The 105,937-nt window shown below is 41.4% G+C and overlaps 3 protein-coding genes and 1 non-coding gene across 10 annotated transcripts; 1 reads left to right on the top strand and 3 right to left on the bottom strand.

Moving 5' to 3' along the window:
- Positions 1–285: 285 nt before the first annotated feature.
- On the bottom strand, positions 286–59,599 carry TUBGCP5 (tubulin gamma complex associated protein 5). The gene is made up of 23 exons (XM_040227899.1): positions 59,428–59,599; positions 57,209–57,262; positions 56,983–57,091; positions 36,400–36,496; positions 35,942–36,021; positions 35,412–35,547; positions 31,369–31,483; positions 24,417–24,506; positions 23,868–23,961; positions 23,138–23,384; positions 21,199–21,401; positions 19,950–20,065; positions 17,852–18,120; positions 16,648–16,846; positions 15,343–15,531; positions 14,356–14,538; positions 9,698–9,782; positions 9,463–9,583; positions 8,800–8,978; positions 7,448–7,573; positions 6,557–6,645; positions 3,940–4,040; positions 286–2,530 (listed from the first exon to the last, which is right to left on the bottom strand). Exons 1-23 carry the CDS (start codon positions 59,571–59,573, stop codon positions 2,484–2,486), a joined length of 3,075 nt encoding a protein of 1,024 aa, XP_040083833.1. The 5' UTR covers positions 59,574–59,599; the 3' UTR covers positions 286–2,483.
- Positions 59,600–85,700: 26,101 nt separating this feature from the next.
- Positions 85,701–85,772, bottom strand: TRNAE-UUC. Its single transcript has one exon. It is a non-coding gene; the product is annotated as a tRNA-Glu (tRNA).
- Positions 85,773–86,394: 622 nt separating this feature from the next.
- Positions 86,395–90,973, bottom strand: CCDC115 (coiled-coil domain containing 115). Of its 5 annotated transcripts, none has more exons than XM_040227896.1 (6): positions 90,866–90,970; positions 90,313–90,595; positions 90,130–90,233; positions 89,959–90,041; positions 89,230–89,361; positions 86,395–87,734 (listed from the first exon to the last, which is right to left on the bottom strand). In XM_040227896.1, the coding sequence occupies exons 2-6, from the start codon at positions 90,421–90,423 to the stop codon at positions 87,622–87,624; spliced, it is 543 nt and encodes a 180-aa protein (XP_040083830.1). In that variant the 5' UTR covers positions 90,424–90,595; positions 90,866–90,970; the 3' UTR covers positions 86,395–87,621. The 5 variants fall into 5 exon arrangements, with proteins under 5 accessions (XP_040083830.1, XP_040083829.1, XP_040083831.1 ...); XM_040227895.1 differs by having other exon boundaries at positions 89,230–89,376; positions 90,866–90,953; XM_040227897.1 differs by lacking the exon at positions 90,313–90,595 and having other exon boundaries at positions 89,230–89,376; positions 90,866–90,973.
- IMP4 (IMP U3 small nucleolar ribonucleoprotein 4) lies at positions 90,496–97,622 on the top strand. 3 transcript variants are annotated; one of them, XM_040227892.1, is made up of 10 exons: positions 90,526–91,221; positions 91,367–91,475; positions 93,283–93,366; positions 94,068–94,177; positions 94,253–94,385; positions 94,471–94,625; positions 94,709–94,803; positions 94,923–94,996; positions 95,078–95,227; positions 97,401–97,622. In XM_040227892.1, the coding sequence occupies exons 1-9, from the start codon at positions 91,219–91,221 to the stop codon at positions 95,188–95,190; spliced, it is 876 nt and encodes a 291-aa protein (XP_040083826.1). In that variant the 5' UTR covers positions 90,526–91,218; the 3' UTR covers positions 95,191–95,227; positions 97,401–97,622. The 3 variants fall into 3 exon arrangements, with proteins under 3 accessions (XP_040083824.1, XP_040083826.1, XP_040083825.1); XM_040227891.1 differs by having other exon boundaries at positions 95,078–95,237; XM_040227890.1 differs by having other exon boundaries at positions 90,496–91,221; positions 95,078–97,615.
- The last annotated feature ends 8,315 nt before the right edge of the window (positions 97,623–105,937 follow it).

The raw sequence follows: 105,937 nt of genomic DNA, 5'->3' as shown, positions 1-105,937 counted from the left end.
ATCTTCACTGTGAGAAACTAGCAGCGGTCTTAAAACTCACAAAAGTGTGCCTCATCCCTTATATCTAGGTCCCCTGGAGTCTTTAACTAAGAGTTTCATCCACATTGAGTCTCTAGTGATTTATCAATTATAATTTAAGTTCCCTCAGCCTGGTTCTGGTTCTGGTTCCTGCAGAAGATGAATAATGACTTCCAAGCTCCTAACATGCTCAACTGGAAAAGTGTAAGATTAAAGGTCCAAACAGAATCAGCAGAAAAATTAAAAGAGAGGCCATCAAATTCCACATATAGGAGAAGGTAGTTTAATGTACATCAAAGCATTAACTTTCCCACACAACTCAAGAATCACCAGATGAGTGTAGCTGATGCACTGATGCACTTCCAGCAGACAGCTTCGGTGTTGCTCCTTGGGTAGCCTCAGCTGCAGAGATCACGCTTGCCCTAGGGTCACACAACAAATGACTGATGGAGATGGGGAACAGAAGCCAATCATCTCAGCCCAACATGGGACAACCAGCTGGGGTAGCTTTTCTATCTGGCCAGTCCATCTCCCTTTCCCTTTTCACTGGGTACTCTGTACTTTGGAGGCTACTTCCCAAAGAAATTGGTGACAGTTTGTAAAGTCTATCCTTCCCTCAATTTAAACTTTGCTAATCTTTCCTTGGAAACTCTAAAATCATGAGAAAAGAACAAATATAGTATAAAACCAGTCTGTGGCAACAAAAAATTCTAAATACTCTTTTAAAGTGAAAACATTTCCTAAGTATCCTATAAATAAATGTATCTTCTATTCCAGGTTTAGTGACACAGACAATAAATAAGTCAGTTTATGAAAGAAGATATGTTTTGGTATGTTTGATATGATTTTTGCTATGCATAAAGAACTTTACCAAAACAGCCAGGCCATCATTGTTTGGACCTTGACTCCATCATAACTGCTTTACATGGGCATGTGGTTCTATCAGTTTCCACAGTTTTTACTTGTAGGATCAGATTCAGAAATACTTGTCACATTTTACAATTGTTAGGCTATACTGCAGTCTTTTCTTGAGACTTGAAAGTAATAACTTATTCATTGGTGGCATTTGAAGGCCTCCTCAGCAAACTGTTTCCAAGACTTCAGAGTAAAGTCTGAGCCTGGGCTGGTTTCCAGGAGGTCTGGTTAGCTGACTTTGCCACCTGCATGCTGTAAAATGATTGAAATTGTGTATAGGATAGGGGCCCCTGATGCTCAGCTCGGAGGCTATTTGGACTTCAGTTCAGTTCAGTAGCTCAGTCATGTCCGACTCTTTGTGACCCCATGAACTGCAGCACACCAGGCCCCCCGTCCATCACCAACTCCTGGAGTTTACTCAAACGCATGTCCATTGAGTTAGTGATGCCATCCAGCCATCTCATCCTCTGTCGTCCCCTTCTCTTCCTGCCCCCACCCCCACCATCAGAGTCTTTTCCAGTGAGTCAACTCTTTCCATGAGGTGGCCAAAGTATTGGAGTTTCAGCTTCAGCATCAGTCCTTCCAAAGAACACCCAGGACTGATCTCCTTTAGAATGGACTGTTTGGATCTCCTTGCAGTCCAAGGGACTCTCAAGAGTCTTCTCCAACACCACAGTTCAAAAGCATCAATTCTTTGGTGCTCAGCTTTCTTCACAGTCCAGCTCTCACATCCATACATGACTGGTGGAAAAACCACAGCCTTGACTAGATGGACCTTTGTTGGCAAAGTAATGACTCTGCTTTTGAATATGCTATCTAGGTTGGTCATAACTTTCCTTCCAAGGAGTAAGCCTCTTTTAATTTCATGGCTGCAATCACCATCTGCAGTGATTTTGGAGCCCAAAAAATAGCTGTTTTCAAAAAATAAGTAGTAAATATAGTGCTGAGTCATAACTGCTAGAGAAATACAACTGTGCAAAGAAAATGTGGGAACACTGAACAGTAAATATAGTTTTAATCAATTATGGTTAGCTCACGAAAGCTATATAACAGGATTTTGTATCACAGCTGACTTTTACATTTGTTGACATAGGCTGAAGCTGTTTTCTATCTTGAAACTTTCCAAGCATATAAAAATACATTTTTCAGACCGCCAAATCTGTGACAATCTTTAGGGAAGATAGTATGTAAAACTATGAAAAACTTCTGTGACTAAACAAAAGGGGAATAAAGTGCTGTATTTTTAATATTAACTACATTTTCAAAAATGATATATTTTACATTTAAAGGTACCAATACCATAAAGCTATTGCTTACAGTAGGAAATAAGTGTAAACAGACTGTATTCACTTTGCATTGATAAAGCTTTATACACATAACTCGATATACCAACCAATAATCCCAAGAGAATACACATAAAACCCACTTGTTTAGACAGTAGACAACAGTTTAAAAATAAACCAAAATAAGAGTCCCATTTCTTAGCTCCATATGGTGGAAATGTATATGTATAAAGATTAAATCTGAGGTATTTACTATACAGAAGATATTTAACTTTGTTCCATCCCAGCCATGAGTGATAGTGCTAGAGATTCCACTGTAGGAAGAATAAAAATAGGTTAACAAGATAAGATTTAAATGACAATGGCTGAATAAGCTTTAACCAATGTCCAAAAAAGTATTAGATATTTTCTATTTTTAATGAAAATACCAATTATCTTTAACATATACTAAAGACAATAATCTTCATTTATTAAACGCAAATTGAGAAACTATGATTTACTTCTATTTCATAACATTTTAGTTTTGAAAACAAACAAACAAAATCTGGGTTTTATACTAAACAAATCACATTTTTTGAAATATCATAAAACCTGGACTCACTTCATAACAAAACACCATGTTCTAAGCTATGAATGGAATCTGTTTCAACACATTTTTAACACAGTACTTTTTTGGGGTTAAGGGTGTAAATGGGGGAGGCTGAGAGGTGTCAGTAGGGGTTTACAACATTAGTTTCTATATACCTGCATAACAGATGAAAGCCTCTTCATTGTAGAAGAGTCAACTCAACACAGGAAATTAGGGATCTGTGAGATTAGAATTGTCTTCCAGCCCTGCTGGCCCTCAGCTTCCACATCACTACTTATAGGGTAAGCTGGGAGTGGGGAAGACTGGCCCTCTGTGGGGGCATCTAGGATTCCAGTCTGCTACACCAACAATGGGTTTCTCTATTCTGGCAAAGTCTATGTGCCTCTAGTCAGTCACTGCCCCACCTACCTGCTCTGTGGGTATAGCAGGTTAGCACTGAAAGGCTCATCTCACACCAAAACTTAATTTACTTAGATGTCCTTGCATTAATAACTTTTTGATGATATGTTTTTGTTTATTCCCAGTGTTCTGTCCTGTAACTCTAATAGTGTTTTTAAAAATGTTTACCTACTCTTAATGAGCATATCACAATCTGAATATACAGAAATAGGAAAAAATTAGCCCAGCATACTTTTTCCAAAAAAGCTTTGTGTCTATAAACACACAGCTCTTTTCTCCCTGTGACATGCCACACAGACCTCTGTTTGCTTCATGCTGTTTTGAACTGTCAGGCTTGCATTTCTTTGTGTAAGAGGCAGCCTTGGGAGTTTTAAAATTGCTTAAAAAAACAAACAAACAAAAACAAAGCAAACCAACCTCCAAGCCTATTTTTTGAAAGGAATAGTTACAAAAGCTATGCATGATAGTGAAATGTGACTGAAACCTATTTTGCCATCTGCTTTACTTATGGTTTTAGAAATCTATTGGTGTTACACATGATATATTAGAAAGCAGTATCTTCAGTCTCAATATTTTACATCTGATTCACTCACCCCACTTACTTGGGAACCAACTGCTGAGGGCTTTCCAGGTTTGAAGAAGTGAAAAATTCTAAATTTCATGAGATCAGTAACAAAACAGTAACAGACTGAGTTACCGGAAAATATAAAAGCAATATTTTAACGTAATACTCACAATGGGGAAAGGATCCTCTACAGACAGCTTTGTTTAAAATGGTTACAAGGAACATATGGCAGTTTTTAAAATCAGACTCCATTTTCTCTATAGATTCCATCCTAGGAAAGAGTAAATTTCAATTTAAGTAAGTGTATAAGGAGTTACTAAGCAGGCTATAAAATACCTTTGGAGTAATTACAAATGTGCTTCAGCTTAATTTATTTAGATTCCTAAGTCTAAAGATTCTAAAATAAAATATAAAATCTGCCAAACTTTCAAAGAGTCTGAAGGACAGTGTCATTAGGACACAAAACTGCTGCTTCAGCATGCTGCCGAGTTCCAGAGTGAGGGTCACTGGGGATAGTCCCCTTTTTTGGCCACATGGCTTAGGAGATCTTAGTTCCCTGACACAGGATTGAACCTGGGTCCCTGTAGTGGAGTTTTAACCACTGGACTCCCACGGAAGTCCCTCCCTTTTCTACTGTATAATTTTATATTTTTACTTTTCAAAAGCACACCTTCTTTTGAAATAAATAGTACACTAAAGATATAAAAATTTTATGTTTAAAAATTACTAAAAACTTGTTAATATAGGCAATAGCAAACACCCACATCCAGCTTTAGCAGTCACCCCTCAGTAGTGATACACCCAGCCCCACATCTTCAGAAGCAAAGTTGACGTCACAGCATTTCAGTCGTAAGTATTTCAGTATCACACTAAACACAAAGACTCCTTTAAATCCATAGCTACAATACCACATGTATAAAAATTCTTAATGATTTAAAAAATATCATGAAATAATACTGTTCAAATTATACCGATCTTTAAAATTTTTTCACTTTTTTGCTTTAAATGTGACTCAGGATCAATTAATTTCCACAAACTGTGATAGTTAATATGCTTAAGTCGTCCTCATGTCCTGTTTTTTTCTTACAATTTACTTGTTGAAGAAACAGTTCTATTTTAGCCATGTGTGCACAGCAGTATTATTACCTTCTCCTCCATCTGACAGTGACATGGAGGGAGAAGCCTGCTTCACACACTGGAAACAGCAACAATAAAGCAAGTAAGACTCCTATTTTCACCCCTGCAATTAGGGATTTCACCTACCATCAGAGTTTCTTCATTGAAAGCACTTTGATAAAGCCCTATAGGTTAGGATTTTCAGTTCAGTTCAGTCACTCAGTCATGTCCGACTCTTCGTGACCCCATGAACTGCAGCACACCAGGCCTCCCTGTCCATCACCAACCCCTGGAGTCCACCCAACCCCATGTCCACTGAGTAGGTGATGCCATCCAACCATCTCATCCTCTGTCGTCCCCTTCTCCTCCTGCCCTGTCTTTCCCAGCATCAGAGTCTTTTCAAATGAGTCAAGTCTTCACATCAGGTTGCCCAAAGTATTGGAATTTCAGCTTCAACTTCAGTCCTTCCAATGGATATTCAGGACTGATTTCCCTTAGAATTGGAGTAAGAGTCCCTTGGACTGGTTGGATCTCCTTGCAGTCCAAGGGACTCTCACGAGTCTTCTCCAACACCACAGTTCAAAAGCATCAATTCTTTGGTGCTCAGCTTTCTTTATAGTCCAACTCTCACATTCATACATGACTACTCGGAAAACCATAGCCTTGACTAGGCAGACTTTTGTTGGCAAAGGAATGTCTCTGCTTTTTAATATGCTGTCCAGGTTGGTCATAACTAGGATTTTAGATTAGTGCTATAATGAACTTTCAGTTCCTTACTAATACCAACTAACTATAAACTATTAACTCTTATCTCAACAGTCTAGTCAACCAGACTTAACACTTTTATTTCAGGCAAGTAATACCAGCAGCATCACATTAAGTTTATAAACAAGACAAGGACAAGGTGTTGAGCTACACTTTTCTGTAGAAGACGGTACTCTGGATAGGAAGAAAGCTCCTGGGTTTTCAAGTGTCCTCTGACTTTCTATGTGATAGGTGTGAACAATAAACACCCTAACAGTAAAATATACAATCATTCTTTTAGAGTTCTCTAAAGTATGATTTTGGACTACAATCTAGCATGATGTCCCAAATTTGGTTTAAAATAACTGAGTGTGTGGGAGTGAGCAGTAAACACAAAACAAAACTGGGTGTCACTGTGATCTGCTGAAGTGGAGTAATGGACTCCAGGGTCTGTTATGCTTCCCCCCAACCACCCCACCACCCACTTCTCGGTATATCTGGAGGCAACTGTAACAAAAACTTAACAAACCTATACAACAGGATGGAGAAGGAAATGACAACCCTCTCCAGTGTTCTTGCCTGGAGAATCCCATGGACAGAAGAGCCTGGCGGGCTCCAGCCTATGGGGTCGCAAAGAGTCAGACACAACTGAGCAACTAATACTGCTATACAACATGAATGTAATTTAAAGATATTTGCTTCTGCTAATCAAGACTTCAGATTTTTCTTACTGTTTCACCAGCCAGAAATTAACTGCATGATTTTTGATGCTGTCTATTCTGTAGACTAGACAATTTTTAATTCTTTCCATAATTATAAGTGTATGTGATATGTTGTCATGATGAAAAAACAAGACTGCCAGATGAAGCCAGCTAAAAGCAAAACTGAAATGGTCACAGCATAGAGCTCCATAAGCTGCATACTTACTGCCATGCCCCCAGGCCAGCCTGCCACCCCTCTGCAAACATGAGAGCCAAGTTCAACACCTTCATGATGGCTTCCTTCACAAAGCTGACCTGGAGAGAAAGCCATGGAAGAACACAAACCTTGTGACCATGTTTGAACACAGACACCAACACTTTTACCTAATTTAAATGTCACAGAAAAAGTTCATTAATGCAATAACTGCCTTCCAAGTCTAAGGAGAAGGGAATAGCAGAGGACGAGATGGTTAGATAGCATCACTGACTGAACAGACACAAATTTGAGCACACTCTGGGAGACACTGGAGGACAGAGGAGCCTGGCGTGCTACAGTCTGTGGGGTTGGAAAGAGTCAGACACAGCTTAACGACTGAACAACAACAACAACAACAAAGTATAAGGAAGGGTGCTAGGCTCTGAACACAACTCAGGTGGAATTGGGCCCGTGTCCACTGCACCCATGTAAAGGTGCATCAGCAGTGCAATCTGACCAGCAGAGCCAGTAAGCTACCATTTCCTGAGACAGGAGTTTAAATTCACCAGTGAACGGGGCAAGTCATTTCAGTGGCTGTATGATGACCTAATCCCAAATATTCACATCAAACTGGACACACTCCTAAACAAAGTACTACTATTCCATAATAGCAGATAAAATTTTCTAATTGAATTCAAACACAGTGCTGAGTGAGTATAGACTGTCACAATAAAAATGTCAACTGTTTCTTTTAGACCTAATTTCTGGTAATATGGCACACATTTATAATCTCACTGGATCTGGTGCTTCCTTAAAAGAATATTCTGCATATCAGAAGCTTACTAAGCATAAAACTCCAAAGGACACAGACAGTTTCCCTTGACTGGCTTCATTCCTGCCTCAATGGCCAAGTTCATGTACCTTTTCTCTCAGCAGACATCGATCATGGATGGTTGATAAGTATCTATAGTGAATTTTAATCAACTGATCTAAATCCTTGGCTTCTTCGACTTGATGTTGAAACTCCAGCCCTGTACTGTGAAGAATCTTCAAAGAGAAAGATGACAAATTTAATCAGCATATCTTTTCTGTGAGAATTTGTATATAATACACAAAACTTTTTTTACCAACTTCTACATTCAGTTGCACAGGGAGGGACTGCCTCACTCTGGACTAACAGACTGCTCCTGCACAGAGGAACAAGTATAGGCAACTGTATAGAGGATGCACTGAGTCTTTAAAAGTTATCAGGTAAACTGAACTTATATGTTTCAATAAAGTCCACTACTTACATAATGGTCCTTCTTTAAAAGAAGCATAACTGTACTTTAAGTAGAAAACAAAACAAAACAAAAACAATCTCTTACCATCTACCCTCAACGATTAAGGACTTAAAAAAAAGAAGGCATATATATATGTAGAACTGAGTCACTTTGGGGTACAGCAGAGATTGGCACAACACTTTGAATCATTTAAACTTCAAAAAAAATATTGAGAAAAAAGACAACAATTAAGAGAGTAAGGTTGCCCTCTGAAGGTCACTAGTGCACAGGAAACAGAGGGCACCTCTGCCATGTGGACCATGCCTGAAACAAAGGCTTCAAAGGCGTACTTCATCCACACACAAGTGGGTGCTAGAACCTATCTACCAGAGTGACTACAAATTTTTTTAGCAACCATTTTAAACCCCAAGTGAATATTATCCTCTAATAACACTGCCACTGTTCAAACATCTGATTTTTCTCTTCAGAACTTCCTCTAGAACTGGTCTTAATATGTGTGAGAAAAGCAATTTTATTTACTCTATGAGTTACTTCTTATATTTAAGAAAAAATTACATAATCTGGCTGCATTTTCCCTCTTATACTCCATACTAGCCTGACAAACTTTTTTTTAGGCTTCAATTACTAAAAATTGAAGCCATTTTCCACAGATAGCCCTGTTACCACTGGTGAAATTTAAAGGAATATGTGGCAAGTTCTAATGGCAATTCCAAAAGAGGAGCTCTGGGTGTGTCATTCCAAGGGGTCACTAGACAAGAGAAAGAGCAGTCTCTGGATACACGTGCTCTGGCATGTTTAAAAAAAAGAAAGAAAAGCAAACACTTAACCTGCTGCCATGTTATTTTATGATCAAGTTTTTAGTATCTGATATCTTCACATTTACAGCCTATAAGTATTCTGCATGCTTCTTTGTATTTATAAATATATTACAATTCTCCATGAACATATGTACATACGGTGATAGAACTGAATGGATTGACAGACACAAACCCTGGTCATGATGTAGTTGTGTAAGCTGTTCACAAAGTGCATGAGCTTCACTCTTAAGAGGAACATACGATGAACCTGCAGTTTTACTGGCTCCTTCTGTGGGCCAAAATGAGCAGCTGTGTCTGGGTTACCTAAAAGTCCTTCTTTACGTTGTGATTTGTCAGCAGGATTAGCTAGTTCTGTAAAGGAACAAAGAGGAGAATGGGTGGGAAGAGCATCTGCTCAGACCTCACCTACTCTACTGCCCTAGGGCTCGTGATGGTGTGATCACTGGCCCTGCAAAGAGCACTTGTCTGGATGCACAGCAGGGACACTACCTTCCCTATCTGGAAGGTGAAGCAATAAAAGCTGCAGTATCACTCTGATTATCAATGTCATGAAAAAATGTAAAAACAAAGTCCCATTATAACTTGTCATTAAAATTTTTTCATATGACCCCAAAATTTTATTTCTGGTTAAATTCCTAATTTAGTTATTGTATTTCAGATTAACTGTACTGATTCAAGGAAGTTAATTCTGATTATCTATAAAACTATTATGCAATGCCATAAATTTATGTCATTCTGGTACCTGTGTATACATAAAAAATGACCTAAGACCACCAACCTCTCTGAAAGAGAGCTAAAATTAAAGTACAATTTATCTGCTGAAAACAAATCTTACCACCAAATAATAAAACATCCAGGCTATATTTTGCCCATTTTATTTGCAGTAAGAGAAGGAACACCTGATTATAAATTTTTTGACATTCCAAACTTATAACAATGTCCACAGGCCATGGGACCTATGAAAACAAAAACAGAATATTCACCGTTTAGACTCAGAACAGAAAGTAACCTGTTACTTGTATGACTTAATTTTTACAGAAAATGTTATTACAAAGGATATCAGCACATACCTTATAGCTCAGGGTCAGACCATCTAAGATATGAACAGGGAGTTTCTTCTTAGCTGTGTCAACATTCTCAAAAGATATAGATAGACTAGATAAAGAGATATCAGTTTTAGCTACTTAGAATTTTAATTTAATTTATATATTACAAAAAGATATTTCATAAAAGGAACACAAATATTCCAATAAAAGTATATTTTCTAAGCATATGTTGCAGAATAGAAATCAGGTTTTAGAATTAGGGAAAGGGGGCAAAATTTTAAAATAATGGGTTTAACTATAAAAAAACGAGATAGAGTAAACCTATTTAGGAAAAAAGATGAAGTCAGGGAAGGTTAACCCGCCATGTGCTTAAACCTGGCAGAGTTCAGCAATAGTCTCAGGAGACAGAACCTCTGCTGAGGGTGGTATGAGTGTGTGTGTGTCTTGGGGAGGGGCACTGTTCTCCTTACCCTGGAGAGCACACAGGCAATGTGTGAGCAAGCATGGAGTCTGCTTCTAAAGCAAAGGTGTCACAGACTGCTTTATCCACTCTTTCCTAATAAGTCTCAGTGTAACTCTCAATAAAATGCAGCTACCATAGGGCATGGAAACGTCCCTGAGCCAGGCACTTGTCCTCAGAACAGTTCTGTCAGTGGACTGAGCAATGACATGACTCTCTCATGATTACAAAGCACCTCTGACAATGCCTGTATGCAGCCCACAAAAGATTAACTGTAAGGCCTTACAACCAGAAATATAAAGGGCAGTGTATGATTTATGAGTTCAGCCAATTCATTCCATGTCACAAGCTAGTTAGAATTTTTTAGTACACATGTGCATCCACTGAGTACTTAGTAGTCACCTACTGAATACTTATTTGTCAAGTACTGTAAAGGTGATAAAGAAATCAATCCCTCCCCCTCTTCCAGAGGCTCAAAGCCCAGAGCAAATGCTCAGTCACCCTCTTGTCACCAAGCAGACACAGGGTGCTGCACCAAGCCAGATGGGCAGATCACTGCTGGCCATGCCCATGGGAGAGCAGGTACTTAAGTAACTGGGGAGTACAGAAAAACGTGAAGGCTCCTGGGGGAGAGGGTATAGTTCTCAAGGAAACCAGAAATATTCCTGAAATGGAAATCTCTGAATTTCCAAATCTCTGAAATGGAGAGTATGGTGGAGAAAGTACATAATACATGTGTACCTTTGTGTGTATAAGAAACAAGGTGGGGAGCCAAACAGTGAAAAGTTTTCTCCCTCATGAAAAGCTCAGCCTATCTGCTCTGAGGCACAAAGGAGCCTGAGCATGAGTGGTAGTGGGGTGACTCACGTTCTCAGTGGCCCTATAGGGCCAAATGGAAGGGAGAGACTCTGAGACAGCTGGTTAGGAGGTGGCAGGGAGTACTGGAGTGAGCACTGAGATGGGGAATATTAACCAGGAGGCAGAACTGAGGGACGGGGGGTGTGTGAAGGCTGGCAGAGAGGAAGGAATCTAAGGTGAGCTTCACTGGGCACTGGGATGAACAGCAGTGTCCATCAAGGAGAAACAAAGGGCTCAGAAAACGATGAGCTCAAGGTGCAAACACAACATTCGAGTGAAGTCACCTGGGCCAAAAACACCAGTTTGCAGGTCATTAGGGGCTGCTGAAGCCATAAACATGGAATGAAGATGCCCAAGGCAGGAGAGCAAAAAGCTACACCAAGGGTGAGTGGAGGCCAAAGGACCCACAGGGAAGCTGCAGGTGGAGCACCAATGACATGGGAGAGCTGTGAGCAGGGCAGGGGAGCCTGGAACCAAGGGAACTCATGGGTTCAGACTCAGGAAGCTTGAGGGCACAGGCAGGCACCTAGAACACATGGCAGCCACAGGAGAAGGGTCCCAAAGTGACGGCTCATCTGTCTTGAGTCAAATCTATGAGAGAGAAACTCAACAAAAATACCACCAAGGGTTGTGCTTTCATTTTTTCTGGGTAGAACTAGACAAAATGATAAAATACATTTGGAAAAATAAATAAGCAAGAATAGCCAAGAAAACCTCACTGCTAAAACAGAATGCTACTAGCAATGTGAATAAAAGAACAGTGAAACAGGACGAAAAATCTGGAGACACAATGCATATAATGAGTGCATATGAAAATTTAATGACAAAGGGGTAATCAAATAAATAGGGAAAAGAAATGTTTTAAAACAGAAATAAGCAATGGCAACCAGTTACTCATCTGGAAAGATAAAACTGGATCTATTTCTCATGTTTTTTAGCTGAGTAAACGCTAAATGGATCAACATCTGAATGTTAAAAAAAAATCCATTAAAGCATTAAAAGAAAGCCTGGGTGGAATTTCTTTGTAACTAGGAAAGAGTAAAACTTTCTTAATTATGATTCAAAGTCCAAAAGTAGTAAGAGAAAAGACTGACACACGGTAAATACACTACGATACATGATACATACACTAAAAAATGACTGCATGACAAAATAAGAAACTGTCACACCATAAGCAGAACAGAAGGACAAATGTCAAACTGGGAAACCTATAGAAAGAGCTACTAAGAACTCCCTGGTGGTCTCGTAGTTGGGACTCTGTGCATTCCATTGCAGGAGGCATGAGCTCAATCCCTGGTCAGGGAACTAAGATCCCACAAGCCTGACAGCAGAGCCAAACAAAAAGAGAGAGCTTCTAAAAACAAAGAGGATAAAGACCAATAAATAACTTGATACTGACAGAAATAGTGGCTAAAAAACATGGATAGTTCACTTTAAAACAGAGGCAAAAATAAACATATGGAAAGATGACTAAGAAAAATGTAAATTAAAACTATATTGAGACATCATTTTTCATCATCAGACAAGCAAAAATCTGAAAGTCTGACAACATATTCTGTTAGTGAGGTTGTGGCGAAAGCTATGTTGGTGGGAGTCAGAAAAAAATAGAGCCTTTCTAGGGACTTCCCTGGTGGTTCGGTGGCTGACACTGAGTGCACTAGCAGCCAGACTAGAAGTGCCTTTGCATTAATGATCTTAACTTTAAAAATAGAGCTGTTTTATACAATTAAATCAAGAAAAACAAAAACAAGGCAATTCCTAAAAGTAAAAAATAGAACAAATGAACCCAACCTTGTATCAGTGCTATAATCACATGAAGAATTAGTCCAAGTGACCTTGAAAGACAGGATTCTGATGACTTGAAAGTACAAAGAAGAGAATAAAGTCACAAGCATGTTCTAACTTCTCAGCGGTTTTGTTGCTGCTACTGTTACTTTGGAACTATTATGATTTATTATAGAATAAATCCAGTAAATATTTATATTAATGTGTTGGTAATCACTCAAGGGGAAAGATACAAAAGAAAATCAAAGAGGTGAAATCTGGTAATCTTTAATAAATATAGGAAATATCAATATGAGCATATGATTCATTTTCCTTTTTCTACATATTTCCTAGCTCCAACCACTGAGTAAGTCCAGAGTATTGATAATCCAGAACAGATGAACACTCTGGGACACTGAGCAAGGGCCTTTAAAGTCACAGAAGAGACGGGACCGGTGCTCCTCGGGGAGGTGTACTGCCTGGGCGGGAAGTGCACAGGACAAGCCCAGATATCCAGTCCTAAAAGCAAGGATGCTCTCCAAGATTACTAGGGTCAAGTGAAGGAGTTCCCTTTGAGTGAAAATGGGACAGTCAAAGCAAGAAAAAGGAATAACTGTAATAGATTGAAGCATTCTAAAAATAACAAAATTCACGAGTTTCTATTGGTAGTGGAAAATATAACCTTAACTTTCCCTGGCCCCCTCTGGGGACTACTAGGCATTAATTTTTTACTATGAAAAGAATCTAGCAATTACCCTGCTTATACTAACCAAAGTTTTTGATGAAAATTCTGCTTTTGTGCAAAAATCAAAGGTAATACATCACATAAAAATAAAAGGAATTATTTTATGTACTACTAAGAAGTAGAATCTGGCATGGCTGTGGGGAAAACAATGTTCTAAGTGGCATGAAACAAATGTTAATTATTATAACTTTTCAAGGGCCAATGAGGGTGCCAAGAAATGCAGCCAAGTAAGGACACAGAATGGGAAAAAGGACTACCAAATAGGATGGAAGATGAGCCTCTGCCATCTAAGTATTTACTGGCACCACCCTGGCCAAGTTGTTTAGCAGGCAGGAGGAGGGACAAGGAGGAGGGAAGGTGAGCTCTCCGACTAAGGAAAAGCCAGTACAACACTCTGAAAACAGGCAACCCTGCCCATGAAGAGTGGTGAAATCTCTCTTCCTCTCCTAACTGGGCTGGACTCTGACTTGGTCTGTGGTGGAAGTGAGGGTCTGTGAGGCCTGGAGTTCAGGCCCTGCTCTCACTTTCTCAGAAAACTCCCTGTGACACCACCATGAATGCTCGAACAGCTGGCTGGAGAGGAAGAACCATGGGGCAGGAAGGCGGCCAGCGTGGACCCCAGCCACGTGAGCAAGGCCATCAGATCCTGAGAGGCCACACACTCCCATCTCACATCTCTCACTCAGCTGGCAAGTGGCTGCTGCCTTGGTTTTCTAATGTGCAAAATAACATTAATAAAACTCACAGGGATCGGTATGAGGATAAAATAAGATAGCATAAAGAAGTCATAGAAGAGTTTGGGGCATATGGGTTATTTTATAACATTTAAAAGAAAAGGTGTCTCCCATATTTTACCGTGAACTGTCCTCAGGATAACGTTGTCCTACTGCTTCTTGGAGCTGGACGTTAAGAAAAGACGCATTCTGCCAGGTTTCCTTTTCCCTTATTTTATCAAAAATTGATGTGTAGAAGTCATACATGGTATCTCCCCCTTCCATTAAGAAGAAATTCCTCATGGCCTGCAAGTATTCAACAAGCCTGAAAGAAGAGAAAAGTCACAGAAAGATCTCAGGCTCATAAAATAGGATTCTAGACCAGTATCAGGTTTTGTACATCATTTTTAGTGAAACAGGTTTACATACTACATTTACTAAAATCAGAAATACTAAAACATTTTAAATACTTTCAAAAATAATAAAACAGCATATAGCTTACTTTTAATAATCAGAGAGATATGTTATTTTCCTATAACTGAAAAAATCTGGCGAACTTACTAAAGTGTTACAAAAAAGGTTAATCCAAAATCATGATGAATTTCCACTGTTAATATTCAGGGCATTTTTTCCCCCAGTCTTTTAAATCTATGCATTAAAAAAAAAAAAGGGTTCTTACCATTTTATACATCCTGGATTTTTTTACAACTTAAGAAACTTTACATTGTTTAAAATTCTATATAAATGTAATTTACATGAACTTTACAAAGTTCATACATGGAGATGAATATGCCATATTTTAATATAGATATGCCATAATTTAAAATACAAGTTATCCATTATTAAGCAATTTCATGTTTTTCCCTCTGATAGCAAACATTGTGACAAGCCATTTTGTGTAACAAGCTTTTTCTGTGTTCATTTGGGATAAATTCTCAGAAACAAATTTCACATAAAGTTAAGAAAACACTGATGATTAATTGATCCTCTCAAAAGAAAAGTGTTCATCGAATATCCATTCCCTACTCTAACAAAAATTAGTTTGAAATCTAGGTTTAAAAATAATTTCAACTATTTTTCAAGTATAAAAAACTACCAACTACTTCCCAAACTTAACCATTCCTCATACCTATAATCTTTTTTTAGAGTTCGCATGAGGTTTCCACAGCAATCTAGATATTGTTTGTCAATATGGGGATAGAGGCAAGATCTCAGCGTTAATTCAAAAGTCTGGCAAGTCACAGATTCTGATGATCTATCCACACATACGTCTCCACCAGCAAACTTCTCATGAAAGTCACTCTGTTCCAAATACAACCTTTAATATAAAAACATGAGTCTTCTTTTTAAGAGCTGCTGTCAACAGAATTCTCTCTTAAAAAAAAACAAAAAACAGTTCCTTTTTTCCTTTCAATGGAGGTACAGTTGATTTAGAATATTTTATTAATATAAGTTTCAGGTGTACAACACAGTGATTCACAATTTTTAAAGGTGATATTCCATTTATAGCTATTATAAAATATCAACATATTGCCTGTGCTGTACACTATATCTTTGTAGCTTATTTGTTATACATAGTAGTTTGTGCCTCTTAATTCCCTGCTCCTATGTAGCACCTCCCCCACCCCGCTCTCCATTGTAACCAATATTTTGTTCTTTATGAGTCTGTTTCTTGTTATTTCATCAGTTTGTTGTATTTTTTAGATTTCCCATATAAATGATATCATATATTATTTGTCTTTCCCTGACATTTCACTAAAGTATAATACCCTCTAACTCTATCTATTCTGCTGCAAACTGAAAAATTTCATTCTTTTTAATAAACCACACCTCGTCTATACATTCAACAGAATTCTCTTTAATCAAAACTCCAGAGTCCCGTTTTTATCTTTAGTCTTAAAAATGCCAATTATTATAGAAATAGAAATCTTTCTCCTCAAAATATTCTTTGTGTGAAATAGTCCTTCACACGTTGCTTTTGCCCTAGAAGATCAAGTACAGAGGAGGCCTTTCTAGCCATTAGGCTGAAGACAGTGAATGATGGCCACTAGACAATAAACAGGGTATTTATTGTGTGGGTATTAACAACTTATTGCCTCAGACTAAGTACCTAAAAACACTTTCTAAAATGCCAAGATACACAGGGAGGGTCTGACTCAGCATGTCCCAGGACCACAACTTCTACGAGCCTCTTCTGTATGAGTGGCAGTGCTGCCCATGGGCTCAAGGCACAGGACAGGCTATGGACTTTCACAAATAACAAGGATGCCAAATTATGTATTTGAAACAAGTAAACACAATATATTCTCATATTTCATTCGTCAGAAAGGAGAGAATAAAGGTTTCTATTTTAAAGGCTGGAAAGCCCTACCTGGCAGAAATAAACAGATTCTGCCATTTTAAACATCAAAAATCCAGCAGGTAAGTATCACACCTTGCAAAATTAATTGCCAGCAGTGGATCGTGAACATCATCCAATTCAAGATGCCTCTCGGCGATGGACTGCATCTTTATCAGGGTCTCTCTGGTGGCCTGCTGCTCAGTAAGGGCCTGTGCAGTGGAGTCTTCTCCGTGTCGAAGACGAGACTGTACAGACTCCAAAAAGAGGGTATACAGACTTTTTCTTTCTGCATCTGAAAAAAAAATGTGTAAGGTGAACTATGTTTTAGTAAATTAGGAACTGTAAGAATTATTAAGTAAACTTTATATAAATATAGCCTGGTATTTTTCCTTCAGCCTGTGAAGGTCTATCCCTGTTTTGTTATGTTACCCTTACAGTACAGTACCTTTAGTACAACTAAACATTTTTATACCCTCTGTTAGACAACTGCAAAGTTCATGGTCAAACATTCAAAATACAAACTTGTTTTTTTCTGAACAGAGTAACAGACCAAACAGGATGCCGGAAAGTTAACTTGCCACCGTACCAGACAGCACTATGATAACACTAACCGGAGTCATAATTCACTGGGAAAAACACTTCCAACAATGGCCCTGTAAAGTTCTTTACGTTTTATTACTCAGTAAGAAAGGAAATAAATAGTCCACAAACTGAAAAAATATTAAAGCAGACATAAAATAATTCAAAATAATTAACATAGCATTAAGGTGATTTACAAACAAAACAAGCAAGGTCACACCTATAGCTCTCAGAGCCTTTTTAGTCAGATGATAAAACCTTCAGTATATTGCTTAAATTACATTGCTGAAAAAAGACCATATATAATATAAATTTTATATAATATAGAAAAGTATATCAAGATTTCCTCAAAATCTATGGTCAAGTCTGAACTGCTCACCAGCAAATTCCTATCTGCCAGAGTTCATGTCCTCAGATGCCAAATGCTGCACTACATTAAGAAATGCCAGAGAATTACTATAAAGGATCAGTCCGAAAGCAACAAGAATAAGGAAGATGCATGGGGAACATATCATCACTGCCTTTCAAACACCATGCTCAAAGGCTCCAATGAGGACAATCTGTTTTTAGCCAAGAGCAGCATGATCTATTAATTTGATCATGGTGATAATTTGCATGAAAATAAAAGGCTTTGATCACTTCCAAAGTGCAAAATAATGACGTATCTCAGGATGGCAAGTATGAAGAGGGAACTGCTGCCCCACCACTAAGGGGGTACCTCTGGCTGTGGCCTGGCACGTGGTGCTCTCTGTGCACTGCAGGTTCTTCAGCAGCTGCATTGACTTGCCAGCCATTATGATCTGCTTGAGGACGGGTTTCAGGAAGGACACCATGGTGTGCTGCCTGCTGGAGAGCCCTTGATCACTGCCAGAACTGGCACTAGCATTATCACTCATCTTTTCTTCATTTTCTGTCTTTTCAGATACACTGTATAGTGTATAGGTTGCATACCAGAAGTCTCTGTGATTTACTGGAACATTTTTGTTTCTACAGGGATTCAAAAGAATTTTAAACTTTAACCTTTCTTTCTTAAAAACAATATATCTGCTCTAACTTATGCATGTTTTCCAGACATTCTAAAATACAGTAATATCAACTATTAGTAAAATGATGCAATCTTTAGGTAAAATGGGACTTACCTGACTTCAGTTTAACATAGAATAATGGATTAATATTCTGAATGGCATTGGTAAAATCTAATAAGCAGAAAGTTTCCTAAACTGAAATTAAACAAAATTTGATTAATTTGGTTTTCTTTAAAGGTAGAATAAATTACCTATTTTGCTATCTCCTATGAAAGTAAACTCCAGACTTCGACATCTTTTTTTCCACATAGTTTCCCAGCTGGACTGTTTTAACAATGAAACAAGGGTTACTCATTCCCCTCTAAAGAGATTAAGATTCCTGATTTTACAGTAATCGTCATGTGCAATAGAAGAAGCAGGACATTACGAGAGACTAAAGATTCAGATAAAAGAAAGGCCAGTTCATTTGATATAATCACTGTGTAAACAGGGCTACCTTTCTGTAACTCTAAGAAAGCTATTCTCCCTGATGAGTTAAGTGGATAGCCATCAATTAAAACACGTACTTCTACACAGTGCAGAATTTAAGACTGAGATAAGAGAGTGCAAACAGTTCTACATCGCAGCTTCTATGATTCTGTTCAGAAAAATCAATTAAGTGAAGGGGAATCATCACAAGTGGATTTCGTGATGATTAAGATTCTCCGTAACTGTTTTATTAAATAATATACTAAAAAGGTTAAAAAAAGAAGAGTAGCTAACTAGGAGAAATAAGTATATTAGAGGTATATTTGGTAATATTTTCACATTTTTTATCTCATAATTTATTCTCCTTGATTCCCATTAATGAAGCCATTTGACATCACCTAATTCATCATTTCATGGCAAATAGAAAGGGAAAAACTGAAAGCTGTAACAGGTTTTCTTCTTGTGGGCTCCAATATCACTGTGGATGGTGATTGTAGTCATGAAATTAAAAGACGCTTGCTCCTTGGAAGAAAAGCTAGGGCAAAACTAGACAGCGTATTTAAAAGCAAAGATATCACTTTGCCTACAAAGGTCCATCTAGTCAAAGCTATGATTTTTCCAGTAGTCATGTACAGATGTGAGGGTTGGACCATAAAGCAGGCTGAGTGCCGAAAAATCGATGCTTTCGAACTGTGGTGCTGGAAAAGATTCTTGAGATTCCCTTGGACTGCAAGGAGATCAAACCAATAATTCTAAAGGAAATCAACCCTAAATTTTCCCCAGATGGACTGATGCTGAAGCTGAAGCTCCAATACTCTGTTCACCTGATGCGAATAGCCAACTCATTGGAAAAGACTGATGCTGGGAAACATTGAAGGCAAAAGAAGAGGACGGCAGAGGATGAAATGGTTAGCTAGCATTACCGACTCAGTGGACATGAATTTGACCCAAGTCTCGGAGATAGTGAAGGACAAGGAGGCCTGGCGTTCTGCAGTCTATGGGGTGCAAAGTCACGACTTAGTGACTGAACAACAATTCATTTCAAAGGACTCGGTTTGCCTTTCACCATACCAACCATCCATAAACATACTATAATTCAAAAAATGCAATTTGCTAATACGGAAAGCTGTGAATTGACAAAACCTTGGAAAAAAATTTTTTGGCGGGTGGTACTTGATGTCTTCTATTTAAATAAAAATGCAAGAGAACTTGCCTATGGTGACAACACAGCTCTATTACTGGAACTGTCTCCAACCCCCAGTATCATCTGAAGCTAATGGAAATATTGGGGAGAAGAGCCAATGTCTGGTGCACCTCCCTCACCTCTGGATGATGAACTCCCTGGCAGAGTCGCACAGGTGTCCATGCACGATCCACTCATCCACAGTCTGCAGGTAGGGCCGCACAGTCTCTACCCAGAGGGAGAACAGCAAAGAGACCTGAAGAGAGGCACATCCGTTCTTAGAACTCCCTCATCCTTGGATAAGATGAGGCTCAAGCATTTCTGAAGCACCTTTTAAAAAGTGATTCCTGTTTTGGTTTTTTTTTTTGCAACACTGGCCACGTGGGATCTTAGTTCCTCAACCTCGGATCAAACCACGTCCCCTGCAGTGGAAGCACAGAGTCTTAACCACTGGATCACCAGGGAAATCCATCTATGTTTTTTGAAACAAAGTAAGAAATTAAAAACCCAAGATACGTGCTATAAAATCCTTATGAAAAACCTCACCTAAATATAAGAAACCATATTGTCCATAACAGCACTTTCTTAGTAGTGAAAGTTACACAGGCACAACAGTTCTAAACTGGACAATCCAAACTCCATCCAAATAGTGTGCAAAATGTCCATTAACAACAAGGAAGTGATTTCATTCTACTATGTATATATAGTTATTAATAAAAAAGAAAGTACAGGGATGAAAGAAATCAACTTCCTTTTAACTGAAATGCAGTACCAAAATGCTGAGGAAAAAAGGATCACACCAACAAACTAGGCGAAACACCTAAGTTATGTGCTGCAACAAACCTGGAGCTAACTACATCAAAGTCTCCAGTTAGATTTGCATTTTTAAACTATAGTAAAAAAATATACTATCTTAACCAAAGTGCACAGATTGGCAGTTTTAAGTATATTCACACTGCTGTGAAATAGGACTTTCTAATCTCTTGCATGCCGCCAAACTGAAACTATGTACCCATTAACTAACCTCTTTTCTCCTCTTCCCCAGCTCCTAGTAACCAACACTCTCATCCTCCTCTCTGTTTCTATGACTTTGGCTGCTCTAGATACATCACATGATAAATTTGTATTTGTATTTAACAAAGGGTTTGGTAAGTATCTATATCGAAGTCAGCTAGGTATTTTTCCCATCTTGCTTTTATTTTATGTTTTGCTCTATTTTTGCCACATTCACCTGGTGAGCTTGGCAATTATAGCTGAAAAGCTTGCTTTATGCAGCCTCAAATTTAGAAGCTAATTTAAAAACCCACAACTGTCCGACACACCATTTTTACAAAGATCTACAACAGGCTATCCACCACTCCTATGCTGAGCAGAATGGGTCCCACTTACAGTTTGCTCAGAGGCTTCTCCAACATTGTCGTATTCAAGGATGGCTTTGTACAGGGTGTTGAGCAGATGAGATGCTCGGACAACATTTCGAGTGTCAGGGGGAACTTCTGCTACTCCAGTACTAAACACTTTGTGCAGAACTTTGAGTTGAGCCAATCGAGGTGACAACTTGTCCACCACTATTGCAAGAGTTACTGTAGTATCTGCAAATAGCAAGAAATCAAACTCCTTAGCAAGGAAAAATATCTGCATTTGAAATGTGATATAAATGTTAAGCCACTTATGGAAAAGCATGGCACACTGGAGGATTTTTTGGATTTTTTTTTTTTTTTTTACTTTTGGCTGCACTGGGTCGTTATTGCTGAATGCAATCTTTGTCTAGTTGCGCTAAACTAGGGGCTACTCTAGTTGTGGCTTCTCATTGGGTGTCTTCTCGTTGCAGAGCAATGGCTCTAGTGAGCACGAGCTTAGCTGCCCCACAGCATGTGGGATCTTCCCAGACCAGGGAATGAACCTGTGTACACTGCACTGGCAAGCAGACTCTTAACCACTGGACCACGAGGTAAGTCCACGATGGTGGGTTTTAATCCCATGTTAGAAGGAACTAATTTCCCCAAGAAAGAACTCCCTAAAAGAAGGAAAAGACAACTCAGCAGAAAAATAATTAAAGGAACCGACAATTCACAGAAGAAGAAATTCAAGCGATTCTTAAAAACATACAGAAAGATGTTCAATCTCACAAAAAAAAAGACTGCAAAATAAAACTATACTGGGCAAATAAAACAGAGTATAGTGGGCTCCTGTTTCATTGAGGGGAGACAGAAAAGGGTGATTAATAAGGGCAGCAAGAGCGAGTTCCCTGGTCAGGAACAGCTCTGAATCCTAAATATGGAGGTGGCAATACAAATCTACACATGTGGTAAAATGCCAAAGAACTGGGGAAAGATTTACTTACCTCCTTGAAAAGCAAGCACCTGCAAAACTGGTGAAACCCACATCAGGCCTGCAGACTAGTGATGGTACTGTGTCATGTCGACTTCCTAGCTTTGATTACTCTATTTTAAGTGTCAACACGAAGGATGCTGGGTGAAGTGAACATGGAACCTCAATGTACTATTTTTTACAATAGTTGCATATAAAAATTAAGGGAGAAAAACCTGCACTGGGCTACCATTTTCACCTAACATACTGGTGAAGATCCAAAAGTTTGATAACACACTGCTGACAAGACTGAACAAATGCATACTCATATATATTGCCAGCAAGGGTGTAAAGTTATTTATCTACACCGCCACGGAGGACAATGTGACAGTAACTACTAAAGTCACATAAGCCATCACGTACCTTCTGACTCAGCAATTTCATTTTAAGAATTTGTGCTACAGGTAACTTGCTGTACATGTGCACAATCACTGATATGTAAGTGGTTATCACTGAAGCTGGCAAGAGAAAAGGATCAGACACAGCCCAGATGTCCGTGAAAAGGGTACTGGTCTACGATACATCCATACAACAAAATGCTCAGTTGGTTAAAAAAAAAAGAACGAGGGGGCTCTTTAATGAAATACTTGTATGATTTAATTCTCAAAATTTAAATTGGAAAAAAAAAAAAAATTTTAAATTGAAAACAATCTGAAGACAGTAGTGAAAAGACTATTAGGCCTGTGGATATGAATATGTATTGCTTTCATATGTCTAAATTATACCTGGAAGGATGCTCAAGAAATGGATCACTTGGTTGCCTCTGGACTGGTGAACCAGTGCAGGAGGAAAAATTTTTCCTGTAAATCTTTCTATACTGTTTGGATTTTCAGACATATGAATGGCTTAAAAATACGAATTTAAAATAATTTTAAAAAATGAATGTATTCAGGACAATTGCTTATTTGCCATGTAAATTTCAAATCTATCAATTATTAAAGGAAGAATATTTAAATACCATTATTGATGATGCACTTCTCAATTTCTGCAAGTTCCTCTTTGAAATTAATGAAGTATTTGTATAGGGCCCACATGAAAGCCTGGTATGTTCTAAAAGGTGCTTCTGTTGATTTCTTAGGAACAGAACCATTTCCAGGTAACATGCTTTCAGAACTATGCCCCATGACTTCATCAATGAATTCCTGGAGTCGAAACACAACCTGGCCATATGCTGCAATTTGTTCTAGCACTGATCGTAAACAGCTCTACAAGAGAAGCAAACCACAATGATTTATAGTCAGACTTCTACAGGAATTCTAATGAGTATTTTCCTCACTATAAAATATTTCTTTTGTGACTGCTTGAAACAGTATGCTTATCAAAAGACAAAGTAATAGAGTAAATATTTAGTTTTATATTCAGAGGAAACAGCATAAGTATTAAATTTTATATGATATAGAACTGTGGCTTATACTGTTTCAAAACACAAAAACAAAAGGTATGTGTACTACAGGCAAAAAGTTACAGTAGACAGCTTTCCCGATACGAAATGACAGAAAATACAAAGCTACATATGAACACCACAAACAATATTAAAGAATTCTCCAAGCATTCTAAAGATACAAACTTAATTTTGCCTTCTGAAACTGAAATATATTTAGTAGTTAATTTCAATATTGGAAAATGTTATAAAATTACATTACCATGGTTTATATAAATCTTAATTACAACAAGCACAAATAACTTACATGTGTCAAATGAGTTACTATAATATTGTTCCTCACGGTTACTTTTCCATCAATCAACTGAAATATAAAGAGCTTTTTTACCCCTGAAAGTAACCTGAAATGAAATAAAAAGATGAATATAAGTCTAAAAAAATATTCACTACAGTAATGTCTAGGAAATTTAAATAAAGATTCTGAAGAGAAAGGTGAGGGAGGGCAAAGAGGTAAGATAATTAGAAAATAAAAGACATCAGTCTTTTTATCTGATTATTTTAAGACACAACATATTCCGATTTCATCTTTTAAAAAGTCCAAAACAGTGTTGTTAAAGCATTTCCTCACATAGGTGATGGTCAAAACACATCTTTCCACTTTTGAAAACCAGAATCTAGAAATCTCAGCAGGCAACAGCACTAGACTAGGTGCCTAAGGACCTGTTTTGGGCTCAAATCTAATGGCCTATTTTTAATATGCATGTGAAATACCCTCAAACACCTTTCTTTAAAAAACCAAAATTCTGCTTCTCATTAATAAAGTCTTTAGACTATGAATTAGGTTAATGGATCTTACCATAGGGTTTCCCGAATAACCTGTGTTTCAGTAACAAAAACTCTGTCATCTGGAACATATAACGGGTCACTGCTGTACAAATGTTGGTCCCTATTAGACAACAAACATCAAATGCCAATGAAAAGATGTCTCATTAAGTAAAGTTAGAAGTCTCAAAGAATATAATTTACTAGCAACTTAACAAGTATTCAATAAGCTAATAAACATAACACACGCTTTAATTTTCCTCCCATATTCATTTTCACAAGTCAACTGAAATACTCTCAGAGAAGCACTTTCAGAGTATTTCTGTCATGTTTATTGCTGATTTAAGCAAATATTTAAAATTATGTATTGTTTTGGGAAAAATTGTTAACTATTTTTACAGGAAGTGCATGAAAACAGAAATCAAATAATATATACCAATCCATCCACTTTGAAAATAAGCAAATCAAAGACTATAGTTAAATAATAACTTCATTATGAAATTAAATTAAATAATAAAGTTTGAGATCTGTTTTCCCTTCTCACTTGGCTGCCTTGGGAATAAACCCTTTTCTGCTGCAACCTTGGTGTTTCAGAATTTGGCTTGCTGCTCATTAAGTGAATAGACCTAGTCAGTCGAGGAAATGACCACAGGATAAGTGGCAAGTATAAAGTGTTATGAATAATAAGTGACTCAGGAGAGTGGCCAAGATGGCAGAGCAGGACCTTAAGCTAATAATATCCTCTCATAAGCACATCAAAATGACACCTACTGCAGAAAGAAAATCTGATGAAAAGCACTGGAACATACCAGTATTAAGTAAGTATTAAGTAAATATTACTTAATATTAAGTGAATATTAAAGAAAGAACAACAAGACAGGTAGGAAAGGTAGATCTGCAGTATGATCAAATCCATTTAACCCCTAGGTAGGTGACCCACAAACTGGAGAATTATTATAGAGGTTCTCCCATACATGAGCCTTTGCTGGATGCTGGGCACCAGAAAGAGAATATTTAGCTTCAAAGGCTAGTGGGGCATGATTGCACGATCTCTGTAGCCTTGAGGGAAACAGAGACTTCATTCTTAAAGACACACACAAAATCTCAAGCAGACCAAGATTGGGGACAAAAGTAGCTATATGATAGGAACCTGGGCCAGACCTACTTGCTGGTCTTGGAGGTGGGAGATGGTTGGTGGCTCACACTGGGGACAGACACTGGTGGTGGATATATCAGGGAGCATTCACCTACATAAGCTCTCGTGGAGGCTGACATTTTGGCACCAGGACCTGGCCCTAGCCAATAGCCTATAGACTCCAGGGAGGGCAGGGACACCTCAAGCAAAATAACAAACTGGGCAGGGATACAGTCTCACGCACCAGGAGACAGGCTACCCAAAGACTTCTACTTCCTGAGCCCATAGCCACTTCTATACATGCTCTAAGATATGACCCTGCCAACAAGAGGGACAAGACCCAGTTCTACTCACCAGGGGGCAGGCACCAGCCCCTCCTGCAGGAAGCTTGCACAAGCCTCTAGACCAGCCTCACCCACCAGGGGACAGACATCACAAGCAAGAAAACCACAGTCCTGCAGCCTGTAGACTGAGTCCACAAATGCAAGCCAGACAACATCCTGGGACCAGCTGGCCCCTGGCCCTTGTATGCTAACAGGGTAGTGCACTATTGGTGCACACAGGACATTTCCTACAGAGGGCCACTTCTACAAGGTTGAGAAATGTAACTAACCTACCACATTCATAAAAATATAAACAGCAATTTAAACAAAATGAGGTGACAAAGGGAATATGTTTCAGATGAAGGAATAAGATAAAACCCCATTAAGAGTAAGTGACATAAAGATAGAAAATTCATCCAAGAAAGAGTTAAAAGTAATGATTGTAAAGATGATCAACGGATGTGAAAGGAGAATGGTTGTACAGAGAAAGAAATTAGGAGTTTTTAGGAAAAAAGTGAGAAAATATAAGGAACAACCAAACAGAATTGAGAAATACAGTAACTAAAAACTATGCTAGAAGAAATCAACAGTAGACTAAATGAGGCAGAAAAACAGATCAGTGAGCTGGAAGACAGAGTAGTAGAAATCACTGCTGCTGAACAGAAAAAAGAATAAAATGATAGGAGATCCGTTTTTAAGAGACCTTTGGGACAACATCAAGTGTGCTAATATTTACAGGACAGAGGCCTCAAAAAGAGATGAGAGTAAAGGGCTTGAAAAAAAGATTTGAAGAGGTAATAGCTGGACACTTTCCTACTTGGGAAAGGAAACAGTCACCCAAGTCCAAGAAGCACAGTTTCCTATGGGATTAACTCACAGAGGAACACACCAAGATATATCATAATCAAAATGACAAAAACTTAAAGATAGAGTATGAAAAGGAACAATGGAAAAGCAACAATAACATACAGAGAACTCCTATATGCTATCAGCTGATTTTTCAGCAGAAAATCTGCAAGGCAGAAGGGAAGAGAATACAAAGGCACAGTATCTAAAATGCATTTGAAATTAACAGATCAGCAATTTAAAACAAGCATGTATGTATACAGACTGCTATACAAAAACCTCATGGTAACTGCAAAACAAATATCTATAATAGGCATACACAAAAAAAGGAAAAAAGATATCCACATGTAACATTAAAGATAGTCATCAAATCATAAGAGAACAAAAGAAAGGGGGAAAAAAAGACCTACAGAAACAAATCCAAAACAGTTAATAAACTGGCAACAGAAAGATACATATTGATAATTACCTTAAACGTAAGCAGACTAAATGCTCCAACCAAAAAACACAGTCTGGATGAACAGGTACAAAAACAGGACCTGTATACATTCTGCCTACAAGAGACTTACTTCAGATCTAGAGACACATGCTAAAAGTGATGGGATGCAAAAAAGTATTCCATGAAAACGGAAATCAACACAAAGTTGATGCAGCAATACTTATATGAAACAAAACAGACTTTAAAATAAAGACTTACAAGAGTCAAAAAAGGACACTACACAATGACCAAAAGATCTATCCAATAAGATATAATGGCTGCGTAAACATATACGCAGCCAACATAAAAGTATCTGAATGTACAACTAAAATGTTAACAAACCTAAAAGGTGAACTGATAGCAACCCAATAATAATGGGAGCTATTAATACCCACTTATATTAATGGACAGAGCATCCTTACAGAAAATAGGGAAACATAGGCCTTAAGTTACACATTACAGTAGATCACCTTACTGATATTTATAGAACATTCCATTTGAAAGCAGGAGAACACACATTCTTTTCAACTGCAAATGGAACATTCTCCAGGACAGATCACATGCTCGGCCACAAAGCAAGATTCAGTAAATTAAATGGAAATCATACCAAGCGTCTTTTTCAACCACAATGCTATGAGGAAAAAAAGCTGCAAAAAAAAAAAAAAAAAAAAGTGGGTCATGGGTCACTGATGAAATCAATGAGGAGATAAAAAAAATACCTGGAGACAAATGAAAACACAAACACATTAATCCAAAGTCTATTTACTGGACATAGCAGTTCTAAGACAAACATTTACAGTGATACAAACCTAACTCAGGAAGAAAGAAAAATCTTGAACAACCTAACCTTGCACCTAAAGGAACTAGATTAAAAAGACAAGCAAATAAAACACAAAGTTAGTAGAAGGAAAGAAACCATAAAATAAATATTAACAGATCTAAAAGAAGATATTGACAGTAACACAATAATGATGGGAGACTTCAAATAAATGAAATAGAGACAAGGAAATAAAAAAGACCAATGAAACTAAGAGCTGGTTCCTTGAAAAGATAAACAAATTTGACACGCCTCTATTTAATCACTCAGTGGGGGAAAAACACACACACACACAAAACCAGAACAAAACAGAGAGAAGGCCCAAATCAATAAAGTCAGAAATGAAAAAGGAGAAGTTAAAACGGACACCACAGAAATATGAATGGTAATGAGAAAATACTATGAGCAACTATATGCCAACAAGACGAACAACCTAGCAGGAATGGACAAGTTCCTGGGAATGTAGATCTCCCGAGAGTGAATCACAAAGAAACAGAAAGCATGAATGAACAAACATCCAGCAATTAAGTTGACTCAGTACTCAGAAAAAGTCCCAACAAACAAAAGACTAGGACCAGGTGGCTTCACAGGTGCATTCTACCAAACATTTAGAGAAGAGTTAACATCTATCCTTCTGAAACTTTGCCAACAAAATTGCAGAGGAAGCAACGTTTTTGACCTCACTCTATGAAGCCACCATCACCCTGATATGACAAAGATATCACACAAAAAAAGAGAATTACAGGCCATCATCTGATGAACACAGCTTATTAATACAAAAGTCCTCAACAAAATACTAGCAAACTGACTTGAACAATGCATTTAAAGGATCATATATCATGGTTAAGTAGTATTTATTCCAGGGATACAAGAGATTTCTCAGTATCTGCAGATCAGTCAATGTGATACACCACATTAAAAAACTGAAAAATAAAAACCATATGATCATCTCAATAGATGAAGAAAAAATCTTTGATAAAGTTCAACATCAAAATATGATAAAAACTCTTCAGAAAGTGGGCATAAAAGGAACACACCTTAACATAATGAAAGTCATATTGTAACATCATACTCAAAGACGAAAGATTGAAAGCATTCCTCTAGGATCAGGAAAAAGACAAGGATGTTCACTCTTGCCACTTTTATTCAATGTAGTTTTGGAAGTCCTAGCTATGGCATTCAGAGAAGAAAAAAATAAAAGGAATCAAAATTGGAAAAGAAGTAAAACTGTCACTGTTTGCAGATGACATGATGCTATACATAGAAACTCCAAAAGATGCCCCCAGAAAACTACTAGAGCTTATCAATAAATTCAGTAAAGTTGCTGGATACAAAATTAATATACAGAAATATGTTGCATTTCTATACACTAGCAACAAAATGTCAGAAAGAGAAAGTAAGGCAACAATCCCATTTACCATTGCATCAGAAAGACTAAAATATTTAGGAATAAACCCAGTTAAGGAGGCAAAAGATCCGTACTCTGAAAACTATAAAGATGTTGATGAAAGAAATGTAAAACAACTCAAACAGCTGGAAAGATATATAGTGTTCTTGGATTGGAAGAATCAATATTGTTAAAATGACCATACTTCCCAAGGCAATCTACAGGTTCTATGTAATCCCTATCAAATCACCCATGGCATTTTTCACAGAACAAAAGTCTTAAAATTTGTATGGGAACACAAAAGACCCAAAATAGCCAAAACAATCTTGAGAAAGAAAAATGGAGCTGGAGGACTTCAGACTATACTGCAAAGCTACAGTAATCAAAACAGTATGATACTGACATAAAAACGTACATACAGATCAATGGAAAGGATAGAAAGCCAAGAAATATAACCACACATTCATGGTCAATTAATCTACAACAAAGGAGATAAGAATAAACAATGCAGAAAACAGTCTCTTCAATAAGTGGTGCTTGGAAAACTGGATAGCTAATGTAAAAAAAATGAAATTAGAACATTCTGTAACACCATATACACAAATAAACTTAAAATGGATTAAAGACCTGAGTATAAGATATGACATCATAAACTCATAGAAGACGATATATTGAAATATTCTCAGACATAAATTCCAGCAATATTTTGTTGTATCTATCTCCTAGAGTAAAATAAAAACAGAAACCAACAAATGATACATAATTAAATTTAAAATCTTTTGCACAGCAAAGGAATCCATAAACAAAACTAAAAGACAACTGAGCAAATGGGAGGAAACATTTGCAAATAAAGCAATTGACAAGGGATTGATTTCCAAAATCTATAATCAGCTCCTACAGCTTAGTATAAAAAAGCAAACAAAACATCAAAAAATGGGAAGAAAACCTAAACAGATATTTCTCCAAAGAAGATACATGGTTGGGCAACAGACATATGAAAAGATGCCCAATACTACTAATTATTAGAGAAATGCAAAACAAAACTACAATGAGGCATCAGATCATACCATTTAGAATGGCCATCATTAAAAAGTCTACAAATAATAAATGTTGGAGAGGGTGCAGAGAAAAGGAACCCTCTTCCACTGGTGGTGGGAATGCAAATTGCTGCAGCCACTAAAGAGAGCTGTGTAGAGGTTCCTTATAAATTAACAACAGAGTTACCATACGATCCTGTATTCCACTCCTGGGCATATATCCACAGAAAACTCTAATTTGAAAAGATACATGTACTCCAATGTTCATAGCAGTAGTACTATTTACAATAGTACAAGACATGGAATCATCTAAGACATGGAATCAACCTACATGTCCAGTGACAAATGAATGGATAGAGACGTGGTACACACATACACACTAACTGGAATATTATTTGACCCTAAAATAAGAATCATCATCTGCAGCAGCATGGATAGACCTAGAGATTAACATACTAAGTGAAGTAAGTAAGAAAGCCAAATGCAAATATCATATGATATCACTTATATGTGGAATATAAACAAAAAGATGCAAATGAACTTATTTACAAAACAGAAATGTACTCATAAGCATAGAAAACAAACTTACAGTAATCAAAGGGGATAGCAGGGGTGAGGGCAGAGATACACCAGGAATTTGGGATTAACATATATACTACTATATATAGTAGTGTATATATAGTATAGTAGTATACAGGTAAACAAGGACCTACTATATAGGACAGGGAAGTATATTCAACATCTTGTAACAACTCAGTGCAAAAGACTGAAAAAAATATATACATACACACATGTAATGTATGTATGCATAACTGTATACCTGAAACTAATAACACTGTAAATTAAGTATACTTCAATTTTTAAAAAGTTTAAGGAACTACTTGATTTAAATCACAACTCAAAACCAAATTTAAAACATAAAGTTTCTTCTATCAACACATGAAATGAAAACTAACTTCTTACCAGACAGTAGCTAGATTGGAATGCAAATGTAAACTATGAGGAAATCTTGAGGACCTGACTGTCCAGTACTGATGGACTACATGCTGTTCCAACCAGCTTCGGGCATCTGGCTCATCTAGTGGAAAGAAATTTAGTTACATTTAAGTTGTAAGAGTTAAGAAAAGAATACTCGATCAACTTTGCTATGATAGCTAGACTTAGGATTCCATTCAAATATTCAATTGAAAAAAGCTCTTTAAAATAACAGGTAAAACTATAAAGAGACATATATATAAAATTTAATTAATGTCGTTGCTACAAATTAAAAAAGTTACTCAATCTTAAAATGACCCCATGAATAAAAAAACACAAATAGTATATTTGAATAGTTTAATAATCATGAAAGACATTGAAACGGTAACTAAAGATATTTCCAAGCAGCCCCAAAGCCTCAGGACTAGTACTAAGCTTTGAAGGATTAGCCATCTTACACAGATTGGTGCAGAAAACAGAAAAAGGTAAAGCTACCTAACATTATGAGGCTAATATAACCTTGTTTCTAAAACCAAATGAAGACATAATATGAGAAAGTAATTCATCAAAGAATAAAGATTAAAAATTTCCATTTCAAAAAAGCTAATAACCCAATCCCACGATGTAGTCAAAAGAAGTTTAGCTTAGGAATACAATAACAATTCACTATCAAAAAAATCTATCAGTAAAGTAGTAGAGCAAATTAGGTGAATTAATCTTTATCTGTGAGTTACCTCACAGATAAAGAACAGCATTTGGTAAAGTTTAATATTTATTTATGATTAAAGACTCCCAGAAAAACAGGAATAATAGTCTTAATTTTGCAAAGGCCACATATCCAGAACCTATGCCAAAACCATCACACTTAACTACGGAATTTCATGGGCAACCTTCTTGGGATAAAAACCACTCCAGGAAATCCACGCCCATTGCTACTGCCTCCTCTGCAGACTAGAGGGCTGGCCAGAAAAGAGAAATGGTTAACATTTCATTAATAGGATATTAAGAACTGGTAGTGGATAAAACTGTCAATATTTGCAAAGAATACTGATCATCTATTAAAAAAAAAAACGAATATTTTGGTAATTAACAATATATAATTAATACAAGAGTTCAGCAAGAATGCTGGGGAAAAAAACAATTTACAAAAACCAAGTGTCCCGCTACATCAGCAATAAATTAAACAAAAAAAGACACTATTAACCATAACAACTATTAACACACACAGAAATCAACAAATACTTAAGATCTTGACAAAGAAAATTTCTAAAATCTAGTAAGACATAAAAGAATTAGAATAAATATAGATATTTCCACAGAAAAGATGTCAAATCTCCCCAAGCTAAATATATAAATTCAATGCAATCCCAGTAAAAATCCCAGGTGGATTTTTTTTCCAGCTGGATTTTTAAAAAGGTTACCAAACTGCTCCCAAAATGTCTACAGAAAAATAAAAGTCTACAAATAGCTAAGCCAATTTTGAAAAAGAGTAAAGGAGGTGAAGGGAAAACCTGCCTTCTGTCTGCTGAAACACATTACAAAGACATAAACAGTCTGTGCTTCTACAACTCACACTCAGGACAAAGAACTGAATGTTCAGAAATAAGTGTATCAATATACAATAATTTTAGAACCACAAAGCAATGTGGAAAGAATGGACTGTTCACTAGACACTGATGAGAAATTTGCTCCTGACATTGGAGAAAAATAAGCTGTTCTTCATTTCATATATAAGAGAAGATCTGGTGGTCACTGAAGAGCTACACAAAAGCTATAAAAAAGCAAAGAGAAGGAAAATACAGGGGAATGTTTTCATAAAGAAAAATACCAAGGTCCAAATTCTAACCATATCATGAAAAATTCACAGATTTAAGTACAATAAAATATTTTTAAAAATCAGATTCTGTTTGAAGGATACCATGAAAATGTTAACAGGTGACTAAGGGAAGAAAATAGCAGTGTATAAAACCTTGGAATTACTATCTACACATATAAAGAACTCTGATTGGTGGGGATGGGCAGGAAGGACATGAAACTCCAAAGAAAAGCAAGGAAAGGACATCAATGGACACATCATATAAGGGGCAAGCCTGAGGGACCAAGGGATCCGAAGTACTTATCCTGAGTAGTTAGACAAACACAAATGAAAACAGCAAACTAAATCAAAGTGGGTGATCTAATCAAGTAGGGATGAAACTGTGGGCCATGTCCATAAAATGGGCCTGGCACCAGGTAGAAGGGGAGAAGGTAGCTCAGGCCTATCAACAAGAGAAACAGTAACACAAGTGTGGTGTTGCAAACTGCAGTATCCTATGCAGCCATTAGAGCAACAGAAAAAACCTTCACAGAGCAACGGTGACAGATTAAAGCAGGTAAATGGAAACAGTGAAAGAACAAAGGTTACACACAGCATATTATCAGCATGTAATTTAAAAATAAAATACAACCAATCGACACAATGTACTTTAGAAGACCTCAACATGTTTGAGAACAGATATCAAATACATTAGAAGACCTTGTCACTGGGCTGGCAGAGAAAGCAGAGTGAGAATCAGAAAGAGCAGATGAGCAGAAATAAGCTAAACCAAAAGGCCCTGCACAGGCTGCTTGTTCATGACACTGAGCTGATTAATCCACATTCTGCCCTAAAGGTCCAATTCAATAATGGAAAAGAAAGGTAAGAGAAAAGAAACCAGAAAATTGTTGGCATGCTAAATCAGTTTTAACTACTTTATGTGTATTTGGCAAGTTTCAGGTACAATGAACAGGGCCAGGTCAGAGATCCCAGCTTCTGGAGTTAGCTTCACAGCTGTGCGCATGAGAAAACCATTATAACTACATCTTTGTTTTTTAATCTATAAAATGAGAAGTAGGAGTAGATGTTCTAATCTCTAAGGTTGTTTCTAGCTCTTTCTAGATTCTACCAAATCATACTTTTTCACTAAAAACTGAAGAAGTATTAAAATTTAAATTGTGTAAGATATTTTTCTTTTACTTAGTCACTAACTTTAGAACCTTTTGATGAAGGTAAAAGACAGTGAAAAAGCTGGCTTAAAACTCAATGTTCAAAAAACCAGGATCATGGCATCTGGCCCCATCACTTCATGGCAAATAGGTGGGGAAACAATGGAAACAGTGACAGACTTTATTTTCTTGGGTTCCAAAATCACTGCTGGAGGGTGACTGCAGCCATGAAATTAAAAGACACTTGCTCCTTGGAAGAAAAGCAATGACCAACCTAGATAGCGTATTAAAAAGTAGAGACATCATCCGTCTAGTTAAAGCTATGGTTTTTCCAATAGTCATGTATGGATGCGAGAGCTGGATCATAAAGAAGGCTGAGAGCTGAAGAACTGATGCTTTCCAACTGTAGTCCTGGAGAAGACTCTTGAGAGTTCCTTGGACTGCAAGGTGATCAGACCAGTCAATCATAAAGGAAATCAATCCTGAAAATTCACTGGAAGGACTGATGCTGAAGCTGAAGCTCCAATACTCTGGCCACCTGATGCGAAGAGCAAACTCCCTGGAAAAGACCCTGATGTTGGGAAACAGTGTAGGCAGGAGGAGAAGGATAGAGGATGACAGAGGATGAGATGGTTAGATGGCATCACTGACTCAATGGACATGAGTTTGAGCAAACTCCAGGAGACAGTGAAGGACAGGGAAGCCTGGTGTGCTGCAGTCCATGGAGTGGCAGAGAGTTGGACAGGACTTAGCAAGTGAATAACAACTTTGTCAAAGCCAATCTTTCTTCAGTATAAGTATAAACAAACCATTTAAGACTAACAAAGTTCTCAGACCTATTAAAAAAAGACCAAAACTGCACTGTAAATGCCTTTTCAACATTAATTCTACAGAGCTATCATACTTATAATGCATTACAGAAGATCTGCCAATGGTTTAAAAGGGTCTGTTTTATTAGGAAGGCAGAGCTTACCAATGTTATAAGGCACATGGGGCTGATTCTCAAAGCTTGCCTTTCCTTTTAGAGAATTCTATTAGAGATGCCAGCATTCGAGAACACACAGTACCTTTCCAGATAACTCGAGGTCCCAGTTTTCTGTTTTGATCTTGTTCTTCTAAGGGTGTCCTGTCCACCTGAATCCCAGAGTCCTCTCTGCTTAAGGACTGTTGATCATTTTCATCTTCACTTTCTTCAGACCAATTCTGATTAAAAGCAGGAAATAAACCTTAACCTTAGAGCACCTAACAAATGGACCTATTCAGATTAAAAGATTATGAAAATTTCAGAAAGAAAAGCAAAAACTGTATCAAATGAAACTTTTAATACATGTTGAAAGTTACTATTACAGGATGGAATTATTTCTGGTGGCAAAAATCTCTAGATTTACAGCTGCTTAAGGGATACATATATTCATTCCGATCAACTTTCTAGTCCCAGTTTTTTGGTGAAAAATCTTAATAAAAATTCCATAATATACTACTCTAATTTAGTGAAGAGTGTTCCTAGTTTAGATACGTTAGTGTAAGGCAGAAGGACCCATAAAAATAATCTAAAAAACCTGGGATGTATTTATACAGCAAAACTACTGCCACTCACTGGTGTGTTTACATTTGGGCCAAGGTCAATTTCTTCACCTTCCATCAAGTATTTTCCCCAGTCAAAATCATCCTTCTTTTCTAAAATATAACAGAAGAATCTCAGCAGTTTTATCAGAAATATATGGGAAATAAACCCCAAATTATAGTAAAAAGTTTAGCAAAACTCAAAATAAAACACACTTGAGAAATTAAAGTTCAAAAATACTGACAATAAATTGACATTCTAATATATTTAAAATTTTAATTTTTTATCTTCAGTTCTGATATTTCTCTTTACATAATTGAAAGTAGTTTAACTTACAAAGTCATAGTTTATATTTTATATGAAAATTTACAATTACAATTGTACTTAAAGACAATAGAAATGTTTATTTCATACATTTATTTACAGTTTATAAACTCTCAATGTCTAGTAATTATATCATAAAACAATTTCTCTCTTATTTGGTAACATACCCATTTCTTTCTCTCTTGGCGTTTCCACATAATTGCTGTTCGAAGGAGAATCAGACAGACACAGAAGAAGTGACAGTATGGAATAATGTACATCTGTCTTTAAAACAAGAAATGAAAAATATGAATCCCTGAGGTTGGTAAGAGCTTTCTAAACCAGTTTGAGTAAATAAAACTTCACCCTGGGACTTCCCTGGACATCCAGTAGTTAAGACTTGGAACTTCCACTGCTGGGGGAATGAGTTTGATCCCTGGGTGAGGAACTAAGATCCTGTATGCCAATCTGGTGCAGGCCCCTCCCTCACAAAAGGAACAGATTACCTCATGACAGTTATGTCCTCAATTTTTTTGTGTGCATCAAGAAAACAATCATACCTAAATAAATCTCAATCTCTAACCTTGCTTTTACAGTTCAAACATGTACAGATAGAGGAACCTGTGAAATAATGCACTACGTGAATCATAAGGAGGAACTGTCAGACAAACCTAAACTGAAGGACAAGCTACCGAATAATTCGCCTGCTCTCTTCAATAATGTCAAGGTCAGAAGAAAAATGGTGAGGAATGTTCTGGATCAAAGGATACCAACTGGTGAACCTGAACAAAAAGTACACAGATGTTCCTTTTACTATTCAACTTCTATACTTTTTCAAAATTTAAATTGTATTTACAAAAATCACATTTACAAAGGTGTCAAAGTTAAAAACACTCCAAATAAGCAAACTATGCAAGGAAAGGAGAGAGGAAATGAATTAAATTCAAGGAATGGAAGGGAAGTTTCAGGTGACCTCTCCAGGGTTTACCATAATTATAACTAAATAGCTATTCAATAACTACTTGGGTAGTGATGATCAGGCATCGCTTATTCTGTATTCCTACAACCCAGTGACACCAGGGACACAGAAGGGACACTTGGTAAACTTCCCTAGGTATAAGGCAATGTATGGCTAGTAAGACTACAAGAACTGCCTCTTTTTAGATAATTTCTCTGCTTGGAAATGCCTTAACTTCCTTTAACCAAAAAAAAAAAAAAAACAACCAAAAAATGAAACTTTAATTCCGTAGAGAAAAGTGGTCTAAAATGTAAATACTTGAAGAAAATAACTCCCAATATATAAATCTATTATTTTGTGGTAATCACTTACATCAGATTGCTTATTCTGAAAGAACTCTGTACAACTGAAACTACAGTTTCATGTATCAGTAATAACATACTGATGATATTAAGGAAAAAAGACTGCTGCTAAGTTAGGACTCTGGAAGTTAACATTTAGATGACACAGGAGACTGTCTAAGATGGTGGATTGGGAAGCTCATCCCCTATAGGCACACCAAAATTGCAACTACTTACAGAGCAACTAAGTGTGAGAACATGGCTCAGTGGTAAGGAATCTGCCTACCAGCACAGGAGACGCAGGTTCAGTCCCTCGGTCAGGACTATCGCCTGGAGAAGCAAATGGCAGCCCACTCCAGTATTCCTGCCTGGGAGACTCCAGGGACAGAAGAGCCTGGTGGGCTACAGTCCATGGGGTTGCAGAAGAGTCAGACATGACTCAGCAACTAAACAACAACAACTGGTGAGAATGCCCCTGCAGGCTAGCAGAAAAGATCTTCTACAACTAAAGAAAGAAGGGATCACAATGAGATGGTTGAGAGAGGTGGGGACATGGCATAGTCAAGATCCACGCACCCAGTTAAAATTATCCTCCCACAAATGGGAGTTCTCCCCAAGGAGTGAGGGGTCTGAGCCACACATCTGGCTCTACAGCCTTGGAGCTCTGCACCAGGAAAATGAGCCTCTAGAACTTTTGGCGTTGAAGGCCACTAAAGCTTATATTCACGGGCAGCTGCAATGGCGCACAAGTGCAGCTGAGAGGAGCAACCCCATGTCCGAGGTCAGGGGCAGAAGCCGGGAGGACCCCATGCCCAAGGGGTGGCGGCCAAGAGGAGCTACCCCACATCCGAGGTCGGGCAGCGGCCCAGAGTACCCGGCTACGACGGCGCAGGAATGGCCAAGGGGAGCTACCCCATGTCTGAGGTCAGGGGCGGCGGTTGAGAGGAGCTACCCCCCGCCCCTGGGCGGCGGCCAGGAGGAGCTACCTCACACCCAAGGAGCAGTGGCTGCATGGGCACAGGAGGGCCTAAAGGAGCTACTCCACGTTCAAGGTCAGGAGGGGTGGCTGTGAGGAGATACCCCTCGACCAAGGTAAGGAGCAGTGGCTGCGCTTTGCTGGAGCAGCCGTGAACAGACACCCCATGCCCAAGGTAAGAAAAACCCAAGTAAGAAGGTAGGTGTTGCAAGGGGGCATCAGAGAGCAGACACACTGAAACCATACTCACAGAAAACTAGTCAAGTCAATCTAATCACGCTAGAACCACAGCCTCCTCTAACTCAATGAAACTAAGCCATGCCCTGGGGCATCACCCAAGACAGGTGGGTCATGGTGGAGAGGTCTGACAGAATGTGGTCCACTGGAGAAGGGAATGGCAAACCACTTCAGGATTCTTGCCTTGAGAACCCCATGAACAGTATGAAAAGGCAAAATGATAGGATACTGAAAGAGGAACTCCTCAGGTCAGTAGGTGCCCAATATTCTACTGGAGATCAGTGGAGAAATAACTCCAGAAAGAATGAAGGGATGGAGCCAAAGCAAAAACAATACCCAGCTGTGGATGTCACTGGTGATAGAAGCAAGGTCCGATGCTGTAAAGACCAATATTGCATAGGAACCTGGAATGTCAGGTCCATGAATCAAGGCAAATTGGAAGTGGTCAAACAAGAGATGGGAAGAGTGAACATCGACATTCTAGGAATCAGCAAACTAAAATGGACTGGAATGGGTGAATTTAACTCAGATGACCATTATATCTACTACTATGGGCAGGAATCCCTTAGAAGAAATGGAGTAGCCATCATGGTCAACAAGAGTCCAAAATGCAGTACTTGGATGCAATCTCAAAAACGACAGAATGATCTCTGTTTGTTTCCAAGGCAAACCATTATATCACAGTTATCCAAGTCTATGCCCCAACCAGTAACGCTGAAGTAGCTGAAGTTGAACGGTTCTATGAAGACCTACAAGACCTTTTAGAACTAACACCCAAAAAAGATGTCCTTTTCATTATAGGGGACTGGACTGCAAAAGTAGGAAGTCAAGAAACACCTGGAGTAACGGGCAAATTTGGCCTTGGAATGTGGAATGAAGCAGGGCAAAGACTAATAGAGTTTTGCCAAGAGAACATACTGGTCATAGCAAACACCCTCTTCCAACAACACAAGAGAAGACTCTACACATGGACATCACCAGATGGTCAACACCAAAATCAGACTGATTATATTCTTTGCAGCCAAAGATGGAGAAGCTCTATACAGTCAGCAAAAACAAGACCGGGAGCTGACTGTGGCTCAGATCATGAGCTCTTTATTGCCAAATTCAGACTGAAATTGAAGTAGGGAAAACCACTAGACCGTTCAGTTATAACCTACATCAAATCCCTTATGATTATACAGTGGAAGTGAGAAATAGATTTAAGGGCCCAGATCTGATAGATAGAATGCCTGATGAACTATGGACTGATGTTAGTGACACTGTACAGGAGACAGGGATCAAGACCACCCCCATGGAAAAGAAATGCAAAAAAGCAAAACGGCTGTCTGGGGAAGTCTTACAAATAGTTATGAAAAGAAGAGAAGCAAAAAGCAAAGGAGAAAAGGAAAGATATAAGCATCTGAATGCAGAATTCCAAAGAATAGCAAGAAGAGATAAGAAAGCCTTCCTCACCAATCAATGCAAAGAAATAAAGGAAAACAACAGAATGGGAAAGACTAGAGATCTCTTCAAGATCATTAGAGATACCAAGCGAACATTTCACGCAAAGATGGGCTCGATAAAGGACAGAAATGGTATGGACCTAACAGAAGCAGAAGATATTAAGAAGAGGTGGCAAGAACACATGGAAGAACTGTACAAAAAAGATCTTCATGACCCGGATAATCATGATGGTGTGATCACTCACCTAGAGCCAGACATCCTGGAATGTGAAGTCAAGTGGGCCTTAGAAAGCAACACTATGAACAAAGCTAGTGAAGGGGATGGAATTCCAGTTGAGCTATTTCAAATCCTGAAAGATGATGCTGTGAAAGTGCTGCACTCAATACGCCAGCAAATTTGGAAAACTCAGCAGTGGAAAAGGTCAGTTTTCATTCCAATCCCAAAGAATGCTCAAACTACCGCACAACTGCACTCATCTCACATGCTAGGAAAGTAATGCTCAAAATTCTCCAAGCAGGGCTTCAGTAATATGTGAACCGTGAACTTCCAGATGTTCAAGCTGGTTTTAGAAAAGGCAGAGGAACCAGAGATCAAATTACCAACATCCACTGGATCATGGAAAAAGCAAGAGAGTTCCAAAAAAACATCTATTTCTGCTTTATTGACTACGCCAAAGCCTTTGACTGTGTAGATCACAATAAACTGTGGAAAATTCTGAGAGAGATGGGAATACCAGACCACCTGACCTGCCTCTTGAGAAATCTGTATGCAGGTCAGGAAGCAACAGTTAGAACTGGACATGGAACAACAGACTGGTTCCAAATGGGAAAAGGAGTACGTCAAGGCTGTATATTGTCACCCTGCATATTTAACTTCTATGCAGAGTACATCATGAGAAACGCTGGGCTGGAAGAAGCACAAGATTTATGGGAGAAATATCAATAACCTCAGATATGCAGATGGTACCACCCTTATGGCAGAAAGTGAAAAGGAACTAAAAAGCCTCTTGATAAAAGTGAGAGGAGAGCGAAAAGGTTGGCTTAAAGCTCAACATTCAGAAAACAAAGATCATGGCTCTGGTCCCATCACTTCATGGGAAATAGATGGGGAAACAGTGGCAACAGTGTCAGACTTTATTTTTTTGGGCTCCAAAATCACTGCAGATGGTGATTGCAGCCATGAAATTAAAAGATGCTTACTCCTTGGAAGGAAAGTTATGACCAACCTAGACAGCATATTGAAAAGCAGAGACATTACTTTGCCAACAAAGGTCCGTCTAGTCAAGACTATGGTTTTCCAGTGGTCGTGTATGGATATGAGAGTTGGACTGTGAAGAAGGCTGAGCGCCGAAGAACTGATGCGTTTGAACTGTCTTGGTGGAGAAGACTCTTTTGAGAATCCCCTGGACTGCAAGGAGATCCAACCAGTCCATTCTGAAGGAGATCAGCCCTGGGATTTCTTTGGAAGGAATGATGCTAAAGCTGAAACTCCAGTACTTTGGCTACCTCATGTGAAGAGTTGACTCACTGGAAAAGACTCTGAGGCTGGGAGGGATTGGGGGCAGGAGGAGAAGAGGACGACAGAGGATAAGATGGGTGCATGCCATCACCAACTCGATGGACGTAAGTTTGAGTGAACTCTGGGAGTTGGTGATGGACAGGGAGGCCTGGCGTGCTGCAATTCATGGGGTTGCAAAGAGTTGGACACGACTGAGTGACTGAACTGAAAGCTTATATTCAAGTTACTCAGAAGGCTATGGGAAATAGACTTCACTCTTAAAGGGTGAACACACAAATCTCACATGTTCTAGGACCCAGGGCATAAGCAGCAATTTGAAAAGAGCCTTGGTCAAACCCACCTGATGATCTTGGAGAGCACCCTGAGGACACAGATGCTGGTGGTAGCCATCTTGGAGAGCTTGTTCTATGAGGACATGAGTGCAAGCAAGCACTATCTTGGAGTATTTCTCCAGCCTATTAGCACATGGGGCTTACCTGCCCAACAGCCAATCAGCAACAATCCTAGGACCCCTAGGCAAGCTGCCAGCCATGTGGAGACCAAGGCCCAGCTACCAGTGTGTTCAGGACCCAGCCTCACCCACTAGTGGACCAGGACAGGGACTTCCTGGGTCCTGAAGCCAGCTCTGCCAGGTGCCTGCACTGCCCACCAGCAGCTGGCAGACCTAGGTGAGGCCAGCTCGTGCAGCCAACCATGCTGAGGATCAGCCCTATGTACTACTGTGCCTACAACAGTTAGCCCACAACACACGGGTCCATGTAGCCCAGAGAGGGGATACTCATAGAGCAAACAGCTCTGGTGCCCGGACAGCAGTGCTTTGCCAGGGGCCCAAAGACATCTCTTACACAAGGCCACTTCTCCAAGACTGGGAAGTATAAGCATTCTACCTAATGAACAGAAATAAAAACAGAGGATTAGGGAAAATGAGGTGACAGAAAAATATGTTCCAAATGATGGAACAAGATAAGATGCGGAAAAAAAAAAAAAAAGAAGCAAAGTGGAGATAAGCAATCTACCTGGTAGATTTTCCCACACTCGAGAAGAAAGAATGAACACAATGAGAAGCATGACAAAAAGTTAGAAAACACAAAGAAAAACTAAACGCAGGTGACGAATACAATAATTGAAATTAAAAATACACTAGAAGTAATTCACAGTAGATGACATGATACAGAGGAATGAATGGATTGATGAAGTATAAGATGGAGTACTGGAAATCATGCAAGCTGAACAACAACAACAAAAAATTAAAACAAGGATGGTTTAAGAGAGTTCTGGGACAATGTCAAGAATATTAACATTCATATTATAAAGGGAGGTCCCTGAAGAAGAAAGAGAAATGGGCAGAAAACTTATTTGAAGGGATAACAGCTGAAAAATTCTTTAACATGATAAAGGAAACAGACATCGAGCTCAGAAACAGAGTTCTAAACAAGATCAACCCAAAGAGATCCATCCCAAGACACTATGTAATTAAAATACAAAAAATTAAAGCTAAAGAGACAATCTTAAAGTCAATAAAGGAAAAGCAATGTTATTTATGAAGAAATTCTCTTAAGGCTATCAATTGGCTTTTTTGTGGAAATTTTCCAGCCCAGAATGGAGTAGCATGACACATTTAAAGTGATGGAATTAAAAAAACCAAAAACCTACAACCAAGAATACTCTACCCAGCAAGGCTACATTCAGATTTAAAGGAGAGATCAAAAGTTTTACAAATAAGCAAAAGCTTAAAGTGTTCAGCAACACCAAACCAGCTTTTCAAGAACTGTTAAAGGGACTTCTTTAAATGGAAAAGATCACTACTAGAGATAGAAAATTACAAAAGGAAAAGTCTCACTGGTAAAGATGAATATACATTAAAGGTAGTAGATCAACCACTTATATAGCTAGTAGGAAGGTTAAAAGACAAAAATAATAAAATGGTCTATATGTACAATCAGTAATTAGTATTAGTCGTTCAGTTGTGTCCAAATCTTTGTGACCCCATGGAATGTAGCTCTTCAGGCTCCTCTGATAAATGATCCATATCCACAATAAGTAATTAAGGGACACACAAAACAAAAAGATACATAAAATATTAAAATGTCAAAAACATTAAATGTTGGGGGGTAACACAGGGTTGTGAAATGTGTTCCAACTTAAAATAATCATGAATATATAAAGCCTGCTATATAAAAATCTCATGGTTATCACACATCAAAACCCTGTAATACACACACACACAGGAAGAAATTCAAATATTAACACTAAAGGTAGTCATCAAATCACAAGAAAAGAGAAGAAAAGAAGAAATGAATGACAACCAAAAAAAAAAAAAATCCCAGAACAATTACCAAAATGGCAATGAGAACACAACTATATCATTTATTTGTGGCTGTGCTGTGCAGCTTGCCAGATCTTAGTTCTCTGGCCAGGGACTGAACCCATGCTCTTGGCAGTGAAAGCAAAACCACTGGACCAACAGGGAATTCCCTCAATAATTACTTTAAATATAAATAGACTAGAAAGGCTCCAATCTAATGACAAAGTGTGGCTGAATGGATACAAAAACAAAACCCATATAGATGTTGCTCATAAGAGTCTCACTTCAGATCTAAAGATGAAACATGTAGATGGAAAGTGAGGAAACAGAGAGAGGATTTCCATACAAATGGAAATTAAAGCTGTGGTAGTACAACTTAAACAAGAGAAAAGAGACCTTAAAACAAAGACTGCAAAAGAAGACAAAGGACATTACATAATGATCAAAAGATTAATCCAAGAAGATACAACATCTGTAAATACATAAGAAACCAACTTAGGAAGACCTAAATACAGAAATCAAATAGCAAACATAGAAAAAAATGACAGTAACACAATAATAGTAGGGGACATCTTTCCATACATAATGGACAGATCATCTAGACAGAAATAAACTAGGAAACACTGGCCTTAAGTGATACATTAGGTCAGATGGACTTAACAGATATAGGTAGGGCATTTCATTCAAAAAAAGCAGAATATACATTCTCCAGGAAAGATCACATACTAGGCCACAAAATAAGACGCAGTAAATTTAAGAACACTAAAAATCAGTTCAGGCATCTTTTCTGACCACAATGCTATGAAACTAGAAATCAACTACAAAAAAAAAATTGCAAAAAAAAAAAAACCATGGGAGACTAAATAATATGCTACTAAAGAACCAATGGGTCACTGAGGAAATCAAAGAGGAAATCAAACATATCTAGAGACAAATGAAAAAAGGATATGATTCAAAAATCTATGCAACACAGCAAATGCAGTTCTAAGAGGGATGTTTACAGCAGTACAATCTTACTTCCGAAAAAAGAAAAATATCTAGTAAACAACATAACCTCACACCTTATGGGAACTAGAAAAAGAAGAACAAACAAAACCCAAAGTTAGTAAAAGGAAAGAAATTATAAAGATTTACAGCAAAAATAAGTGAAATAGAGACAAAAAAATATAGAAAAGATCAGTGAAACTAAGAGTTGGTTCCTTGAAAAAATAAACAAACTTAATAATTTATCAGACTCATCAAAAAAAGAAAGACCCATGTCAATACAATCAGAAATGGAGAAGCTATAACCCATACCACAGAAATACAAAGGGTAATAAGACACTACACAAAGAAGTATATGCCAATAAAATGAACAATCTAGAAGAAATGGACAAATTCCTGGGAATGCAGTCTCCCAAGACTGAATCAGGAAAAAACAGAAAATACGAACAGACCAATTTCCAGTAATTAAATTCAACTGGTAACCAAAAAGTTTCCAACAAACAAAAGTCTAGGACTAGATGGGTTTACCGGTGAACTCTACCAAATATTTAAGAAGAGTCAAAATCTATCCTTCTGAAACTATTTCAAAATACTACAAAGGAAGGAACACTTTTGACATCATTCTAGGAGGCCACCATCACCCTGATACCAAAATCAGAGAAAAATATCACACAAAAAAAGAAAATTACAGGCCAATATCACTCATGAACACAGATGTAAAAATGCTCAACAAAATATTCAAATGATACATTAAAACGGTCATATATCATGATCAACTGGAGTTTATCCCAGGGATTAAGGATGATTCAAATTTGCAAATTGATATGATATATCACATTAATAAACTGGAAAATAAAAATATGATCATTTCAACAGAAGAAGAAAAAAGCTTCTGACAGAATTTGACATCCATTTATGATAAAAACTTGTGAAAAAAATAGGTACAGACAGAATATACTTCAACATAATAAAGGCCATATATGATATGCCCACATCTAATATCATATTCAAAAGTGACAGCATATTCTCTTAACAGCAGACAAAAGACAAGGATGACCAATTTTGTCACTTCTATGCAACATAGTCTTAGAAAAGGCAATCAGACAAGGCAAAGAAATAAAAAGGAATCCAAACTGGAAAGGAAGAAGTAAAACTGTTACTGCAGATTATATGATAATGTATATAAATCCTAAAGATACCATAATAACACTATTAGAACTATTTCATGAATTCACTAAAGATGCAGTACACAAAATTAATATACAGAAATCTGTTGCATTTCTATACACTAACAACAAACTATGAGAAGGAAAAATTAGGAAAACAATCCCATTTACAATTGCATCAAGAATAAAATACTTAGGAATGAATCTAACAAGAATGTATAACACCTATACTTGGAAAAAAACACACTGATGAATGAAACTGAAGATGACGCAAAGAAATGAAAAGATCTACCGTTGTTATGTATTGGAAGAATTCATACTGTTAAAATGACACTAGTCAGCAATCTACAGATTCAATGCATCCCTATCAAAATACCAATGGTACTTTTCACAGAACTACCACAAATAATTCTGAAATTTGTATGGAATCACAACAGATCCTAAATAGCCAAAACAATTTTGTAAAGGAAAAACAAAGCTTGAGGTATCACACTCCCTTATTTCAAACTACACTATAAAGTTACAGTAACCAAAACAGCATGATAATGACACAGAAATACACACACAGATCAATGGAACAGTGAGCCCAGAGTTGAGCCCAAATGTACATGGTCTATTATTCTATGAGAAAGAAGACAAGAATATACAACGGGAAAAAGACAGCCTCTTCAATAAATGGTGTTGGGAAAACTGGACAGCTGCATGCAAAAGAATCAAGGCAGACAACGTTCTTACATTATGCACAAAAAGTAAATTAAAACTGGATTAAAAATCAAATATAAGACCTGAAACCATAAAACCCTGAAAAAGAAATAGGGAGTACATTGCTTGACATCAGCCTTAGCAATATTTTGGGGGATGCTTCTTAGGCAAGGGAAACAAAGGGAAAAATAAACAACTGGGACTACATCAAACTTAAACACTTTTATACAACAAAGGAAAATAACAAACTGAAAAGGCCATCTACTGAATGCGAGAAGATATTTACAAACAATATACCTGAAACAGGTTTATATCCAAAATACACAAAGAACTCATATAGCTCAACACACACACAAAAAATCAGATTAAAAAAATGGGCCAAGGATCTGAATATACATTTTCCCAAAGAAGACATACAAAGGGCCAGACACAGGAAAACATGTTCAGCATCAGTCAACATATGGGAAATACAAATTAAAATCACAATGAGATATTGCCTCACACTTGTCAGAATGGTCATATGAAAAAGAAAATTAGAAGTGCTGGAAAAGATGTGGAAAAAAAAGAAGTCTTGTACACTGGTGGTGGGAGTGAAAATTGGTACAGTCACTATGGAAAACAGTATGGAGCATCCTAAAAAAATAAAAATAGGGAGTTCCATGGTGGATTCAGTAGTTGGGATTCTGGGCGTCTACGGCCATGGCCCAAGTTCAATCCTTAGTTGGAGAGCTAACATCTTGCAAGCCACATGGTGTAGCCAAAACAAACAAACAAAAAACCCCATAAGATCCAACAACTCCACTTCTTTTGGTATTTATGTGGAGAAAACAAAAATGCTAAATTGAAAGAATAGATGCATCATCCCTATGCTTATTGTAGTATATTCCAACGGCTAAGACATGGAAGAAATTTAAATGTTCACAGATACATGAGTGAGTAAAAAAGAAATGGCATATAAATACAATGGATATTATTCAGCCATTTAAAAGAATGAAATCTTGACCTTTTTGACAGTAAGGATGAACCTAGAGGATAACATGCTTCAGTGAAATAAGTCAGAGAGACAAAGACAAAGACTGCATCATTTCACTTATACGTGGAATCTAAAAAGCAAAACAAATGAACAAAACCAAATCAAATATAAAAAAACGGCAACAAAGTCAAAGATACAGAGAATAGCAGCTAACCAAAGAGGAGAGGGATGGGGAATGAGTGAAATAGGTGAGGGAGAGTAAGAGGAACAAACTGTCACTCACACAATAAATGAGTCGTCATGGGGAAGAAATGAATAATAGCGGGAAGAGTCAATAATATGACAGTAACTTTGTATGGTGACACATGGTAACTAGAAATACCAAATCACTGTGTTGTGCCCCTGGAACTAACACAGTGTTGTAGGTTACCTGCACTTCAGTTCACTGTAACATGGGCTAATTGTTCTTTTATGCCCCTTCTCACTGAAGCTGTTAGTAACTGCCTTCTGCTCTTCCCTAGTAGCATACTGGATACCTTCCAACCTGGGGGGCTCATCTTCTGGTGTCATATCTCTTAAGCTTTTCATACTAACCATGAAGTTCGCCAGCCAAGAATGCTGGAGTAGGTTGCCATTTCCTTCTCCAGGGGATGCCATTTTGTCAGAACTCTTCAGTATGACCCTTCCATCTTAGGTAGCCTTGCATAGCATGGCTCGTAGCTTCACTGAGTTAAACAAGTCACTTCAACACAACAAGGCTGTGATCCATGAAGGGGAAGAGCGGAGGGTAAATACTAGTAGCTCTAGTAAGAGTGAAGCAAGCAGCCGGGTCAAAGTGGGAATGACACTCAGCTGTGGATGTGTCTGGTGGTGAAATTAAAGTCTGATGCTGTAAGGAACAATACTGCACAGGAACCTGGAATGTTAGATCCATGCATCAAGGTAAATTGGATGTGGACAAGCCGGAAATGGCAAAATTGAACACTGACATCTTAGGAATCACTGAACTAAAATGGATGGGAACTATAATTCAGATGACCGTTATATCTACTTTTGTTGTTTAGTTGCTAAGTCATGTCAGATTCTTTGCAACCTCATGGGATGTAGCCCACCAGGCTTCTTGTCCTTGGGATTTCCCAGGCAGCAATAATGGAGCTGTTTGCCATTTTCTTCTCTGTGGGATCTTCCTGACCCAGGGATCAAACCCACATCGCCTGCTTGGCAGGCAGATTATTTACCACTGAGCCACTTGAGAATCTCATCTTTATCTACTACTGTGGGCAAGAATCCCTTTACAGAAATGTAGTAGCTCTCACAGTCAACAAAAGAGTCAGAAATGTAGTACTTGGGTTCAATCTCAAAAACAACAGAATAACCTAAGTTCATTTCCAAGGCAAACCATTCAACATCACAGTAATCCAAGTCTATGTCCCAACCACTGATGACAAGGAAGCTGAAGTTGATCAGTTCTATGAAGACCTATGGGGCTTCCCTGGTGGCCCAGTTAGTAAAGAATCTGTCTGCAATGCAGGAGAGCCCAGTTCGATCCCTGGGTTGGGAAGATCCCCTGAAAAGGGGACTATCTATCCACTCCAGTATTCTTGCCTGGAGAATTCCACAGACAGAGGAGACTGGCAGGCCACAGTCTATGGAGCTGTGAGGAGGTGGACACGACTGAGCCAACAGGACTACTACTACACTATGAAGGCCTACACCACCTTCTAGAACTGACAACAAAAAAGATCTCCTTTTCATCATAGGAGGTTTGAATGCAAAAGAAGGCAGGCAAGGGAGTACAAAATGACCTTGGAGCACAAAATGAAGCAAGGCAAAGGCTAACAGTAGAATAAAGGAAATACCCTCTTCCAACAACCCAAGGGATGACTCTACACATGGACATCACCAGACAGTCAATACCAAAATCAGAATGATTAGGTTCTTTGCAGCCAAAAATGGAGAAGCTCTATACAGTCAGCCAAAACAAGACCTGGAGCTAACAGTGGCTCACGTCATGAACTCCTTATTGCAAAATTCAGGCTAAAATTGAGAAAAGTAGGGAAAACCATTCAGGTATGACCTAAATCAAATCCTTCATGATTATACAGTGGAAGTGACAAATAGATTCAAGATGAGATCTGGTAGACAGAGTGCCTGAAGAACTATACAGAAGGAGGTACGTAACACTGTACAGGAGGCAGTGACAAAAAAACCATCCCAAAGAAAAAGAAATGCAAGGGAGTAAAGTGACTGTCTGAGGAGGCTTTACAAATAGCTGAAGAAAGAAGAGAAATGAAAGGCAAAGGAGAAGGGGAAAGATATACCCAATGGAATACACAGTTTCACAGAACAGCAAGGAGAGATAAGAAGGCCTTCTTCAATGAACAATGCAAAGAGATAGTGGAAAACAAAAGGAGAAAGACTAGTGATCTCTTAAGAAAACAGGAGATATCAATGGAACACTTCGCATAAGCATGGGCATGAAAAAGGACAGAGACTGTTAAGAACCTAGCAGAAACAAAAGAGATTAAAAAGAGGTGGCAAGATTACACAGAATCATACAAAAAGGTCTTCAGTTCAGTTCAGTTCAGTCGCTCAGCCGTGTCCGACTCTTTGCGACCCCATCAATCGCAGCACGCCAGGCCTCCCTGTCCATCACCAACTCCCGGAGTTCACTCAAGCTCACGTCCATAGAGTTGGTGATGCCATCCAGCCATCTCATCCTCTGTCGTCCCCTCCTTCTCCTGCCCCCAATCCGTCAGCATCACAGTCTTTTCCAATGAGTCAACTCTTCACATGAGGTGGCCAAAGTACTGGAGTTTCAGCTTTAGCATCATTCCTTCCAAAGAACACCCAGGGCTGATCTCCTTTAGAATGGACTGGTTATGACTTGGATTACCACACCGATGTGTGGTAATAATAATAATAATAATAACAATAATAATAATCTCACTCACTGAGAGCCAGAAATCCTGGAGTATGAAGTCAGGTGGCCCTTAAGAACATCACTACGAACAAAGCTGGTGGAGGTGATGGAATTCCAGCTGAGCTATTTATAATCATAAAAGATGATGCTGTGAAAGTGCTGCACTCAGTATGTCAGCAAATTTAGAAAACCAGTAGTGGACAAAGGACTGGAAAAGGTCAGTTTTCATTCCAATCCCAAAGAAGGGCAATGCCAAAGACTGGTCCATCTACCATACAATTGTGCTCATTTCATATGCTAGCAAGGTTATGCTCAAAATCCTTCACATAAGGCTTCAGCAGTTCATGAACCAAGAACTTCCACATGTACAAGCTGGGTTTAGAAAAGGCAGAGAACCAGAGATCAAATTGCCAACATCTGTTGGATCACAGAAAAAGCAAGAGAATTTCAGAAAAACATCTACTTCTGCTTCATTGACTACACTAAAGCCTTCAACTATGTGGATCACAACAAACTGTGGAAAATTCTTAAGGAGATGGAAGTCCCAGACCACCTTACCTGTCTTTTGAGAAACCTGTATGAAGGTCAGGAAGCAACAGTTAGAACTGGATATGGAACAACTGGCTGGTTCCAAATTGGGAAAGGAGTACAACAAGGCTGTATACTGTCACCCTGCTTATTTAACTTATATGCAGAGTGCATCATGTGAAATGCTGGGCTAGATGAATCACAAGCTGGAATCAAGATTGCTGGCAGAATTATCAACAACCTCAGATATGCAGATGACACCACTCTAATGGCAGAAAGTGAAGAGGAACTAAAGAGCTTTTTGATGAGAGTAAAAGAGGATAGTGAAAAAGCTGTCTTGAAACTCAAAAGATTCAAAAGACTAAGATTACGGCATCTGGTATCATCACTTCATGGCAAACATGAAGATCCCCTGGAGAAGAAAATAGCAACCTACTCCAGTATTCTTGCCTGGAAAATCCCACGGACAGAAGAGCCTGACAGGCTACAGTTCATGGGGTCTCAAAGAGTCGGACATGACTGAGCAACTTCACTTCAAACTTCTTCAATATCCCCTTCAATTTATGTGCTGAAACTAACTCCTAATGCAATGGTACTTGGAGAAGGGGCCTTTGGGAGGTAATCAGCTCCTGAGGGTGGAGCACTGGTCCAACAGGCTAAAAGCAGAGAGCTCCTTCTCTTCACATGAGGACACAGAGAGAAGGCAGCCACTGACAAGCTGGCAACAGTCCTCACCAGCAATCCCAAAGTGGCCAGCACCTTGCTCTTAACTTCAAGTCTCCAAAAGTATAAGGAAATAAATTTCCGGTTTTAAGTCACTGAAAGATCAGTGTGTGGTGATTCTGTTCTGGTAGTCTGAGCTTACTAAGGCATATGAATAGAATTCAAGGCAAAAAACATAGGAATAGCTCAAAGACACAGGAAAAGATTTGACAATTCACAATAAAAAAAGAAACCTTGTGGTCGATTAAGAATAAAAAGGAATATCCTCTTTCTGATAAAGCACATCTGTGAAAAACCTGAAACTAAAGCTTTTCCTTTAAAATTGGGAACAAGGCAAATATGCGGACTTTGTCTTCTGTGCAGCATTGTATTGGACCACCTGCAATAAGACAAAAAACAAACAAAAAAAATCTCCCACTGGAATGGAATAAGTCAAACTGTCTTTATTCAGAGTTGACACAATCCTATATGTAGAGAATACTAGGGAATTTAGAAGAAAATTACTAGAATAAATGAGTTTAGCAAGGCTAGGTATATAATAAGCAAACTGCAAATGAATTTAAGAAGAAAAGTTCCACTCATAATAGCACCAAATAGAATAAAATATTTAGAAATACATATAAAAGAAATGCAAGATTTGTACATGAAAAAATGAAACTGATGAAAAACATTTTAAATGATCTAACTAAATGAAGAGTCCATATTCACAGATTAACAGATATAATATTGGTAAGATTGTGTATTAGTTTCCTAAGCCTTCCTTACCAAATTTTACAAATCATGTGGCTTAAAACAAAAGAGATTTACTCTCTCTCAGTTCTGGCGGCTAGAAGTCTTAGTCAAGGTGCTGGCAGTCCATGCTCCCTATGAAGGCTCAAGGGAAGACTTCTTCCTTGACTCTTCCTAGCTTCTCATGGTTGCTAGCAATCTTTGGCTTTCCTTGACTTGTAGCCACATTGTTCCAATCTCTGCCTCTTTCACTGCATAGTGTAACACTATGTGCATCTCTGTGTTAAAATTGCTATTTTCTTATGAGGATATCAGTCACTGAATTAATCCAGTTTGACTTCAACTTGCTGACACTGTCAAAGACCCTATAGTAAGATTATCAGGGGCTAAGACTTGAATACATCTTTCTGGGGGGACACAATTCAACCCAACAAATGACAATACTTTCCAAATTGATCTATGGATTCAATGCAATCCCTGCCAAAATCCACCTGGCTTTTGTAGAAATTTAGTTGACCCTACAATGTGTATGGAAATTCAAAGGCTCTAAAAGAGACAAAACAGTTTTGAAAAAAAAAAAATGGAGGACTTTAATCACCCAATTCCAAAGCTTAAAAGCTACAGTAACAAAGACAGTATGGTATTTATGTAAGGATAGGCATACAGATTAATCAAACAATTGAGAACTTGTAAATCCTTATACATATAGTCAATTTGTTTTTGACAAAGCTGCCAAGACAATTCAAGAGGAAAAGAATAGTTTTTTCAACAAATGGTAATAGGATGGATAAATATATTCAGGCAAAAACCAAAAAATTGTAAATCTCATCCTCACAACATATACAACAATTTACTCAAAATGAATCATGAATCTAAATGCAAGTGCTGAAACTACTAGAAGAAAACATCAAAGAAAAGTCTTTGGGTTAGGCAAAGATATGACACCAAAAGCATGATAAGTAAAATGGACTTCATTAAAATGAAAAACTTTTGAGTTTCAAAAACAACCACCCATAAAATGAAAAAAAAAAAAAAAAAAAAAAACCACTCATAAAATGAAAAGATAAGGTAGGGCCTAGAAGAAAATACCTGTAAGTCACTTTCCTGATGAAGAACTTGCATGAGAACCACACAAACAACTCTGACAATTAATAAGACAAGCAATCCGACTTTAGAATGCTTAGAAGAACTGAGTGAGTGAACATCACAGAGGCAGATAAATGACACATGAAAAAATCATTAGGTCAGTAGTTGTCTGCAGGCACTGATTGCAAAAATAAATAAATTAACTGATTTAAGAAGAACTTCTGGGTTGATGGAAATGTTTTAAAACTGGACTGTGGTTGCATAACTTTATTTATTAAAAATAAATTTCTCCATGGTAAGCTGTATCAGTAAAGGTGAAAAAAAATATGAAGTTATTGCTGCACTCCAACATACCTGTCAGAGATGCCACCGCAAAGGAGAAAAGGGCAACCAACTCTGCCTGTGAAAATGGGGCAGGAACCAAGGACAGAGATGAATAGCAAGGCCAAAAAGAACAGATTATTCCCGCAGTATCTACTGTCTACTCTCGTCTAGGTGCTGAGAACAAATCAGAAGCAAAGCCCCACACCTGTAAAACTCTATTGAGGAGACAGGAAATAAACAATAACAAACACAATAAAAAGTTAAATATATAGAATCTATAGATAGTGTTTGAATTTTGATAATCAATGATGAGATTCCTCAGGCAGAAAAGGTCAGGTACAGGACATAGGATGTGCCACAGAAGAATTAGGGAATCCGGTCCCACTGTATTCAGTGAGCCCTAAGGTGGGGGTGTACAGAAAAATAACCAGAGATGGCCAATGAAAAAGTCAAGATAGGAATCAGAAGTAACACTCATCTTTTCATTTAATTATTCTGCACCACTTTGGTATTTTCACTGGTACAGATGAAACTGAGATTTGCCTGACAAAAAAATGACAGAAACCAGTATGGGCTGATCATGGTCTTATGGGACTAACCTAACAGTAAGTACTTGGCACGTAATGAATGCACTAAAAATGCTTGCCATTATGTTTATTATTAATATTATGGTGTCACAGTGCCTAAGCTATATACTTCACTTAGTTTATTTAACTTAAATGCAGAGTACATCATGGGAAATGCTGGGCTAGATGAATCACAAGCTGGAATCAAGACTGTCAGAAGAAATATCAACAACCTCAGATGATGGTACAGATGATACCATTCTAATGACAGAAAGTGAAGAGGAACTAAAGAGTCTTTTAATGAGGGTGAAAGAGCAGAGTGACAAAAAGCTAGCTTGAAACGCAACATTCAAAAAACACTAAGATCATGGCATCTGGTCCCAATACTATGGCAAACAGAAGGGAAAAAAGTAGAAATGACAGATTTTCTTTTCTTGGGCTCCAAAATCACTGTGGATGGTAACTGCAGCCATGAAATTAAAAGACGCTTGCTCCTTGGAAGAAAAGCTATGACCAAACTAGACAGCATATTAAAAATCAGAGACATTACTTTGCCAACAAAGATCCATACAGTCAAAGATATGGTTTTTTCCAGTAGTCATATATTGATGTAAGAACTGGACCATAAAGGCAGCTGAGCACCAAAGAATTGATGCTTTTGAACTGTGGTGTTGGAGAAGACTCTTGAGAGTCCCTTGGACTGTAAGGAGATCAAACCAGTCAATCTTAAAGGAAATCAATTCTGAATATTCATTGGAAGGACTTACGCTGAAGTTGAAGCTCCAATACTTTGGCCACCTGATGTGAACAGAAAACTCATTGGGAAAGACCCTGATGCTGGGAAAGATTGAAGGCACGAGGAGAAGGGGATGACAGAGGACAAGATGGTTGGATGGCATCACTGACTCAATGGACATGAATTTGAGCAAGCTCCAGGAGATGAAGGACAGGGAAGCCTGGTGCGCTGCAGTCCATAGGGCTGCAGAGTGAGACACGACTTACTGACTGAAGAACAAGAAGTGCCTAAATTATTAAGCTCTACAGTCCACTCAGAAAACTACACAAAGTGAATCAAGAAGAGACATAAAAAAAGATTTGTCTCCTTTTTTAAAATGGTCCTTGCAGGAACAATACACGGAAGTGTTTTACCAATCTGTAGGGCATGGATTCATAGCACTGCAGTTCTCTCTCTTCCAGAAATCCCTTTATAGCCCTTCCTAAAATTGATGGACAGTTTTAAAAATTATCTAAAGCTCTTTCTTAGGTCACCAACTCAGTGTAAAGAGAGGGAAAGCCTATCAGTAACAGACTATTCCACAAGGACTGTGAAGACTGACTTAATATATGTAGGCACAAAGAGTTAATTTGGGAGGACTGAGTTGTCCAAACCCTGCACATCTCAAAGATCTTCAGGACTGACCCTTGACCGGCTCCTGAGATATTCTCCTAGCCCTTGGAATACCCTGTTAGTACAGTGTATTTGTATGGCAGTCTTTGGGCCACACTATACCAGTCTGACCAGACAGTTTATGCTAACAATGTGACTTATGGTGAATAATTTTGCAGGCCTGAAGTCCTTGGTTTGACCTCTGGGGGTGTTGGAGATTGAGTAGCTAAGCATATTCATGTGACTGACCCCCAAGAAAACCCTGAACACCAAGACTCAGGGGAGTTTCCCTGGTTTGCAACATTTTGTCATTGAGAAAATTAAGTGCATCCCTCTGCAACTTCACTGGGAAGGGACATCTGGAAGCTCGTACCTGGTTTTTCCTGGACTTTGCCCCATACCTTTCCCCTGTGCTCATTTCAAATCTGTATTCTTTCACTACAATAAGCTATACAGTAAGGATAGCAGTTGTCTTTCTGGAGTTCTGTGAATATTCTAGTGAATCATTGAGCCTAAGGGGTGGTTTTAGGGACACATGACTGAATATGGAAGAGCTTAGAACAGCACCTAGCATCTAGTGAGCAATATACCAATAATTATACTGCAAAGTGCTGAGAAGTCATTGAAAAGTTTTAAGAAAGCTAGAAGTGCTATTATTTCTTCCAATCTCTGATCTCAATTTCCACAGTAGGTTGGGACCAACATGATTAAACATGAATATACTTCTTTAATCACAAGCCTGAGACACAGTGGATTTTATGTCAATTTCCAGTAGATGGTGATTCTAGTCAGTGGAAAATAGTAAAATAGAATGAATGTCTAAATGTTAATAGAATCAGGCTGACAATAATCAGATTAGAAACAGTAAAATACAGCAGAGATTTCACAATATAGCATACCTTGAATTCCTTTATGCTTGGAAGCGATGCATTTAGAAATTCTTCAGTTAATCTCTTCCAACTAGCAGCTTTGCTTAGATCGGAATGAATGATAAATTTTTCATAAATCCTAGAATGTTAAAAAAAATCAACTAACAACTATAAAGCTGTATTAATAAAAAGGTCTGTAAGAAAGTACATAGATATCTGAACATGCACACATATATATACATATAAACTGACTTACCCTTCTATTGTCTTTTCTACTTTGTGGCTATTGACATCTAAGAAACGATGAAATCTAAAAGAGAAAATGTGATTCTTATATCAATCGTGTCATAAAGCTAAGTTGACTAGTCTCACAGTCCAACACATTGCCCCCCAAACACCCTATACTCAGTTATGTGTCTCCAGTGAGTGCACCTCTGTCATTCATGCAAACAACCAGTCAACCTAAGACTGCTCAAGCATCCTATCCTTATGACACAGATTGTCTTGAGTTTCCCAACTCTGTCCTCTGGCTCCTCTCTTTCCATAATGCCTTGTGTGTAAGTCCAGCACAGCATATCCCTGTTAGCAGGGTTTCCTAATCTTTTTATGCCACTGTGAAGCCCCATGAATCCTAGGGATCCCGTCTCAGGATAAAATGAAATAGAAAGGAAGCCAAGCATACTGAAATACACTTTTGAAATATTTTTTGAAGTCTGTGATATAGTGAGACATATTTCTTTGTTAAAACATTAAATAACAAGATCTAGAAGAGGGTTCATAACTACATAACAGTAAATAAGATTTATTAGAAATACCTGCAGTAATTACAATATGATAGTGAAATATGTGATTTCTACTGGTGACACAGTCATACATAAGCTATTACTTCTTGTTGCTTTCACTCATAATTGAAGGAAATGCTATTTTTTAGCTAGAGGTTAGTATAATTTTCTTCTTGTCCAAATCTGTTATATGTGAATTCTACTATTAATATATTCAGACCCTCAGGTTAAGAAGTTCTGTTCTACATCATATGTAATAATTTTTGTCTTATTTAAGAATAGAAGCTGTATTGCACCTGTCTGTGAATTTCTAAGGCCTAGAATGTGGCCTCAATTTTTTAAAATATAAATATGAATTGTTCATTTTTCTGATGGATTAAAGCATCACAAAATTACAATATAGCTCACTCAACTCTTGTTTTCCATCTTTTAGTGGAAGCCACACAGCCTGTACTTAAAAGAAGTAAATTACACTAATTAAAACATCTAATTCTAACCTAGAAGATGGCTGAATGGAATACTATTTTACCTATAAATTTAGTTTCTCAATGTGTAAAAGGAGTTAGTAACTGCTAAGCTCTCCTAACTCTAAAATGATGTCCGCTTACCTACTGTCATTTAGATATACTAACAGAAAAATTATTTGGGATAGGACATTTAAGTTTCTCTTAATATGACCTATTCTCTTAACATGAATACGACCTATTCTCTGAATATCACCTATTAAGGAATTGTTATATTTATGTTACACTTAAGAATTATTTTATTTCAAAAACGGGGCCGTTTAGACTCATCTATTCTTATCATAAACCAAGTGGGCACTTTATGTGTGATCATTAAGGCTGATAAAAAGATTACCGATTTCGAAAAACTGTTTACCATTCAAGAAGACTTCTTTCGACATTAAACAGGCAGAAGATTAACAATGTCTAGCATTCTTCTAATAATAACTTCATTACAGGTAATGATCATAACTGATTTACATGTCCCATAAGGAAAAATGATAGCTCTGATTTCACCTAAGAACCTAATCTGAATAAATCTTTTAAAATTAATTAAATAAAAAACCGTATTAAAAGTTGCATTAGACCTCGAATACTCTATGCCAAGAACTGTTTTAGGCGCTGGGATAAGAAATGAACAAAACAAACGAAGATCCCTACTTTGGCGGAGCTTGTATTCCGCATGACAGTGGGGGTGGAGACAAACAGTAACAACAAATAAGTTATCCAATGTGTTATGCTTCGCGTTTTGGAAAAAAAGAGCCGGGGCAAGAAATACGGAGTGGTCCAAGCAGAGAGCGAGTCAGTGAGACTAGGGTGTGACCATTGTTTTGCTCTAAAATTTTACTCAACCAACCACTCAAAAATTGTTTGATGGGCAGGGGCCCGCGCTAAGCGCAGTGGGCGGAGCAGGGAACCGGACTGTCAGAACTCTTCGCTAGAAGAAAGATCGGAGGCCGACCCCCAGCAGCCCACAACCCATTGTTTGAGCTAATCCTGGCGTGTCGCAGTCCACGGAGTAGCAAAGAGTCGAACACGACCGAGCGACTGAACTGATCACCGCCTCGGGCACCCAGAATGCACGAAGGCACTAAGCTGCTGGAGCGGCAAAGCGCGCCGGGACTCTGCCGGTCGTGCAACACAACTCGCCAGACCCCTTCCCTTCCCCGGCTGCGACGCCGCGTCCACACCTGAAGTTGGACCAGGCGAAGTGCAACGCGAGCTGGAAGTTGGGGTCCGCTTCGTCCTGGACGCCCGCCACAAGGCGAACGAGCTCGCGCACGTCGCGCTCTTGTCGTCTATCCAGCCGACTCCAGGACGGCGGCAGGGACGCCATACCTCCCGCGCTCCCGCCGTCCTTCGCGAGGTTGCGTCAGCTCTCGCGCGAGTTCGAGCTGCGGCCGCGTTGCGCGTCTCCCTCGCGAGAGTTCGCGCTGCAGTCACGTTAAGCCTTGGGTCTGGTTCTTGGTGGTGGCAGGGTTGTGAGTGTTGTCAAAGGAGAAGCGGTTATTATTAATTTATTGATAATAGTCTTTGACTGACTTTGGTTGATGGTCTAACGTCTGGTGTTTCAAGAGCAGCCACTTCTCATTCAGTGTATCGGTTTGCACAATTTTGAGGTACTACCGTTCGTCAGCTGTCAATCATTCCGTTTCTCCTAGAGGTGATATCCAGTGGTCTTTGGGTTCCGCTCTGCCTACATGGGCCACATTATGTGGCACACACTACAGTAGGTGTAAAGAAAGCGCGTTGTCCCGCACACAGACTGAGCGCCTTGCCTCCCGCGACTCCCAGTGGGCCAAGGAGGACTTACTAAACAACACTGGCCGAAAGTGGAGTAGTGCTTTTGTTGTTCGTAATTAAAACTGTACTTTTAAACTGTTTATATAAAGGATTGCTTATAACCATTACAAGACTTGTTGCATAAAACGTTTAACTTTTTTTTCTTTTAGGGATCTACTAGATTTTCATGTGGTTTGTTACATTGCATTGCTCTAGCTGTTTGGGCTGTCATAACAAAATACCATAGACTGGATGGCTTGAAAACAACAGAAATTTATTTCTCATAGTTCTGCAGGCAGCAATTTGAGATCCACTTGCCAGCATGATTGGGTGACGGCCCTCTTCCTGGAATCAGACTTCTGGTTGTGTTTTCACATGATGAAAGGGGCAAGGGAACTCGCTGGGGTCTCATTTATTAGGGCACTCATTCCATTCTCAAGACCTCCACCATCCTTTTCTAATCACCTCTCAAATACCATCATGTTGGGCATTAAGATTTTAAATTATTAATTTTGAGGGTGCACAAACACCCAGACTATAGCAACCACCTAAAACATAGACTGCACACAACTGAATAAATCCCATAAGAAGGGGGAAATCATAGGAGTAGAAATGATTCTGTGAAGAAATTTATACCTTCTCCCTGGGGCAATCTTTTCTACTCCAGTCTCAACTATCATCTGTGTTTATAACTCTCAGATTCGTGTATGCAACCCACATTTTTCTTAGCACTCCAGATCTAAAATTGCTTATTGTACATTTCCAGAAATGAACATACACACTTAGCATGTGTCTCTCCTGACTCCCTATCCAGCCAGTTGGTCTTGACCTCTGGAGGGAGACCTAGAAAACTTTCCATAGGGTGCTCCCAATGACTTGGACCCAGTAGAGACTGAGCTACTCTCACACACCTCCCTGGCTGGCGTAGGCCAATGTTCCCTTTCAAGAAAAGGAGTTGGAGCCTCATTTAGAATACCACTGGGCCCCAGGTGTCCTCTGTGGGCCTCTGAGGCTGGGGACATGGAAATACTTTTGGAAAGAATATGCAAAGCAAGAACAGCAAATAGGCTGGGTGCACTACCACATGTCCTTTGCTGGTCTAGGCCAATGCAGTCCTCCAGAGTGGCCTCAAGATAAATTTTCTGAACATGTACGCAAAGACCCTGCTTATTTAACTTATATGCAGAGTACATCATGCAAACTGCCAGGCTGGAAGAAGCACAAGCTGGAATAAAAATTGCTGGAAGAAATATCAGTAACCTCATATATGCAGATGACACCATCGTTATGGCAGAAAGCAAAGAAGAACTAAAGAGCCTCTTGATGAAAGTGAAAGAGGAGAGTGAAAAAGCTGGCTTAAAACTCAACATTCAAAAAAACAAAGATCATGGCATCTGTTCCATCACTTCATGGCAAATAGATGGGGAAACAATGGAAACAGTGAGAGACTTTATTTTCTTGGGCTCTAAAATCACTGCAGATAGTGACTGAAGTCAGGTTAAAGCGTCTGCCTGCAATGCGGGAGACCTGGGTTCGATCCCTGGGTCGGGAAGATCCCTTGGAGAAGGAAATGGCAACCCACTCCAGTATTCTTGCCTGGAGAATCCCATGCGCGGAGGTGCCTGGTGGGCTGCAGTCCACAGGGTCGCAAAGGGTCGGACATGACTGAGCGACTTCACTTTCACTTTCATTTTGCTCCTTGGAAGAAAAACTATGACAAACCTAGATAGCATATTAAAAAGCAGAGACATTACTTTGCCAATAAAGATCCATCTAGTCAAAGCTATGGTTTTTTCAGTAGTCATGTATGAATGTGAGAGTCGGACTATAAAGAAAGCAAAGCACCAAAGAATTGATGCTTTTGAACTGTGATGTGGGAGAACACTCTTGAGAGTCCCTTGGACTGCAAGGAGATCAAACCAGTCAATCCTGAAGGAAATTAGTCCTGAATATTCACTGGAAGGAGTGATGCTAAAGCTGAAACTCCAATATTTTGGCTGCCTGATGTGAAGAAATTTCTCGTTTGAAAAGACCCCGATGCTGGGAAAGATTGAAGGCAGGAGGAGAAAGGGATGAAAGAATGAGATGATTGGATGGCATCACAGACTCAATGGACATAAGTTTGAGCAAGCTCTGGAGATGGTGATGGACAGGGAAGCCTGGCGTGCCAGTCCGTGGTGTTGCAAAGAGATGGACAAAACTGAGCAACTGAACTGAACTGACTGATGCAAAGACCAGGCCCCAGGCACTACTGTAGAGTGGCTAAGGGCACCATCCCCATCTTCCTTGTCTAGCTTGTCCCAATAACCTCTTTGGAGGGACTTAGAGATATTTAAGGGGTATCTCTGGGAATGTGCCACATATGAGACTGTGCCAGTCTAGAGAGGCCTACTGCAGATCTACATGCCCAGCCAAGTTTGTCCCGGCCTTTAGAGGGAACTTTCAAAAATTGAGGGTAGGGGTGTGTGTGTGTGAAATTCTCATCCCTTTATTCCTGTCTAGCACGAAGTGATGCCCACCTCTGGGACGGGGGAATTGGAAATGTTTGGGGGAAATATAGCCAATTAACAGGATTGACGCAGGATTGTGGCCAGTGAGAGTACCTTCCTTAGGCCTGTTGTACCCGCCCTGGGCCTGTTGGAGGAGGCATTAGAAACTTTAGGGCTGGGGCTCCCAATACCAGGACCTATCCAGACTCCTCTTCTAGGTCTTTCTGGCCTTCCCATGTCTTTCCACATCAGAGAGAGGCTTAGGAATGTTTTGGGGTGTCTCCAAAGACCAGTCCTCAGGCAGGTGGACAGCCAAGTTCAAGGTGCCTCCACAGTCTCCAGCCCTGTGTTGGTGATGACCCCCTCGAGAGGGAGACATCAATATCTTCAGAATGTACATCCACCTTTTAGTATCTAAGTGGGACCATGGCCAGAACTGAGGTGCCCTCAGCACCTGGTACAGGGCTAGTATCTGACTCTAAAGGAAAAGATGCCTTCCCAAAATGTTTCTCAGTCCCCCTCCAGTGACTGAGAAGTAAACAGCCTGCCAGGGAGGCCTGGGAAGGGCCCTGGGCTCTACCACAGGCCCACGAAAGCATGGCAGTCAGTAGCACCCACTTGAATGTTCATAGTCCAAAGCCAAATTGGAAGCAGGGGTAGGTGGAGTGGACACAGCTATCGTCCTGCATGGGCCCAAGTCATTAGTGTGCCTCCAAAACCATTTCCAAGCTCCCCTCAAGGGGAGGGGCATGCCACCATGAACCTGCCAGGGAAGCCTGAGAGGGCACTGAGGGCCAGGCCCTGATCCTGTGTGGGTCTGTACATTGGAGGGCTTCTAGAAGTTCATCCTATGTGGGCCCTCAACTGTGTGAGGTCATTTTTGATGTGCCCCCAGAAACTGTTTATGTCCCATTTTGGTGGTGGACACCAGCCTGTGACTGATATGGAGGCTCTAGGAGGGTGCCTTAGTCTCAGCCGTGGTTGCTGGATCCCCCTTACAAATGGGGATTGGACTGAGCTGGCCAGAGAGGTCCCTGGAAAGGCGCTTTGTGGGACCCAGTCATAGAAGTCCCTTCTAAAATATTCTTAAGTCCCATCCCAATGAATGGGAACCACTGAGAATCAAGAAGGGCATGCGCAGGCCTGGTGGTATCCCATGTGGGCCTGGTCATTGTGTGCAGCCCCTCCAAATGTTTTCCTGTCCCCAACCAGGCGGGTTGGATGCAGCCTGAAATCACACCCAGGGCAGGTCATCGAGGGCCTGGTCATTGGAGGCAGCACCCAACAACTTTCCTAAACTCTCATACATGGTGGAGACTGGCCTGAAATGGCCAGGGAGCCTCATGAGGTGTCCCATCCATGGTCAGGCATAGGCCCTGGTCATCTGTGGAAGCTGTTTCCAAGTCGTCTCTGTGCATAGCGCTGGGTAGGGATGCCACGAAGTGGTTCTGGGGCCCAGACACAGTCTGGCCTGTTTATCATACGTGTCTGTTGAAATTTTTTCTAAGCTCCTTTTGGAGACAGAGACTGACCTAGGATGGACAGGGAGGCCCAGTGATGGCACTGTCCCAGCCACAGTCCTAGGTATGGCTCAGTGGCCAGACGTGTGTCTGAAATGTTTTTCCATATCTGTAGAATGGCTGGCCAGAGATGCCTGTGGAGGGGCAGATGGTTCAGTCACAGTCCCACATGGGCCCCTGTCATCACATGCCGCTTTAGAAAACGTTTCCCCATCCACTTCTGGACCCAGGGAGGCATGGAGAGGGTGTCTGGGACTGGCTTCCTACTCCCAGAGTTGAAGCACTTCACACAAGGTTTCCTACAGTCCTGAAGTGATGCAGTCAGAGAGGGATGACTGTGGAAGTTGTCCATGTCCACCCACACCGCTGCATGGGGCCTGCCTCCTCTGTTGGTGGGAACTGGTCGTCCTGGGAGGCCCAGAGGGTAAGAATGGTAAGAACTCCTGGCACAGAACACTTTCACTATAAGACCTGATGGAGCTGTAACTTGTCTTTTGGCAGCATGTGTCTCTAGGATGACCGCCGATCCTCCCCAACCCCAACCCCACATAAAATACCTGCTTGATAAAGCTCAGTGCTGACAGGAGATGTACTATTTGTTCCAGCCAACACCCGATGATTGGCCCCTACCCTCCCTTGCCAGAGTACTTACTAAAACAGGCTTGTAACTGTTTGTACAGTATCACTTGCAACTCAGAAGCATCTCTGTCAATGACCTGAGAGCCATTCCTAAGAAATGTCATTGCTGAGGATAAGGTCTTTGTCTTCCAGTCTTTGTCGTAATGTCTCTAACTGCCAGTGAACTACATTGCGTGTAGAACAGATTGCATCTGTACTGAAGAACCCTGTGTACTTCTTCAGCTCTCTGCCCAGCTATCACACTCCCCTCCCTTGTACTCTCCTAAAACACACTCACTGCAACAGAGCTTAGCTGTATTCCTATATTCCTATACAGCTTAGCTGTATACTGTCAAAAGTTACTAGTAAAACCTGTTTTCATGGCTTTAACTAATGTCTGGCTTTTTTACAGGGGGTACCTGGGCCTGGCTGACTCTGCTTGGTCAGTGTGTTTCCCAGTGTTTTCTAGCCATCTGTGGTGGTGGGGACATCCCAGGATAGACAGGCAGGCCCTGCGAGCAGCAAGTCTGGTCACAGTCATGTTAGGCAGCAGCAGGGCATGGCAATTGTATGAATCTCCCTTACCATTTCCAATCCACCCCCTGGAGTGGGTACAGTGGTCTAGGTTGAGCAGGGGGCCATAGGTTGCACACCTGGTCATGCCTCAATCATGTGGGGTCTCAGTAATGGGTTCAGTTCAGTTCAGTTGCTCACTCGTGTCCAACTCTTTGTGACCCCATGAATCACAGCACGCCAGGCCTCCCTGTCCATCACCAACTCCTGGAGTTTACCCAAGCTTATGTCCATCAAGTTGGTGATGCCATCCAGCCATCTCATCCTCTGTCATCCCCTTCTCCTCCTGCCCCCAATCCCTCCCAGCATCAGAGTCTTTTCCAATGAGTCTCAACTCTTCGCATGAGGTGGCCAAAGTAATGGGTAGCCCCCACCAAAAAATGTCTAAATGTGGGGAATGGGGCCAGGACTGTTTGGTTTGCACCATTAGGCCAGTGGAGGTGCTGCAGTCCCACCACAACCCTTCATGGGGTGCAAGAGGCTGCGCCCCATAAATATGTTTCTGTCTCCCTCTGGAACAGGGTCCAGGAAGTTCTGTGGAGGGCACTAGGACTTCACCAAAGTAAGCCTGGGTTGGTTATAGGAGGCACAGGGCTCTGTTGCAGGATGCACCTTCAAAAGGGTTTCTGTGTCACTCTGGAAGGGAAATGAAGCTAGCCAAGGTGGGGGTGGGGGGGGTGGGGGGCGCATCAAGGAAGGACCACATGGCCCTTGGTTTTGAACCACCTTTACAAGATATTTCTAACTCATTTACAGAAATGGACATTGGCAGGACCATCTCTCCCTGGGGAAAGAAACTACATGCTTCCTAGTCCTCTGGGGGAAATGCTGGTTCAGTCCTCTGGAGATGAATTTTAAAAGATTTTTCAAGACGTTTATATCGGATGAGGCTCAGGCAGGTTCTCTACTTCGGAGAACACTTAGAAAGTATTTTCAGGAGGTGCTTCCATGATTGAGTATCACAAGCGATCTCATCTGGCTGGAGCAGATTAACCTAGGCCAAACCCACTTGGCCAGAGGTGGTGGAAAGGTTTTGGGAAATGCATGCAATGACCAGGGCAGCCCAAGACATCCTCCTTAAGACTCTCCAGCCTGGTGGACATTACCTCCATGGGGAGGCTTAAGCAATTTCTCAGGAGGCACATCCTGTGACTGCCCTGCCTCTCCGCACCCCACAGCCTCCCCCCACCTTCTTCTGGCCGCCACTGGAGAGGAGACGTAAGAATGTTCTGGCCGGTGGTCACTAAGACCTGCAGCAACGACACTCCTTGCACATCCCCTGTACTCCAGCCAGCTTTTGTTTGACAAGCCCCCTCTGTGCTATTCACCTGACAGCTGCTGCACGATCAGGCTGTTCTCTCCATTTCCACACTTTTCACAGACTGTGCCATTCAATTACAGCTCCTTGCAGAGAAATAATAGTTCTTTGCTCACCCATTCCACGTTATCCTAACATGACTCCTTGCACATCTAGGTGTTTCATGCACCTACTAGTCTATACATCAACCAAGTCATCTGGCTTATATGACTCTTACACCCACTGTGAGCCTCCTCACTTCCAGCTGTTATACACTGTTATTTGGCTCTTTGATCATACACTTCCACTCCTTGGACACCCAGTCTCACTTTCAGCATCTGTGCTGTGTTGATTCAAAACCACTGTCTGAACACTATAGTGCATCAATCTAAGACCGCATCTCGCCTGCCTGCTTTGTCATCCAGATGTCACTTTTGCACACTTACTCTGTGTGGTTCAATGGCCACCTCTTACTCATCCACTTGTACCCTTCAACATATACTTCATGAATACCCACATGGGTGCCATTCAACTTTCTCTCCTTGTAAACTGTTGACTTGAAGAAAATCAGATATACTGTGGGAAACTGTGCCAAAGAGGTAGGGAAGGAGGCTGCATATAAATGAGGGTATTTTTTTTTTTTCTGGCTAGGGAAATACATGTATTCAAGCATATATCTTGGTTAAAAGATTACTGCTAGTCACAAAAGATGCATGCGTGCTCAGTTGCTTCAGTTGTGTCTGACTTTTTGCGACCCTGTGGACCGTAGCCCACCAGGCTTCTCTGTCCAAGGGATTCTCCAGGCAAGAATACTGGAGTCGGCTGCTGTGCCTTCCTCCAGGGGATCTCCTGACCCAGAGATTGAACCTGCATCTCTTATGCCTCCTGCATTGGCAGGCAGGTTGTTTATCACTAGCATTACCTGGGAAGCTCAAATGCTTAGTAGATACCTTCTAAGTAACTAAAATGTTTAGACTTGGAAATCTTTCTGGTTCACAGAGATTAAAGCTTTAATAAGATCTCTTGCAAACTGGGGATCCTCCTTTCTCTCTCTCAAGTACACGTTACCCTATTAAGAGAGAGATTTTGTCCTTGATGGAAATCAAACAGTTCACTATCAACCTTGTCTAATAAGCTCTTCAGAAAAGATCTGCTATTTTATGGGACTGTTTTTCCAATTTTGATTCAAAACATGAACCAGACCATCATCCCCAGGGCCTGATAATTTGTATCCCATTTGGGCATCTGCTAGCAAATATCCATTAAACCCAGCACTCCCCCAGGTACAGAGCAGACAGGGGAACTTCCTTTTGGCTGTAACAGCTCCTGTATCAGAAGTAGGAAGAGGAATGTCGGGATGGCTACCCTCTGGATGGGAGCAGCAGGCTCTGATCCAAGAGGGGCCAATTAACAGGCTGATCAGGAACTCCTGAGGCCAGGCTCTGCCCAGAAAGGACAAGAGCAGCTACTCGAGTCAGTCAGACAGGTTTCCTCTGGAATTTGGACTAGAGATACACAGAGGATGGGCCAGAGGAAGGAGGAACAGGGAGAAGTTCCGCGGACAGGCAGAGCTGCTTTGAGAAAGCAGCAGAGAGCAGAGAGCGGCCTGGCCCCAGCACTGGGCTTATTCCAGCCCAAGGGTCCCTGACCACACACTACCTGTCTCAGGGTGGCCAGCGGCATCTCTGGGTTCCTAACCAAAGGAGAACAGGACACAAGACCAGTCAATCAGCAGAAAACATGGATCAAATACATGATAATGATACTTGGTACTCCAAGGACAGGAGAGGAAGTTTCATTAATACTTAGTCTGCCGTACCTAGCACAAAGGAAGCTCTCAGTATAAGCTCAGTGACTGAACAGATATTGGAAGCAGAAATAACGAAACTTTGAGGTAGAAACTTGACATTTGAGTTCATTTGCTCAGTGTGTGGGTGACACTAAGCTAATTATAATGCACCAAAAGCCTGCCTAGAGTTTGAAGCAATACTGAGAATAATATCTAAATAGAATAATAAAAATAAAGGACCCCTCAAAATTAAAAGTAGAATCATCATATGATTCAGCAATTTCACTTAGGGGGATATACCCAAAAGAATTAAAAGCAAAGACTTGAGGACTTACTGTATAGCACAGGGAACTATACTCAAAATAACCTATAAGAGAAAAGAGTCTAAAAAGAACACAGGCACACATATATGTGTTATATATATTTATATAATATACATACAACTGAATCACTGTGCTATACACTTGAAACATGACAAGGTAAAATCAACTATACTTTAATTTTTAAATTAAAAAAGCAGACTTCTATAGGTATTTGTACATCAATGTTCCTAGCAGCATTATTCATAACTGTCAGAGGGTGGAAGTAACACATGTATCCATCAGCATATAAATGGGTAAACAAAATATGCATACAACTGTGGAGGAGCTGGAAGGCTTTAAGCGAATACTGAGAATGTATTTGCTCCACTCATGATGAAGGTTGGAAGGTGGGACAAGCATAACAAAGGGTTATGAGCGTTCACCGAGTGCCCAAGGCTGGGAATGGATAACGAAGGATTATACGCCCGGCCTTGAGGCGTTCGAAGGCTTCCTTCTGACCACCTGTTTCTGGGAGCAAGGACTGTTGTTTCATGATTAGACTCCCTTTAGAATTTTGCCAAAGCTATGTTATGGCTTGGGTGGTGGGAACTATATTTTATTCTTGAATGCTTTGATGTTTTATTGAGAAAGGCTACGTGCAAGTCTGCTTTATGCTCTCTCCCTGAGACCATATATCTGCAAAAAGCTGGATAATAAAATTTGTCAGTCCACTAGAGGTTGTCCCTGAATGTCCTTTTCAAAGTGCGGTTCTCCGAGCCTTACATACAACAGAATATTATTTATTTTTACAAAGGAAATTTTGACACATGCCACAACAAGATGGACCTTGAGGATATGATGCTAAATAAAATAACCTGGTTATAAAAGGACAAATACTGTTTGTATCCACTTATATGAGGTATTTAAGAATAGTCAAACTCACAGAGACACAAAGTAGAACGATGGTTGTCAGGGGCCAAAAGGAGGATGGAATTGGGGAGTTACTATTCAATGGCTTGAGAGTTTCAGTTTTGCAAGATGAAAAAGGTTCTGCAGATGATGGAAATGACTGTAGTACAATAATGAGAATGCACTTAATGCCACTGAACTGTACACTTAAAAAATGGTTAAAATGATAGATTTTATGTCATGTGTATTTTATCACAACTAAAAAGAGTTTTTAAAAGAAAGCACTTTATTAATTTCAACAAATTGTTCAGAAGCTAGAAAGTTCAACCCCTTAAGATACTCATGTCATCTTACAACTTCAAAACATTTCTCCTGGTCATCCATTAACTAACATTACCAAATGTATCAAAGGCAAGCTGCAATAAAATTTAGAGATCAGAAACTGAGGCATTCTGCAGTTAAAAATATAAGTTAAAAGGAAGACAAGAGACAAATATATAAGAATCAATAGCCAGAGTGCAAGAACCTAAGGGATCCTCCTTTTGTTGTTGAAGAATTAAAAGAAAGAAAAAGGGCAGAAATAGAAGACCAAAGAAGACATAATTATGACTACCACAAGAAAATGTTGGAAAATAAAGAACAATTCTCTTTGATTGTAAAAATTCAGTGCTATACAATTTAAAATTATTAATTATGAAACTATTTAGACCTAAATAAAAATCCAACTCAAGTTCAACCTAGCTCAAATGCCAACTGGCCAAATTACATTAAAGGAAAGAGCTTAAATATTCCTTCTGACAACCAAGTCACTAGCTTTGGTTTGCTAAAAGAAAACAAATGAAATTCCCAAAACAAGTAGCAAAGAATTCAACATTCCCCAAAAGTGGACCTTGCTACCCAAAGTGTGGTTAAAAGATTACTGCTAGTCACAAGAGAGTTCAAGGTAATAATTTTGGTGCTTTCCCATGTATGGGAACATGCAAGAATCTGGCTCATTGAAATTCTTTCTTAAAGATTTTTTTAAAATATTTATTTATTTATTTTTGACTCTGCTGGATCACTGTTGCAGCACGTGGGCGTCTCATTGTAATGGCTTCTCTTATCGGGGAGCATGGGCTCTGGAGGCTGTGGGCCTCAGTAATTGTGGCACTCAATTTTAGTTGCCCTAAGGCGTGTGTTGGAAGGAAAGTGATGACCAACCTAGACAGCATATTAAAAAGCAGAGACATTACTTAGTCAACAAAGGTCCGTCTAGTCAAGGCTATGGTTTTCCCAGTGGTCATGTATGGATGTGAGAGTTGGACTATAAAGAAAGCTGAGCGCCGAAGAATTGATGCTTTTGAACTGTGGTGTTGGAGAAGACTCGAGAGTCCCTTGGACTTCAAGGAGCTGCAACCAGTCCATTCTGAAGGAGATCAGTTTTGGGTGTTCATTGGAAGGACTGATGTTGAAACTGAAACTCCAATACTTTGGCTACCTGATGCGAAGAGCTGACTCATTTGAAAAGACCCTGATGCTGGGAAAGATTGAGGGCAAGAGGAGAAGGGGACAACAGAGGATGAGGTGGTTGGATGGCATCACTGACTCAATGGACATGAGTTAGGGTAATTTCCAGGAGTTGGTGATGGCCAGGGAGGCCTGGCGTGCTGTGGTTCATGGGGATGCAAAGAGTTGGACACGACTGAGTGACTGAACTGAACTGAACTGAAGGCATGTGGGATCTTCATGGATAGGGATGGAACCTGTGTCCCCTGCATTAGAAGGAGTACTCTTAACCACTGGAAAAACCAGGGAAGTCCTGAAATTCTTTCAGAGATATGCATCTAAGTATCTAACTATCAGGATGAGTGCCTCATCCTTTTTTTTTTTTTTTTCATCCTGAACTCTCTTGCAGGCTCAACAGGTGATGTTCCAGCTAATTCTTCACATAGCCAGTGGCCCCCATTTATCCTCTGTGCTAATCAACTTGCATCTATTGCGCAACAGAGCTATCCTATAGTGTTAGTCTCTCAGTCATGTCCGACTCTTTGTGACCCCATGGACTGTAACCCACCAGGCTCTTCTGTCTGTGGAATTCGCCAGGTAAGAATACTGGAGATTTCCCTTCTTCAGGGGATCTTCCCAACCCAAGAATCGAACCTGGGTCTCCTGCACCACAGGCAAATTCTTTAACAACTGAGCCACCAGGGAAACTGTACTATAAAATCATACCAATAATATACATGTTGTACAATTGTGCATCCAAACAATGGGTCTGTAATTGTAGCCATTGGACAACAGTGAGATGCGAGTATAGTGGGGGGGGTGTGTGAGACTGTTTCATGTGAGTATGTGCGTGTGGAGTATGTCTGCCATGTGTGTGAGACAGTGTTTTGAATGGTGGTGTGTTACTGTATTGAGCCCTGTGTGTCTGTAAGAGAGCTAATGTGTTTAGTAGTGCTTTGCTTATTTGTGAGACACTGTTTCTTAGGTTTGTGTGAGACAGTCTGGTGTGAGTCTGTGAAACACTGTTTAGAGATACATGTATATGAGACTGTGTTTAGTGTTGTGCATTTGTGGCGGACACTGTTGGGAGGGCTTTGTGTGTAAAACACTGTGAATGAATGAGGGCACTAAGTTTATGGGGTGGGAGGTGTGTGTGAAAAAGAGAGAGAGACACACTGTATTGAGTGGTTTGTGTATTTGTACTCATTATGTTTTGACTCCAGGGGTTCTCTTTCAGCTGTCTCCACTCTGCTTTGGGTGGTGAGTGGGCAGGGCAATAGTTTACTCCTTGCCCTTATTTAAGAGAGTGATTGTTTTTAAGGGTCCTTGGCCACTTCTCTGGGTGCTGGGTAAAGAAAAGGATCCGCTACGCTCAGCTGCACAAATCAGGAAGTTAGCTTCTTCTATTGGAGTTGCAGGGAATGAGAAATGCTCATCCTCCTGGCAGAACACTGGTCAGTGGGGAGCGGACAGGGAAGAGCGCTGCCTTCTTGGCCACCACTTGGAGGAGAGCTTTCAGCACACTAAGAAGGTGGGGGAGGAAGAGAGCTGGTTGTGCCTCAGATGCTGTAGACTGTGGCTCTTTTTATTGAGTTTTAGTTAATTAAAAAGAATAAGTGTTGGGAATTCCCTGGTGGTCCAGTGCGTAGGACTCTGTTTTCACTGTCAAGAACACAGGTTCAGTCCCCTGTCAGGGAACTAAGATCCTCCAAGTTGCATGGCATGGCCAGCAATTTTTTTAAAACAAAATTTGTCATTTGTTGTATGTCCTTAGGACTGTTTTCAGATGTTTGAAATGTGTTCACAGCTCCCTTTGTTTTGGTCCGTAGAGATCCTTGTGCTGGCACCACACAGGTGGAACCCCTGTCTTGTCTATCTTTCTTCCTGATTTATATATTTGTCTGTGTGTCTGGATACTTATTTATTTTCTATTTATCCATGTCTATGGTCTTTATCCATTCATTTATACATCTGTTTGTCTATAGTACCTTCAATACATCTGTTTTCTGTCTGCCTAGATGTCTTAATTTCCGTTTGCCTGTCTGATTGTCTGTTTATCTGTTGGTTTTCTGTCTGATTCTCTGCTTATTTTTGTTTCTCTATTTCTCTCAAAGTCTCTCTCTACTCCCTATCATTGCTGTCAGTATGTCTGTCTGTCTACCTGTCAATATCTCTATGTATCCATTTCATCTATTTGTCAGTCCTAGTAAATGGCAACCCACTCCAGTGCTCTTGCCTGGAAAATCCCAAGGCTGGAGGAGCCTGGTAGGCTGCAGTCCAAGGGGTCGCTAAGAGTCGGACACGACTGAGCAACTTCATTTTCGCTTTTCACTTTCATGCATTGGAGCAGGAAACGGCAACCCACTCTAGTGTTCTTGCCTGGAGAATCCCAGGGACAGGGGAGCCTGGTGGGCTTCTGTCTATGGGGTTGCACAGAGTCGGACATGACTGAAACAATTTAGCAGCAGCAGCAGCAGCAGTAACTGTCTATTTATAGGTCCCTGTATGTCTGTCTTTTTGACTTTCTATCTTTTTGTCTATATTTATGTCTATTTTTCTATCATCTCTGTTTTTATGTCTTTCTTCCTGTTTACCTACCTTTCTGTCTGTATGAATCCTTGCATATCTATCTATCTAGCTCTTTCTCTGTCTCTCTATCTATTACTATCTAACTACCTATGCAAGTATACAGTATCTATCCACTACCCACCATCCCTCTATCTATCATCTATTTCTCTTTCTGTCTGGCTTCTAGTTGTCCGCTTGTCCATCTGTATCATTGTCTGCCTTTACACTATTTGTATATCTAACTGCCTGTATGTTCTTCAGTGATCTTTCTGTTCATTTGTCTATTTTAAACCTATTTTTTTATTCATAGGTTCATCTACCATTCTTTTTTTTTAAAACAGCTGTTAGTAAACTATAAGTCATCTACATATACTTCACCCACTTAAACGATAAGATTCATGGCTATTTTAATATACTCACAGTGTTGGGTATCCTCACCATAAACAATTTTAGAAAAGTTAATTTTTTAGAAGAAATTCTAGACCTCTCATCTATTATCTCCCAATCTCCCATTCCCTCCGATCTATTTTTTTGACTTTTCTACAGCTTGTTGTGATCCACAGAGTCAAAGGCTTTAGTGTAGTCAGTGAAGCATAAGTAGATGTTTTTCTGGAATTCTCTTGCTTTTCTATGATCCAACAGATGTTAGCAATTTGATCTCTGGTTCCTCTGCCTTTTCTCAATCCAGCTTGTGCATCTAGAAGTTCTAGATTCACAAACTGTTGAAGCCTAGCTTGAAGGATTTTGAGCATTACTTTGCCAGCATGTGAAATGAATGCTATTGTGTGGTAGTTTGAACGTTCTTTGGCATTGCCCTTCTTTGGGAATGTAATGCAAACTCACCTTTTCTAGCCCTGTGGCTATTGCTGAGTTTTCCAAATTTGTGGGCATATTGAGTGCAGCACTTTCACAGCATCATCTTTTATTATTTGAAATAGCTCAGCTGGAGTTCCATCACCTCCACTAGTTTTGCTTGTTGTAGTGCTTCCTAAGGCCCACTTGACTTCACACTCCAGGATGTCTGGCTCTAGGTGAGTGAACACACCATCGTGGTTATCTGGGTCATTAAGACCTTTTTTGTGTAATTCTTCTGTGTATTCTTCCTACCTCTTCTTGATCTCTTCTACTTTGCCATACAGCAAGGCCTACATATCTGCATTTAAAACATGTATGGTTTTGCAGGTAGCACTAGTGGTAAAGAACCTGCCTGCTCATGCAGGAGATGTAAGAGATGAGGGTTTGATCCCTGGCTTGGGAAGATCCCCTGGAGGAAGGCAAGGAAACCCACTCCAGTATTCTTGCCTGGAGAATCCCATGGACAGAGGAGCCTAGCAGGCTACAGTCCCCAGCATCACACAGAGTTGGGCACGACTGAAGTGACTGAGCACTTAAAGGCAGAAAGTGAAAGGATAGAAAAAGATATTCCTTGCAAATAGTAATCAAAAGAGAGCAGAAGTGGCTATCTAATAACAGACAAAATATACTTTAAATTAAAATATATAGAGAGAACTCTCTACCTAAGAAAAGCAGAATGCACATTCTTCTCAGGTACACATAAAACACTCTCCAGCATAGACCATATATTAGGCCATGCAAAGTATACTTTCTGACTGCAATGGAATGAAACTAGAAACCAATAGCAAAAGGAAACCTAAAAATTTCACAATATGTGGAAGTTGAACAACATACTCTTAAACAACCAAGTCAAAGAAAAAATCACAAGGGAAATTAGGAAATATCTTGAGACAAAATAAAATAATAACACAGCATACAGTACCTTATGGAGAGCCTTTCTTGGTGGTCCAGTGGCTACGACTCTGCACTCCCAGTGCAGGGGACCCAGGTTCAATCCCTTTTCAGGGAACCTGATCCTACATGCCACAACTAAGAGAGCACATGGCTCAGCTAAAAGATACTAGCATGCTGCAACAAAGACTGAAGATTCTGAGTGTAGCAACTAAGACCTAGTGTGGCCAAATAAATTAAAAAAAAAAACTTATTGAATGCAGCAGAAGCAGTGATAACTGGTAAATTCATAGCTATAAATGCTCACATTAAAAAAGAGGGATGATCTCAAATCAATAACTTAACTTCACACCTCAAGAAACTAGAAAAAGGAAGAACAAAAAACTAAAGTCAAAGATAGTAGAGGGAAGGAAACAGTATAAAAACAACAACAACAAAAAAACTTAGTTCAGAGATAAATAAAATAGAAAATAGGAAAATGATGGAGAAATCAATAAAACCATAAGTCAGGTCTTTGAACAGAACAACAAAGGTGATAAAACTAGATTAAGAAGAAAAGAGAAGAATCAGATAAGAAAAACAAAAAATTCAAATAAGTAAGAGTGAGACAATTAATAGAATTTTACAGAAATAGAAAGGATTATTAGAGAGTACCATGGACAATTGTATGCCAAAAATTGAATAACTTAGATGAAATGGACAAACTCCTAGAAAAACAATCTACCAAGACTGAATTATGAAGAATAGAAAATCTGAAAGGACCTATTATTAGCAAGGAGATTGAAATGGTCATCAAAAACTTCTCAACAAAGAATGTATTTTACCACAATTTAAAAAGAAAGTCACCAAAAACTCTCAGCAAAGAAAAGCCCTGGACCAGATAACCTCACTGGCAGAATTCTACCAAATATTTAAAGAAGAATAAACACCAATCCTTCTCAAACTCTTTTAAAAATTGAAGAGGAAGGGACACTTCTAAACTCATTCTGAAGCCAGTGTAACAGAAAAGAGCAAAATCTGACTCCAAGATAGATCTGTTTCTTTTACTCTAACCTTTACTTTTTTTTTTTTCTTCTGTTATTATAATCATCAAAAGGATGCTGTCTATAGCCCTAAGTGTACACAATGGCCTTCCTGGGGAACCTGCCCTTTGCTTGAATGTTAAACTAATATGCCTTTGTTCAGCTGCAAGAGAGAGATTCTGTCCCCGCCTACCTGTGAATGGCTACAGAAAAGAAGTTAACACATCCCCTCCCTGATGTTGGCCAAGCCAAGAGATATTTTGTAAGACTAATGGCCTTTCTCTTGGGCTCCAAAACCACTGCATATGGTGACTGCTGCCTTGAAATTAAAAGACACTTGCTCCTTGGAAGAAAAGCTATGACCAAACTGGACAGTGTATTAAAAAGCAGAGACATTACTTTGCCAACAAAGATCCATATAGTCAAAGATGGTTTCTCCAGTAGTCATGCATGGATGTGAGAGCTGGACCATAAGGAAGGCTGAGCACAAAAGAATTGATGCTTTTGAACTGTGGCATTGGAGAAGACTCTTGAGAGTCCCTTGGACTGCAAGGAGATCCAACCAGTCAATCCTAAAGGAAATCAATTCTGCATATTCATTGGAAGGACTTACGCTGAAGTTGAAGCTCCAATACTTTGGCCACCTGATGCAAACAGCCAATTCATTGGAAAACCCCCTGATGCCGGGAAAGACTGAAGGCAGGAAGAGAAGGGGATGACAGAGAACGGGATGGCTGGATGGCATTACTGACTCAATGGACATGAATTTGAGCGAGGTCTGGGAGGTGGTAAAGGACAGGGAAGCCTGGCATACTGCAGCCCATGGGGTTGCAAAGAGTTGGACACGACTGAGTGACTGAACAGCAACAAATGGCCTTCTTACTTTATTTCTTCACCTCTCCCTTTCTGTTCTGTAAAAGAAACTAGCATCCAGACTCTCAGAAGATGGTACTCTAGGACACTGAGAGTCACAGTCATGTCCAACTCTTTATGACCCCATAATTGGAGTGGGTAGAATTTCCCTTCTTCAGGGGATCTTCCAACCCAGGGATCGAACCCAGATCTTCTGAATTGCAGGCAGATTCCTTACCAGCTGAGCCACAAGAGAAGCCCAAGAATGTTGGAGTGGGTGGCCTATCCCTTCTCCAGGGGATTTTCCTGACCCAGAAATTGAACTGGGATCTCCAGCATTGCTGGCAGATTCTTTACCAGTTGAGCTATCAGGGAAGCCCTAGCCCACCGAATTCTCAGACGCCTGGCTTTCCAAATAAAGTCACCATTCCTTGCCTCAGCACCTCATCTCCCAATTACTGGCCTGTTGTATGAGCAGACGGAGCCTGGATTCAGTAATACTAGCAATTTCTTTTATACTATCACTGGACAAAGAAACTGTAAGAAAAGAGAACTACTGACCAATATTCTTTATGACTATTGATGCAAAAACCCTCTACAAAATGTGTTGGAGGAATTCATTGAGACGCTATCACTCACTGCTGGGTGACCTATGAGCTAGACCCAAGTAATGAGGCTCCTCACCTGCTCCTATTCACTTGCCTCCCCCATCGTGGAAACTGTCCCAAGGACACAAATTTCTAATAATAAAGTGTTGTTGAGACCATCTGAATGGCACATGTCTGATGGAACTCAGTTAAGACTTCTATGTAAGTTTTTAAGATTCTGGTGGGTGAATATGGAGGTCTACTTGTGGCTATCCAAGACAAGACTTGTATGCAAGTTCCATTGCTTATTAAACCTTCCACCTACCAATTTAGAGCGTCTGCTCTTTGTTTAGTCTATCCCTAGCTTCTGTATATGGAGGCCCATTTTAGATTTTACCCAAGAAATTCCTGAGGGTGTGAACCAACTACTGGTGAGCCAGTCAGCTGATCGAAGACATGGGCTGTCATCTGAAAAATGCATGTGACTTAAAAGTTGAGATTTAGGCTTATTTGGTGGGAATCATGTGGACTTCAAGCCCAGGAGACAGCCTCTCAGGTGACCCTGAGAGAACTGTTTCTGAGGAGGCGGGGAGAATGTAGTGTAGAAGTTTGCAGCAAGGGGCAGGTAATCTGAATTTTAAGAGATTACTGTTAATTAAGGAAAATCAGATATCACAAATTAAGGGATTTTGTGCTCTTCTATGTATGGGCAGGGCAGAAATAGAGATGCAGAGGTCGAGAACAAACATGTGGACATGGCAGGAAGGGTGGGATGAATTGTAAGATGAGGTTCCTAGTAGGAACCTGTTGCATAGCATAGGGAGCCCGGTCTGGTAGTCGATGGTGACCTAGAGGGGTAGGAAGAGGATGGGGATGATGGGAGGGAGGGCCAAGAGGGAGGGGATAGACTGGTATGTATACATATAGTGATTCACTTTGTTTGCAGCAGAAACTAACACAGCATTGTAAAGCAACTATACTATACCTTCCCAAAAAGGTAAGTCCATTTTTATTTCCTCTCAAAAAAATTTTTTTTCTGTTTTTGCTCCACATCACAAGGCATGAGGGGTGAACCCTTGCTCCCTGCAGTGGAAGGACTGAGTCTTAACCACTGGACTGCCAGGGAATCCCTAGACTCAGTCTTTTACTGAGCCTCTGTCCCTGGGCTGTGACCCTCACAAGTGCTTCTGAGCTTTTTTCCTCATTTCATGTGACACAGGATGGCTAGTGTGGGCTGGAGTTGGTTATTTCCCTTCCTCCAGGTTGGGCAGGCTCTGGTAAAAGTTTTCCTGAGGATACGATTTTGTTAAGGAGAACTGGGTGCTCTGGTACATTTCAAAGTAGTTTCCATCTTTCTCCCCTTGCCAGAAGCACCTCGGGATTTTTCTCCAGTCTTGACCCTGGGCAGCTGGTAGGGCTGTTGGAGGTAAAACCCACAAGAGGGTGAAGATGAACAAGATTTTAAGTTTTCCTACCAGTTGCTGACTGTAGCAGCAGCTTCTGGGCCTGGGTAGGTATGATTCTGTATTCACTCTTCTCTACAGTTTTCAAGGCAGCAGTTTGCCCTGTGACCTCAATTTTCTCATGATCTGAGAAGAGCTGCTAAACCATAGTTTATTCAGCTTTTTCCTTATTGTGAGGTCAGAAATGACATCCAAGCTCTTTTCATGCCACATCAGAGACCACTGTATCCTACTTTAAATTCTACACTGAAAAAATTAATATGATTATAGATAAAATTTCTCCCCCACCTACCCCAAAGTATGACTGAATAAACAAGTGGGGTAGTACACTCCTGTCTCAGGACCTCAGGCTGCACAAAGCTTTTCCAGATTAACTGATCAAATCAAAGTAAAGGGGTGGAATGAAGAAGGGACTTACTGACTTGTGTCTGTGGGTTTGACTCTCCTCTTGATGGAAAGTATGCACAGGTTGGGGGTGGATAGTGGGGTGGTGGAGTGGGGCATGGCTGACAAGCCTGGATTGCTACCCTGGAAAACCAGTGAAAGGCTGTTGCTGAGCCATGAAAGACACTGAGATTCTTGCCTCTGGAGGAGAGAAATTCAATCCAGGGCTAGGGATGAGGCTTGATCGCTCAGAGCTTTTGTGTAATAAAGTTTTATTAAAGTATAAAAGAGATAGGGAAAGTTTCTGACATAGACATCAGAAGGAGGCAGAAAGAGCACCCCACTGCTAGTCTTTAGCTGATGTTATATAGCTAACAGCAGGCTGCTAATTAGAGAAAGGGAATGTCTCAAAAGCTAGAAACTGGCGCCAGGCCCCTCACCCACAACACGCATTCTGAGATAATAGTGGCAAAAGGTGAGTCATCCTGGGCGGTAAAACAATTGACATGAATCTTGAAGAAAGGCAGGTTTCCAAGTAAATATAGAGTTTCCTTAACATAGATTTAGTTCACTGATTTCTAAAATGTCGATGTTCACTCTTGCCATCTCCTGTTTGACCACTTCCAATTCATGGACCTAACATTCCAGGTTCCTACGCAATGTTGTTCTTTACAGCATCGGACTTCTACCACCAGTCACATCCACAACTGGGTGTTGTTTTTGCTTTGGCTCCATCCCCTCATTTTTTCTGGAGTTATTTCTCCACTGATCTCCAGTAGTATATTGGGCACCTACAGACCTGGGGAGTTCATCTTTCAGTGTCCTATCTTTTCACCTTTTCATATTGTTCATGGGGTTCTCAAGGCAAGAATACTGAGTGGTTTGCCATTTCCTTCTCCAATGGACCACATTTTGTCAGAACTCTCCACCATGACCTGTCCGTCTTGGGTGGCCCTACATGGTATGGCTCATAGTTTCATTGTGTGGATCACAATAAACTGTGGAAAATTCTGAGAGAGATGGGAATACCAGACCACCTGACCTGCCTCTTGAGAAATCTGTATACAGGTCAGGAAGCAACAGTTAGAACTGGACATGGAACAACAGACTGGTTCCAAATAGGAAAAGGAGTACGTCAAGGCTGTATATTGTCACCCTGCTTATTTAACTTCTATGCAGAGTACATCATGAGAAACGCTGGGTTGGAAGAAACACAAGCTGGAATCAAGATTGCCGGGAGAAATATCAATAGCCTCAGATATGCAGATGGCACCACCCTTATGGCAGAAAGTGAAGAGGAGCTAAAAAGCCTCTTGATGAAAGTGAAAGAGGAGAGTGAAAAAGCTCAACATTCAGAAAACGAAGATCATGGCATCCAGTCCCATCACTTCATAGGAAATAGATGGGGAAACAATAGAAACAGTGTCAGACTTTATTTTTGGGGGCTCCAAAATCATTGTAGATGGTGATTGCAGCCATGAAATTAAAAGACGCTTACTCCTTGGAAGAAAAGTTATGACCAACCTAGATAGCATATTGAAAAGCAGAGACATTACTTTGCCAACTAAGGTCCGCCTAGTCAAGGCTATGGTTTTTCCTATGGTGATGTATGGATGTGAGAGTTGGACTGTGAAGAAGGCTGAGCGCCGAAGAATTGATGTGTTTGAACTGTGGCGTTGGAGAAGACCCTTGAGGGTCCCTTGGACTGCAAGGAGATCCAACCAGTCCATTCTGAAGGAGATCAACCCTGGGATTTCTTTGGAAGGAATGATGCTAAAGCTGAAGCTCTAGTACTTTGGACACCTCATGCGAAGAGTTGACTCATTGGAAAAGACTCTGATGCTGGGAGAGATTGGGGGCAGGAGGAGAAGGGGACGACCCAGGATGAGATGGCTGGATGGCATCACAGACTCGCTGGATGTGAGTCTGAGTAAACTCCGGGAGATGGTGATGGACAGGGAGGCCTGGTGTGCTGCGATTCATGGGGTTGCAAAGAGTCGGACACAACTGAGCGACTGAACTGAACTGAACTGACTGACAGTTTAATTGAGTTAGACTAGACTGTGGCCCATGTGATCAGTTTGATTAGTTTTCTGTGATTGTGGTTTTCATTCTGTTGGCCCTCTGATGGATAAGGATCTTATGGAAGCTTTCTGATGGGAGAGACTGACTGAGGGGGAACTGGGTCTTGTTCTGATGGGCAGGGCAATTCTCAGTAAATTCTTAATACAATTTTCTGTTGATGGGTGGGGCGGTGTTTCCTCCCTGTTGTTTGATCTGAGGCCAAACTATGGTGGAGGTAATGAATATAATGGCGACTTCCTTCAAAACTTCCCTTGCATACACTGCTGAAATGAGTGCCCCTGCCCCTGCGGCAGGCCACTGCTGACCCAAATCTCCGCAGGAGATGCTCAAGCACTGTTCTGGTTCAGTCTCTGTGCAGTCTCTGGGTCCTGGTGCACACAAAGGTTTGTTTGGGCCCTCTGAGTGTCAAACAAACTAATGGACTCGAATGGGTAAATTTAACTCAGATGACCATTATATCTACTATTGTGGGCAAGAATCCCTTAGAAGAAATGGAATAGCCACCACAGTCAACAAAAGAGTCCGAAATGCAGTCCTTGGATGCAGTCTCAAAAACAACAGAATGATCTCTGTTCATTTCCAAGGCAAACCATTCAATATCACAGTAATCCAAGTCTATGCCCCAACCAGTAATGCTGAAGAAGCTGAAGTTGAATGGTTCTATGAAGACCTACAAGACCTTCTAGAACTAACACCCAAAAGAGATATCCTTTTCATTATAGGGGACTGGAATGCAAAAGTAGGAAGTCAAGAGATACCTGGAGTAACAGGCAAATTTGGCCTTGGAGTACAAAATGAAGCAAGGCAAAGGCTAACAGAGTTTTTCCAAATGAACACACTGGTCATAGCAAACACCCTCTTCCAATAACACAAGAGAAGACTCTATACATGGACATCAGCAGATGGTCAATACTGAAATCAGATTGATTATATTCTTTGCAGCCAAAGTTGGAGAAGCTCTATATAGTCAGCAAAAACAAGACCAGGAGCTGGCTGTGGCTCAGATCATAAACTCCTTATTGCCAAATTCAGACTTAAATTGAAGAAAGTAGGGAAAACCACTAGACCATTCAGGTAAGACCTAAAGCAAATCCCTTATGATTATGCAGTGAAAGTGAAGTCGCTCAGTCATGTCCGACTCTGCGACCTCATGGACTGTAGCCTACCAGGCTCCTCTGTCCATGGAATATTCCAGGCAAGAGTACTGGAGTGGGTTGCCATTTCCTTCTCCAGGGGATCTTCCTGACCCAGGGATCAAAACTGGGTCCCCCGCAATTCAGGCAGACACTTTACCATCTGAGCCATCCATAACTAGGAGGATTATACAATGGAAGGGACAAATAAATTCAAGGGATTAGATCTGATGAGTGCCTGAAGAACTATGGATGGAGGTTTGGGACAGTATACAGGAGGCAGTGATCAAGACCATCCTCAAGAAAAAGAAATGCAAAAAAGCAAAAGTTGTCTGAGGAGGCCTCACAAATAGCTGAGAAAAAAAGAGAAGCAAAAGGCAAAGGAGAAAAGGAAAGATATAAGCATCTGAATGTAGAGTTCCAAAGAATAGCACGGAGAGATACGAAAGCATTCCTCAGTAATCAATGCAAACAAATAGAGGAAAACAATAGAATGAGAAAGACTAGAGATCACTTCAAGAAAATTAGAGATATACCAAGGTAACATTTCATGCAAAGATGGACACAATTAAGGACAGAAATGGTATGGACCTAACAAAAGCAGAAGATATTAAGAAGAGGTGGCAAGAATACACAGAAGAATTGTACAAAAAAGATCTTCACGACCAAGATAATCATGATGGTGTGATCACTCACCTAGAGCCAGACATCCTGGAATGTGAAGTCAAGTGGGCCTTAGAAAGCATCACTACGAACTAAGCTAGTGGAGGGGATGTAATTCCAGTTGAGCTATTTCAAATCCTGAAAGATGATGCTGTGAAAGTGCTGCACTCAATATGCCAGCAAATTTGGAAAAACTCAGCAGTGGCCACAGGACTGGAAAAGGTCAGTTTGCATTCCAATCCCAAACAAAGGTGATGCCAAAGAATGTGCAAACTACTACACAAGTGCACTCATCTCACACGCTAGCAAAGTAATGCCAAAAATTCTCCAAGTGAGGCTTCAACCGTATGTGAACTGAGAACTTCCAGAAGTTCAAGCTGTATTTAGAAAAGGAAGAGGAACCAGAGATCATATTGCCAACATCCACTGGATCATTGAAAAAGCATGAGAATTCCAGAAAAACATCTACTTCTGCTTTATTGACTACGCCAAAGCCCTTGACTGTGTGGATCACAAACAAACTATGGAAAATTCTTAAAGAGATGGGAATATCAGACCACCTGACCTGCCTCCTGAGAAAACTGTATGCAGGTCAAGAAGCAACAATTAGAACTGGACATGGAACAACAGACTGGTTCCAAATTGGGAAAGGAGTACATCAAGGTTGTATATTGTCACCCTGCTTGTTTAACTTATATGCAGAGTATATCATGTGAAATGCTGGGCTGGATGAAACACAAGCTGGAATCAAGATTGCTGGGAGAAATATCAATAACTTCAGATATGCAGATGACACCACCCTTATGGCAGAAACTGAAGAGGAACAAAAGAGCCTCTTGATGAACGTAAAAATGGAGAATGAAAAAGTTGGCTCAAAACTCAACATTCAGAAAACTAAGATTATGGCATCTGGTCCCATTACTTCATGGCAAATAGGGAAATAATGGAAACAGTGAGAGACTTTATTTTGGCGGGCTCCAAAATCATTGTAGATGGTGCCTGCAGCCATGAAATTAAAAGACACTTGCCCCTTGGAAGAAAAGTTATGACCAACCTAGATAGCATATTAAAAATAGTTTTGCGACCTGGTTCGAAGAACTGACTCATTGGAAAAGACCCTGATGCTGGGAAAGATTGAAGGCTGGAGGAGAAGAGGACAACAGATGAGATGGCAGGATGGCATCACCGACTCCATGGACGTGAGTCTGAGTCAACTCTGGGAGTTGGTGATCGACAGGGAAGCCTAGCGTGCTGCCAATTCACTGGGTCGCAAAGAGTCGGACACTACTGAGCGACTGAACTGAATTGCACTGAGCCTTCCTGCCTGTTACCCTCTCACCAGGAACCCCAGCCACTGGATCACAGGAGGAACACAGCAGCCACAGGGCTAAGAAAGTTAAAAATTTCAGGGAACTCTCCAGTTCCTCCCGGCACCCTGCCCATCGCCCCTCCGCGGACTCAGGTCAGCACCAGCTCACCCTGGCTTGCCAGAAGTCTCTTGGGCTAATCTGCAGCGGTGGGGCTCCACCTCTACTTGCCGCACAGCCCTTCAGGGAGGAGCTGGAGAGCAGGGACGTCCAGCGCAGCGGAGGTTTAATATTTAAAAATTAAATATTTAATATGTAAATAATATTATTAATTCTGTAGTATTAAGGTACTGTATTATATAGGCAGTATATAAGGTATCTTATGTAGTATACAAGGTATCTTATGTAACTGTTAGAGAACAACTAGTCAATAATGTCGGAGAAGGCAATGGCACCCCACTCCAGTACTCTTGCCTGGAAAATCCCATGGACGGAGGAGCCTGGTAGGCTGCAGTCCATGAGGTCGCGAAGAGTCGGACACGACTGAGCAACTTCACTTTCACTTTTCACTTTCCTGCATTGGAGAAGGAAATGTTAACCCACTCCAGTGTTCTTGCCTGGAGAATCCCAGGGGCGGGGGAGCCTGGTGGGCTGCCGTCTATGGGGTAGCACAGAGTCGGACACGACTGAAGCGACTTAACAGCAGCAGCGGCTAATAATGTGATGAAAACTGACAATGATTAAACCATTTAAGAATGGGCCTCGGAGCTTCCTGGGCATCGATTTCGCTAGGATTAAATGGAAAGAAACAGTTAATCTGACTTGAGATGTACTAAAGGCAAAAAACTAAAACTTTGGCAAATAACTCCAAGTAAAAAGGTACTCTCAGTTCCCATACCGGGAGTCGAACCCGGGCCGCCTGGGTGAAAACCAGGAATCCTAACCGCTAGACCATATGGGAACCACTGAGGGTGCTACTCCCTTATTCGTATCTATATCATCTGCGTCACCCTGTCGTCAGCACATCCACACGTCTGCGCACTTCCGGCTTTGGGAGCGCTTGTAGCATTTCGGCCTGACTGCGGCTGCGCGAGCTCGGGTCTGCCTACGCAGTTTGTCAGCATATCCGGGCGGCGCCTGAACGTAGGGACTTACTCAGGAAAGCGCCCTCTAGAACCCGAGCGAGGGTGGGTGACGAGGCGCTGGTATCCCTCTTGGACCTTGGGCGCCCCCGAAGCCTAGTTTCAAACAGTAAACGAAGGAGGGCTATTGCTTGACCTTCGTTGTCAACTGACGTCTAAAATAAGACTTCTCTCCCCGTGGCCACCCCCCTCCCCCCGGCACCCGCCTCAGGACTAGGTTCCTAGAGAAAATCTTTTCCTAGAATGGCGAAAACAGGGTGTTCACCTTCGCTCATTTTGGCTTGAGAATCTCTGAAATGCAACCTTTGTGTTGGGGGAGTGATGCCCTTTTCCCCTTCAGTCACATTGTTTCGAGTGCTTCAATTAAGTTTTTCACAGACAAAGGTAGGGTGCCCCCTCTCCAAAATTCCTCCAATCCAACCAGAAAATTGGCCCTACTATGATTCAAGTATATTTTTATTAAAGGCTCAAGAATTAAAACAGTGTCTGTGTTAAGACACTGGTACCTGTGTCTTAACTTACATTAAGATAAATGAAAAAAATGGAAATGCCAAAATATGGTAGGGGTATACAACACTGGGATTAATCGAAAGAAAAGGGTGGCATTTCAAATCAGCGCTAAGGATGGTCCACTGTATGAACTATGGTAGAAGAGAGGAAGTTGAGTGCAGGACTCCCCCCATACTTCACTTGAATACAAAAGTTCTTAAACACTGGAGAATTCCCTTATTAACCCATCAACTGCAATCCCAAAGCCAGAAATCATAAAATTGCTACCTGATAATTTCAACTGTTCTAGGAAACTTGATTTAAACACACAAGAGCTGAGAGCTTTCACCTTACTCATTACGCTATTCAACTGTTCAGTGCAGTTTAATGCAATGTGTTTTATAATAAAAAGTTAACCCACCACAAGTAAAGTTAAAACACAAAAACTGGGAAAAAAGATACATCTCATAAACAAAAAACTAACATCCCCATAAGCTCCTAGAAACTCCTAAAAATATCAACAAGCCCATAGAAAAATGAAGCCAGGACAGAGTTTCTGGCCCCTCAACAAATTAAAAGACTCACTCTTGAAAGGCAAAAGCAGTCTTTAAAAAACCTGAATGGTCTCTTGAAAGAGTTGCCTTGAAAATTTAGGTCAGATCCTTTTTACTTTCTGGCTTAAAACCTGCTAAGCATTCCCCATCTACTTAGGTATGTTTTTCTATCAGTGCAGAATCATTCTGTCCTGATCTGTGTAGCTATGTATGTTTTTTTTCCTCCATCAAAGTCAGTTTTAAGGATCTAGAGAAACTGAAGCACCTACTTCTTTCTTGTCCTTCCCTGCCACTAGCTGTGTAGTATTTCATCCAGTAATGAAAAACCACAGCTAATTGATGCATGAAGTTGTTATTGTTCAATAATATGAACTAACCTAACAGCTTTGTGACTGCTCTACATGGATGTGAGTTTACAAGTGGTTTCACAGTAGTAGCTTTGAACATTATGCAGTTCGCCTCTTCAGCCTTCCCCACCTAACAAAGTTGGAAACATGTAGACCAGAGAAGTATTAAGGAGCAGGAGTTAGTTGGGGTGGCGGGCAATCTGTGAAGGAGGAAGGGCTGATAAGGGAGCCACATCGAAGAAGAGCTGTTCCCACTGCCTTGCTCCTGTGGTGACAGGTCAGGGAGCCCTGGGTTCCAGCTGCTTGAGTTCCTCCTGGAGTTCCTGGAGCTGGCTTCGCCCCCAGCTGATGCGGCTCTGAAGGCTGGCCATGTCTGCAGCCAGCTGCAGACCTAGAGGAGGAGAAGAGATTGTCACTATGGTATCTATGGTGCCACATGTCTCAAGGGGCTCTGGCCACCCTCAGGCCACTCTGGCCTTCAAACTATTCCTAAAACATTCCAGGTACAGCTGGCATTGACTCCTTGAGAACCTCACTGGACTCATACTCTCAAGTCCTTCAGGTCATTGCTAAAATGTTACCTCCCCCTCAAATTTCCTTGGCCGTCTTATAGCACCCACCAGGAACTAAAAATTCACAGATCATAACATAGTCTCTGTCCTTATATCATTCCTTCTTTTCTCCATTATCACAGGCCCTCACTACTCTTGCCCTCTCTCCTCTACTTGTTTTCTCTGCCCCCAAGAGTGGTCCACATTCTGGATCCACACCTATGTTGCTTCCACTTGATCTCTCTCCTGGAATAGCTGTTGGGAAGTCCTCTGGGCCCTCCAAACCACCCAGTCCACTGGCCAGTCCCGTCTTCTGCCATACTGCCTGATCACACTAATCACTCCCTCCAGATAACACTTTACCCTCCTGATGTTGCTTCTGCCCCACTCCTTAGTCTTCTTGACTGGCCTCTTCCCTTCTTTTCCCCTTACTTCCTGTTCACATTCCTGGGACCTCTGCTGACCTCATCCCATTTCAACTTTAATGCTGTGGCTGTGTCAGCAACTTGGGAATTTAAAACCAGTGTTATGCAGTGAGTTCTCAAATCTCTTTCTCCAGTCCAGGCCTCTTCCAAACTCCAGATACATGTACCCAACCATCCACTCAAAATCTCCACCACACCAGGAACATACCCCACACCACTCTTGACTTTACCTCAGCTGCTGCTCTGTGGCCCTCCCACCTCAACTTTTCAGGCATTCTGACTACAGACTGGGTGCCTCCTTCCCTTACTCCTGAATTGATCTATCAGCAAATCCTGTGGTTTCCACTAGAAAAAACATGCAGTTTTTCCCCGACTTATCCTGTCTTCCACTGTCCACACCACCTCCACTCTTGTCCACTGGCCTCCTCTCTGCCATACCAGACGCAACATCACCTCAGAGATCTGCCCTGGTTGGTCCCCGGCACCTAGAACACTGTTCCCCAGATCACCAACAAAGCTCTTTCCTTCATCTCTTCAGAGGCCTTTCCAGGCTACCAAATATACAACAGCTCCCCTAGGCTATGCCATCCATTGTGCTCTCTCTACCTTATTTTTTCATAGCAACTTTCATTGCCTGGTATTTTAGGGCCTACTTATTTGTTTTCATGCATGTTGTTTCTCTGCACTCAATAAAGATCCAATGAGGGTGTTATACCTTTTGTTTCCTGCTGTATCCCCAGCACCTCCTATGAACCTGAACTCTGCCAACCACCAATAAATACTTTTTTAAAAAACCATAGGTGTGCAACAAGTCTGAAATGGAGAAAACCTGCAAAGCCCTTTGCAGACTAATCCCAAGCCTGGCATTAGCACTTCCTGTAGATAGAAGGTCCCTTTCAGGGTCACTCACCCTCCCGGAAGCTGGCTTGAGCTTGTCGCAGACTGTGAGGAACCAGGATTCCAAACCATTTCAAAGGGTTCTGGGGAGCTGGGGAGGAGTCTGGCTCTGGGGTCCTTGGGAGACCCTTGCGCCTGCGCAGAGCTGAAGAAAGAAAGGCTGGGGGTCTTGTTATTAACACCTGGCCGTCTTCTTGGCGACAGTGTTAAACTTGATCCAAGCTCAAGATCCCAGAAAATACCAACTGTTGTAAAATACGTTTTATGTTTTGGAAAACACCTTATTACAAGCCCCTTGTGTCTGTACAATCTTTTTTACTGACATAAAATCAGCAAATGACCCCCCTTGTTTTCCTGTGAAAAAAGGTACACAGACTTTTTGCCCTTTTGCCTGAACCTGCTGAAAAGCCAGACACACCCTTCAACTCCCCTCTGTCTCATGAATGAGTAACTGGGATTAGAAATTTGTCCCCCTGAAACTAGCTAGACACAGAAATAAACATCTGTTCAGCTGAGACTTCCTCTGATTGCAAAACAATTCTAACGGTAAAGGACTCACCCATAACTTTCTATTCCCCCTATAAATCTAAGGCAAAAAAACCGCTCTGCTGAGATATTCAGATCTTCAGAACTGGGGCGCGCTCTATCGCAACAGCCTAAATAAAATCATCTCCTCAGACGTCCCATGCATTTCATCTTTTATATGGGAAGGGACCCGACGGGAAGAAGACGGGGAGCTCACCTGCCTCGCGGGATCCTACTTCTTCTGGAGTCTGAGTGCCGGCTTTCACCATCCAGAACTTCTGGAGTCCGTCCTGAGCCTCGCTACAGAACGAGAAGGGAGATTGGACCTTTGGCGGCGCCGGCCTGGCCCTCTGCCCGCCCACCCGCTGCAGCATGCAAAGCTCCTCACCTGGTGCAGACGCGGACCTGGGGCTCCATGTGGGAGGCATATTGCAGGGGCCCTACTGACTTGGCACCCATTGCATAGCGCGCTTTGGAGAGCGAGAGCCAGCCCTGGGAAGAGAGAAGAGAGAGGTGAAACAAAGTAACTTTCGTGCGCTGGCCAGCCCGCCCTCCCGCCCGAAGCTCCCACCTCCTCCACCCGGGCATTTAGCGCCTGCCGCTTCGCCTCCAGTTGCTCCAGGTCTCCGAGGAGCTGCAGGAGAAGAAAGTCCAGCTCTGCCCGCAGATCCCGAGAAGCCATCTGCTCCGCAGAGTCGAGAGCCGGCTCCTGACAGGTCGCCCAATCAGTGTCCGCCGGCCTAGCAGGACAGCCAATAGGCGTGCGAGGCCCGCCCTCTCGGGGCCAGTCGTGGGTGGATTGTGGCTGCCTGCTTTGCGCTTTTCAGGATCAGCGCGGCCTCAGAGCTGCGACCCTGGAAGTGATAACCTTCGTCAGGCAAGCATCCGAAGGGGACCAGCCACCCGGACAGTCGGCAAGAGCTGTGGGTATCTCCGAATCACTTTTGGAAGCGGCCGCGACTTAAACGTAGGGTTGTCGGAGTGGCGATGAAACGAGGCGTCCATTTTAAAGGAGGGGCGGCTTTAATTTCAGAATGGGCGGGTAGGCGATCATCTGGTCAATCGCTGGACAGCTTTTACAGCTGCTGGAGCCTACAGTTATGATTATTTTAGGGGTTCCTCACCTTCAAATCGAACACTCGCCTCCTCGCGGTAGGTAGTGAAGCCGGGCTGTCGCCTTTATTAACTGCCGGTCTAAGCCACGTGACAGCACCTTGCATTCCTATCCTGCCTATTGGTTGCTTCAGTGAGCACGCGCTTCAGTCTGGCCAATCGCTTTGCGACTCCCACCTTCTGTTAGCCATTTTAACTTCGGGCATTGTAGAAATCAGCGGAATCCGATGAGGTCTGTACCGACTTTTGGTTAAGGGCGGAAGTGAGGACGGCGGAAGCGAGGACTGCGTGGAGGAAGCGAGGACTGAGTTGCGCAAGCGGTATCCAAAGATTCTCCTGGACCCACGTGGAAGTCGCGCTCAGGATGGTAGGAGGGAAGTTTTAAACTCCTGTTTTGGAAGTCGGGGGCTCGTGGAGGCTGGGGTTGTGGCCGGTGAGGTCGGGGCGTATGTTTCTGGAGCCTGCTTTGCTTGGCGAAAACGGGTCGTCTGAATGGGCCCGCTCTTCCCCAGCTGCGCCGCGAGGCCCGCCTTCGCCGCGAGTACCTGTACCGCAAGGCACGAGAGGAGGCTGAGCGAACGGCCCAGGAGAGGAAGGACAAGGTTCGGCGCGCGCTTGAGGGTACGTGTGTCCCCCGCTCTCCGATCTTTTCTAGAGACCTTAGTTTTAAAACCCAACAGGAAACAGGCCCCAATGCTGTAAAACGCGTTTAATTAGCATTTACTTGTGTTAGGGTGGTGAGTATCTTTTCACGTATTTACTGGTCATTTCCCTAACTGTTCGGTCTTCCTCATGGTTTGCAAATGTTCCTTTCAAGATGGTATGAATTACTTGTCATTTATGTTACAGTATCCAGATTTTAGAGCTTGCTTATTGATTTTATTTACAGTGTCTTTATTGTTGTTTAGTCGCTAAGTTGCAGTGTCTAGGCCTTTCCAGATTTAAACATTTCACGTGGTCCTATACATATTTCCCCTGCATCGTTTCTGTTCTTGCTACCTGTTTTCACTACAAGGTAATATCTGATTGTCTTTTACTGCTGTTACAAGTCCCTTGTATTTGAAAACTGTTAATTCGTGTAGAACTTAATTTTATTTGCGTTGTAAATTAGGAATTTAACTTTGCAATATTTTGCCCACTTTCCATTTGCCCTACTTTTAAAGCAGTCTGTCACACATGCCTGATTGGAAATGCTTTATTTATATGTATCTTGTTGGTTCTTGTGTTGGTAGAGCTCTGTTTCCTGATAGTACATCAACTCAATACCTCTGTTTTAAATTCACTGATTGTCTTAGGTTTTAGACATGTAAAGTATTGTAGTATGTGTATGTATGTTTATGTCAAGCATAATGTAAAACAGAGCTTCTCAGTGCTAGTGGTAAAAGAATCTATCTACCCTGCTTATGCAAGAGGTGTGGGTTCGAACCCGGAGTGGGAAACAGCAACCCACTCCAGTATCCTTGCCTGGAAAATTCCAGGGACAGAGGAACCTGGCAGACTGCTGCCCATGGATCCCGTTGGGCCTGAGCTCCTGCTGTAATGACCTATCTGCTCATGTTAAAAAATGAAAATGATAAATATATCGAAGTTCAGAAATATTTCCCCCAACCTAGAGAACCACAGTATTGAAATATTGATTAAAAATAAGCCATTTCCTTCCTCTTCTTTTTTGCCTGTATCATGCTTGTTTGTAATACTAAATCATATTGGTTGATTTTAGGTAGTATTAGGTTTTGTGTATTCTTTTGCCACGTTATGTTTTTGTTTGGCATCGTTACTAAGATCCATTGAGTGTAGGTGAGGCTCCTGCGGATGAATATTCCACAGGGTCTTCATCCAATTCACTGTGGGGGGTGGACAGCTTATTTTTAGTTTGGGTCAGCCCTGCTGCTGTGAACACTGTCTTCAGTGTGCAAGAGTTTGTCCAGGGTATGTTAGAAGTGCTGGGTTCAAAGGACATGCTCCAAAGTGGGCATGGCCACACAGCCCAGCCATTCTGCCAAATCTAGCCTTAGTTCACAGAGGGAACCTCTGACCCAGAGCATCACAGTTAATGATTTTAATGTCAGAGGATTTGAGGGTTTCTGATCCACCTTAACATAGAATGAGTAGTTTCCATTTATTTTTTTTAACATTGTTAATTTTTTTCTGACTACAAAGGGAATGCATACTTGTGGTTACATATTTTAGAAACCTCTCAAGTCTTGACACTCAGGACCCATAGTAAATGAAATCACCTATAAACATTCTTAACAAGGTGGCATATAGCCAAAAATAATTGTTTCATTACCACCTCCACCTCTAATTACATATCAGCTCTCTGCTCAGAAACGAGTAAAGGGGTGTTTTTCCATCAAGTCTGTACAGTGTTGTAAAAACTGAAGGTTCTATGCATGTCTCTCTCAACCTCTCTGTCTTCCCCCTGCAGAGAACCGTCTGATTCCCACCGAGTTACGCAAGGAAGCTCTGGCCTTACAGGGGTCTCTGGAGTTTGAGGATGCCGGCGGTGAAGGTGACCTTCCCTGACTCTATGGGCCAGCTTCTCTTCCTGCACTTGAGCCCACTAACTTCTGTGTCATTCCTGAGACACCTTGAAGAAAGGCTGTGAAGCTCCTGATCCTGAAACGGTCTTCCAGGCACCCTCATGGCTGTGCACAGATGACACCACAGGGGACCTCTCACTAAGTGTTCCCAATTCTGTTTACATGGCACAGTATTACCCCACTTTGCACTTTGTTTTGTCTGTTAATTGGCTCCCTCACTAGGAATGTAGGTTCTGCTGGGACAGAACAGTGTCATTTTGTTCATTTGTGTCCCCAGCTACCAGTACTTCATTGGTATCCAGATGTTTGATTCATTGCATTATTCAACAAATATGAAAGGAATCACAGCATAAATATTTGTTGTGAGGTAAAAGGAGTCTGTTACTCTGGGCCTTAACAGAATCTCGACCGATCATGGTAGCTACTTGTTCTATGTGATTACCGGAGCTTAAATGAACTAAAATCAAATATAAAGATTCAGTTCCTCGATCACACTTGTGCTTATAGCCAGTTTGGCCAGGGGCCACCCTGTTGCCCAGAGCAGGTACAGAGCGTTTCCATTCTTGCTGGTACAGTCAGACAGTGTTGTTCCAGGTGGATTTGGCCACTGCACATTAGCATTTCACTTCCCTCGGCAATACCATGTTCTCGTGCCTCATGCTCCTCACAGGTGTGACCAACCACGTAGATGATGAGTATCGCTGGGCAGGGGTTGAGGACCCCAAGGTCATGATTACTACCTCCCGAGATCCCAGTTCCCGCCTTAAGATGTTTGCAAAGGTATGACGACAAGCGTGAGTGGGAGGTGTTCAGAGACTCGGAGCCCCATCCTAACCAGAGGGAGTTCACATGCAGGAGCTGAAGTTGGTGTTCCCTGGTGCCCAGCGCATGAACCGTGGCCGGCATGAGGTAGGAGCTCTGGTGCGAGCCTGCAAAGCCAACGGGGTCACTGACCTGCTGGTTGTCCACGAGCATCGAGGCACACCCGGTAAGGCTGGTGGGAGGGAGCTCGGTGCTGTGAGGGTGGCTGGCTAGGAGCAGAGGGTCTCTGACGGCTTGTGTGGTCCTGCCAGTGGGGCTCATTGTCAGCCACCTGCCCTTTGGCCCAACTGCGTACTTCACACTGTGCAACGTAGTCATGAGGCATGACATCCCTGACCTGGGCACTGCATCAGAGGCCAAACCTCACCTCATCACACATGGTTTCTCCTCCCGCCTGGGTAAGCGGGTGAGTCTGTGGCCATGGGCTGGGGGCTGGGAGCTGGGGGGTGTGAGGCCAGGCATTTGAGGCTTTCCTTCCTGCTGCCCTAGGTCTCTGACATACTCCGCTACCTGTTCCCTGTGCCTAAAGATGACAGCCGCCGGGTCATCACCTTCGCCAACCAGGACGACTACATCTCCTTCCGGTGGGTCTGTTGGCTGGGCTCAAGTGATGTCCCGACCCTTGTGTCCCTGTACCGTTTGTTGTTTATCCTGCAGCGGCTCCCTGCCTCCCTTCAACCCTGCCCTGCCCCCTTTGCCCCAGGCACCATGTATACAAGAAGACCAACCACCGCAATGTGGAGCTGACCGAGGTTGGGCCGCGCTTTGAGCTGAAGTGTGAGTTTGGGACTTTCTCCTGCATCTGGTGGTGGGCAGTGCTAGATATGTAGGTGACCATATCTCACCCCCTTCCCTCAGTGTACATGATCCGCCTGGGCACGCTGGAACAGGAGGCCACTGCAGACGTAGAATGGCGCTGGCACCCCTACACCAACACCGCACACAAGAGAGTCTTCCTGAGTGCTGAGTAGCCCACTGGCTAATGAGGATGTGGACTGGACCTGGGAGGTGGGGAGAGGTCAGGTAAAATCTAATTGCTGTAGCACCCTGTTTACCTCTTAAGTGGTCAGGGCAGGTCTGTTGGGTTGAGCGTGAAAGGTGTGGGGGCCTCCTCAGGTGCGGACCTGGCAGCTCTGGGACGTCCTCAGGCCCGGTGGTGACACTGTGTGTAGGACGAGGCAGACCTGACGCAGTGACTAGCTCCTGGGCTGTTGGGAGGGTTTGCCGCTACCCTGCGAGATCCGGTGCTGCTGTTCATGGCCGTGACCATTCATCCTCTGGGAATGGGAATAAAAGTGTGAGCCCAGAAGTCTCACAGCGGAGGTTGGCCCTGGGGACCAGCTTTCAGCCAGGGCAGGCAGAAAATAAACAAGATGCAAACCACTTTTTCATTTCATTGTGGCCTCTGAGTGTCATTCAAGTTCCTCAGAGAACCCAGTGCACTTGGGTTCACCAGCAGTGGGAAGCTTTAAATGGTCATCTTTCCCTTTAAGAATCTCTTTAGGATCTCCCTAGATTACCGAGGATCTCTCTTAAGTTATCAAGGATGTCTGGTATATGAATTCACCACTTTTTGATGGGCACAAACTCCACTTGTTTTCTGTTTTAACCACAAACATTGCTTCAGGAACACTGAACATAACGTCTGTGCCTATTTATACAAGTATATCTGATGAGTAAACTGCTGCAAGTGGAATTGTGTCTTGAAAATGATTATAGATGCTGCTGAATTGTCCTCCAAGAGGCTGTCTCTTCCAGCCACCGTCAGTAGATCTGAGTGTTTCCTGTGTTCTTGCCATAACTGGGGACTGTCAGACTTGGTCAACTCTAGGTGCAAAATTGTTCCTCAATTGAATGTATTTTGAAAATGATAACAGATGCTAGTGTTAGGTGCTCAGTCATGTCTGACTCTTTGTGACCCCATGGATTGTAGCCCACCTGGCTCCTCTGTCCATGGGATTCTTCAGGCAAGAATACTGGAGAGGATAGCTGTGCCCTCCTCCAGGGGATCTTCCTGAGCCAAGGAAATGAACCCGGGTGTGCTGCATTGCAGGCGGCTTCTTTACCATCTAATCCACCCGGGGAGCTCGTAACAGATGTTATACATATTCAAATATTCATCAGCTATGTGTGTGTTCTCTGTGACCTGTTAGCTCTTTATAGAAACTTGTTTACCTTTTCGTTGATAGATTGTTTAAAGACTTTTAATTGTGGAGGATTCCAAAATAAGAGCAGAGAGGACTGTACAGTGAGTCCACGAAGCCCATCTCATTGACCAGTATCCTGGTGGCTCAGCAGTAAAGAATCCGCCTGCCAGTGCAGGACACGGGAGACGTGGGAGCCACAGGTTTGATCCCTGAGTCAGGAACATCCCCTACAGAAGAAAACGGCAACCCACTCTAATATTCTTGCCTGGGAAATGTCGTGGACCGAGGAGCCTGGCCAGCTACAGTCCATGGGGTCGCAAAGGATGTAGCAACTAAACAACAACCCACTTTGTAGCTGCACCCTCTCCTGATACCTGCTCCACTTGTTTATTTTGAAGCAAATCCCAGATACATATCATTTCATCCAAAAATATTTCCATATAGCTCTAAAAAATGACTCAACAAAAATAATATAGCACTGTCACACTTTAAAAAATCAATAGTTATTCCAGATTCTACTCTACATATCCAATTAATGTTCAGTTTTCCCTGATATGGTATGTTCATTTGAACCAGGATACAACTTAGGTGCATTTCATTGCAAATGGTTGACAATTCTCTTGTCCTTTTAAAAACAGCTTTATTGAGATATAATGCACGTCAACACCATTGATCTAGTATACAGTTAAATATTTTTTTTTATTCACAGGGTTGTACAGTCATCACCACAATCTAATTTTTGGCCACTTTTGTCCCTTCTGAAAGAAACTCCATACCATTTAGCTGTCACTTCCCATTTCTTTCCAACCTTCTCCCAACTCTCAGCACCTTGTAAGCACTAATCTACTTTTGGTCTCTATAGACTTGGCTACTCTGGACATTCCATAGGAACTGTGATAGAAAAGAATCTTGTATTCCATTACAAGTTATTCACTAAAGGGATGTTGCCTCTAAGCTTAAACTATACATAATGGCCCACTTCTGGGAACCTTGCTTCCAGGTAATGAGTGTTAGGCTGAAATACCTTTGTTTAGCTCCAGGAAACATCATGACCAGGCCCAGCTGTGAGTGACTGCAGGGAGGAAGAAATGAACATATCCCCCTCCGGAGGCGAATGGGAACCAGGAAATGTTTGACTTTTCTCCCTCCCCTTTTGGTATAAAGGAGCCTGAATTCAGACTCAGGCAAGATGGTTCAAACCCATTATCTTCATTTCCTGGCTTTCTGAATAAAGTCTCTATTCCTTGTCTCAGTGACTCATCTCTTGAACCTGCCTGTTGTGCAGCGAGCTTAGTCTGAGCTTACACTCAGTAATGGAATGGAATCATACAATTTGTAGTGTTTTGTGACTAGCTTCTGTCGACTAAAGAATAGTCACAACCTGAGAATAAAAAGTTATTTGGTGGGAATGTTTAGGACTTCAAGCCCGGGAAACAGCATCTCAGGTAGCCCTGAGAAGCTGCTCGAAGTTTGCAACAAAGAGGGCAGGCAGTCTGAACATCAAAGATTATTGCAATTAAGGAAAACCAGATGTCTCAAGGAATTTAGTGCTCTTCTTTATATGGGAAGATGCAAGTTTCTGGGCTCACTGAACTCTTTCCTTTCATATGCACTTCTGCTATCTGGGACCAAATCCCCCAATCTTGCTTTTTGAGAGTTCACATCTTTAATTCCTCTTTGACCGTAAGGGGTGGCAGAAGACTGCTGCTTTTGCTCACATCCAGCAACGCCCTCCCCCCGCTTCGCCCCACTCCAAGCTCCTTAGCAATCGCTGTGGGGGGTGAGGTAGCAGTTATCTACTGGATCACAGGCATCGTTTTCCCTTTTGGGAGTTTTCATTCATGTTTAGAGGCCTGAAATCACTGATGGCGGTGACATTCTTGCCCATTGATACAGCAGGAAATATTTCACATTTCTCAGTGTTGTTTTCAAAATTATGTTGTAGTATGTATCACTAGTGCATTCCTCTTTGTCCCTAAATAGTATTCTATTATATGTATATGTAAGGTGACCGTGGCAGAGAAAGATACATTATAGGAAGAGAGAAAGGGATCTACCTTTACCAGTGCTCTCCTTTTATAGCCAACCCTTCTTATACCATATCGATGGGAAATTGTGCCTCTAAGGGAGGGGTCCTTAGTTCAGCTTGCAGCTGGGGTCTTGTGATCATGCGTTCGGAGCATTCTCATGGTCGGGAGTCATGTTTCGGTTTTCAGCTCAGTCGTGTCCGACTGCGACCCCGTGGACTGCAGCATGCCAGGCCTCCCTGTCCATCACCAGCTCCTGGAGTTTACTCAGACTCATGTCCGTTGTCCTTGATGCCATCCAGTCATCTCATCTGTTGTCCCCTTCTCCTCAATCTTTTTCAATCTTTTCCAGCATTGGACTTTTCAAAGAGTCACTTCTTTGCATCACGTGGGCAAAGTATTGGAGTTTCAGCGTCAGCATCAGTCCTTCCAATGAATATTCAGGGTTGATTTCCTTTAGGATGGACCGGTTGGATCTCCTTGCAGTCCAAGGGACTCTCAAGAGTCGTCTCCGACACCACAGTTCAAAAGCATCAATTCTTATGTGCTCAGCTTTCTTTATAGTCCAACTCTCACATCTATACTTGACTACTGGAAACACCATAGCTTTGACTAGACGGACCTTTGTTGGCAAAGTAATGTCTCTGCTTTTTAATATGCTGTCTAGGTTGGTCATAACTTTTCTTCTAAGGAGCAAGTGTCTTTTACTTTCATGGCTGCAGTCACATCTGCAGTGATTTTGGAGCCCCCGAAAATAAAGTCTGTCACTGTTTCCACTGTTTCCCCATCTGTTTGGCATGAAGTGATGGGACCAGATGCCATGATCTTAGTTTTCTGAATGTTGAGTTTAAAGCCAACTGTTTCACGCTCCTCTTTCACTTTCATTAGGAGACGCTTTAGTTCTTTTTCACTTTTTACCATAAGGGTGGTGTCATCTGCGTATCTGAGGTTATTGATATTTATTCCAGCAATCTTGATTCCAGCTTGTACTTCATCCAGCCCAGTGTGTCTCATGATGTACTCTGCATATAAGTTAAGTAGGGTGACAATATACAGCCTTGACATATTCCTTTCCCTATTTGGAACCAGTCTGTTGTTCCATGTCCATTTCTAACTGTTGCTTCCTGACCTGCATACAGATTTCTCAAGAGGCAGGTCAGGTGGTCTGGTATTCCCATCTCTTTAAGGATTTCCCAGTTTCTTGTGATCCACACAGTCAAAGGCTTTGGCATAGCTAATAAAGCAGAAATAGATGTTTTTCTGGAACTCTCTTGCTTTTTCCGTGATCCAGTGGATGTTGGCAGTTTGATCTCTGGTTCCTCTTCCTTTTCTAAAACCAGCTTGAACATCTGGAAGTTCATGGTTCACATACTGCCTTGGAGAATTTTGAGCATTACTTTCCTTGCATGTGAAATGAGTGCAGTTATGCAGTTATTTGAGCATTCTTTGGCATTGCCTTTCTTTGGGATTGGAATGAAAACTGACCTTTTCCAGTCCTGTGGCCACTGCTGAGTATTCCAAATTTGTAGGCATATTGAGTGCAGCACTTTCACAGCATCATCATTTCAGATTTGAAATAGCTCAACTGGAATTCCATCACCTCCACTAGCTTTGTTCGTAGTGATGCTTCCTAAAGCCCGCTTGACTTTGCGTTCCAGGATGTCTGGCTCTAGGTGAGTGATCATACCATCATGATTTTCTGGGTTGAGACGATCTTTTCTTGCCATCTCTTAATATCTTTTGCTTCTGTTAGGTCCATACCATTTCTGTCCTTTATTGAGCCCATCTTTGCATGAAATGTTCCCTTGGTATCTCTGATTTTTTTCAAGAGATCTCTAGTCTTTCCCATTCTGTTGTTTTCCTCTATTTCTTTGCACTGATCACTGAGGAATGCTTTTTTATCTCTCCTTGTTATTCTTTGCAACTCTGCATTCAAATGGGTGTATCTCGCCTTTTCTCCTTTGCCTTTTGCTTCTCTTCTTTTCATAACTGTTTGTAAGGCCTCCTCAGTCAGCCATTTTTCTTTTTTGCATTTCTTTTTTTGGGGGATGGTCTTGATCCGTGACTCCTGTACGATGTCCCAAACCTCCATAGTTCTTCAGGCACTCCATCAGATCTAATCCCTTGAATCTGTTTGTCACTTCCACTGTATAATCGCAAGGGGTTTGATTTAGGTCATACCTGAATGATCTAGTGGTTTTCCCTACTTTCTTCAATTTAAGTCTGAATTTGGCAATAAGGAGTTCATGATCTGAGCTACAGTCAGCTCCCAGTCTTCTTTTTGCTGACTGTTTAGAGCTTCTCCATCTTTGGCTGCAAAGAATATAATCAGTCTGATTTCAGTATTGACCATCTGTTGATGTACATGGGTAGAGTCTTGTGTTGTTGGAAGAGGGTGTTTGCTGTGACCAGCGCATTCAGTTGGCAAAACTCTATAGCCTTTGCCCTGCTTCTTTCTGTACTCCAAGGCCAGACTTGTCTGTTAATTCTGAGTATCTCTTGATTTCCTACTTTTGCATTCCAGTCCCCTATAATGAAAAGGCAATCTTTTTGGGGTGTTAGTTCTAGAAGGTCTTGTAGGTCTTCATAGAACCATTCAGCGTCAGCTTCTTCAGCATTACTGGTTGGGGCATAGACTTGGATTACCATGATATTGAATGGTTTGCCTTGGAAATGAACAGAGATCATTCTGTTGTTTTTGAGACTGCATCCAAGGACTGCATTTCGGACTCTTGTTGACTGTGAGGGCTATTCCATTTCTTCTAAGGGATTCTTGCCCACAGTAGTAGATATAGTGGTCATCTGAGTTCAGTTAACCCATTCCAGTCCATTTTATTTCGCTGATTCCTAAAATGTCTACATTAACTCTTGCCATCTCCTGTTTGACCACTTCCAATTTGCCTTGATTCATGGACCTAACATTCCAGGTCCCTATGCAATATTGTTCTTTACAGCATCAGACCTTGCTTCCATCACCAATCACATCCACAACTGGGTGTTGTTTTTGCTTTGGCTCCATCCCTTCATTTTTTCTGGAGTTATTTCTACACTGATCTCCAGTAGCATATTGGGCAGCTACCGACCTGGGGAGTTCATCTGTCCGTGTCCTATCTTTTTGCCTTTTCATACTGTTCATGGGTTCTCAAGGCAAGAATACTGAACTGGTTTGCCATTCCCTTCTCCAATGGACCACGTTTTGTCAGAAGTCTCCACCATGATCCATCCGTCCTGGGTGGGCCTACACAGCATGGCCTATAGTTTCTTTGAGTTAGACAAGGCTGTGGTCCATGTAATGAGATTGGTTAGTTTTTTGTGATTGTGGTTTTCAGTCTGTCTGCCCTCAAATGGAAAAGGAAAAGAGGCTTATACAAGCTTTCTGATGGGAGAGACTGATGAGGGGGAAACTGGGTCTTGTGTAAATCTTTAATCCAATTTTCTGTTGATGGGTGGAGCTGTATTCCTTCCCTGTTATTTACCTGGGGCCAAACTATGGTGGAGTTCAGACTTCCTGGTGGCTCAGGTAAAGTGTCTGTCTACAATGTGGGAGACCTGGGTTCCATCCCTGAGTTGGGAAGATCCGCTGGAGAAGGAAATGGTAATCTACTCCAGTACTATTGCCTGGAAAATCCCATGGACAGAGGAGCCTGGTAGGCTACAGTCCATGGGGTCGCAAAGAGTCAGACACAACTGAGCTACTTCACTTCCAAACTATGGTGGAGGCCCACCAGGCCCCTCCATCCATGGAATTTTCTAGGCAAGAGTACTGGAGTGGGTTGCCATTTTCTTCTCCAGAGATCTTCCCGACTCAGGGATCAAACCCGGGTCTCCTGCATTGCAGGCAGACGCTTTACCGTCTAAGCCACCAGGGAATCCAATGAAGATAATGATGACCTTCAAAAGGCTCCAGGCATGTACCGCTACATTCAGTGCCCCCAGCCCTGCAGCAGGCCACCACTGACCCATACCTCTGCTGGAGACTCCTGGACACTCACGGGCAAGTCTGGGTCAGTCTCTTGTGGGGTCTTTGCTCCTTTCCTGGGTCCTGGTATGCACAAGGTTCTGTTTGTGCCCTCCAAGAGTCTATTTCCAAGGCCTTTGTAAGTCCTGGCAGCTCTATGGTGGGGTTAATGGTGACCTCCTCCCAGTGGGCTTATGCTATACCCAGGTTTGCTGTACCCAGAGCCCCTGCCCCTGCGGCAGTCCACTGCTGACCCGTGCCTCCACTGGAGACACTCAAACACAGATACCCCATGTTCAAGGTTGGAGAAGCCCCAGCAAGACAGTAGGCTCTGGAGCAGCCGCTGCGCGGTGCTGGAGCGGCTGTGAGGAGATACCCCACGTCCAAGGGCTGAGAAGCCCCAGCAAGACGGTAGGAGGGGCTAATTCATGCTTAGAATCAAACCCCATACCTGGCAGAGATGCTCAGAGGGCTCAAATCAACCTTGTGTGTGCCAGGACCAGAGACCCTGCAGAGACTGGTGGCCATGTAGTCCTGAGACATTGGCACCAGCAGGGAAAAACAGGATATTGCTTTAAGGAGAAAACAGCCCACCACCAGGGCATTGTGGTCACTGTGACTTCATCTCTTGTTTGTCAGGCCACCTACAGTGGGCCATTTGTTAACAATACGCCATGAGCCCCGTGTGGACCCTAACAGTGTACACCATATTTTCTTTATCCATCAGTTTATGAAATTTGGTTTCTCACTTTGGGGCTGTTTTGAATAATGCTGCTATGAGCATTTGTGTTCTCTTTAACTTTTTTCTTCGTAATTTATTCAGTTAGGAAATTGGTTTGTCTTAGAGAGTTTCCAGAGTCTGGAATAAAAGCCCTCACAGAGGCAGTTACCACCAGTTACTGGTGAATGCAAACTGCCATTTATAACTGGAGTGAGTGGCATTTTTCTGTTTGCCAAATGGCAGACTTGTAGGTGGGCCAATAGGTAAGCCCACCCAACCAAAGGTTCTTAACAGAGTAGAGCAGTGGAGAATTTTTTCAAATTTCTTCTTCCCTCTTGTGGCCTAGTTAAACAAAGAAGTCGGAGAGGAACTTTTCAGTAGGGATTTCAGTAGTCTCAGACTGTCTCCTCACAAGCTTTCTAGGTGAAGGTGGTGTCTCGTGTTTACGATTTACCCTTTGTAACAACAGCCTAGGCTGGGCTCTGCACAGTATTGTGAAAGCTTCCCTGAGCACCTTCCAGCACCCTGTCCACTTGGCTCTGTTGCTGGCCTCTGAGCTGGCAAGCAGGTGGCAGACTGGCATGTGGGTGTTGGAGTGCCCAGGAGCTGCAGGACAGTGCCAGTTGCTCCCACTGCTTGCCTCCAGGAGTGTGTGCAAGAGGGCAAGCAGCAGCAGTGAGTCCCATTGCAAGAACACAGCTTGCGCTTCTCTGGGAGAATGGAGAGGGGTGAGCCAAGGCTGCTGGAGGAGGTCTTGGTGGTCTTCCCACCCCCTACACCCAGTGCCTCAGCTGAGTGGAGGGCAAGCCAGGAGAGTCTGGATGCTGAAGAGACATGGAGGGGTGGCCAGTGTCAGGATGGCAGTCTGCTTAACAAGAGCAGGACATAGAGTGGGGCGGGGAGGAAGGTTTGGAGTTGTGGGTGAATGTGCACCCAGAAACAGTGAACCATGGTGGAAGCAGGGCAGGTGGACTGAAGTCTCAGCCACTCTGTTCACAGGCCAGATAGGCAGATAGATCCCCAAACAGGCAGACAGACACACAAAACTCTGGTAAGACAGACTTCTAGATAAAATCCCAGGCAAAGACTACATAGCAAGACAGCCAAACAAATGGACAGATTCTTAGACAGGTGGGAAGATGACCAGCCAGGCATCCAGAGAGACCTGTGTCCAGACACGACACCCCTCCCAACACTGCTTCCAGCCAATGGGAAGACAGAATCCCTCAGGAATAGACAAAGCACCACAACTGGACAGAGAGACAGTCTGGCTACTACCCAGCCAACTATCCAGCCAGATCTTTAGCTTGACAGACTTAACTCTGCCAGTAAGAAAGACCCCAGCCTATCAGAAAGGTGCTCAGGATAGACAGATGTCCCCTAAACCAGGGGGACAGATAGATATAGACACCCCATCCTGTTGGACAAACACACCCCCAGCCCCTAGTGGAACAGAGATCCCTCAACTAGCCAGAACCCATTTGCTGCATTAGCTGCCCTGCTTCCCAGTCACCACCACAGATCGGCAGGGCTCACTGAGCCTCAGTGTTGCCTCTGCTCTCCAGGTCGACAGTTTCCAGTGACTACTGACATCCAATGACATTCACTACTAGCAGGGTTCAGAAAGCCCTTTTGTGATCCGCAGTGGGTATTCCCCCTTCACTCTGGTGTCCACTATCCCCAAATGATTGCTATTAGTGTCCATGATTACTCAAGGGCTCAAGTGTCTCTGTGACTTCTCCAATGGACGTCCATATTTTCTCAAAGTTTAGTGATGCTTCTTTATCCCACCACCCTGAGTGCAACAACTAAGTCCTGAGACCATCCAAGAAATCTCAGTGATTACACTGACATTCACTATCGAGCCCTGGTTAGGGGTCCTCAATGAACTTGCCTGACCCTTTTGACCCCTCAATTACTTGGTAAACTAACACTCCAAGTCCCAGTGGCTCCCTGGTTACTTTCAGTCTATCACTGACCTCCCAGTAACTGCCACTGACATCTACTGACAGTCTCATGAACATCCAAGGACCTCTCACTGGCCTGCAATGAACTCACTGACAACGTCAATCCTTGGTGGTCACTACTGACCTCTGAACTTTCAAAGATGACAGTGAGTCAACAATAAGTGAAACATCCCTACTGACCTGCTTTTTGCCTTCTCAGTCACTTAAACCGGGATTGGCAACCTATAGCCTGCAGCCCACCAAAGAAAAAAGACTGTGACACATGAAATTAAAATTTAAAGTCCACAAATAAAGTTTGGAATACAGCTATGCTTATCCCTTTACATATGATCTATGGTTGCTTTCACCCTGTCTGTCGAAGTTGAGTGGCTGGGACAAGAATCAGAGACCTGAGTCCTTTAAGAAACAGTTTGCCTGTCTGTGACAACATTCTGATAACTCCCTAACGAATTAGGTTCACACTCCTTACCTCCAAAGTGAAGGATGGGCTAGCCCACCTACACTGAACGGCCCCTGGCTCCTACCTACTCTCTCCAGCCTTCCCCTTGGTGGCCCTAGGGCAGCAGCTGTCCTCTGGCCTTCTCCCCATTTTCTGAAGACGACAGTATGAGAATGAAAAAAAAAAAAAATCCTTAAAAGCGTTGAGAATATCTAGACCCCTGGAACCCACTCCCAAAACCTCAGTTCTGTTTCCTGGAAGTTTTATGCAGCTTGAGATTCTCAAATTAGGATGATCTAGCTCCCTCAGCTCCTCCTGGCCCGACCCAGAAAAGAAGGAACCTCAAGAAATTTTGTCTTTCTCACACCTCAGGTGCCTGGGTGTCATTCCCCCCCCGCGGCAACCTCTCCCAACCTCCCCTGGACTCCGCCGGAGCGCAGAGCGGGGTAAGGTCTCCAC

The sequence above is a fragment of the Oryx dammah genome, unplaced genomic scaffold (assembly GCF_014754425.2).
Source record: "Oryx dammah isolate SB20612 unplaced genomic scaffold, SCBI_Odam_1.1 HiC_scaffold_27, whole genome shotgun sequence".
In the NCBI taxonomy this organism is placed as follows: domain Eukaryota; kingdom Metazoa; phylum Chordata; class Mammalia; order Artiodactyla; family Bovidae; genus Oryx; species Oryx dammah.
Note: the sequence above shows the minus strand (reverse complement) of the source record. Positions and strands in the feature narration are given on the sequence as shown.

What these genes read in the sequence shown, in the direction of transcription:
- TUBGCP5 (XM_040227899.1), bottom strand. Translation starts at nt 59,573, where the DNA reads ATGGCGTCCCTGCCGCCGTCCTGGAGTCGGCTGGATAGACGACAAGAG. An exon ending in GTTATTCGGGAAACCCTATG is followed by an intron (nt 23,962 to 24,416) that starts GTAAGATCCATT and finishes ATTTCATTTCAG; the next exon opens with GTTACTTTCAGGGGTAAAAA. An exon ending in ACAACTACATCATGACCAGG is followed by an intron (nt 7,574 to 8,799) that starts GTTTGTGTCTGT and finishes TTCTCTTTGAAG; the next exon opens with ATTCTTCACAGTACAGGGCT.
- CCDC115 (XM_040227895.1), bottom strand. Translation starts at nt 90,423, where the DNA reads ATGGCTTCTCGGGATCTGCGGGCAGAGCTGGACTTTCTTCTCCTGCAG. An exon ending in TAAATGCCCGGGTGGAGGAG is followed by an intron (nt 90,234 to 90,312) that starts GTGGGAGCTTCG and finishes CTCTCTTCCCAG; the next exon opens with GGCTGGCTCTCGCTCTCCAA. An exon ending in CAGGTCCGCGTCTGCACCAG is followed by an intron (nt 90,042 to 90,129) that starts GTGAGGAGCTTT and finishes CTCGTTCTGTAG; the next exon opens with CGAGGCTCAGGACGGACTCC.
- IMP4 (XM_040227892.1), top strand. An exon ending in CGAGCATCGAGGCACACCCG is followed by an intron (nt 94,386 to 94,470) that starts GTAAGGCTGGTG and finishes TGGTCCTGCCAG; the next exon opens with TGGGGCTCATTGTCAGCCAC. An exon ending in GCCGCGCTTTGAGCTGAAGT is followed by an intron (nt 94,997 to 95,077) that starts GTGAGTTTGGGA and finishes CCCTTCCCTCAG; the next exon opens with TGTACATGATCCGCCTGGGC.